General features: G+C 46.0%; 1 non-coding gene across 1 annotated transcript; it reads right to left on the reverse strand.

Moving 5' to 3' along the window:
- Positions 1-75,549: 75,549 nt before the first annotated feature.
- Positions 75,550-75,620, reverse strand: TRNAL-GAG (transfer RNA leucine (anticodon GAG)). Its single transcript has one exon. It is a non-coding gene; the product is annotated as a tRNA-Leu (tRNA).
- Between the last annotated feature and the right edge of the window lie 68,559 nt (positions 75,621-144,179).

Raw genomic sequence — 144,179 nt, forward strand, 5'->3', positions numbered from 1 at the left:
ACTGACAGTTTAACTGCATAAAATTGCATAATTGAAACATACCAAACCATGTGAGCACTCCAAACAACAGACCATATTCTGAATCATAAAGAAGCAGAAATGTTGACAAAGGAACCAATTAATAAAGAAATGGAACCTGGGCTTTTTTTGTAGCAGGAACTCCTTTGCATATCAGGCTACACACCCCTGATGTAGCCAATCCTCCAAGAGCTTACAGTAGACCCTGTAATAAGTGCCCTGTAAGCTCTTGGAGGATTGGCTACATCAGGGGGGTGTAGCCTCATATGCAAAGGAGCTCCTGCTACAAAAAATGTCCTGAATGGAACAATATGCCTTTGTCCCTTCCTGCCCACAGCCAGCCTGCAATTGTCCTTGTGTGGAGGACTAGCACACCTTCTCTGACTTCTAACTGTATCTAAGGTAATGTGCAAGGTGTAGGGTTGCCAGTTCTGGGCTCAGACATAACTAGAGAATTTGGGGTTGGGGGTTGGGAAGGGGAGGGACATCAGTGGGATATAATACCATAGAGTCCATCCTCCAAAGTAGCCAATTTCTCCAAGGGAACTCATCTCTGTCACCTGGAGATCAGGAAATCTCCAGGCACCACCTGGATGCTGGCAACCCTATCTATGGCTCCTTGATGGCAAACATAGTGTGGTGGAGGATCCATGGAATGGTCCAGTTTGGATAAAATCAAGTTGAAAATAGCCTAAGGTCTCACATCCTTAAAAAAAAGTATATTCTCACCCTAATGGCCTGTGTTAATGTAGTGCTGTTAGATGACATGAGTGTAGGAGATAGGTAGGATTGCGAGCTCTAGGCTGGGTGATACCTGGAGATTTTGGGGATGAAGCCTGAGGACGATGAGGTTTGGAGAGGGGAGAGATTTCATTGGGGTATAATACCACAGAGGCCACTTTCCAAAGCAGCCATTTTCTCCAGGGGAACTCATCTTTGTCACCTGGAGATCAACTGTAATCCCAGGAGATTTCCAGCTACTACCTGGAGGTTGGCAACCCTATTAAGGATGTAGCTCTTTCTCATACAAAATGTCACTTGTCTCTCAAGGAGGGCATCATCTTGGAGGGAGCCAGGCCATTCATCTCCGGGTTTGGGAAGGGACCATGGTAACTGTAGCAGGTAATTCCCCCCATAATATCTACCGTGGTACTGAGCCATAGAAGAAGGCAAAGGTCATAGATTTATACCCTGCCCTTCTCTCTGAATCAGAATCTCAGAGTGACTTACAATCTCCTTTGTCTTCTTCCCCCACAACAGTCACCCTGTGAGGTAGGTGGAGCCAAGAGAGCTCTCACAGAATCTGCCCTTTCAACGACAACTTTTGCAAGAACTATGGCTGGCCCAAGGCCATTCCAGCAGCTGCAAGTGGAGGAGTAGGGAATCAAACCCAGTTCTCCCAGATAAGAGTCCACACATGGAACCACTACACCAAACACTACACCACATGCCACAAGAGTAAGATCTGAGATGAGCCAGAATATTTTTCTCAAAGGGGTCCTATCTGAAAATTTCCTCAGAGACTTGGCGAGTGAACGTAGTGTAAAGTCTACTCCACAGTCCTTCCCACTCAGAAATCATGAGGCAAACAGAAGGCTTCTGAATAAATGAGACACAAGTGCAAACATGCAAATGATGATTTAAACTTTGTCATGTTAATCAAATGTGGCAGAAGCATATTATTCTGCTAGATGAAGTTTCAGCCTTTTATTAGACAACTTGATTTTCCTGGAGATCTGGATGGATAAAACAGAAATCATGACAGCCAGTGTTCCCCCCACCCCACCCCGCTCCTCTCTCATCTTCTGAGAGACAGATCAAAGACAGCAGACCCCCAGTTTATTGTATTTGGCACTTTAATAAAAATGTCGAATATCCACATGATTGAATCACTCTCTCCATATTCCATTAGTTATTTATCTATTAAAATTAGCAATTCATCTGCCCAGCCAGACAAAATATCTAGAAAAAAACTAAATGGAAAAAATATAAACATGACATTGAGAAATGTCATTGAGAAACATGACATTGAGAAATATAAACATGACATTGAGAATATATGAAGGAGCGGGATCCATTGCATCGCTAAAGTTAGATGTTTTGTCAAAAAGTCCCTGACTGTCACAAGTTGAGTGTTTTCTAGCAGCAGCCATGTATTGAGAAAGTTGTATGACAAGGCCTCATGGCTAGGGTTGCCAAGTCCAATTTAAGAAATATCTGGGGACTTTGGGGGTGGAGCCAGGAGACTTTGGGAGTGGAGCCAGGAGACATTGGGATGGAGTCAAGATCAAGGCTGTGACAAGCATAATTTAACTCCAAAGGGAGTTCCGGCCATCACATTTAAAGGGACGGCATACCTTTTCAATGCTTTCCTTCCATAGGAAATAATGAAGGATAGGGGCACCTTCTTTTGGGGCTCATAGAATTGGACCCCCTGGTCCAATCGTTTTGAAACTTGGGGGATATTTTGGGGAGAGGCACTAGATACTGTACTGAAAATTTGGTGCCTCTACCTCAAAAAACAGCCCCTCCAGAGCCCCAGATACCTACAGATCAATTCTCCATTATTTTCTATGGGAATAAATCTCCATAGGGAATAACAGAGTTCCCAGCAGACATTTCCCTCCCCTCCCCCCGCTTTCTGACGACCCTGAAGTGGGGGGAGGGTCTCCAAACCGGGGGATCCCCTGCCCCCACCTGGGGATTGGCAACCCTACTCATGGCTGGAGGCCACATACTCGAAGGCCCATCTCTCCCTGCATGTTCCCATGTGTGACTGACAGTTTAGGTTCTGCCTTTCCCTATGAATGACCAATGAGAACTGATGGAATGTTAGTGGGAGACTGTTGGAAAACAACAGTTAAGAGAAGAACATTAAGGAGTTAGAGAGGAGAGAGCATGTCTGGCTGAGTAAAGCCAGCTGAGTAAAGCTGTAGTGAAGAACAGCTTCAAAATGGCTGACTAAAACAAAACCCTAAGTGCTGGAACAGGGATTCAATTAGAAAGTTCATTGGAAAAGAAACTTTGTGACCTGAGTAAATGGTGGCAGTGTGTGAATGGAATGGTGTTTGAGTGTCCCACCCCAGTAACTGTGCAGTGTTTGAGTGAGGTGAGGGGTCTACACTATCTGCTGATGACTCTGTGAGAGAAAGAACTTGAGAAACAAAATGGTCATGGTTCTCTCTATATTTTTAAAAGAGGTAAGAAGGGTAGTGATGTGTGATGATGTAACCTACTAGTAACTGAACTTAGTAACTGAGTCCGCTTGTGGAGAGGGAGGGATAGAAATTTAAAGTAATAAATAAATAAGAGAGAGAGTTTGCAGAGGGTGATAGGGAATTTGTGTGAGGAAGGGGCATCACGCCATATGACAGCTTAACTGTGGAGTTTGGTTTCTCTAGCATGCCGGGGTGGGGAGGGCATTCTACCTCATGAACTTCATAAACTGAAATGGTTCATTTAGCCTGTAAAAGCTTGTGGTGGTTCACAAACCATGAACCAAAATGCCACAAACCATGAACCAAACCATATTTTTCTGGTTCATGCCCATCCCTAATCAGATGTCCAATTTTAAATGACCAATACTTCATACACAGAAGAACATTAAGGAGTTAGAGAGGAGAGAGCATGTCTGGCTGAGTAAAGCCAGCTGAGTAAAGCTGTAGTGAAGAACAGCTTCAAAATGGCTGACTAAAACAAAACCCTAAGTGCTGGAACAGGGATTCAATTAGAAAGTTCATTGGAAAAGAAACTTTGTGACCTGAGTAAATGGTGGCAGTGTGTGAATGGTGGCAGTGTGGCAGTGTGTAAATGGTGGCAGTGTGTGAACCATAATGTTTTTTTTTTAATGTCTGTAGCCAGCAATATCTGTGGAAAATGGTTGGAAGAACTGATCTCAAGGTTAGCTACGTTAACGGATAGACATTTATGGCACGCAGAGACAACTAAGTTATAACAAAAATTTCTGTGGGTGGCAGCAGCAGATGACTGCTGGGAAAGAAGAAGAGGAGGAGGAGGAAGAATGAGAAGAAGAAGGAGAAGGTCAAGAAGAAGGAGGAGAAGGAGAAGAAGAGGAGGAAGAATGAGAAGAAGTCAAGAAGGAGAAGGAGAAGAGGAGGAGGAGGAAGAATGAGAAGAAGTCAAGAAGGAGGAGAAGAAGAAGAAGAGGAGGAGGAGGAGATTGGATTTATACCTTTTCATCTTTGAAACAGAAAGCAGGGGTTTTTTTTGTAGATTCAACAGGATTTATGGCTTCCATTTAAAAGCTGACAGTCTTGACAAAGACTGCTGGGTGACCTTGGGTCAATCACAGTTCTCTCAGCACTCTCTCAGCCCCAGCTACCTCACAGCCTGTCACAGAGCAGATGATGTGGGGAGAGGAAGGGAAAAAGGCTGTGAACTGCTTTGAGACACCTTAAGGTAGAGAAAACTGTGGTATAAAACCTGCCCTTCTTCTTCCACAGGGCTGGAACAACATGGGGCTGGAACAACATGGGGGAGGGCAGGGAAGATTTTCAACAGCAGCAGAAGGGAGGAGCTGAGAAAACCATATTTTGCAAGCAGATACCAGTTTCTCCGTGGTGCAGTTGCCAACTCTGGATTATGAAATTCCTGGAAATTTGGGAGAGGAACCTTGGGAGGGTAGGGTTTAGGAAGAGAAAGGAGCTCTGTGGAGGATAACATCATAAAGTCCACCTTCCAAAGCAGCCATTTTCTCCAAGGGAACTGAGCTCTATGTAGAGATCAGTTGTAATTTTAGGAGATCTCAAGGCTGCACCTGGTGGTTGGAGGCTCCTCTAGCCGATGGATCCGGGCCCAAGTCTCCAAGTTTTCCTCAAGAGTAATTGTCTACATGATGATGCTTATGTTGGCTACATTTCTTTAACTGTACTGTTGTTTTTTGCAATGGTGATTCTGTTAGCCATCTTGAGCAGCCCACAAAAAGCCAGGATCAAATTTAACAAATAAAACGATGAGAGGATGAATAAATAATCCATCGGCTCCTCTTGAAGAGTTCTCAGTTTTGCAAGAGTGCAGATCTTTCATTTATTATGTATCTTGTTGTTGTTTTTTTTATAACAAAAGCTTGAAAAACAGTACATATTAAAAAGGGACTGCAATATTCATGGACGGGAAGTAAAATGGACTTTCCAGTCAAAATAAATCCTTGCGTTACCTGTTCCTCAAGTATGTAATTATGTACTTAATTATTTAAGTAGTATTAACTCTCTGTAAGTATATTTGAAGTGCGGAATTATGGCAGAGAGATGAAAGAGGTCCTGGCTCATTTTTATTCTACTTTGCCGTCATAACTTTTAAGATTTATTTGTGGCGCGGCTGGCACGAAGGGAATGGAAACTGATACGGTAAGCTGCTTCAAAAATGTACAGGGCTTTTATTTGTAGCAGGAACTCCTTTGCATATTGGGCCACGCACCCCTGATGTAGCCAATCTCCCAAGAGCTTACAGGGCTCTTAGTGCTGCACAACAAAGATATGTGGCACCCATTTTTTGCGGGATACCTCTTTCACTTGTGTGCAGGGATTTTTTTTTCTTCCTGAAAATGAAGGGGTTTTTTTTGTTTTTTTAAATCTATCCTCCCAGTGGATTACAACACACTTGGAACACTAGTGTTTGATTTCCAGCTCTTTTATCTTTGATTGTAGATATAATTCCAACCTTCGTCGGGTCTGTTTTTAATTGAAGCTTCATAAGAAATTGCATTTCCCTTTGATACAAAATTTCAAAGTTAGCAAGGAAAGGTTTGGGGGTATAATTGAAGGGTCGTGAAAGGAGAGGACCCCGAAGTATTTCAGAGCTCCTGGCCATGATTATCAAAGGGATTCTCAGTTGCTCTAAGTCACAGAGAGGAAAAAACCCACTAGTTTGAAGTTCCTTTAACACAGGAGTCTAATATCAAGGAAATCGACAACAAAAACGTCCACTGCTTTTTGTGGGCACAGTTTGAGACCCTAGATAATAAGCATTTTCCTTCTACAGAGTGAAATCTTTGATCTACTGACCAAGGAGATGGAGTCCGCATAGGGTTTTGGTATCTAAGCATACCCTATTGCCTCTGCTTCTTCACATGAAAGTAATAGCTTCTTAAATCATAATCTATTTTAGCCTCATTTCCCAGAATGCCACAAACTGTGAAGTAAAGCTTACAGGCTTCCTGACAAAGAATCCAATAGCCATCTAGAAAACAAACTCCATTTCTAAATCTCATTCTAATTTAAGATCTTATCAATATGCAGTGATATATTAAAGTGAATGTTGTTGTTCAGTTGCAAGGTCGAGTCCAACTCTTTGCGACCCATGGACAAATTCACACCAGGCCCTCCTGTCTTCTACCTTCCTCCGAAGTCTGCTCAAATTTGTGTTTATCACATCAGTAACGCTGTCCAGCCATCTCATCTTTTGCCGTCCCCTTCTTTTGCCTTCTGTCTTTCCTAGCATCAGGGTCTTCTCCAGGGAGTGCTCCCTTCTCATTTGGTGGCCAAAGTATTTGAGCTTCAGCTTCAGCATCTGACCTTCCAGGGAACAGTCTGGGTTGATTTCCTTTAGGACTGACTGATTTGATCTTCTTGCAGTCCAAGGGACTCTCAAGAGTCTTTTCCAGCACCACATCTCAAAAGCATCTATTTTTCTGCGCTCGGCCTTCCTTATGGTCCAGCTCTCTTTCTTCTATGGGTCTCTTGCCCACAATAATAGATGTAGTGATCCTCTGAGTTAAATTCACCTATTCCTGTCCATTTTCATTCACTGATTCCCAAGATGTCAATGTTCAGTCTTGCCATCTCTTGTTTGACTACATCCAGCTTTCCTTGATTCATAGATTTTACATTCCATGTTCCAATGAAATTGTTCTTTGCAGCATCAGTGTTCTTTCACCATCAGACACATCCACAGCTGAGTGTCCTTTCAGCTTTGGATCAGCCGCTTCACACTTTCTGTGGTTACTTGAACGCTCTTCCTCAGCAGCTTCATATGTCCATCTCCATCATCTGGATATCAGTTGCAATAACAAGAAATCTCCGGGTGCTACCTGGAGGCCGGCAAGCCCAGGATACAGTGATGCCTGCTCAGATGGGCCAATTTGTCCAGTCAAGCATCCCAAATGGACCACTTTGGGTGGTGCAGTTAGGACACACCATTAGAGCTGTTTGCTTCCCAGTTTTGTGTATGTAATGGTTAAAAGTGGTGGACTCTAATCTGGAGTCTGGGGTTTTATTTCCCACTCCTCCACATGCAGCCTCTGGGTAACCTTGGGTCCCTCAGAGATGTTCTCTCAAGAACAGTTCTTGTGTTTTAACAATTTATTAATAACATATGGTTACAATAATTAATTGTCTCTTTTCTATACTAACCCATATGATATTTCACCCCCCTCCCTCCAATATCTGACTTCCCTGAAGTTATAAATTTAAATTCAATTCTAAAGGTACCGCTAACCAATCAAAGTTCAATATTTTTCTTCTCTCATTAATACTAAAAGATTGTCCAATGTCTTTTTACATTCCACTCTTTTTCCATATACCCTTTAAATTTCTTCCACTCCTTTTTTGTATATATCTAAATCATAGTCTCTTAAAGTTTTAGTTAATTTGTCCATCTCACTCCACAATAAAACTTTCACAATCCAGTCCCATTTTCTCAAGAACAGTTCTTGAAGCCCTCTCAAGAGCAGTTCTCAAAATAGTCTCTCAGTCCCACCTACCTCACAGAGTGTCTGTTGTGGGGACAGGAAGAGAAGGAGACTGTGTGCTACTCCAAGTGAAGGGTGTGGTATAAAAAACAATTCTTCTTCTTCTTCCCACCAGTGACACAGCTGGCGGTGACAGGCATGATTTATAGTCATTGTCACCTCCTGGAGCAGTGCCACCAATGTTTAGGACTCACCAAGACCTTGAGATGCTAAGTAATGCTGCTGGAGGTTAGCTTTATGTTCAGACATTAGCAGTTGCTTCCCAGACTCATGTCACCCCCCACATGGGTGATTCCCAGAGGTGCTGGCAGAACTGCTGGTTGTCTCCTAGCTGGTAGAACCATGGTAGGAGGCAAAGGCCAAGGACTATGCCCATCACCTCCCAGACCCATCCCCCTGCTGACTGAGAACAAAGGAAGCCCCTGCAGTGCTACCTGAAGCTCCAGTTCATGCAGGATACTCGACAATTATCAGCAGCAAGATGAAGCATGCATATTACTCCCCTTCCACAGTCATTTCATTGGCTGCCAATCAGTTAAGTTACAGGGCTCAATTTAAAGAATTAGCTACAAAGTGTCAAGTGCTGCACAATCCCCGTCAATTATCACCTCTATGATGTAATCAAATAAGGTTTATTCATTAAATGAAGACGTTACAGTTCCAAGGCTGTGTCTTGGTGAAATTGAGGCCCCGGGCTCAGGCAATCACGTATAACCTTGTATGCAAACCATTACAAGCTTGAATTAGAATCTCTCAAAAGGAGAGAGTTGGAAGGGACCTCCAGGCTCATCTAGTCCAACTCCCTGCACAATGCAGGAAACTCACAAATACCTCCCTCTAAATTCACAGGATCTTCATTGCTGTCGGATGGCCATCTAGCCTCTGTTTAAAAACCTCCAAGGAAGGAGAGCCCACCACCTCCTGAGGAAGCCTGTTCCACTGAGGAACCCCTTTAAAGGTCAAGAAGTTCTTCCTAATGTTGAGCCAGAAACTCTTTTGATTTAATTTCAACTCATTGGTTCTGGTCCTACCTTCTGGGGCCACAGAAAACAATTCCACACCATCCTCTAGATGACAGCCCTTCAATTACTTGAAGATGGTGATCCTATCACCTCTCAGCCGCCTCCTCTCCAGGTTAAACATGCCCAGCTCCTTCAACCTTTCTTCATAGGACTTGGTCTCCAGTCCCCTCACCATCTTCATCGCCCTCCTCTGGGCCCATTCCAGCTTGTCTATATCCTTCTTAAAATGTGGTGCCCAAAACTGAACACAATACTCCAGGTGAGGTCTTACCAGAGCAGAGTAAAGCGATACCATCACTTCACATGTTCTGTTGATATAGCCCAAAATTGCATCTGCTTTTTTAGCCACCACATCACACTATTGACGCATGTTCAGTGTATGATCAACTAAGACCCCTAGATCCTTTTTCCACATACTACTGCTATGACGTCTCCCCCATCCTATAACCATGCATTCTAGGTGCCTCCCCCCCCAACAATGGAACCCCCCCCCCCCTTCCGTTATCAGTTCTTGCTGAAGCAGGTTTCTCAGAAGCGAAAGTCTCTGGGTTTGACCTTAGTAATGACTTATACCTCATTCCCAGGGCAGGTTACTTGTGTACCGTTACAGACATAACACAGTAGGTTAGTAAGCCAGCAAGCCTTCTAAACAAAGCAAGAAAGCAAATCATCATGGTTACAGCAGGTTAATTCAAAATGGATGTTCTAAGGGCAAGAAGCATTCTTGACACAAAGCCCTCCATTGGATATTACATTCAAAGCCCTTCATGACCATGAACTCTCATATCTGTAAGACAGTCTCTCCTCCTATGGTCCACCACTACAGCTTCGCTCTGCCAAGCAAGGCCTTCCCTAGGTACCAACCTGCAAACAGACAAAATTAACAACTGCCTGTAGAGGTACCTTCTCCACTGTGATCCCCACCTTGTGTACTGGCTTGCCTGAGGAGATCTGGAAGGATCCCATTCTCCTGGCTTTCCACAAACTAAACAAAACTTTATTATTTCAAGAGGGTTTTCTATGCAGTCAATAAGGTAGCACTGTTTCAAAAGGTTTTGTAAAATAACTTTGATAAATTTAGGGTTGGGGATCTCACACTGATCAGCTGGCTGGTGGGTTAATTACCAACAGCAGAAGGGAGGCCCAGGTGATATTTCTGGTTATGGGGCAATGTCATTTCCAGCATGTATGGGAAGTGATGTCATCTCACTGATGATGTCTGGGTGATGCTTTGGGAATTTGAGCAAGAACTGTAAAGTAGAAGCCACTTTCACCTCAGATCTTTTTGCCCAAATATCAGAGCATCGACTGGACATCACAACATGATGACATCACTTCCCATACGTGCCAGAAATTATGTCATGTTGACTGCAGTTTTCCTTCTAAGCTGTGCATGTGAGTGACCATTCATTAACAAGAAGAAGGAGAAGGAGAGGAAATTGGATTTATATCCCACCTTGTTTCTCTTGCTATAAAGTGGACATGGCAGCTCTACTCAAGGACTCGAGGAGCTCTCCCGCGCGGTAGATGAGTTGGGGCCGGCCTCATTAAGAACATTCCATGCAGGTTCTACGGCTGTGATTTACTCTGTCATCTACTTTAAATAGCAGCTCATCGATCTCTTTGCTGAATGGTGCTCCAAAGTCTGCTTCATCAAGAGAAGACTCGTCTGTTGAATTACTCAACCTCGGCTCCCCTGAAAGAGCTATCTTGTTAGATGCATTGACGTGAGACGTTTCCATGCCTGGAAGCCTTGTTTTCCACCGAGCACTGATACTTTTAGACCATCCATTCCGGGGTGGTTGTTTGTTTCTTCAATAATTGATTATATCTATATTATACAATGACAAATGCAGCGCCTTGAACCAAAGTGCCGCGTACGCTGACAGGAAGCGAAAAACCCAAATTCCAGACACTGCTGAATAATACCTCTTCCGCCCGCTCCATTTATCATGCCAGCGTTTAGGTTAAAGAATGGATTAAAACGTTCTTTCCAAAGCACGAGCACAGCTGAGGATATGACTGCAGTAACCTGCTCCAATCATCACTCAGATCAGGGAGTGTGTTCATTTTTTGCAGCAACGGATCCATCTCGGAAAGCAAAAGTAGCTCCGGCAATCCTTCCATATGACACAGAAAGAGTAAATCCCTTCCAGATGTTCTCTCCACGTTCCAGTCCGTTGTTGCGAGATTCATCCTCGTAAATCCCAAAACGTAATCCATATCCTGTATCTCTCTGTAGCCTTATAGAAGGCACAGAATGGGCAAATTTTGAACAACTGAAACTTGTGCACAATTTGCTGGCTGCAAAGCAACAGCTGTCTGACTTCTGCTTAAAGCTTCTACATATTCGAAAGCTGTAAAGATTAGGTTTTACGGCAGATTTACACAATGTAATTAACATGGTGATTACACTTATTGCAGGGTTTTCTGTGTTGCTCGTTATCATCACGTGATGACCAGGGGTCATTTTGTAGAAAAAGAGGTATTGGAGCTTATTAGCATAACTCATTAGCATATGCTGCCCCCGTCAACTAAAAAGCAACCCGATGTAAGAAAGGCGAGCCCTGGGCAAGCAAAGCCTGCTTGGGCTGGCTAGACCAAGCAGACCTCTCTCACCTGGGGCTCTCCTACAAACCCCTCAGTCAAAAAACCAGCAAGCCATCCACTGCCCAAAATCACATGAAAAGTGGAGAAACGGTGGTGCAGGCTTCTCCAGGGGTTAATGAGGGCTGTTGGGGGCATGGCTAAGCTCCTGGTGGCTGGCTGGCTGCCTGCTCTCCTTATCCAGGGATTGTTATGCAGCTGCATTCAATGGACAAGGTAGATGGGGAGGAAGAGGGGGAACTCTCAGAAAGGTTCAGGAGCTCAGTTCCTGTGAGCTCCTGCTCAATCGGAGGCCTGGTGATGACTATCCAATTATTTTCTCTTTTTCCATTATGGGCAAGCAACAGCTATCTGTAGGTCAAACCTGTTTATTTGGGGGCGCCGTCACCCAGTTTCTTGTTTTCTAGCTAATTGGTCATGGAGTGGTCTGTTACTATTTTTAGTGTCTGTTATCTTAATGTGTTTTTGTTGTTGTTCAGTCGCACAGTTGAGTTCGACTCTTTGCAACCCCATGGACAAAGTCACGCCAGGCCCTCCTGTCTTCCACCATCCTCCGAAGTCTGTTCAAATTCGTGTTTGTTACATCAGTAATGCTGTCCAGCCATCTCATCTTTTGCCATCCCCTTCTTTTGCCTTCTGTCTTTCCCAGCATCAGGATCTTCTCCAGTGAAGTGCTCCCTTCTCATTGGGTGGCCAAAGTATTTGAGCTTCAGCTTCAGCATCTGACCTTCCAAGGAACAGTCTGGGTTGATTTCCCTTAGGACTGACTGATTTGATCTTCTTGAAGTCCAAGGGACTCTCAAGAGTCTTCTCCAGCACCACATCTCAAAAGCATCTATTCTTCTGCACTTGGCCTTCCTTATGGTTCAGTTCTCACAGCTATACATTACTACTGGGAATACCATTGCTTTGACTATACGGACTTTTGTTGGCAGGGTGATGTCTCTACTTTTTATTATACTGTCCAGGTTCGCCATAGCTGTCCTCCCAAGCAGCAAACGTCTTTTAATTTCACGGCTACAGTCACCATCTACAGTGATCCAGTGATCCAGAAATGTGAAGTCTGTCACTACTTCCATGTCTTCCCCTTCTGTTTGCCAAGGTGTGATGGGGCCGGATACCATGATCTTAGTTTTTTTGATCTTAATGCGTAGGACTTGACAACTTAATTGCTCCTTGATTCTGTGTTCTACAACGCTTACCTGAGGTTACCTAGCACCTCTGTTCAGTTAGTAACAACAACAACAACAACACAACAACAACAACAACAATAATAATAATATAATAATAATAAAATTTTATTTATACCCCGCCCTTCCCACCGAGGCAGGCTCAGGGCGGCTAGATAGATAACCATTCCTCATCCTGAAAATGTTAAATGTTTAGCATCTTTCAAGGTACCATTCTATCACAAACATTATTTAGCATATATAAACACTTATGGGGCATTGAAGGGATTCAGTGTCACACAGGGCTTTTTTGTAACGGGAACTCTTTTGCATATTAGGCCACACAACCCTGATGGAGCCAATCCTTCTGGAGCTTACAATAGGCCCTGTATGAAGAGCCCTGCAAACTCTTGGATTGGCTACATCAGGGGTGTGTGGCCTAATATGAAAAGCAGTTCCTGCTACAAAAAAAAAAGCGCTGGTATCACACACAGCAGATGATGCTCAGCTATATATTTCTTCCTGGGAGACCTAAACGAATTGCTGAGTGATCCAGTCAGACAGTTGTACCACCTCTTTGTTTCAACAAGGAAAAATGGAGATGATGCTAAAGGGGCGAAGCAACCTGTATGAAGTAGCCCATGGCATGATGAAGAAGTCATACAAACACTGTGCTCAGTTGTGCTGTGCTCAATGCCATCCTTTTGAAGCCATTTTGTATTTGAGTTCACTGTATTAATTTGCATGGCATACTTTACAAGGACAAGGGCATTGCTTTTATTGGGACCGAGCGGACATTGATCCGTACCGTGGTGCTCTCAAGGTAACTCCCCTTGAGAACTGCCCAGCAATGCTTCCACATGACGTGCAGTCTGCTCAGAATATGGCAGGCCTCCAACAGGGCAAATAGCTCCTCAGGGGGTGTTTTGGGATGGGGGGGGGGAAAACAGCATGGGGGAATCAGAAGCCTCTTCTCCCTACAAGCTGTATTCACAGCACAAACCAGGGCCTTATGCATTGAAGCTCTGAGTTCCCAGAATGGAAGTCACCACTGAGGTCACTGGAAGAAGAATAGATACAACCTGTGGAGGACTATAACTTCACTGGGAGATAAGTAAACAGAGATGGGAAATAGCTACGGTTTAGTGGAAGAGCATCTGCTTGGTTTGCCAAAGGTTCCAGGTTCAATTCCCCAGCATCTCCAGTTAGGTATCAAGTAGTAGGCAATGTAATAAACCTCCACCTGACACCCCCGAGAGCTGCTGGCAATCTGAATCAACCATACTGCATCAGGATGGACCAATGGTCTGATTCAGTATAAGGCAGCTATATGTGTGTTCATGGATGATCTTATTCAAGCAGCCATGTTCTAGCATGCCTAGCACAGACCTCGATATCAGAAGAATATCCAAACCATGAATTCAGCAGGAGTTCACAGAAGCACAGCTCCTGAACCTTTCTGAGGGTTCCCCCTCCTCCTCCCCAACTACCTTGTTCATTGAATAGTAGGAGCAGCTGCGTAACAATCCCTGGATTAGGAGAGTGGGCAGCCAGCAAGTCACCAGGGGCTTTGTCATGCCCCCAGCAGCCCTCATTAACCCCTGGAGAAGCCTGCACCACCATTTCTCCACTTCTTATGTGATTTTGAGAGGCAGGGGGCTTGCTGGCCTTTTGACTGTGGGGGGGGAGGGGCAGCTAAGGAGAACCCCAGATGAGCGATGCCTGCTTGGGCTGGCTAGATCTCTAGCCAACCCAAGCAGGCTTCACTCACCCGGGGCTCTCCTTTCTTGCATCAGGTTGCTGTTGGCTGGGGTGGGGGTGGTGGCGGCATATGCTAATAAGTTATACTAATGAGCTCCACCACCTATTTTTCTACAAAATGACCCCTGAGAATACCACTTATTTAGCAAGGGGTGTTATGTATTATTTTAGGCTTGATAACATATTGACATTTAAGCAGTATCAGCTATTCAGGCCTAAAGGTCTTTTCTGCATGGGTTATGAGTTTGGCTTCTAAGTGTCTCAGTTGTTTTTTTTTGTAAATTTAATGTCTATGGCTGTATCCAGACCACCAGCTCAGGGCAGCAGTGTCCCGATCTGGAAGTAAGCCAGCAGAAACAGGAGTGCCCTGGAGCATCCAGATGGTGCATGGTCCACCCCTGGAACAGGGACCGGCCATGAGCACCCTGGAGGAGCTTGCAGTGCTCTCATGCACCCATCCACCACTCCCTGGATGCTTTCAGGGTGCTTCCCACCCATCCAGATGGCGGGAAGGCACCTCGGAGGCACCTCAGCAATTTGGTATAACTTTGGAAGTGGTGCCTGGAATGCAGGGTACGTTTTTGAGGTGCCTCAGGGTACGTTTTTGAGGTTCCCCCCCCCTGAGGTAACTGGATAGGTGCCCACCAGGGCCAGCTTGCCCACTAGGCAAACTTGGCAGTTGCCTAGGGCTCCGGGAGGGGGGTGCTAAATTGGGCTTCCCCTCTCCCAGTACTCAAGACAATCGCCTAAATTTTCCACTCTTCCCCCCCACTGCTGCCGCCGCCACTGCTGCCACCGCCAGCCCCCTCCCTTCCCTTCTGCTGTGCTCTGCCCTTCCTCCCTCAGAGAAGCTCACTGTAATGAGGCTGGGCCTTACCGGCTTTGAGGCAGCCGGCATCTGCATGTTTTTCGAAGAGAGCGCTGGAGGAGGCTTCACTCCCCCCTCACTTCCAGTTTTGGAAAGGAGGGGGGAATAGCCTCCTCCAGCGCTCTTTTGAAATATGTGCAGATGCCAGATGCCTTGAAGCCGGTAGGGCCCAGCCTCATCACACTTTTCTGAGGGAGGGAGCATTGCAGAGGGAGGGAGGGAAATGGTGGTGGTGGCAGATGGTGGGATGGTGGGCAGGGAGCTTGCTTTCGGCACCATGCACCCTAGGGTTGGCACTGGTGCCCACACAATACATAGAATAGAGGACCACGAGTCCAGGCTGTTGGACTTCCCTTTCAATCCATAAGAAAAGCTCAGAATAAATGTTTGTGGTGAACTTAGACGAGCTGCTAGCAAGCCACGCCAATCTGCGCTAAAGAGCACTCATAACTCTAACAGAATCTGGCCATTTGGGACCTCTCCTTTATCATTCTGATAACTGGAAGTTTTCTATTTTTTTTTTTTAGGAAGCCCATGAAATAATAACAAAATAAGCTATTCTTCAGGAATCATATCATTCAGCTCTTGTCGCTTGCAAGTTCGCACCATCGCGGAAAACATATTGCTAGCCATGGGGATGCAGTTGACTTTACATCTCCCACATAATGCTAGCTGATCACACTTCAAACACACACACACTCACCACCAAACTTCATTTCATTATTCTGCTTCTCATTCCAGCAAATCTGTTCTTTCCAAGGCCATCTCCGAGTATATTTGATTCATGAGGCAAATTTGTCAACAGTTAACAAAGGCAGCTCTCCTGTCCCTGCTGGTTCCTGAGTAGGATCTACGTTTCACAACCAATAAGTAGAAGACCACATTGTGTTCTGTATTTCTTTTTTATCTTTTGTGCTGTTTTGCACATTCCAGGGCACCAGTTTGTTCATTGAATAGTAGGAGCCGTGGTGAAGTGCTCAGACTCTTATTTGGGAGAACCAGGTTTGATTCCCCACTCTTCCACATGCACCTGATGGAATGGCCTTGGGTCAGCCATAGCTCTGCCAAGAGTTGTCCTTGAAAGGGCAGCTGCTGTGAGAGTCCTCTCATCCCCACCTATCTCACAGGGTGTCTGTTGTGAGGTAGCTCACAAAGTACAATTTTTGTTCATAGGACTCTACAGCTTAGGAGTATTGCAAGCAATCTTTAGCATTGGAGGGAAATTCAGTTACAACCAGGGTTGGAATTCTAACAGCTTTTTTGCACATTAGGCTACACACCCTTGATGTAGCCAAGCCTCCAAGAGCTTACTAAGCAAAAGTCTTGTAAGCTCTTGGAGGATTAGCTACATCAGGGGTGTGTGGCCTAATAGGCAAAGGAGCTCCTGCTAGAATTTCACCTTTGATTAGAACTGTCATGTGGTGGTGGTGGGAAGTGCCATGGTGTTCAAGATAATTGCATCATGCCTTGGCGGTCTCCCATCCATTTACTAGCCAGAGCCAAACCTGCTTAGCCAGAACTGAAAAGATTGGGCAAGTCTGGGCTATCCAGGTCTTGTGTAGAAGAAGAAGAAGAAGAAGATGATGATGATGATGATATTGGATTTATATCCTGCCCTACACTCTGAATCTCAGAGCAGTCACAATCTCCTTTATCTTCCACCCTTCCCCCCCCCAACAACAGACACTCTGTGAGGTGGGTAGGGCTGAGAGAGCTCTTACAGCAGCTGCCCTTTCAAGGACTCCTACAAGAACTATGGCTGACCCAAGGACATTTCAACAGCTGCAAGTGGAGGAGTGGGGGAATCCAACCCAGTTCTCCCAGATAAGAGTCCACACACTTAACCACTACACCAAACTGGCTCCCCCCTGTTGCACCCCTCCCCCTCATTTCAACATCTTCTCTCTACCCAAACTGTCTGTTATGTACATTTTACTCTCGCCAGACTAAAATTCGTTAGCGCAGTCCTAATAAGCCAGCTCATTGGCAAAGGTGGGTGCCACAACACTTCTGCAGATAGATGTCACATCCAGCCTTTAATTATGCAAACACTATGCTTCCAGAACATAACCTTGGCAAAGCAGTGTTGGAAGGTTCTTTTCCATCAGGTTGATCCCACAGTCAGATAGAACATTTATGATGCAGCCTCATGAGACTCTTGTAATGTGTGAACGCTCAAGAAATACCGTGCCAAGACCTACCAGTTTCTTTGCATGAATATTCATGGCCTTTGTTATCAACACAAATTTATTTCCATTGGCTTCAGTCCAGCCAACGGTTACATGTGTTCAAGAATGGAGTGAAGTAAAGGCATGCATAAATTTTCGCTGGATTGCAGTTCAAGGAAAACAACGGATAGAAGGAGGGGCCGGGGAAAGTAGTTACGAATCAGGGATATTGTTATCATCTTATTTACTTTATTCCTTTAGAACTTTTATTAGCTGCCTCTCCACCTTATCATCTGTCCCACAGTCAGGTTAGCTCTCGAGAAACAAGTCGACTACTAACGTTATATAACTCTACACAATAATGATGCATTCTACAACAAGAGTGTCACGCCCCAAACTCATAAACATAAATAAAAAGGAATCTAAGAAGCCAGAAGCATCGAAAATCTTAAGCGGCGTTGAAGGAGCACAAAAGCAGCGGTAAAACGAATTAACTCAGTATCGACAGAATTCAAAATATTCAGCAACGTTTTATAATAACAGAATAAAACAAGAATGTTTGCAGCGGCAGGGGGGGAGACCTTACCTAGAAGCAGGGGAGAATGGACTGGTTTGAAGTGAGCATAGGGTTGCCAGCTTTTAATAGCGCCGGTACTGCCACTAGGCAAACTAGGGGATTGCCTGGCGTGCCGGCCTTCTGGGGGCACTGAATTGGGTGCCCACCATGTGACTTGGTGATGTTATCAGTGTGGGGGGCACCAGAAGTTGCCTAGCTTTGCCTAGGTTGCTATGCAGTTTAGGGTCAGCCCTGTCTTTTACCTTAGAGTTTCTTCCCTTATGGAGAGTCAGTTTGGTGTAGTGGTTAAGTGCGCGGACTCTTATCTGGGAGTACCGGGTTTGATTCCCCACTCCTCCACTTGCACCTGCTAGCATGGCCTTGGGTCAGCCAGAGCTCTGGCAGAGGTTGTCCTTAAAAGGGCAGCTGCTGTGAGAACTCTCTCGAGCCCCACCCACCTCACAGGGTGTCTGTTGTGGGGGAGGAAGGTAAAGGAGATTGTGAGCCGCTCTGAGACTCTTCGGAGTGGAGGGCGGGATATAAATCCAATATCTTCTTCTTATAACAGAGCATCCCACATCACTGTTCACACCCAGTGCACACTGGAAATGATGCTGCCCTGTTCCTGATGATATTGCTCTCACACTAGCATAGGCCTTTTCCAGCTACTAGTTTCCCCATCCACTCCTCCAATTGCCAGAGGGACTTGCTGCATGGGGACCTGGCAATCCTATTAAAAAAATTCCTGCATGTGATAATTTCATAATCAAGTCCATTATGCCAAATTTTTTGAGCCTGTGGAGACATTTTGAACTCTGACATGGCACAGTTGACAGATGACAAAATGGCTGCCGCAAAATGGCTGATGCAGCAGGCAGAACCAGCCACGCAATGATTGCCACAGCTTAATTCCAGTAATGAAGTGCAGATTCATGTGCTGTGGTGGAAGCGGCTCCCAAAACATTTTAAAACACTCAGAAGAAGAAGAAGACTGTAGATTTACACCCTACCCTTCTCTCTGAATCAGAGACTCAGAGCGGCTTACAATCTCCTATATCTTCTCCCCACACAACAGACACCCTGTGAGGTGGGTGGGGCTGAGAGGGCTCTCATAGCAGCTGCCCTTTTAAGGACAGCTCCTGCAATTGCCCTGGCTAGCCCAAGGCCATTCCAGCAGCTACAAGTGGAGGAGTGGGAAATCAAACCTGGTTCTCCCAGATAAGAGTCCACACACTTAACCACTACACCAAACAGCCAATCAGATCTCCAATAGTCAATCAGAAACCCCACTGCGGGAAGCCCTGTCTGAACCCACCCAGTTCTTAAAACAAACAAAAAACCACTTGGCGCATGCCAGAAAAGATTCAAAGGCATCACACTGGGGAATCCCTGATTTATGCACTCTTACCATATGGCTTTTTTGTAGCAGGAACTCATTTGCATATTAGGCCACACCCCTGTGATGTAGCCAATCCTCCAAGAGCTTACAGTAGGCCCTGTAATAAAAGCTGTGTGAGCTCCAGAAGGATTGGCTACATCAAGGGGGTATGGTCTTATATGCAAAGGAATTCCTGCTACAAAAAACCCCCTGATTGTGGTGCAAAGCAGTAAACAAGTGCACCTTTAAGACCAACTAAGACTTAAAGGTGCACTTGTCTACTGCTTTGTTCTATTGCTTCAGACCAACACGGCTGCCTACTGGGATCTATCTACCTTGATTATAGTGTTTTATTATTTCATTTAGATTCTAAAGCGATTCACTGAAAAAAACAAAACAATTTCTTCATTTAAGTCTGAAATAGTAGCTTGGCCCGTAATTTATTTATTTGGAAGTCCTTTTCTGCATTCCAAGCTAGTGGGACCACAACTTCCTGTCAGCCTAAACTTTTCCCTATCATGTGCCTTTCTTTCTTTTCTTGGTGTCGCTTGTTCTGTGGAAAAGAAGACTGACAGGCAGTGTCTCCTAAATCAGCCAACTCTGTGTACTTGCTCTCCATACGCTTGGGCACCACAGGCAAATAAAGCTCAAGTTCCATAGCAAACGTGAAATGCTTTCTTGACTTATTTTCAGCTCGGAAAAAGCACAGCTAATTTATACCGTGGTGACATGTGTTCTTGAGAAAATTACACAAGCGCATTCCGATGGATAGACATTACTTGTCACTTCAGCAGCCATGCGGTCCTAAACTAGAACGACATGCCAGCTTGACATAAATACTGTATTGTGTTGGAACGATGTGTACCTATCCATCCTTTGTCTAATGAAAAATGGCAAACAGACAACTGTCCAGGATTTAGTATGTTGTTTAGTGGCAAACGAGCAGGGTGAACATTGTGCTTAACTTTGGGAGCAAGCCAAAATTAGATATTCGTCCTACTTTTAATCCTTATGTGGAGCTTTATTATTGAATAATAATTCAAAATATTGCTGTGCCACTTTGCCATGCAAATAGGTGGCTAATGTCCAATGTTTCCAATACTGAAACATTTTTAGAAATAATATATGCAATAGTTCATTTAAAAAAAATGATAAAGATATTACTTTGGACCTTAAGAAGATGTTTTTTTAAGACCTCTTAAGGTTGGACCTTAAGAAGAAGAAGGGTGAAAAGGAGACTTCTAATGACTTCCTACTTTCCTGCCTGCCTGTCTTTCTGTCATCTTCCTTCCTTCCTTCCTTCCTTCCTTCCTTCCTTCCTTCCTTCCTTCCTTCCTTCCTTCCTTCCTTCCTTCCTTCCTTCCTTCCTTCCTTCCTTCCTTCCTTCCTTCTTTCCTTTCTCTGTCTGTCTCTCTCTGTCTTTTTCTTTCAATCTATCTTTCTTCTAATTTTTCTTTCTTTCATTTCTTTCTCCCCAGCTTTTTTACCTCTCCCTTCTGTTCTTTCTCTCATTTTTATCTGTATTTCTGTCTTTCTGTCTTCTGATTTCGTTCTGCCTGTCTACCTTACTTCCTTTCATTTTTTTTCTCACACTCCTTTCTCCCCATCTTTTCCCTACTGTTCTTTCTTTCACTATTTGTCTTTCTTTTTTTTTTCTTTCTTTCTGTTTGTCTATCTTCCTTCCTTCCTGCCACCTACATATTCATCACACACACAATATATTTTTAGGGCCTGTTGTATTTCTTCCTAGAACGGGCTTTACTGCTAGTATAAAATAAGTTTTGAAACACAGTCTATAGACTACAATAAAATAACTTCTGTTGGGATAAATTCCAGTTCAACATTTAACATTTAAAACTACTTCTCTTCTTACTTCTTAGTAACAATACATTTTTATACAATGTTTTAAACTACTCATTCTAGATTTGTCTCCTGCTTCCATACATATAAAGAGCCTCGTGGCGCAGAGTGTTAAAAGCTGCAGTACTGCAGTCCTGAGCTCTGCTCACGACCTGAGTTCTATCCCCGGCAGTAGCTGGGTTTTCTTCAGGTAACCAGCTGGAGGTTGACTCAGCCTTCCATCCTTCCAAGGTCAGTCAAATGAGTCCCCAGCTTGCTGGGGAGAAAGCGTAAATGACTGGGGAAGGCAATGGCAAACCACCCCAATCAAAAGTCTGCTGTGAAAACGTCGTGAAAGCAACGTCACCCCAGAGTCGGAAACGACTGGTGCTTGCACAGGAGACCTTTCCGTTTGCTCCATACATATAACACACATTCTATCTCTCCTCAAATTCCATAACTGATCGGTTTCTCAAACAAGTTATTAGCTGAATCACTGCATGCTCAGAAAGTTTATTTTCCTACTCTTCTAATAATGGGCTGGTGTCCATTTTGCTGTATAAATAGTTCTGACTGCTGTCACCGCATATCTAAATATGACCCTGCTTAGCTCTGAGATCTGATGAGATCTGTCTAGCCTGGGCTATCCAGGTCATGACCTTGTAATCCTAGGAATCCACTTTCCAAGGATCAGGAAGTACTGCTAGGTGGGGAGGGGAGAAGTTCCATAATTCTTTAATTCACTGATCATTGGATCCAACCTTTGGCCAGGAGGAAAGACACTAGAAGAAGTCTTCTCTCAGGAGAAAGAAGTCATAACAGGCAACCCAACATGTCTCAGGTATCCAGTTTTGAAACCGCAGTTGCAGATGTGATATTAATGCCCACCGTTTGCAAATTCAAACATGATTACTAATACACCACTGAGCTCTCCCAAGAAGCTAAAGTGACAAACTATCACACTTCGATCATATTATTCACTTGAGAAGACAATCATGCTAGGGAAAGTGGAAGGCAACAGGATAAGGGGAAGATGCAGAATGAGATGGATTGATGGGGTGCTCCTGGAGCCTTCGCTGACAATGGTGGCCCTAAGTCTGCAAGACCTGAGCAAAGCTGTTACAACAGAATGTGTCGGAGGACATCAATTCATAGGGCCACCATATGTTGAAAGCGACTTGACACTTGACGGCGCTTAGCACGTACTATACATCACTTGGAGAACATTATAACACAACAGTTGCCCTGAAACGCTAAAATCACGCTTCGTTTTGGCAGATCCTAGAGATGTAAGCAAGCCACAAGCAGTGTGTACTGGAACAACGACAACAAAACTTACATTCAGTGATATGCTGATGACTGGAATACTGAGGAAAAAGATCTTGAGATGAGGGTTGTCAACTGGCCAGACAAAAAAATAGATGGGGCTGTTTCTGCATGATCAATAACAATGAACATGACTTTTTAGGGAGATTAAACAGGACATACATTTTAGAGGGTGGCTATAGGGGAGCAGTTGTCCCAGAGGCATCCTCTTGTATGTGGGGTCCCTCAGAGGGTGGTCCTCTCCCTGATGTGGTTTAACATCTACATGCGCTCCCTTGCCCAGAGATACGGGCTGGGTTGTCACCAGTGTGCGGATGACATCCAGCTCTATCTATTGTTGGGAGGCCGGTCCAGCTGCGCCGTGGAAGATCTAGACCTGGCACTGCAAGTCATAGCGAAATGGCTCAGGTAGAGTCAATTGAAATGGAATCCAGCAAAGACTGAGGTCTTGTGCCTGAGTAGCAGCAGCCTGGGTATGGAAATCCCCTTGTCGGCCTTTGTTGGGACGCTACTAGCACCAGTGTCAAGGGTCAAGAGCTTGGGGATGCTCCTGGAGCCTTCGCTGACAATGGAGGCCCAGGTAGCAGCCACCGCCAAATCCACATTCTACCATCTTAGGCGGATAAGGCGGTTGGTTCCATACCTGGAGCGCAAAGACTTGACAACAGTGATCTATGCAACAGTCACCTCAAGGATAGACTACTGTAACGCCCTCTACACGGGGCTGCATTTGACTCAACTTTGGAGGCAGCAACTGGTGCAAAACGCAGCAGCCAGGTTGTTCATGGAGCTACCTGTACGGGAGCGCATTCAACCTGTGCTGAAAGCATTACACTGGTTGCCTGTGGCATTCCAGATTCGCTTCAAGGTGCTGGTTATAACCTTTAAAGCCCTACATGGCCTGGGACCTGTCTGCCTTCGGGACCGCTTTTCCCCATACGCACCCCAGAGAGCACTACATTCAGGGTCTCAAAATCTCCTTAAGATTGGTGGACTGAAAGAAGCTTGATTGACCAGCACTAGAGCCAGAGCACTCTCAGTAATAGCCCCCACTTTGTGGAATACCCTCCCCGAAAGCATCAGGGCCCTGTGGGGCCTGTAAGGCCGAACTTTTCAAACTCACTTTTAATGGTTAGGGGGAGGTGGCTATTTCCTTCAGCACCGCCAATCTCACTGAACTAATAGAATGGAAATCAGAAGCATGCCATCTTGGATTTTTAATATGTATGGAAATGTTTGTATGTACTTAATTTTAATATGTTTATAAACTGCTAGTGCGGAAGAGGTGTGGGCCCTACGGGATCTTGGCCAATTCCGTAGGGCGTGCAAAACCGCCCTCTTCCGGCTAGCCTTCTAAGATGGAACTTGGGATAAACATCACGCCATCATTGATATAACTGAGATAGTAGCACCATTAGATTATATTTTTAGACTGCTTTTAGATTATTTAAATATTTAATGGTTAATTGTATTGAATTGTATTATCTTGTTTTATTGTTTTAACAGGGCTTTTGCCATGTCCTGTAAGCCGCCCTGAGCCTGCCTTGGCGGGGAGGGCGGGGTATAAATAAAAATTATTATTATTATTATTATTATTATTATTATTATTATTATTATTATTATTATTATTATTATTATTATTATTATTATTATTATTATTATTATTAGTATTATTATTAGTATTATTAGTATTGTTGTTGTTATTATTATTATAAATGGTTGTTAGCCGCCCTGAGCCTCTCTGATAAATAAATTTTAAAATACAAATAAATAAAAGATATATGCTCCGCCCCAAATTAATGGTCAAACTTGGCCCAGTATGGAAAGCTAGCATCAGATTGTCCATAGCCATTAACTTTAGGATTGCCAGATCATCATCTCTTGCAAGTGGGGGTGGTGGGAGGGAGCATTCCATGAGTGGGGAGGGGGGCAGGGCAATGTCATTCCACGTGCTGTCCCAGCATGATGATGTCATGGAGAAATGACATCATCATGTTGAGGACATTGCACCAGGTCATGGCTGTTGGTGGTAGGGCTTTCCCTCACTGGTCAAGTGGTCAGCAGGAACCCCACTCAGGGGGATGGCGAACCTAATTAAGATAAAGCACATATGCAGGGACCTTTACAAATCCAGAAACCGTTCTTGGAATCAAAATGACTAAACTGAGGCTCTCATAGGTTGATGGCTGTAGATTTTCCGGGCTGCTTGGCCGTGGTCTTGGCATTGTGAGACCTGACGTTTCGCCAGCAACTGTGACTGGCATCCTCAGAGGTGTAACTCAGAAAAATGGAGTTCTCTTTGGGTCTTTGAGTCAAATTGAGAAGAAGTTGCTAGGCAGGTAATTTATATCTATTCAGGCAGGTGGAGTAAGGCTGAGTCATAACCTTGTGGGAGCTTCCTAGGTTGAAACATGTTAATGGAGGAGCTTACCGGAGGGGGATATGGATTGGCTACAAAAGAACCCCCTCAGGTAAGCTCCTCAATTAGCATGTCGCAGCCCAGCAAGCTCCCACAAGATAATGACTCAACCCTACCCCACCTGCCTGAGTAGATATACGTTACTTGCCTACCATCTTCTTCTCAATTTGACCCAGAGAGAACTCCAGTTTTCTGGTTTACACTTCTAAGGATGCCAGTCACAGTTGCTGGTGAAACATCAGGTCTCACAATGCCAAGACCATGGTCACACGGCCCGGAAAATCTACAACAGCCAATGGACTCCGGCCGTGAAAGCCTTCAACAACGTATTGAGGCTCTCATACTTTGGGCACATCATGAGAAGACAAGAGTCCCTGGAAAAGACAATAATGCTAGGAAAAGTTGAGGTCAGCAGGAAAAGAAGAAGCCTCAACCTGAGCTGGATAGATTCAGTCAAGGAAGCCCTGGCTCTCTGTCTGCAAGACCTGAGCTCAGAATGTTAACAATAAGACCTTTTAAAGGTCATTAATTCATAGAGTTATCATAAGTCAGAAACAACTGGATGACACAACACATATACATCTGGCTAATATTGCAGATCAGGGGTGTCAAACTCATTTGTTATGAGGGCTGAATCTAACATAAAATGAGACCTTGTTGGACCCTGGTTGAAAACAGATTGGACTGGGCCATGTGTGCACCTATTTAAGATTAGGTAGCAGTTATATAAACTTTATAAAGGACACAGACAAACACAAGTAAGATTTTTAAAAAAAGAATAAAAATAAAACATGCTTAAAACATTAGCACTTGTTGGTCTTAAAGGTGCTTTCTTTGTATTTCTGCCATGGGATCCAGGAAACTGGGCAAAGGAAGCTTTGGCTCTTTCCTTCCTTCCCCGGGGACCAAGAGGGGGAGAAGCCTCAGCCAATAAAAGGAAGAGAGGCTTGGCACAGTAGTTCTGATGTGCAACAGAGAAAGCCTGGCAAGGCAAGCTCTCCCTCTCCCCTCCCCCCAAGAGAGGAGCCTCAGCCCAAGGAGAAAATAGAGGCTTTGCTCTGTAGCTCCTGTGCGATTGAGCAAGCCTGGCAAAGCAAGCTGTGATGCAGAAGGAAGCAAGAGAGAGTGAGAAGGAAGCAGATGACAGCCAGTTGCTTCGGGGGGCTGATAGGAGCCCTCCAGGGGCCTGATTTGGCTCCTGGGAAGTGTGTTTGACACCCCTGCAGTGTAGATAGTTTTGATTGCTTTACTTCAAAAAAGGGGATCAGAGAGCCAGAAAAGGTATAGAACATGGGCATCTAAAATAATCAAGAAGCTGGAGTGTCTTCCTTGAAAGGGAAGGTTTAGAGTACCCCAAGACATCTGGCAAACCATCACCAGAAAGAAAATTCTGGATTTGATGGAAATTGGCCTTGTCCATCAAGACAGATTTTATCTCCCTGTACTTCTCCCTGTATCTTTAACCTCTCCCTCAAAGAGTATAAAGAAAACCCCTGCCCCGCCCTTGTGTTCAGAGGACTTGTAGTTTTCTGGTTGAAGAACGGCTGAGACGGAGGGAACGGATGCGCTAAAAGAAAAAAAAAGCACAGTCTCCATCTAGTTATCTTTGTTATTGACAAGTTTGGAATTACTTTACGGATTATGAGAAAAGAAATGGTTACTTAAATCTAAATCTATAACTAATCAGCTTTTCCTTAAGAGTGGTTGCTATTAGAAACCATAGCTCTGGGTAATTCTAAAACTATCAGCAGGAGAGAAAGGGAGCTAGAATTGGTACCATATTTACTCAAAAGAAAACTTAAAAAAAAATACCTTTGGGTTTCTAAAAGGTGGACATCTTCCACAGCTGAGTGGTACTATATAGAGGCGGTGGAAGTTAATGTGAAAATAGATTTGCGCAGGGCTTTTTTTAGAAAAAGCCCAGCAGGAACTCATTTGCATATTAGGCCATGCCCCTTTGTTTTGCACAGGGCTTTGTTGTTGAAAAAGTCCAGTCAGAACTTGTTTGCATATTAAACCACAACCCTGATGTCCCCATTGTTTTGCATAGGGCTTTTTTTGTTGAAAAAGTCCAGTCAGAACTCATTTGCATATTAGGCCACACACCCCTGATATAACCATTGTTTTGCACAGTGATTTTTTGTTGAAAAAGTCCAGTCAGAACTCATATGCATATTAGGCCACACCCCTGATATCACCATTGTTTTGCACAAGGCTTTTTGTTGAAAAAGTCCAGTCAGAACTCATTTGCATATTAGGCCACACCCCTGATATCACCATTGTTTTTTTGCAGGGCTTTTTTGTTGAAAAAGTTCAGTCATAACTCATTTGCATATTAGGCCACACTCCTGATATCACCATTGTTTCACGCAAGGCTTTTTTGTTGAAAAAATCCAGTCAGAACTTATTTGCATATTAGGCTACACCCCTGATAACACCATTGTTTCACACAGGGCTTTTTTGTTGAAAAAAGTCCAGTCAGAACTCATTTCCGTATTAGGCCACACCCCTGATATCACCATTGTTTTGCACAGGGTTTTTTTGTTGAAAAAAGTCCAGTCAGAACTCATTTGCGTATTCGGCCAAACCCCCTGAGAGCAAGCCAGCCGGAACTGCATTCCTGCTCAAAAAAAGCCCTGGATTCACTGCTTATGCAGGGAGAGCAGGGCTGCTTTGGAGAGAGTGTGCCCACTCGTGCTTTGGAAAGAGGAGTGCCAGTGATGACCCACCCCAGAAGCTAGGTGGACCCAAATGGCTTTCAGATGGCTTCATGGATTTCCCCATTGATGTGGTTGGTGCTCCTGTCAATGCGCTACTTGAGCACTAGCATGAGGAAATGACTCAGGGGGTTGACACAACTGTTCCTAAGTGCCCTCTCTCAGGTCTTAGAGCCTCAGCAGCCCCTTGGGTTACTGAAAGGCTGTGAACTGTGGAAAGACAAGGGAGATGACGGCAGCAACAGCGGGGGAAGGCTCATGACCAATCCAACAGGACAGCTCTGTGGCAGCGATGGGGGCCAAGAAACAACCCTTTTCAGCTAGTGGTTAAGAGCAGTGGACTGTAATCTGGAGAACCAGGTTTGATTCTCCACTCCTCCACCAGGTGGGTGACCTTGGGTTGGTCACAAGTTCTCTCAGAGATGTTCCTTCAGTAACAGTTCTCTTAGAGCTCTCTCAGCCCCACCTACCTTACAGGGTGTCTGTTGTGGGGACAGGAAGTGAAGATTATAAGTTGCTCTGGGCAAAGGGCGGGGTAAAAATCCAGCTCTTCCTCTCCTCCTCCTCCTTCTCCTCCTCCTTCCTTCCCCTCTTCCTCCCCCTTTTCCTCCTCCTCTTCCTCTTCTTCATCTCCTTCTCCCCCTCCTCCTCCAAAAATTGAATCTAAAAAATGCAGACCTGTAGAACTCTTCTGAGTGGATAGGAGTCTATTGAGATCTGGCCTATGGGAAAGAAACCTGCTGCAACTTGTTTGGCTTGATGCTTTGCCCATGCTGATTGGGGTCTTTATTAGCAGCGATAGGATCAGACAGTGCCAGGGTGCTGACTGTTCCAGTTTTATGGGATATTTTCGGATTTGTTGTGTTTGAGGATGTGGACAGGATTCTTGAAAATCTGAGACCTTCCACCTATTTGTATGACCCTTGCTCCTCTCGGTTGTCTAGATCTGGGAGTCGGTAAGTGCTTCCTGGGTGGGAGATTGCCCCTGCCTTGAAAGATGTGGTAGTGCACCCACTCCTAAAGAAATCTTCTATGGATCCAGGAGAACTGAAGAATTATCATTCAGGCTCAAATAGACCATTTTCAAGTAAGGTGATTAAATGAGTGTCAGCTCGAGAACTCCAAAGATTCCTGGATGAAACATACTGGTCCTTTTCAGTCTGGTTTCAGGACCGGTTGCCCTTGTTGATAATCTATACCAAGAGATGGACAGGGGGCATGCAATCCCATGGATTCCCCTGGACCTCCCAGAGGCTTTAGTACTATAGATTATGGTATCCTTCTGGACTTCCTTTCAGGGCTGACTGGGAGGGATGGTGGCTCAGTGGTAGAGCATCTGCTTGGGAAGCAGAAGGTCCCAGGTTCAGTCCCTGGCATCTCCAAAAAAAGGGGCCAGGCAAATAGGTGTGAAAAACCTCAGCTTGAGACCCTGGAGAGCTGCTGCCAGTCTGAGAAGACAATACTGACTTTGATGGACCAAAGGTCTGATTCAGTAGAAGGCAGCTTCATCTGTTCATATATATGTTTTTAGGTGGTTTCAGTCAACCTGGGTTCTGGTGAAGTTCTGCTTGACCTTCTGGTTCCATATTGTCCCCATGATTATGATTATTTTTATTTTTAATTTCTGCATGAAGGTGCTGGATGAGGTCATCCAGAAATTTGAGTATGGCTGTCAGTTTGGAATCAGTTTGGAATCTTTAGTAATGGTAGTGGGCACCAGGTTTCCCTCCAAGGTGAGTTAGTGTGAGCTAGCTCACAGTTTTTTAGACTCTGGATTACATTTTTGTTTTGTCTTAACTCAGGAAGCATGGTCTCAGAGCAAACTAATAAAAACAGTGGGCATTTGATGAAATTGCTGAGCAGACAGGTTAAAACGGATAAAAGGAAGTACTTCTTCACCCAAAGGGTGATTAACATGTGGAATTCACTGCCACAGGAGGTGGTGGCGGCCACAAGCATAGCCACCTTCAAGAGGGGGTTAGATAAAAATATGGAGCAGAGGTCCATCAGTGGCTATTAGCCACAGTGTGTGTGTGTGTATTTGGCCACTGTGTGACACAGAATGTTGGACTGGATGGGCCATTGCCCTGATCTAACATGGCTTCTCTTATGTTCTTATGTTCTTAAAGCACTTGCTCAAAACTTTAATGCCAGTAGCTCACAAAGTCAAATTTTTGCTCACAAATCTCTACAGCTCAGAGGGAGCACTGGTGGGAACCACCACGATTGAGCTGCCTTGAGGGGCAATCTCAAAACATTAGTGAATTCCAATCCTAATTTTCTCTAAATGATGACAGATGTTCCGGAATAGAAGTTTCCTGCAAACACAAAGGCTCCAATGAGGTAGAGAAAAGCCAAGGGTGACTCTTTCCTTGAGTGAAGACATGTTTCAGGGGAGAAAGAATGTAACATATGGAAAACACAGATGGACACGAGGGCACTCATGGACACCACTTAAGGTTGCCAGTCCTCAACTTTTCTGAGCATGATTGTCTTTCCCCATGTACCTTGTCTTCTCATAGTGTGACCAAAGTATGATAGCCTCGTTTTAGCCATTTAAGCTTCTGATCTTAGTGTGCTTTCACACAAGAGATTTGGCCTGACCTAGCCATGCCTCCCATTCAGATTAAATGTGCATGATCACATGAGCACATCTGCCCTCCGAGCCGCACCTGTTATCACTCCATCTCCAGACACCTCCTATCTGGATTAAAAAGCCACCTGGATCTTCCTGGTAGCTTCCCCCTGAATCGCATGTAGGTCACATAGTCGCTGGCTGTCTGAGCACCTGGGCGTGACTCATAAACGGAAGAGCAGTGTGATCATGCCAAGCCATTTCCGGTGCATTCTGGGTGTTTCTCCCCCTAACCCCACTCCGAGGAGTGCTTGTTTGGTGTAGAGGAGAGCCAGTTTGGTGTAGTGGCTAAGTGTGCAGACTCTTATCGGGGAGAACTGGGTTGGATTCCACACTCTTCCACTTACAACTGCTGGAATGGCCTTGGGTTAGCCATAGCTCTCGTAGGAGTTGTCTTTGAAAAGGCAGCTGCTGGGAGACCCCTCTCAGCCCCACCCACGTCACAGGGTGTCTGTTGTGGGGGGAGAAGATATAGGAGATTGTAAGCCGCTCTGAGACTCTGATTCAGAGAAAAGGGCAGGGTATAAATCTTCAGTCTTCTTCTTCTGCGCTTCTCTGCTTGAGCACACACACCAGGAGACTTTAAAATAAAATTAAATTTAAAAAGCCCCTTTCCACAGCGGGTCTGTGGTTGAGCTATGCTAGCAGTGTGAATGGACAATCACGGACCACTGCCGGGATCTTGCCACTTTAATGGCCAGCGTCTGATCCCTCTGAAATGGACCAAACTCGAGCAGATTTTGGGAAGCTGAGATACTATTGTGCCAATTTCCCAGTGCAATAGCACCCCTACTCCCACAGAACTTTTTGCCATTCAGGTTTGAGGAAGGAGCGGCTGTCTGTAGAAGCTGAATTCTCTGCTTCAGTCAACTGCACAGTTGAGGGATCTCTGTACATATTGAAAGTCTCTGTCAGAGATTAAGGGCTGGATTGAGATGACAGAAGTTTTAAAACAAATGTGGCGATCCAGCAAGCTGATGCCCTCCGACTGTGTGAGGCAATTTAGTTCAATAAACCTTCTGTTTCCTCCTTGCGTGCCTCCAGCTGCAAACCAGGGGGTCCTCACAATTTCTACGGGGATGTTTTAACAGAAATTTAGAAAGGAAAACAAACAAACAAGGGAACATTGGCCAACATTTCTTTCTTTCTTTCTTTCTTTCTTTCTTTCTTTCTTTCTTTCTTTCTTTCTTTCTTTCTTTCTTTCTTTCTTTCTTTCTTTCTTTCTTTCTGACTTTTTTTCTTTTGCTTGCAAATTTTATACTTTGTAAGCTTGCAAACTGAGAGCCAGTTTGGTGTAGTGGTTAAGTGTGCAGACTCTTATCTGGGAGAACCAAGTTTGATTCCCCACTCCTCCACTTGCACCTGCTGGAATGGCCTTGGGTCAGCCATAGCTCTTGTAGGAGTTGTCCTTGAAAGGGCAGTTGCTGCAAGAGCTCTCTCAGCCCCAACCACCTCACAGGGGGAAAGGTAAAGGAGATTCAGAGTGAAGGGCAGGATATAAATTCAATATCATCATCTTCTCCTCCTCCTCCTCCTACTACTACTACTACTATGGGTCCATTGGTTTGATACATCACAGACGGATGACACAGACTCAAGAAATATAAACCCAGACAATATTACAATTCCAGGAAAACTAATGTGCATTCCTTTTCGAGGGTTTTTTTTTTTAGAAAAAGCCCAGCAGGAACTCATTTGCATATTAGGTCACATCCCCTGATTTCATCATTGTTTCACACGGAGCTTTTTGTAGAACAGTGCAACAAGAACTCTTTTGCATATTAAGCCACACTTCCTGACGCCAAGCCAGCCGGAACTGTGTTCCTGTACAATCCTGCTCAAAAAAAAGTCCTGCCTTTTCCAATGAATCCTTACATTTAGGATTCTGGCATCAAATATGATGGAGGAAAACTGTGTTGGATGGTTTTGTTTCTATGAAGTTCAAAGCAGAACTAAATCTGTATGTAAATTCCTGTGGACCTTTATGGACCAAAATTGTTATAGTGCCTGTAATCAGGACTTTTTTTGTATCAGGAACTCCTTTGCATATTAGGCTACACCCCCCTGATGTAGCCAATGCTCCAAGAGCTTACAGGGCTCTTAGTACAGGGCCTACTGTAAACTCTTGGGGCATTTTCGCACTGACCTTAATCAGAAGCGACGCCCCTCTTCACCGCGCAGGATCGGCACGGATTTTGCACTAATTGCCGCGGAGCACCCGGAAGAGCCGGAAAGTCCTGCGGCTTTTGCGGCGCAAACGGAAACCGCCAAAAACCAGTTTCTATTTGCGCCGCAAAAGCCGCGGGACTTTCCGGCTCTTCCGGGTGCTCCGCGGCAATTAGTGTGAAATCTGCGCCGATCCTGCGCGGTGAAGAGGGGCGTCACTGCTGATTAAGGTCAGTGCGAAAACACCCTTGGAGATTAGCTACATTAGGGAGGTGTAGTCTGATATGCAAAGGATTTCCTGATACAGAAAAAGCCCTTTCTGCAATGAAACCACTCCTTGATCCTTGGGAATGCTCCATAATATTCTGGATAATTCCTGGCCAAACCATGCCAGCCTTTATACTAGACCAGTGATCACTACCTAGGGATGCCAGCCTCCAGGTGGGACCTGGGGATATCCCAAAATTACAGCTCATCTCCTGACTATGCAGATCAGTTCCCTTAGAGGAAATAGATGTTTTGGAGGGTGGTCTCTATGGCGTTGAACCCCACTGAGGTCCCTTCCTTCCCCAGGTTTCATCCCTCCATCTCCAGGAGTTTCCCAGCCTGGATCTGTCAATTCTACCCCACTATTCCCCTCCCTAACTGTGACCATCCTGGGCTAGAATTGAGTGACATTATCACAGTGACAGACAGACAGATAGACGGACGATGATGGACAGACAGACAGACAGACAGATAGACAGACGGACGGACGATGACGGACGGACGGACAGACGGACGGACGATGACGGACGGACAGACGTTTGGACGGACAGACAGAAAGATAGATAGATAGATAGATAGATAGATAGATAGATAGATAGATAGATAGATAGATAGATAGATGATAGATAGATGATAGATAGATAGATAGATAGATAGATAGATAGATAGATAGATAGATAGATAGATAGATAGATAGATAGATAGATAGATAGATAGATAGATAGATGGATGATGATTGACTGCATCAGGGGTGTGTGGCCTAATATGCAAAGGAGCTCCTGCTAGAATTCCACCCCTGCACGGATGGATGGACAGACAGACAGACAGGAAGGAAGGCAGGGAGGTAGGTAGGTAAGAAGAGTAGGTAGATAATATGGCTGCTAACAGAGAGGCAGTTTGAAGCAACCCAGAGACACCTCAGAAACAGAAAGTCCCAGGTTCAATCCCCGGCATCTCCAACTAAAAAGGGTCCAGGCAAATAGGTGTGAGAAACCTCAGCTTGAGACCCTGTTGGGTTTTTGGTGATTTCACTTCCTGTCGTCATGAGTTAATTAATCGTTTGTTTATGCATGCTGATGTTTAGCCAGCCAGTGGTATTTCCCGCCAGAGGCTAGGTGTCAATATGCATAGTGACCTGTAAGGAAAAGCCCTAATTGGCTAATCAATACATTTGGGAGGTGGTCTGAGGGAAAGCTTTAGGTTACCATTTATGGCCCGTTGTCTGAAGCCCTCAGATCTCCACGCAGTTGCAGTTTAGACTTGAGAGAGTCAACATGTAGTTAAGGAGACAAATAGGATATTACATCCTTTGTTGTTTTGTAGAACTCCAAGTTATCCCCTTCCCTCTCTAGAAAAGTAAACTCACTTTGTTTAGAGCTAAATCGTGTGCCTGGCTATTATTGTAGTTTACGTTACTCTGCTAAATGCAACATATTTCTAACAGACCCTGGAGAGCCGCTGCCGGTTTGAGTAGACAATACTGACTTGGATGGACCGAAGGTCCATCAAAGGCAGCTTCATTGGTTCATATATTCACAACACACCAAACTACCACTGGAATCCAAAAAGCAGATTTGCAGTTTCTGATGTAACATGGAGGTTCTGTTCCACAGTCTGCTACGTGGAAGCACTAGAGTCAGGCCTCAGATTCAGCAGGAGCTGTGCTCCTGAACCTTTCTGACGCCCTCCTCCTCCTTCCCACCTACCTTGTCCATTGAATAGTAGGTGCAGCTGCAAAACAATCCCTGGATTAGGAGAGCGGGCAGCCAGACAGCCACCAGGGGCTTTGCCACGCCCCCAGCAGCCCTCATGAACCCCTGGAGAAGCCCACGCCACCCTTTCGCACTTCTAATGTGATTTTGAGTGGTGGGTGGCTTGCTGGCCTTTTGACCATGGGGAACAGCCCAAAAGATCCCCGGGCGAGTGAGGCCTGCTTGGGCTGGCTGGATCTCTAATCTAAGCAGGCCTCACTCACCCAGGGCTCTCCTTTCTTACGACACATTGCTTTTGGTTGGGGGGGGGGCAGAATATGCTAATGAGCTCTGCCACCTATTCTTCTCCAAAATGACCTCTGCCTAGAGTAGCCATTTTGATTGGGGCTGCTATACACCTTACAGTGCCCACAAAGCTGTGGATTGGGGCAGCAGGGCGTCTATTTCTGCTGTGTGTCACGGGCTGGGGCCGGGCCAGGCAAAGTCCAGGGGCAGTCCAAGGTCTGTAGCTGGTGAGCAAAGAGGGTCCAAGGCGCCAAAACCAAATCACAGTCCAGGTATCGCAGGTCAGAGGTTCAGAAGCCAAAGTCAGGGGGTCCAGAAGTCAAAGCCAAAGTCAGGGGGTCCAGAAGCCAAAGTCAAAAGCCAAAGTGGATGCTAGAACGTCAGGTAAGTGACTAGTTGCTTCTACAAAGCCTCCTCCCAAAGCCCACAGCTATATAGCCCTCTGCTGTCTGTTGCCCATTTGGGCTAATTGCTGGCTTAGAGCAGGATCCTGCTGAGACTCAAGCATCCTCACTCCTAGAAGGGCCAGAATCCTTTCAAAACTCAGGGCTCAGGGAGCGTCTTACTCGTGAGCGTGCCGCCCTCCTCCGATCCCTGAGAGGGCGAGGCAGGGGGGCTTGGATCTTCTCCAGCAGGAGGCAGGGTCACTGGTGCAGGTGGCAGGGGCACAGTTTCTTCTGCAGGCTCAGCTTCTTCTTCAGGGTCCCCAGTACCCATGACACCGTGGCATCTTCATGCAGGAGAAAGTATGACCTTGGATTTTCACTACCTCTGTTAAAGGAACTGAAACCACTTCAGATAATATACTCTCTGTATAATTAGCTGGCTCTCACCGAACATTGCTAACTCATGCAAGAGCTTTTAAGTAAATGGAAACATTAGGAAGAAACACACACACACACACAAACCTCCATGCCTGGCACCGTCAACTTGACTGTATCCCATCTTGCATTTCTGCTTGTGCAAGAGAGCAAAAAGTCTATTTTGGCTCCCTTTCTAATCATGACCTTCTTACGATCAAATCATATCACACCTCCAAATTGGTCTGTAATGACTTCATTGAGCAGCCGTTCGATTTTTGTACCCAGCAACAGCAGCGCTGGTTGGAAATGAAGATCATCCCTCAGTCTTACGGCAGCTCTTGTGCAAACTGAACTATGCTCAAAGCGGAGCCAAGTAGCGCCTTTAGGACCAATGAGGTTTTATTCAGAACATAAGCTTTTGTGTGCTAGAAGCACACTTCATCAGACAGTAGAATGAAATGGCAAGCAGTCCTAAATATAGTACATAAGAGAAGCCATGTTGGATCAGGCCAATGGCCCATCCAGTCCAACACTCTGTGTCACATAAGAACATAAGAGAAGCCCTGTTGGATCAGGCCAATGACCCATCCAGTCCAACACTCTGTGTCACATAAGAACATAAGAGAAGCCATGTTGGATCAGGCCAATGGCCCATCCAGTCCAACACTCTGTGTCTCAGAAGAAGAAGAAGAAGAAGATACTGGATTTATATCCCGCCCTCCACTCTGAAGAGTCTCAGAGTGGCTCACAATCTCCATTACTTTCCTCCCCCACAACAAACACCCTGTGAGGTGGGTGGGGCTGGAGAGGGTTCTCACAGCAGCTGCCCTTTCAAGGACAACCTCTGCCAGAGCTATGGCAGACCCAAGGCCATTCCAGCAGGCGCAAGTGGAGGTGTGGGGAATCAAAGCTGGTTCTCCCAGATAAGACTCCGCACACTTAACCACTACACCAAACCATGTTGGATCAGGCCAATGGCCCATCCAGTCCAACACTCTGTGTCACATAAGAACAGAAGAGAAGCCATGTTGGATCAGGCCAATGGCCCATCTAGTCCAACACTCTGTGTCACACAGTGGCCAAATACACACACACACACACACACTGTGGCTAATAACCACTGAAGGACCTCTGCTCCATATTTTTATCTAACCTCCTCTTGAAGCTGGCTATGCTTGCAGCTGCCACCACCTCTTGTGGCAGTGAATTCCTTTTATCCATTTTAACCTGACTGCTCAGCAATTTCATGAAATGCCCACGAGTTCTTATATTGTGAGAAAGGGAGAAAAGGACTTCTTTCTCTACTTTCTCCATACCATGCATAAACTTGTAAACCTCTATCATGTCACCCCGTTTCACCAAGCTAAAGAGCCCCAAGCGTTTTAACCTTTCTTCATAGGGAAAGTGTTCCAACCCTTTAATCATTCTAGTCGCCCTTTTCTGGACTTTTTCCAATGCTATAATATCCTTTTTGAGGTGCGGTGACCAGAATTGCACACAGTATTCCAAATGAGACCGCACCATCGATTTATACAGGGGCATTATGATACTGGCTGATTTGTTTTCAATTCCCTTCCTAATAATTCCCAGCATGGCATTGGCCTTTTTTATTGCAATTGCACACTGTCTTGACATTTTCAGTGAGTTATCTACCACGACCCCAAGATCTCTCTCTTGGTCAGTCTCTGCCAGTTCACACCCCATCAGCTTGTATTTGTAGCTGGGATTTTTGGCCCCAATGCGCATTACTTTGCACTTGGCCACATTGAACCTCATCTAGAGAAAGTGGGCAGTGAATCAGCGTGCAAAATCATGAAAATGTCCCTTGGCAGATTAAAAGATTCACAAGGCGGGGCCTGTGTCCACTGAGCTGAAACAACAAAAACAGTAATAAATGTCAGAATAGCAAATTGATGTCCATTACGTATCCTGCATAAATAAGAGTCTGCTCTGGGCATAAGGTTCTCAGAGGCTTAATTTAAACATGCAGCACACATATAAAAACATCATTCTAGTTTACCATTATAGAAAAAATACATTAAAATAGTGGAATATGGGTTAGTATATGTAATGAGATAAAGAGCCAATAGAAGATATTGGATTTCTATCCCGCCCTCCACTCCAAAGAGTCTCAGAGCGGCTCACAATCTCCTTTACCTTCCTCCCCCACAACAGACACCCTGTGAGGTGGGTGGGGCTGGAGAGGGCTCTCACAGCAGCTGCCCTTTCAAGGACAACCTCTGCCAGAGCTATGGCGGACCCAAGGCCATGCTAGCAGGTGCAAGTGGAGGAGTGGGGAATCAAACCCGGTTCTCCCAGATAAGAGTCCGCACACTTAACCATTACACCAAACTGGCTCTCCCATGAACTATGCTCAGTAAAACTTCCTTTCCGCTATCACGCGGGAGGATCCAACCCAGAGATACTGACCTTCTACAAAGGTTTTAATTGTAGGGAGAAAGCTTCAAGACTTACTGCTTTCATTGATCAATGCCCAACTCTTTCACATCAAAACAGAGTCCTCGTTTAATTGCATTAATTGACTCCTAATCAGGATTTAGGAGGGGGGAAAAAACCCATCGCGCTAAATTGGAATCGCTTTCATCTTTCCAACAGCAGTCCCCCACCCCCGAGATACTCACGGCACCAAAGGCAATGTGTTTGTCTCATTCACAATTTGCAACTGACAACAATCAAAAGACTTGGGAGAAATTTATATATATATTCTTCAGTGTTAATTATCAACAGTGTCATTTTATAAGCTGCGCTATTGAAACGGGATGCATTTTGCCTCCTTTTGAAAGGATGGGGCAATGCAAAATTTCTGAAGGACCGTTTAGGTGGCCGGGAAACAAAGATGGTGGCAGCTGTGCGTAAATGGTTTGTGTAAACCTTTGACATGCGCCCCGTTGCTTTGTGATGCCCATACCATACTTGTTGACGCATGTGCAGCGTTGCCAAAGCAATGACTTTGGAACGTCAAGTCTACCATGCGCATGTTAATGCCTAAGGGTCAGCCCTAGACGGTCTGGCGCCCTAGGCAAGGTTAACTTCTGGTGCCCCCCCACCCCCCACACTGATAACATCATCGAGTCACAATGTGGCACACCCCCCCCCCCCCGAAGGCCGGCATTCTAGGCAATCACCTCGTTTGCCTAGAAGAAGAAAAATTGAAGAAGAATTGCAGATTTATACCCCGCCCTTCTCTCTGAATCAGAGACTCAGAGAGGCTTACAATCTCCTATATCTTCTCCCCTCCCCCCCCACAACAGACACCCTGTGAGGTGAGTGGGGCTGGAGAGGGCTCTCACAACAGCTGCCCTTTCAAGGACAACCTCTGCCAGAGCTATGGCTGACCCAAGGCCATTCCAGCAGGCGCAAGTGGAGGAGTGGGGAATCAAACCCGGTTCTCCCAGATAAGAGAGCTATGGCTGACCCAAGGCCATTCCAGCAGCTGCAAGTGGAGGAGTGGGGAATCCAACCCGGTTCTCCCAGATAAGAGAGCTATGGCTGACCCAAGGCCATTCCAGCATGTGCAAGTGGAGGAGTGGGGAATCAAACCCGGTTCTCCCAGATAAGAGAGCTATGGCTGACCCAAGGCCATTCCAGCAGCTGCAAGTGGAGGAGTGGGGAATCAAACCCGGTTCTCCCAGATAAGAGAGCTATGGCTGACCCAAGGCCATTCCAGCAGCTGCAAGTGGAGGAGGGGGGAATCAAACCTGGTTCTCCCAGATAAAAGAGCTATGGCTGACCCAGGGCCATTCCATCAGGTGCAAGTGGAGGAGTGGGGAATCCAACCCGGTTCTCCCAGATGAGAGTCCACACACTCAACTGTTACACCAAACTGGCTCTCTAGTGGTAGGGCTGGCGCTGCCTAAAGCCTGGTAGTAGGGTCACCAGGTCCCTCCTGCCCACGAGTGTGGTACAGAGAGTAGAGTTTCCAGATCCTGGCCGGGAAACTCCTAACGGCTTGAATGGACCGGCTTAGGCTGAGCTTGGAAGCTTAACAGGGTCTAGTCATGGTTAACACTTGAATGGGCGACCGCAAGCTGGCATTGCTCCATGATGGAAGGCAACCAACCACTAACCACTTCTGGCTGTCTCTTGCCTGGAATGCCCCATGGATGATGTCACCATGAGTTGATTATGACTGGACAGCACATTACCAATTACCTGTATTTGTGTTTTAAGGAATTGGACAGCTGGTTGGGTTTTTTTCCTTCTTCTTTCTTTCTCATTTGGTTGTTACTGAGGAGAAAGGCAGAATGCGTAATACACGTCCTGGATAAATAATTTAATGAACTGATTAATGAATTTCATCGAATTTATATCCCGCCCTCCATTGATGGGTTTAGGGCGGCTAACAACAGTTGAAAAACAACATAAGATATTAAAACAGAATGTGCAATAAAATCGTCCCATACATTTTACAGTCATTAAAAGTCCAAGATGCACATCGTTATTCTGATGTTCTGGTTTCGATTATATCGGTTCAGTGAGATTGCGGGTGCTGTGGAATAATAGCCACATCCCCTTAACGGTTGAAAGCGAGTTTGAACAGTTTGGTCTTACAACCCCTGCAGAACTGTGGCAAGTCCCGCAGGGCCCTGATGTTTTGGGGGAGGGCATTCCCCAGAACAGGGGCTATTACTGAGAACACTCTGGCTCTGGTGGTGAACTATTGAGCTTCTTTTGATCTGGGTATCTTATGAAGATTTTGGGACCCCGATCATAGTGCTCTCTGGGGTACATTGTCAAGCATTGTATATTCATCCTCTACTATAGTATTCCGATTATAGAATTGTTACTAACCATGAACTAAACTTAGGCACATCAAAGTAGCAGCCCCCACCTTTCTTCTTTTGCTTTTACTAACAAATGCAGGAATGTCCTCTTTGAAGATAAGACCTCCTGGGACTTGTTCTCAGGCTCAGCCAGGCCTGAACCCAGGATGTGCTAGTCGCAATATAGATAAGGAGCCCAGCGTGTGAATTTCACACGTGAATGTAGAATTGTTTATGGAACCTTTGATGTGCCATTTTAAAGCACGTATTCTAGTGTTACAGAGCATCACTTCCAATCCCCAGCTCGGATGAGCCACATGGATTATCAATAAACCAAACTTTGATTCAAGGACTGGTTATTTTGAGATCTCATGCTTGACATACATATGGGGAGAGGTGGTCCCAAAGGTAGGCAGTCTGCAGGTCATATAAGGCTTTAAAGGTTATGTCCAGCATCTTGAAGCAAATCCAGAACACCTCAGGCAACCAGTGCAACATCTCCAGCACAGGTTGAACGTGCTCCCGTACAGGTAGCTCCATTAACAACCTGGCTGTTGCATTTTGCACCAGTTTGTTCCCCATAGACTCTCTCACTAGTCTTTTCTTGTTACCCCATCAATTGTTTCTTGCTCAGCAAACATGTTTCCTCCTCCTCCTCCACTTCAGTGGCCCCAAACCTTTGGAACTGCCTGCCAGGACAGCTCAAAATATATCCTTAGCAGTTTTCACGAAAAAAAGAGGTGTTGGAGCTCATTACTGCAACTCATTTGCATAACTCATTTGTATATGCCTCACACCCCTGACATCACCAGAAGGCGTACTACATTCTATCAGCTCAGTAGCTACCTTAAAACGCTTCTTGAATTATAATTGTCATAAAGTGGTGGCGTCTACAAGTATAGCCAGCTTCAAGAGGGGATTGGATAAACATATGGAGCAGAGGTCCATCAGTGGCTATTAGCCACAGTGTATTGTTGGAACTCTCTGACTGGGGCAGTGATGCTCTGTATTCTTGGTGCTTGGGAGGGGCAACAGGGTGAGGACTTCTAGTGTCCTGGCCCCACTGATGGACCTCCTGATGGCACCTGGTTTTTTGGCCACTGTGTGACACAGAGTGTTGGACTGGATGGGCCACTGGCCTGATCCAACATGGCTTCTCTTATGTTCTTACTCCCATCATACCTTTAAAATGACTTTCTCCTATGTGGCCACAATGGCATGAGGAAGATTTCCATCTGTCTGCTTGATATGTTTTGGTTATTTTCCCCTTTTTTGGTGGGATAAAATATTAGAAAGTCTGTCAAATCTTAGAGTTCAGCAAAATTCTCACAGGGGTTTTGAACAATGAAGCCCAGAAGCTTTTTTTGAGGCGGGGGGGGGGTAAGAAAGAAAGAGCACACAAAAAAAATAGAGGTGTGGCGCTCCACTCCTGTGAGCTCTTGCCAAAAATGAGGCCTGCACGAGGCTATTCTTTTTTAAAAGGGCCTCCTGGTAGCTTTGGGTGGGGATTGTTTGCTGTTGTCGCAGTTGCTCTTGTTTGGGATTTTAGTCAATGGTAGTTATGCTTGAGTGATAATAGAAATTGATTTGCATTTTAATGTCATTGTTATTGGGGCTTTTGTTTTGCTTTTCCCTTACTTTCATGCTAGTAAAGAGAAGGTCAAAAGCTTCTAAAATAAATACAGGCATTCCCAAAGCATGATATCTGTATAATCCCCTGTGCAAGCACCAGTGGTTTCCGACTCTGATGTTGCTTTCACAACGTTTTCACGGCAGACTTTTTACGGGGTGGTTTGCCATTGCCTTCCCTAGTCATCTCCACTACCCCCCCCCCCCCCGGCAAGCTGGGTACTCCTTTTACCAACCTCGGAAGGATGGAAGGCTGAGTCAACCTCGAGCCGGCTACCTGAGCCCAGCTTCCTCCGAGATCGAACTCAGGTCGTAAGCAGAGAGCTCGGACTGCAGGACTGCCGCTTTACCACTCTGCACCACGGGGCTCTGTATCTGTATACCCCTCACATAAACAGAGGGAGAATGAAGTGTTAAGTTACAACACAGTGATGAAGAGAGATACACACGTAGCTCAAGGCTTTTTGACTAGAAAAAGTCTGACAATAGGACATTTCACATCTGTCAAAATGCAGGATTAGGTTCCATCAGAAAGCAAGGGACAGAATGTCCCATTGTCCCATTCAAGTACTTGGATCAGTCTGGGGTGAAAGTTCCCTGAGTAACCTAGAACATGTAAAATGAGTTTATTAATAAGTAATAATAACTTGACTAGTCCAACCTCATCAGATCTCGGAAACTAAGCAGAGTCTACTCCGGTTAGTACTTGGATGGGAGACCACCAAGGAAGTTCAGGGTGGCTACGCAGAGACAAACCACCACTGTTCATCTCTTGCCTTTAAAACCTCACAGAATCATGCTGTGACTTGATTACACATTATGGGTGTTTTTTACAGTCAGCTTGATCCAGAGTTTTAGAGTCTTCAGATCGCCTGCCACCGTTCCGCTTTAATTATTTTCCTTTTACATTTGTGGATTTGCTGCACTCATTTTGCGTAGCCAAACTTCTATATTTCCTGCTGAAAGCATTTCAATTTTTTTGGGGGGGCGGGGGGGGTCTCTGAACCCTGTGGCGCAGAGTGTTAAAGCTGCAGTACTGCAGTCCTGAGCTCTGCTCATGACCTGAGTTCGATCCCTGGCGGAAGCTGGGTTTTCAGGAAGCCAGCTCCAGGTTGACTCAGCCTTCCATCCTTCCGAGGTCGGTAAAATGAGTACCCAGCTTGCTGGGGGGAATGTGTAGATGACTGGGGAAGGTAATGGCAAGGAAAAAAGGAAAGGTCCCCTGTGCAAGCACCAGTCATTTTCAACTCTGGGGTGACGTTGCTTTCACAACGTTTTCACGGCAGACTTTTTTACGGGGTGGTTTGCCATTGCCTTCCCCAGTCATCTACACTTCCCCCCCGGCAAACTGGGTACTCATTTGACCTCGGAAGGATGGAAGGCTGAGTCAACCTGGAGTCGGCTACCTGAAAACCCAGCTTGACTGGGGAAGGCAATGGCAAACCACCCCATAAAAAATTTGCTGTGAAAACGTTGTGAAAGCAACGTCACCCCAGAGTCGGAAACGACTGGTGCTTGCACAGGGGACCTTCCTTTTCCCTCTGATCAGAGGGCAGACAGAATACTAGTGCTTAGTTAAATGTATGCAATTGCTTGGAAATGGTGTCAACACTGCAAAAACAATACAAATTTAAATTACAAGATGAGGCAAGCAATGATATGTAAAAATTTCAAGTGCTGTCAGGTCTTGTGCAAATTACTGCACCTTGTGGCTTTTGGAGACTTTTAAAAAGCATGAAAACTTCTACAATATAAGTTTGAAACACCTGTAGAGAAATGACTGGATCAAAACTAGTTTCAAGAAAAACATTACAGCAGCAGCGCCAGAACCCATCTCACCGAAACAGATGTAGATGCTTCGAGCCGCAACGATGCAAAACGGTTGTGAGAACGTTAGAGAACGTAAAAGGTGAGTTTCCAATGCGGTGACAGGGAGTCACAAACTGTCAGTGTAAAAACACCCTGTAACAACTCTTCTCGATGTGGCTCACGTCGACTGGGGTGAGTACTCCCTGGTCTAATGTAAGGTGAAAACAAGCAGCAATTATAGTTTAAAACAGCTAATTTACTGCATAGGAGCAGTGGCAAAGATGTAATGAGTGCATTAAGTACACAAAGGGCATGATCACGCCGGCAGGTTGCAGCAACAGCAACTTGTGGCTGGAGAAGCCGTTGGAGTTTGCACCACCTCACCTCCATCAGACAGCGGGCACTCAGCTGGCATCAAAGGGGCATGAGCCCGTGGCTGGCCATTCTCATTGCTAACGTGCTGCAAGCATTTTTTTTTTTTTAATCTCAGTCCTTGCACTGAAAACCCAACATCCTTCTCAATGCACGTACTGAAATGTGGAGAGGGAATGGCCACGTCGCACATTCAAATAAGCAAGCAACAACCACCACTGAATGGATACATCTCTGAGCATGGGCCCATGCTGAAATCCAAGAGAGAGACTTATCTCTGAGAATGCCACCTTTCCTAAGAATATAGATTGAGTAGAAGTTTTTAAAAAAACGGTGTGCTTGTTCATGAGCCTAGGCAATTTACTCTTCTAGAGAAGACGCTACAAGGGCCTCAAAAAGGATATTATAGCATCGGGAAAAGTGCAGAAAAGGGCAACTAGAATGATTAAAGGTTTGGAACACTTTCCCTATGAAGAAAGGTTAAAACGCTTGGGGCTCTTTAGCTTGGAGAAACGTCGACTGCGTGGGGCTGGGAAAGATATGGTGCATTCACACTACATTGAATAATGTGTTTCATATCTGGATTTTTACTGCATAAGACTAGCAAAAATCCAGATGTAAAACACATTGAGCGTTTTCGCACTTACCTTAATCGGCAGTAACGTCCCTCTTCACCGCGCAGCGTCTGCGCGGATTTCGCACTAATTGCTCCGCAGAACCCGGAAGAGCCGCAAAGCCCCTGGTTTTTGGCGGTTTACATTTGCGACGCAAAAGCCGCGGGACTTTGCGGCTCTTCCGGGTTCTGCGGAGCAATTAGTGTGAAATCTGTGCAGACGCTGCGCGGTGAAGAGGGACGTCGCTCCGGCTTAAGGTAAGTGCGAAAACGCCCATTATCTAGTGTAGTGTGAATGCACCGAGAGATTAACAGTTCAATTCTAAACAGATCTATCCTCTCAGCCTATCGAGCCCTGGTTCTTCGACACAACTGGCTTTCCCTGAAGTGACAGAGTAGCTGCCAGGGCTTTTTTTTTAATAGGAGGAACTCCTTTGCATATTAGGCCACACACCCCTGACATAGCCAATCCTCCAGGAGTTTACAGGGCTCTTAGTAGGGCTGCCAAGTCTAACTCACAAAATACCTGGGGACTTTGAGCGTGGGACCAGGAGACTTTCCCATTCTCTAAAATAAATACAGCAGTGCAGTTCCCCTGTATGCAGTCATTTCCCCAGCAGCTGGCTGCATTTCTACTCTCTCTCTCTCTCTTACACACACACGCACGCATGCACACACACAGACTAATATAAACACAGCTTGGAAGCACACACTATGTGGTCTCACTGGGGCAATTTATTCACCAATTTACTCTGCAAACAAGAAACGGAGGGACTGGGATGATTCCCTTCCTCCTTCCCACATTGTTTTGCAGGCTCACCCCACCCCCATTCAGCCTAGCTGAAGATTTAAAGGAACACACACCTTTCAAAGAGCAAACTGTTCCCAGCATCTTCTTAAACCTTCTGTTTCAGATTGTGTGGTAATCTCCTCCCCCCCCCCTAAAAAAAAAATTAACTCCCATTCAGCAGTCTAACTTCTCCCTGAGTAAGGGTAAGAAGGTTATGATTTCTACTTCAGTGGCAGTGGGAAGGTTAGCTCTTGCTACCGAATGGAAAGCCAAGGATGCTCTGACTTTAGCGGCCCTGAGCCCATTTGCAGGATAGGGTGGGTTATAAAGTGAAAAATTAAATTAAATTAAATTATGGTTCAATAAATGATGGACACAATTTGTGACAGGAAAGATCACTGATGGTTTAAAGCCTTATTCCTATGATGATAACAAATGGCGCCTTTGTAAGTACCTGGCTCCCGATATTCCGATATTTAACTCAGAACAAGATTATTCCATCTAATGTGAATGTCTGGGACTGGATTTATATCTCAGAGAATGGTCATTGTTTCTCTGATGGGGTTATACACTGGCTTAATGCCCTTAATAGTGGGAACATGGTTCTTGCCTTTCTTTCATTATTATAAGTTTTTTCAATGTAATAAATTTCTAATGCTGCCAAAAAAATAATAATAAAGTCTAGATATGCACTACAGGCTAAAACAGACGGAATATCGGTCTCATCTGTTCCGAGGATGAAATCCTTATTTAGTTGTAAATGCCGAATCGCTGAAGGTTTCCAGAGTTTTATTCAATATAAACCCCTCTCTCTATTGCACCCATTATGGCTCTGAATTGGCCATCATTGTTGTAGCGCATGACAAACCCACCATGCATACAAATGCACATGAGGGGTGAACAACGGGATGAATGTTGAATCAAAACAAGCTATGCATCAATACCAACAATGTAGCAGGAACTCCTTTGCATATTAGGCCACACACCCCTGATGTAGCCAATCCTCCTGGAGCTTATAGTAAGCCCTGTAAGAAGAGCCCTGTAAGCTCTTGGAGGATTGGCTACATCAGGGGTGCATGGCCTAATATGGAAAGGATCTCCTGCTACACACACGCACACACATACACAAAAAAAAAACCCTGGATACCAATAACTGGTTGAGAGCTCAAAACCCCTACAAAATTTGCAACATTACAAAGAAATTCATATGGGATTCCATTCTTAGAAATGTTTCAGAACCTAGCTAGGCCATTTGAGAAGTCAGATCTCGGATTCTGTCGAAACCCATCTGTCTCTGGGATTATTTCTGCTGCTATCTTTCACAATGGCTGGACAGCTGCTGATGTGCTCTCACGCTGAGGGGAACATCATAGAAGTCCGGACGACGTCGTTTTTCTTCCCCAAAACCCTTTTACTTCCCACTGTGCATTACAATTTGCTGATAGGGTTTCAGCTAAAAGGTGCATCCTCCGACAGATGAGGGAAGATAGGTGCTTTAATACCTTTTTGGCTGTCCTGCCTTGTGATGTTGCTGTCCTCAAAAATATATATATCACCCACTGTTCAGAGTAAGTGTAACTGGGAGGTGGAAGGCTCCAACTGTGAGGAAATGCTATTTCTGTACGATTTCACTCGCTCTTTCTCTCTCTCTCCATTAATCTAAGGCTAAATGCTGGAAGAAGTGCTGCTCTCTGGCCTTCGGTGAACAAACAGAATTAAATTACTTTGTTCGGAGATAAGGGGAGGGGGGGGAGGAAGAGATGTTAGGAATAACTTATGAAGATGTGGTAAACTGGAACAACATTAATACATTCTCAGGACAAACTTGGCACATGTAAATTTGGGCCCATTCCGGCAAAAAGTTAGTTGTGTGACTTGCTCCGAAATCAGGAGGAAAAGTCTTGGTCGGGACTGACCTGAGTACCAGGGCTGGAATTCTAGCAGGAGCTCCTTTGTATATTAGGCCATAAGAACATAAGAGAAGCCATGTTGGATCAGGCCAATGGCCCATCCAGTCCAACACTCTGTGTCACATAAGAGAAGCCATGTTGGATCAGGCCAATGGCCCATCCAGTCCAACACTCTGTGTCACATAAGAACATAAGAGAAGCCATGTTGGATCAAGCCAATGGCCCATCCAGTCCAACACTCTGTGTCACATAAGAGAAGCCATGTTGGATCAGGCCAATGGCCCATCCAGTCCAACACTCTGTGTCACATAAGAACATAAGAGAAGCCATGTTGGATCAGGCCAATGGCCCATCCAGTCCAACACTCTGGGTCACACAATGGCCAATATATATATACACACACACTGTGGCTAATAGCCACTGATAGACCTCTACTCCATATTTTTGTCTAAACCCCTCTTGAAGCTGGCTATGCTTGTGATGTTGCCAGTCCTGCTGGAGCTTACAGTAGACCCTGTAATAAGAGCCCTATAAGCTCTTGGAGGATTGGCTACATCGGGGGGTGTAGCCTACTATGCAAAGGAGTTTGGTGTAGTGGTTAAGTGTGCCGACTCTTATCAGGGAGAACTGGGTTTGATTCCCCACTCCTCCGCTTGCAGCTGCTGGAATGGCCTTGGGTCAGCCATAGCTCTTGCAGGAGTTGTCCTTGAAAGGGCAGCTTCTGGGAGAGCTCTCTCAGCCCCACCTACCTCGCAGGCTGTCTGTTGTGGGGGGGGAGAAGCTATAGGAAATTGTAAACTGCTCTGAGTCTCTGTTTCAGAGAGAAGGGCAGAGTATAAATCTGCAGTCTCCTCTTCTTCTTCTTGGAGGACTGGCTACATCAGGGGTGTGTGGCTTAATATGCAAAGGAGCTCCTGCTAGAATTCCACCCCTGCTAAGTCTCTCTCGGCTTGACTTCGCGAACTAAGATTTAAGAAAGCTGCAGTAGTCCACGTCTGCTGCAGGCTCGCTGGTGGCTGACAAGACCAATGCGGGACAGGCAGGTCCGGCCACAGTGGCTGCAGGGAAAAGTCTGATTTGGGGTTGGTGCTGTAGCAGTGCGATTCTTCCTCAATCTCCTTTTGTCCTCAAGACCAGCTATGCGTGCGTTCTCAAAGGAAGAGACAGCCTGGTGGATGGTGTGCCTCCATGCTTTGCGATCTGAGGCTAGGTCAGACCACTGGTGATGGTTGATGCAACAAGTACCAAGGGATTTCTTCAAGGAGTCCTTGTACCTCTTCTTTGGTGCCCCTCTATTTCAATGGCTGGTGGAAAGTTCGCCATACAGGGCAATCTTGGGAAGGCGGTGGTTTTTCCATCCTGAAAATATGCCCTGCCCAGCGCAGCTGCGTCTTCAACAGCAGTGCCTCAATGCTTGTAACCTCCGCCCGCTTGAGGACTTCAGTGTTGGTCACAAAGTCACTCCAGTGGATGTTGAGGATGGTGCGAAGGCAGCGCTGATGAAAGCGCTCAAGGAGTCGCAGGTGATGACGGTATAAAACCCACGATTCGGAGCCATAGATGAGGGTTGTCATCACAACCGCTTTGTAAACATTGATCTTTGTGCCTTTTTTCAGAACCCCTGTTAAGTACTATTGATTTAAAAGGGGGGATAAAGCTCAGACCCAGACATGGTTCCTTGCCACTCAAGGTCCAAGGATTTCAAAAGGCCCAATTCTATCCATGTTTGTTGGAAGGTGGATATCAGCCCCATTTATTTTCATGGCACTCCTATGTTTATGTCTATATGATCAAATTGCAAGTTGGGAGATGAGCTGTAATTCTGTAAACCTGGAGGGTGGCATCTATACCCTGTATTGATGATATGCACTTACAATTGGTCTGAATAAGCCTTTTGTGAGCTTAGAACAGGAGGCAGCCAAAAGGTTTTCTGGCACCCATTGGACTTCTACTCTCTCACACTAAACCTTTTTCTGGCTCCTTCCAGTGCTGCCATTAATTTGTTTTTGATAAGAGAAATTCTCATAATTTCTCTTTCCCCAAGTTATCCATGAAATCCAACAATTGGTGTCTTTCCCCTCTTTTTAGGAATGGGTAGTCTGTTCTGAATCAATTCTGTTTTGAGAAGAAGAAGAAGAAGCTGCTGCTGCTGATGATGATATTGGATTTATATCCTGCCCTTCACTCTGAATCTCAGAGTTTCAGAGAGGCTCACAATCTCCTTTATCTTCCTTCTGCACAACAAACACCCTGTGAGGTAAGTGGGGCTGAGAGAGCTCTCCCAGAAGCTGCCCTTTCAAAGACAAGCTCTGTGAGAGCTATGGCTGACCCAAGGCCATTCCAGCAGTTGCAAGTGGAGGAGTGGGGAATCAAACCCGGTTCTCCCAGATAAGAGAGCTCTGGCTGACCCAAGGCCATTCCAGCAGCTACAAGTGGACGAGTGGGGAATCAAACTGAGTTCTCCCAGATAAGAGTCAGCACACTTAACCACTATACCAAATTTGAAATTTGAAGTGTGCAAGAAGGAAGGTTTCGCCAACTGTCTGAATCTGTAAGAGCTCAGAGGCTGGCCATGTCTTCCCAACCTTCCTTTCCTCCCTTTAGAGCCCTACCCTCTGGCATGTGACATGAACTAATGACTGAAGGGCTGAAGTTAACAAAAGGGATGATTGAGGTTTCCTCAAAGAGAAATCAGAGGGGAATCTCTCTTTTGGAAGATAACAAAAGGACAATAAGTGGAATCAGTGGCTGTATCAGTGAAGTCTGGAAAAAGAAATTCCACTCTCCATAAGAATGCTTATTTGTACATAATTCACATGCACACCAAGTACACAAAGCATATCTATTGTAGACAGAGCTTTTTTTGTAGCAAGAACTCCTTTGCATATTAGGCTATACACACCAATGTAGCCAATCCTCCAAGAGCTTACAGGGCTCCTAGTACAGGGTCTACTGTAAGAGCCAGGTTGATTGGCTACATCAGGGGTGTGTGGCCTCATATGCAAAGGAGTTCCTGCTACAATGGCTTGCGTTCTACTACTCTGCTCAGCCAAGGCTGAAATCTTTGTCTGCCCTAAGGAAATTCCCTATAACAAAAATGGCTCCTATAACAAAAATGAATTGTATGAAGTCTCCTGGAGCTAGAGGGAGGCTTCAGATTTGTCTGAGAGTAATAGGATACAACCTGCTGTATAGACATGGATGCTACATTTGCCCACTTTGTGCTCTGCTCCAGAGTTATGCTGAGAGTGAAAAGGAGTGAGGGCAGAGGTGGGTCACATGGTGTCATTATAGGCACACTCTTTCCTAGTGTCATTTCAGCATTGTCTTATAATATGTCCTGAAGTCATTCATAGTCTGGATTAAAAGGCCAGAGGTATGTGTGAACTGGAACCACCTGAGAGCTGGTTTGGTGTAGTGGTTAAGTGTGTGGACTCTTATCTGGGAGAACCGGGTTTGATTCCCCACACCTCCACTTGCACCTGCTAGCATGGCCTTGGGTCAGCCATAGCTCTGGCAGAGGTTGTCCTTGAAAGGGCAGCTGCTGTGAGAGCCCTCTCCAGCCCCACCTACCTCACAGGTTATCTGTTGTGGGGGAGGAAGATAAAGGGGATTGTGAGCCGCTCTGAGACTCAGAATATAGGGCAGGATATAAATCCAATATCATCATCATCATCTCATCCACCACCACCACCTCCTCCTCCACCACCTTCTCCTCCACCTCCTCCTCCTCCTTCTCCTCCTCCAGAGCCAGTTTGGTGTAGTGGTTAAGTGTGCGGACTCTTATCTGGGAGAACCAGGTTTGATCCCCACTCTTCCACTTGCACCTGCTGGAATGGCCTTGGGTCAGCCATAGCTCTGGCAGAGGTTGTCTTTGAAAGGGCAGCTGCTGTGAGAGCCCTCTCCAGCCCCACCCTCCTCACAGGGTGTTTGTTGTGAGGGGAGAAGACATAGGAGATTGTAAGCCGCTCTGAGTCTCTGATTCAGGGAGAAGGGCAGGATATAAATCTGCAATTCTTCTTCTTCTTCTTCTTCTTCTTCTTCTTCTTCTTCTTCTTCTTCTTCTTCTTCTTCTTCTTCGCTGTATTAAAGCTCAAAGTGTATTTAGAAGTGTGTGCGTGTGTGTGTGTAAAGTGCCATCAAGACATAACTGACATATGGTGACCCTGGTGGGACTTTCAAGGTCTGAGACTAACAGAGGCAGTTTGCCATTGCCTTCCTCCACAGAGTGACCCTGGAATTCCTTAGTGGTCATCCAACCAAGTACTAACCATGGCTGTCTTTGCTTAGCTTCTGAGATCAGACAAGAGCAGGCTAGCCTGGACCTCATCAGAAAGTTGCAGTACTTTGTAGAGTTTACCTTCGGTATGCTTCCTCCACAGAAAGATTCTTAAATCCTGCTGCGGGACTTGAATTATTTGGAAGCCGCAATCTGACGTGAGTAAGAAACCGTTGCTCTAATCGTCAGATCCCAGCTAACAAATTTACCATTAGGAGTCCCTGAAAGCCTGTGGTTTCTGCGACTTGCTTCTTAATTGCGAGCATCGCCACAAATCCATTTCCCACAACCGCCGTCCATTTTGCAGCTCCGCGCAGGAGGAAAAGCTCTCTCTTCGGAAGTGATTTTCGATCCGGAAAACCTTTCCCTAATCCATCAGTGACACTCTCCAGTTTAAGCTTCATACTGAATCCTCCTTCACCATTATCTGCCCCTCCAAAGATTATATAAGCTAAGCATTTTTTAAGAAAAAAAGCCCTCAGAGATCATGTTGTATTTTGCCAAGCTCAACAAAACAGTTATACATATCCATTAAAGATCTGAAAATGAGTGCCAATCCTTTTTTCTTTTTTAAATTATTTGACTTATGTCTGATAGTGATGTCTTAAACAGACTCAGAAGAGCCCCGTGGTGCAGAGTGGTAAAGCTGCAGTACTGCAGTCCTAAGCTCTGCTCATGACCTGAGTTTGATCCCGGTGGAAGATGGGTTCAGGTAGCTGGCTCAAGGTTGATTCAGCCATCCATCCTTCCAAGGTTGGTAAAATGTGTACTCAGCTTGCTGGGGGGAAAGTGTAGATGACTGGGGAAGGCAATGGCAAACCACCCCATTAAAAAAGTCTGCCGTGAAAACGTTGTGAAAGCAACATCACCCCAGAGTCAGAAACGACTGGTGCTACCTTTTATAAAAACAGACTCACCCATGGACTTAAGAACATAAGAGAAGCCATGTTGGATCAGGCCAATGGCCCATCCAGTCCAACACTCTGTGTCAGATAAGAACATAAGAGAAGCCATGTTGGATCAGGCCAATGGCCGATCAAGTCCAACACTCTGTGTCACATAAGAGAAGCCATGTTGGATCAGGCCAGTGGCCCCTCCAGTCCAACACTCTGTGTCACACAGTGGCCAATATATGTGTGTGTGTGTGTATATACACACACACACATATATATACTGTGGCTAATAGTCACTTATGGACCTCTGCTCCATATTTTTATCCAATCCCCTCTTAAAGCTGGCTATGCTTGTAGCCGCCACCACCTCCTGTGGCAGTGAATTCCACATGTTAATCACCCTTTGGGTGAAGAAGTACTTCCTTTTATCCGCTTTAACCTGTCTGCTCAGCAATTTCATTGAATGCCCACGAGTTCTTGTATTGTGGGAAAGGGAGAAAAGGACTTCCTTCTCTGCTTTCTCCATCCCATGCATAATCTTGTAAACCTCTATCATGTCACCCCGCAGTTGACGTTTCTCCAAGCTAAAGAGCCCTAAGCATTTTAACCTTTCTTCATAGGGAAAGTGTTCCAAACCTTTAATCATTCTAGTTGTCCTTTTCTGCACTTTTTCCAATGCTATAATATCATTTTCGAAGTGCAGTGACCAGAATTGCACACAGTATTCCAAATGAGACCGCACCATTGATTTATACAGGGGCATTATGATACTGGCTGATTTGTTTTCAATTCCCTTCCTAATAATTCCCAGCATGGCGTTGGCCTTTTTTATTGCAATCACACATTGTCTTGACATTTTCAGTGAGTTATCTACCATGACCCCAAGATCTCTCTTTTGGTCAGCCTCTGCCAGTTCACACCCCATCAACTTGTATTTGTAGCTGGGATTCTTGGCCCCAATGTGTATTACTTTGCACTTGGCCACATTGAACCTCATCTGCCACGTTGATGCCCACTCGCCCAGCCTCATCAGATCCCTTTGGAGTGCCTCACAATCCTCTCTGGTTCTCACCACCCTGAGGAATTTAGTGTCATCTGCAAACTTGGCCACTTCGCTGCTTACTCCCAACTCCAAGGTAGTTAGAAGCAGGACCTTTTTTTTGTAGCAGGAACTCCTTTGCATATTAGACCACGCATCCCTGATGTAGCCAGTCCTCCAAGAGCTTACAGTAGTCCCTGTACGAAGAGCCCTGTAAGCTCTTGGAGGATTGGCTACATCAAGGATGTGTGGCCAGCCAAAATGAGTGGGTGTCTGAACAAAATGTAATGACTCCGGATTTGATCGCTAAATTCCATAAAGCATTCCTTCAGAAACCCCAAAGTTAACTAAAGGGTGGGGGGCAGTATGTCAAGCATGGTAAATGTAGAGGTGATATGTGGTTTAGGGCCCTCCATAAAACTGGTCTGTAGAACATCATAGGGGGCTGAAGAGACATGGCTCTGTTCTTCTTTCCTCCCCCCCCCCTCTTTCTTTATGGCTTTTGTAGTGAAGTAGGAAAGGAAAGTAGTAGAGAAAGAAATGACACCTTCCCATACATTCCTGCAGGGGAGTGCAGACCATCTGGGAAAGCAAGGACGAGATACTGATAACATAGTGAGAATGTAGACTTTTATGATAATTGATGCGCCAACTGGCATTCCTCAACCCTTCCCGTGAGAACTCTTTGATGTAAGCCTTAAAAGAAGTGTATCAATGTATTGTGAGCATCACTCTCAAGGTTTCCAACCAAAGGAGAGTATCGGTTTAGCAATAAAATGCAGTTTTGTATCAACTTGACTCGTTCTTTTGAAAATCGCATGCTTGACAGTGTGGTCCACAGCGTATACCTGATTCTCCTGTCCCTTATGCCACCTCTTCCCACCCAATGTTAAATGATGGTCTGAAAGTGGCATTTTTTCTTTTGTCAAGCCACACACAGTAGAAGTCATTTAAGTGCACACCCAATTACGGCTGAGTTAATTTCCCTGCTGTTAAATGCATTACACAAAGCCGAATTACGAACATTCAGCACCACTCAAGTGCACACATATATATCTGCTCATAACCTACAATATGAATTAATTTTCTATTTAGGAAAAATCAACAGAAACCTAATTCTAGGTCTCCATACGTCTTCAGCTGTCCTCTGCAGAAAGGTCTTTTAGGACATAGCCAGATAAATCATTTCTTTCCTCCATTCTGACCCTGAAACCTCCATCCCAATAAGTTCCATTGCTAGAGTGACAGAGAGGAAGGCAAAGGAATTAGGTCAGAGGCTCAAAGAGGCACTTAAATATAGGAATAGCAATGAACTGCTTTCATGTGTAGCATTTTTAAATTTTAATATGCATTTTAAGGCCTTCGTCTCACGAGGCATAAATATTGGCAGGCATAGCCTGATCTTTTATACAGCATTTACATTTTACATAGATTTTGATTGGCCGATACCATCCTCCATTCAATGTGATTAGCAGTGACGTGAGGGACTGAAAGTCTTTGAGACAATTCAGCGGTCTGGCTAAATCTGGCTTCAGATTTGTCTTCTGCTAAGCAAAAATCTCAAACACATTTTGTATGGCCAGGGGTGGAATTCTAGCAGGAGCTTTGCATATTAGGCCACACACCTCTGATGTAGCCAATCCTCCAAGAGCTTACTAAAAAAGAGCCTTGTAAGCTCTTGGAGGATTGGCTACATCTAGGGTTGCTTTTTCCCAGAGCGGGGGACGTAGAGTTTTCCCTCCCAAATGACTAGAGCATCTGGGAAAGCCATAGAGTTTTCCAGAAATAGCTAGAGCAGCTGTGCATGGCGTCACTAGCACGATGATGTCATTTCTGGGTGATGTCATTGTGCCAGTGACATAGGAGGAGGTTTCCCCCACCCCTGGCCCAATGTGGGCCAGAGGTTTGGGGACCTCCTGGGTGGGGGAACCCCTGCCCAGATGGGGGGCTTGGCAACCCTAGCTACATTAGGGGATGTGGCCTAATATGCAAAGAAGCTCCTGCTAGAACTCCACCCCTAAGTATGTCCAACAGTGCTTCCTTCCTTCACAAGATGAGGATGGGCAGCAGCTATCCTGAGATCCTTCTTTCCTGTCCTGCTGAGACGCCAGAGAAGAGCTGATCACCAGGCCTGCAGTCTATTCTGCTGCTGAACCCATCTGACCTCACAGTGGAAAATGACTTCTGCCACGTTGTTGGATAGAAAAGAAATGCATACTGTCCTTATGGTTCATACCTTATCACTCATTGATTCACACCTGAGCAGATACACTCTCTTTGTCTTTGCATTCGAGGTGATATGAAGACTTTGATTGCTTTAGGGTAGTGCTTTCAAGAGGGGGTTAGATAAAAATATGGAGCAGAGATCCATCAGTAGCTATTAGCACAGTGTGTATATGTGTGTGTGTGTGTGTATATATATATATATATATATATATATATATATATATATATATATATATATATATATATATATATATAATTTTGGGGGGCCACTGTGTGACACAGATATTGGACTGGATGGACCATTGGCCTGATCCAACATGGCTTCTCTTATGTTCTTATGATATGCAAAAATGACCATTCAGTGTTGCAATGGTCGATTGATGGCTTGTTTGAACTCGCCCTCAGGGAAACCTTAACGAGGGTCTTCCAAGGCATGAAAGTTCAAAGCAAATGGATAGAGAAGGACTGCAAAGAGCATAATACCAGCTTCAATATGTCAACACGTTGGCCAGTTCTGCACTCGACCTTGAAACCTGGTTCAGCCCTGTCCCCAGGCTGATTTTATACAATGGAATAATCAACTCATAGAGTTGGTTTCTATGATTCCATGATTCAAGTGTCGAATGTCAGTTTTGGGACAGGGCTGAACCAGGATTAAAGGTCAAGTGCAGAACTGGCAACTCAGGACTAGGGATGCTAGCCTCCAGGAGGGACCTGGGGACCCCCTGGAATTCCAACTCATCTCCAAACTACATTTTCTCCCCTGGAGAAAACAGATGCTTTGGAGGGTGGACTCTATGTCATTGGACCCCACTGAGGTCCTTGCTCTGGTGAGAGCCAGTTTGGTGTAGTGGGTAAGTGTGCGGATTCTTATTTGGGAGAACCGGGTTCGATTCCCCACTCCTCCACTTGCAGCTGCTGGAATGGCCTTGGGTCAGCCATAGCTCTGGCAGAGCTGTCCTTGAAAGGGCAGCTGCTGTGAGAGTCTTCTCAGCCTCACCCACCTCACAGGGTGTCTGTTGTGGGGGAGGAAGATAACGAAGATTGTAAACCACTCTGAGTCTCTGATTCAGAGAGAAAGGTGGGGTATAAATCTGCAGTCTTCTTCTTCTTCCTCCCCAGGCTCCATGTCCAAATCTCCACAGTAGTTTTCTGACCTGGATCTGGCAACCCTAACCCTCCATCCTCTATCAGTGACCAGGGGAACCTGGTAACTTCAGAGAAGTAACTTAGAGTTTTGATTAAAACATAATCTTGCTGTAATACCCCTTCCACAAAGATAGATCAAGAGGGATTAGTCTGTCCATAGCAGTAAAAAAGAGTGAGAGTCCAGTAGCATCTTAAAGACTAACAGAAACTGCGGCAGGAGATGAGCTTCCATGAGTCACTGCTTTCTTCTTCGAATACAGCCACAATACAGATACTTTTTCAGATACAGCTGAATCTGAAAAAAAATGATCCATGACTCATAATAATGGGATAGAGAAGGTAGAGAAAGAAGCACTTTTCTCCCTTTCTCACAATACAGGAACTCATGGGCACTCAATGAAATTGCTGAGCAGTCGGATTTGAACAGATAAAAGGAAGTCCTTCTTCACCCAAAAGGTGATTAACACGTGGAATTCACTGCCACGGGAGGTGGTGGTGGCTGCAAGCATAGATAACTTCAAGAAGGAAATTGGATAAATATATGGAGCAGAGGTCCATCAGTGTGCTTGGGAGGCACAGTGGGAGGGCTTCTAGTGTCCTTGTCCCATTAGTGGACCTCCTGATGGTGCCTGGGGGTGTTTTTTGGCCACTGTGTGACATGGAGTGTTGGGCTACATAGGCCAATGGCCTGATCCAACGCGGCTTCTCTTATGTTCTTAACCTGCCACAAATTTTGTTAGTCTTTAATGTGTTACTGGACACTTGCTCTTTTCTACAACAATACTACCTGCAAATGTTGTTGGTAGGGAACGTCACATGTTAAAGAATATGGACTATTGGCATCAGTGTACAATTATAATTCAGTAGGTTGTTTTGGATGATGATGTTCCATTTGGGCCTACCAATGTTCGATGCCATCCTTATGAGCTATTGGTCTCAGCTTGAAATTGTCCATAATTCGAATAATTCTGTCTTCCACTCTGAAATTGAGTGGTGCTAGTTGTTTTGCTGTTATTTTATTAATTTTAATTGTTTGTTCTTGTTGTACTCTGCCCTGAGACCATTTCTGGGGTAGGATGGAAAATGATAGATAGATAGATAGATAGATAGATAGATAGATAGATAGATAGATAGATAGATAGATAGATAGATAGATAGATAGATGATAGATAGATAAATGGACAGACAGATAGATGGACAGATAGATGGATGGATGGACAGATAGATAGATTGATAACCATGACTGTGAATGCACTACATAAGCAAATAGGCCTTCTATTTGACTGTGTAAGTCACTGACCCAAAATTTCAAGGTGGATGACTGCAATATTGCTTGTTCCCTTTCCTTAGGCAATATAAGCTACTACATTGGGAGCCCTCCATTTTGTGGGGCTCCAAGGAGCATCATCCCCTTTGCCTACCTCTCTCTGTAGCTGAAGTTTTGCTACAGAAGCCACTACAATTTGTATTACTTGCTGTTCCAAAATGACCCATTATGACTGTACTCATCTTGCTGGTCAAGCAATCCATCCTCCACATGTAAGCTCTGAGAATAGCCAACACACAGCCCTGTAAAAAGTTTAGTGTAAGCCTCATGCATACACAATATTCACACAGGGTCTACCATTCAGTGCAAACCAGCCCAGAAAAGCCACTACGCCTAAACTAAGGCTAATCAACAGGGGTCATTTTGTAGAAAAACAGGTGGTGGAGCTCATTAGCTTAACTCATTAGCACATGCCTCCCCCCCCCCACCAAAAGCAACCCCAATGAAAGAAAGGAGAGCCCCGAGTAAGCGGGGCCTACTAGGGCTGGCTAGAGATACACCCCCGGAGTCAAAAGCCAGCATAAGAACGTGAGAAGCCATAACAGCAACCCATCCACTGCCCAAAATCACATAAGAAGTTGAGAAAAGGTGGCATGGATTTCTCCAGGGGTTAATGAGGACTGCTGGTGGTGTGGCAAAGCCCCTGGTGGCTGGCTGGCTGGCTACTCTCCAAATCCAGGGATTGTTATGCAGCTGCCCCTACTATTCAATGGACAAGGTAGGTAGGGAGGAAGAGGGGGAACCCTCAGAAAGATTCAGGAGCTGTGCTCCTATGAGCTCCTGCTGAATCTGAAGCCTGCTAATCCATATGATGGGGATGGGAGATTTTTGGGAATCTTCCAGCTTCAACTCTAGTTTGTTTTATCAGCTAACACCTCCATGAATTCCTTATGAGCGTGAATATTACCAGCGTGACCCATAACATCTCAGCTTAACACTGTCTATGGCAGAGTGCTTGCGTGGGTGGTGTACAAAGCTGCTACAGACAGAGAACAAACTGCCATAGACCTCCTGGCTTCTAAGAGCTATAAAGCGCCTTGATTGTGACTCCACTTACAGAAGGCCAGAGTGACGGGGTCTCCCATGGACACCCCCGGCTCCTTGTAGCAGAACAGGTCCAAATTGTTGCCAGCTGTCTCGTTTCAAATTGACTGTCCTCGATTGCCATTTCCAAAGCAGCAGGCAATATGCCACCATTGGCAGGAGCAATGAGGAGCCTTAATAAGTTGAATGATTTCCCTATCGAGGTTTTCAACTCTGGGAAACTTTGCACTCTGAATCACTCTTTTGGAGACAGAGGGGGACTTGCATTATCAATCAGCCTTGCATTTTAAGAGACTCGGGCTGAGTGTCTCTTCCCAAATAGATCGTTGACAGGATGTAACCAAGTATACAGGGCGATCTTTCTGAGCGCAAATTGTTACAAGTTTCAATGGCAGAACGTATCTCTGTCTATTGCTTCGATAACAGGGCATTAAAATCTTCAGGGTTTCATGGTGCTTATATATTCCAGGATACATTTGGAGACTCCAGCTTGCATAAAGCAGGCAAGGAATTTCGAGTTAAGCAGAAGACGGATATCTTGCAGGAGTTAGGAGAAGACCATACGGTCCTAGATTTCCTCCAAATTAGTAAGTAAGTAAGTAAATAAAATTTTATTTATATCCCGCCCTCCCCCGCCGAAGTGGGCTCAGGGCGGCTAACATCAATAAAATACCATACATAAATAAAACATTACATTAGTAGGCATTAATTTGCCTTAAAACCAATTAATACATTAATTAAAAACGATTATTAATCCAATTACCTTAAATTAAAACAACATAATGTTATCATTGACGCTATACCTATCAGTTGGTGTTGATGGCGAATATTCTTCATTATGCACTTGCAGTTCAGCTATTCATAAATGCCAGTTTGAAGAGGGTGGTCTTGCAGGCCCTGCGGAACTGGTCGAGGTTCCACAGGGCCCGTACCTCTTCTGGGAGCTGGTTCCAAAGGTGTGGGGCCGCAGAAGAAAAGGCCTGTGTGCGGGTATTCTGGAGTTTAATTTCTTTTGGCCCCGGGGTAGTCAGTTTGTTTTTTCCTGCTGACCTCAGTGCTCTCTGGGGCTCATACGGGGAGAGACGGTCCCTCAGGTAGGCTGGTCCTCGGCCATATAGGGCTTTAAAAGTAATAACCAGCACTTTGTACTGGACCCGGTATACAATCGGTTACCAGTGCAGCTCGCGTAGCCCCGGCCATATATGTTCCCATCTTGGAAGACCAAGCAATAGCCTGGCCACCGCATTCTGCACTAGTTGTAACTTCCGGGTCCGGCACAAAGGCAGCCCCATGTAGAGGGCGTTACAGTAGTCCAGTCTTGAGGTGACCGTCGCATGGATCACCGTTGCTAGGTCCCGGCGCTCTAGAAAGGGGGCCAACTGCCTCGCCCGCCTCAGATGAAAGAATGCTGACTTGGCAGTGGCTGTTATCTGGGCCTCCATTGATAATGAAGGCTCCAGTAAAACACCCAAACTCTTCACTCGCTGCGCCGCTTTCAGTGGCGCACCGTCAAAGGTCAGGAGGGTTATCTCCCTCCCTAGAGCACCGCGACCCACACAGAGAACCTCTGTGTTCGCTGGGTTCAACTTCAGCCCACTCAGTCTAAGCCACGTTGCAACAGCCTGTAAAGCCCGGTCCAGGTTCCCCGGGGCGGAGGTGGGCCGTCCGTCCATTAGCAGATAGAGCTGGGTGTCATCAGCGTATTGATGGCAACTCAGCCCAAACCTCCGGGCAATCTGGGCAAGGGGGCGCATATAGATGTTAAATAACATCGGGGAGATAACTGCTCCCTGAGGCACCCCACAATTTAGTGTGTGCCTCTGGGATCGTTCACCCCCAATCGCCACCCTTTGTCCCCGACCCATGAGGAAGGAGGAGAGCCATTGTGAGGCCAACCCCCTAACCCCTATGTCAGCGAGGCGGTGAATCAGCAGCCGACCGTATCAAATGCAGCCGACAGATCTAATAACATAAGCACTGCTACACCGCCTCGGTCCAGTTGCCATTGGAGGTCATCTGCCAAGGCGACCAGGACCGTCTCCATCCCGTGGCCTGGCCGGAAACCAGACTGGCACGGGTCTAGGACAGAAGCGTCATCTAGAAATCTCTGTAGCTGCAACGCAACTGCCCTCTCGATAATTTTACCTAAAAATGGTAAATTAGACACTGGTCGGTAGTTTGCCAATTCGGCCAGGTCTGCTGTAGATTTTTTCAAGAGGGGGCGGACCAAAGCCTCTTTCAAAGGTGTTGGAAAACGCCCCTCTAAGAGGGATCTATTTATGATGTCCCGTAAAGGACATCTAAGCTCCCTCTGGCAAGATTTAATCAGCCAAGAGGGGCAAGGGTCCAAATCGCATGTTGTTGGACGAGCAGCAGAGAGAATTCCATCGACTTCCTCCAGGCTGAGTGGGTCGAAGTGGTCCGCATTAAATCCAAAGACAGGCGCGGAGCCTCAAGTTCACTTACTGTATCTAATGTGATAGGCAGGTCTTGGCAGAGTGACGAGATTTTATCTGCAAAGTATGTCGCAAATGCCTCACAGCCTATCTCTAATTCTCTAACGTTTGGTTTGCCTTGTGGCAAAGTTATAAGGTCCCCAATTACCCTAAACAATTGTGCTGGGCGCGACGTTGCAGGTGCAATCTTGGCTGCAAAGTATTCTTTCTTTGTAGCCTTGACTGCCATCTCATATGACTTCATAAACGTTCTATAGGATGTTCTCGTCACTTCGTCCTGAGTATGCCTCCACCGCCTCTCTAGTTGTCTGAGCCCTTGTTTCAGCTGGCGCAACTCCAAGGTATACCATGGAGCCAGCCTCACACGAGGGCGCAGAGGGCGCCGAGGTGCAATTTCGTCGATAGCCCTGGATAGCTGGCCTTGCCAGACTTCCACCAGGTCATCGAGGGAATTGCCAGTGGGCCTACTTAGAGCAAACTTTAAAGTTTAAGGTTGCCAAGTCCAATTCAGGAAATATCTGGGGGCTCTGGGGATGGAGCCAGGAGACTTTGGGGTGGAGCCCGAAGACATTGGAGGTGGGGCCAGGCACAAGATGTCAAGGCCCCAGCAGCTCAATGATCACAAACAGTCCATTCCATGAATAGCTATTTATTGAACCATGACAGCCCAAGGCAGGACGGACTTTGCAAAAACTGACTTGGCAGGCTTTTGACCTTCTCTTATAGCCCTGACTAGAACTGTTACATTTTCAAAGGAAAGCTGGAAGCAGCAGTCCCTCCCCCCAAGTCTTTCTCAGACCCCCTTGCAGGTGTGCATGTAATGAAGCAAGAGTGACCTTGGTAACTTTTGAGACCAGGCAGAAAGGAATGTGGTAACTGTTACAAAGAGATAGGAACAAAGTGAAGCAGAGATGCAGGAAAGTGAAAGTACTCCAGAGCACAGGAAAAAAAAATGGCAAGAGTCATCTTGACACCAGGGTGTGACAAGCATAATTGAACTCCAAAGGGAGTTCTGGCCATCACATTTAAAGGGGTGGCACACCATTTAAATGCCTTCCCTTCTTTGGAAATAATGAAGGATAGGGGCACCTTCTTCGGGGCCTCATAGAATTGGACACCCTGGTCTAATCTTTTTGAAACTTGGAGGGTGCTTTGAGGAGAGATGCTGTGCTGCAAACTGGTTCAAAAAACAGCCCCCTCCAGAGCCCTGGCTTTCCGAGGATCAATTCTCCATTATACCCAGGCCTCAGATTCAGCAGGAGTTCACAGGAGCACAGCTCCTGAACCTTTCTGAGGGTTCCACCTCCTCCTTCCCACCTTTCCCATTGCATAGTAGATGCAGCTGCATAACAATCCCTGGATGAGCTCCACCACCTATTTTTCTACAAAACAACCTCTGATTATACCCTACGGGAATCAATCTCCATAGGGAATACTGGAGTGCCCAGCAGACATTTCCCTCCCCCCCCCTGCTTTCTGATGAACCGGAAGTGGGGGGAGGGCCTCCAAACTGGGGAATCCCCTGCCCCCACCTTGGGATTGGCAACCCTATCGAAGTCAGAACATTGTCTTTCTGTTTCAAGCAACTTACTCGCACTACTAAACAAAGAATTGGCATGGAAGGTCTCCAAACATCTACACCAGGGGCAGCCAACAGTAGCTCTCCAGATGTTTTTTTTTGCCTACAACTCCCATCAGCCCCGGCCAGCATGGCCAATGGCTGGGGCTGATGGGAGTTGTAGGCAAAAAACATCTGGAGAGCTGCCGTTGGCCACCCCTGATCTACACCATTAATCTTTTGTTTGGACACTAGTCAATAGGTGCCTATTACTCTTGTAGCAACAGCAGCATATGTGGAAAAGGTGTTTTGATTCCTTTAAAACGTACAAGTCAATGAGTCTGCATTTTCAAAAGAGGACTCTTCAACAAAGATCAGGCAACTTCTGGGGCTGTCTTCTCATGTAGCCGGATTTAAAGCAGGCTGCATGAGAAGCCAGCCCCAAGCCAAGCTGGCCGATCAATTCCTGCCTCTCCACCGTTTTCAGATCTACCAGTAATTTACTCTGGTATGACCTTACCTGGAGTACTGTGTTCAGTTTTGGGCACTGCATTTTAAGAAGGATATAGACAAGCTGGAATGGATCCAGAGAGCAATCCCTCCAGAAGCCCAGTCCCTCCAAAACCCCATTCCAGGATTCCGGTGGCCACGTGATCTGCTCACCATCAGGACTCCAGGAAACCAACTGGATCCCTCTGGCTCTGAGGGTGGACCAGACTAATTGGTTCCCTGGCCTCACAGATGAGTGTAGGCACACTCAGCCAGGCTTTCTGTTGGAAGTGGTCTGACCATGATGAAGAGCTAATCTGTAGCTCCCCTTCCAGACCACCAACAAAGTACCCTGTTAAAAGTATGATGGCAGTAAGGTTTTATTATGACAACGATAACTCAAGAAGCATTTGAAGGTAGATGCTGAGCTGATAGAATTTAGTCCATCTTCCGGTGATGTCAGGGGTGTGGGGCATAGGCAAATGAGTTGTGCTCATGAGCTCCGGCACCTTTTTTTCCCTACAAAATGACCCCTGTATAGCATCATGGATAACAAGAAGAGGTGATAAGAACGTCAGACGTGCTCTGAGCCCATGGAATTCATGTCAAAATGTGTGGCTAGCTTGTTACTTATTGGCAAAATGTCCCCTACACATAAATAATCTCGTTTATGATTCTAAAAGTCTTTTTTACAAGATTTTATTTAGCCTCCAAATGGCAGGATTTGATGTTGCTTATTTATCCCTTTCAAAATGATGTGTCCTGCTCACAACGCCCCCCCCCCTTTCAATAAAACAGAGGGAGCCTTTTAGATTTCAGTAAGTTACTTTGCTGGCTGTAAACTTGAACATGCCTCAGAGCATCGGCTTAATGAAATACGATGACGGTTTAACGTCATAATAAAGTTCTGTTACGTGTATCTCTTTTTATTGCTTGCTTTCTGCTGGATGACAACATTCTCCCAGCTTATAAAGCGAAATCCATCACTTCATAAAAGTGTTAGATTCTTGGCTTTTGCCAGCTGGGCTTGGGGACAAAAAATGGACTGAATTCAGGGGAGGGGGGGGGAGGCTTTGGAATAACTTTAATCCCAACACGGGAATCTCAAATTCAGGTTCCTAGGTGAAAAGCTTCTGGAATTGCATGAGTCAAAAGAGTGTTCGGCTCGACATTTCGGCCCCTTCCCAGCCGAGCAGTCCATAGACTGCTGAGGCTGGGGGCCGCCCATTGCCTCCCCGCGCGGATGAGAGGCAATGGGATAGTCTAGATGGGAGGGGGTGAGGAGCAGCCTTAAAAGGCTGCTCCCGCCCCCTCATACGCAGCAGAAAATCGCTCTCGGCCCGAGTAGGCACTTACTGTGGCTGTTATCTGCTGCGGGCCTCCTGAGAGCGTTGCGGTCTGGCCTGTCGGGAGCGGAGGTCGGAGCCGGTGCGGCTGCAGCATCTGTTGGACGCGGCCGTTGGTTGACGCGTCAGAGAGGCTGGGCTTGGGACTGTCGTGAGGCCTTCAAGCGGCGCGTTTTCTTGTTGGGTTTACCCCCCCCCTCCCCTCCCTCGTCCGCGTCAGGCCTTGTGAGGCCGGGAGCCGTCCGCTGGGCCGCGGGCTCTTGCGGCGGCTGCGTCGCTGTTTTCCTTTTGTCGGGGGAGGGCCCTAGCGGCGTTCCTTTTATTGATCAGCCCATTGGGGGTTTTAGGGTGCGTGGGCGTGCCGCGGGTGGATCCCCCTTCATTTTGCTTTGGCTTGGGCGTTTGCTGACGCCCCCCCCCTTTTTTCATTCCTTTAGCCCCAGCCTCTTGGCTTATAAGGGGCTGGTGTGCTAGCTGTCCTTGTTGTGGGTGGCTTAAAGGTGCCTGACGTCTTCGGTGGTCTCTTGCCAGCAGCCCTACCGGTGTGTTGGTTCCAGGCCCCTTCCCCACCGCCCATAATTTTACTGGAGGCCCCCGTGCCATTGGACGGGTGTCTCGGCCAGTGGGCTTTAGTGGGAGAATTTCAAAAAAAAAAAAAAAATACTGTAATAGGCGATTAATTACTATGGCCCCTAGGAAGGGACAGGGCAATAAGAAGGGCAAACAGCCTGCCAAGCGACCGGCCAAGAGACCTTCCCCTGAGGCGCCCCCGCTGGAGGATGGTGACGAGGCGCAAACAAGGCAGGCCATTATGTCCCAATTAGCGGCCTTGGAGGAAGCAAGGGGCGTGGCGGGCCCTTCTCGTAGGGCCTCAGGCTTGTTAGGATCCGGCAGAGCGGCCACTATTTCCTTTCAGAAGGAGGTGCTGGCTCGCCTTTCTGTATTGCAGGAAGCCGAAGGAGCCAGTGGTGGGTCCAAGGAGGGAGTCCTGCAGGAAGAGGAGCAGAGCGAAGAGCCTGATGCGGTGGTGGTGGTGCCTCCTGTTGGGGAAGGTAAGTTTCCCACGCCACAGCAGGGGGCGGCATGGCCGTGGGGCCCATTGGGTCCCAATGTGGCTTCAGTCGCCAGACCAATGGGAGGAACCCATGGTGTAGTGGCTACTTATTTGGGGGCAGCTCCACCTGTCGGGGGTCCTTCGGGTCCCAGTTCACTACCTCAGGTGAGTGCTGCTCCATCAGGCCCCACGCCTGTTAGTTCAGGCCTTCTGTGGGGGGCGGCGCCTGGAAGCGATGGTTTTGGTGGCAGTCTTGGGTTGGGTGGCCACGGGCCGGCTGTATCTGTGCCACCTTGGGGTTGGCAACAAGCCCAGTCCACGTCTTTTCCGTGGTCCGGGCAACTGGGGACACTTTGGGGGTTTCCGCCTCACCCGCCTATCCCTTACGGTTCTTTGGACTTTCATGCTGTGCCTTTTGGTGACCCGGCCATGCCTCTGGGTGACCACCTCACCGCTGCCACAAGGGAAAAAATCTTGAAAGGCGAATACGTAGACGTATTCAGCCTGTTATATAGAGAACTTGAAAAAAAATCGAAGGATGAGCTTGATGAGAAGGATAAAGAGAAGCTCAAGCGTCGTAAAGTTGACAGAACGTGGGCGAATTGGTTGCCCGGTTTTCTTATTTATGCGGGCGTCATTGCTAGGGCCCAGCCGTGGAGAGCAGCCCCATTGTTTCAGTATTGCGATATTATATATCGCGCTTATAACGACTTTGCTGGCAGGGCGTGGCTCCAGTATGATGAGCAGTTCCGCATGCGCGCGGCTGTTAATCCTTTCCTTCAATGGAACCAAATTAATCAGCAGCTTTGGCTGCAACTCATGGCGCCTGCAAAACCAAATGTGGGGGAGCGATCCGACAGTGGTCATTTGGTGCAAAAGTCATCTGTAACATCCTTTTCTGGCGCCCGCGCAGCCGCGGGGCAGTCGGTTCAACCACGGCTGCTTTGCTGGGAGTTCACCTCCCAAGGTTCGTGCTCCAGGAAGGCATGTAAATACAAACACGAGTGCCCGATTTGCGCGGGCCCTCACGCCTTCACGGCTTGCACCAGATCAAAGCAGCGCTGGCCCATCAAGCGGACTGGTGGCGGGGCTGGGCAGCACCCTCCAAAGGGGCCCCAGCCCCATTCGTCTGAGGGTTCTTAGGCAGTGGTTGGAACGTTACCCTCGTAGGGACGATGCGCGTTACCTCGCTGAGGGGTTCTCGGTGGGATTTAGAATCCCATTCGAAGGCCCTCGTTCTCAAGTTTTTTCCTCCAATTTGCGTTCAGTTAAGGGTTTGGAGAGTATTGTTCGGAAAAAGATTAGTAAGGAATGTGCTGAAGGCCGTGTGTTAGGCCCGTTTAAGTCCCCGCCCCTGCCGAATTTGCGTGTGTCCCCCCTGGGAGTTGTACCTAAGAAAGCAGCAGGTGAATACCGATTGATTCACCATCTTTCTTACCCCAGGGGGCGATCTGTGAATGACGCCATCCCAGCGGAGTTGTGCTCGGTTAAATACACTTCATTTGACCGGGCGGTCCAGATAGTTCGGCGGTGTGGGCCCGGTGCGGAGTTGGCGAAGTGTGATATAAAATCGGCCTTTCGCCTCCTCCCAGTTCACCCTGGTGACTTTGATTTACTTGGTTTTGCCTTTGAAGGAAGTTACTATGTGGATAGGGCCCTCCCCATGGGGTGTTCAGTTTCTTGTTCGGCGTTTGAGCGTTTTAGTTCCTTTTTGGAATGGGCCTTGCAGTTCAGGACGGGAATCCGGGATACCGTTCATTATTTGGACGATTTTCTTTTTGTGGGCCCCGCGGGGGCGGGCCAGTGCCTGTTTTTGTTAACGGCTTTTGAGGATTTGGCCAAGGAACTAGGGGTACCGCTGGCTCCTGAGAAGACTGAGGGTCCGGCCACGGTTCTAACTTTTCTGGGCATCGAGCTTGACACGGTGCGCCAGTTCTCTAGGTTGCCCGAGGACAAGCGCCTTAGTCTTCTAGCCCGAATCCGTGCTGTTTTGTTAAAGCGCAAGGTCACCTTATTGGAGTTGCAACAGCTGGTTGGGCACTTGAATTTTGCCTGTAAAGTGGTGGCTCCCGGCAGGGCCTTTTTACGGCAATTTTGTGATGGTATGGTTAATCTGCGCTTGCCCCATCATTTTACCCGAGTCACTAGAGAAATGCGTGAGGACCTGGCTGTATGGGAGACATTTCTGCAGGATTTTAATGGCATTTCCTTTTGGCGCAGAGACATGCAGCTCGAAGCTGAGTTGCAGATAGTTTCTGACGCTGCCGGGTCCATTGGTTTTGGTGTTTATTTTAGGGGGCACGGGTGTGCCGAGCATTGGCCACAGGACTGGTTGGGCACCGAATTGTGTCGGAACCTTACCTTCCTGGAGTTTTTTCCTATTGTCGTTGCAGTGTTTCTTTGGGGCGACGCCCTTGCCAATAGCACGGTTCACTTCTGGTGTGACAACATGGCCGTTGTCCATGTCGTCAATAGATTAACTTCTAAGTCCCCGGCAGTTATGCGCCTCGTTAGGGCATTTACCTTACGTTGTTTAAAGTTAAATATACTGTTTTTGGCTAAGCACGTTCCCGGCATTTGTAACGGGGTGGCGGACGCTCTGTCTCGCCAACAGATGGACCGTTTCCGCCAGTTAGCCCCGGAGGCCGACCTGTCGCCCGAGCGCATCCCGGCAGAGTTATGGCAGATTGGAGGGAAGAAGTGAGCCGGGCGATACAGCTGGCCATAGCGCCCAGCACTAAAAGGTCGTATGACCGGGCGGCTAGCCAGTTTTTGTCGTTTAGAAGGGGGGCAGGTTTACAGGAAGTATGGCCGATCCCTGTTGATCAGCTGCTGCAATTCTGTGTTCATCAGAAACAACGAGGTTTGTCCGTTAGGTCCATTCGAGGCCAGATGGCAGCCCTTGCTTTTACAAGTAAGGCCAGGGGGCACCGCGATGTCACTAAGGACTTTCGCATCCAGAAGATGTTTGAGGGTTGGTCCCGGGAAGCCGGCCCCAGGGCTGATGGGAGGCAGCCCATCTCGCCATCTATTCTGCGGGGGCTGCGGGCTTCTTGGGCTCAGGTTTGCGGGTCAGCTTACGAGGAGGCGCTCTTTCATGGCGCCTCATTGACTGCCTTTTTTGGGGCCTTCAGGGTGTCCGAGCTGGTTACTCTTTCAAATAACGACGGTTCCGCAAGGGCCCTGCAGTTTAGGGATGTTTCCTTATTCAGCGACCGGGTGGAGTTTAGAGTCCGCCGTTCTAAGACCGACCAGAAGCAGCATGGCTGCACGGTTAGGATTGGGTCTTGTGCGGAAGGGGAGTTATGCCCGGTTGTGGCAATGAGACTTTACCTTGAGCTGCGCGGCACATCGGATGGCCCTCTTTTTCGCCATGCCGACGGGGCCCCCTTGACTAAGTACCAATTTTGGGCCATCACCAGCCGGGCATTGCAACGTCTGGGCCTTGGTGGCCAAAAATTTGGTACCCATTCTTTCAGAATCGGTGCGGCTTCTACAGCTGCAGCGCTTGGATACGGGGGGGATGATATCCGCCGGGTTGGGCGGTGGAAGTCTGGAGCCTATCGAACTTATGTTAGGCCTTTGAGGCCATAGGGCCGTTTCTTTTGTCTTCTTCGTTAATTTTGTATAACTTTGGCTGATGTGATGTGTTGTATGGTTTTCAGTTCTAATAGTTTTTTCTTCTAGGGGCTGTGGCTGGCGATGAGAGGAGGAGGATCCTTATCTGTGGCCACAGCATTGTCTTTTGGGCTGCACACCAGGCCCGTCGGACGGCGATCGGCTCGCAGCTGGGCCTTAGCGACAGAGCGGTAATCACCTGGCTAGGCCGCCGGGGAATGAGGTGGCCTGGGCTCCTGCCTCTACTATTCAGGGAGCGGGTTGGCCCTCCTCCGCAGATTCTGGTAATTCATCTGGGCGAGAACGACTTGGGTCTGATTAAGGGCAGGGCCCTTTCCATTCAGGCTCAAGAGGATTTGGCATTGATAAGGAGTCGGTGGCCGGGCGTCCTTCTTTTGTGGTCTGCCATGTTGCCGCGCCGCGTTTGGCGGACGGCGTGGGACCCTGAAGGTCTGGAGCGCGCCAGAATAAAAGCCAACCGGGCGGTGCGTAAGGCCCTGTTCGGCGGGCTTGGGGAGTTTGTGCCCCATCCCTTGATTCTCTCCAGTTTGCCAGAATTATATCGGAATGACGGGGTGCACTTGTCAGAAAAGGGCAATGAGCTGTTTTTAAATGACTTACGGCAAGGGCTGTTGCGGGTTTTATAGTTTGGGGGTTCAGCGGCCTAAGCAGAGGCTTGGCGCTGTCCTTGGCAGTTTGTGGTTGGCATTATGTTTTGGGGATTGGTGAGCTCCCGTAGCATCGCGCCATTTGGTGCATGACTGTCCTGGGGAACCGCAAGCTGTACGGCCCAAGGTTGCCTCCAGGGAGTCTGATGATCCCGGCACGTGTGAGCGGCCGCATCCCAGGCTGCTGTCTGTGGGGATGGCGGAGCTCAGGTGCGCGGTGATTAAGTTGCCGGGCCGGCCGGGTCTGAGCCGTTGAGTTGGCTCACACCCGGGGCTTTGGGGGCTCGCCCAGTTTCAGGTCATGGAGGTGGTCCGGTTGACCCCTGGCTTGACCTGTCCCCATGTTTTGCCCTTGCCGTTGAGTTAATAAAGTGGCCCTTTAACCCAACCTTGTGTCTGCCTCGTTATTCCGCCTGGGGGGGGCAATTCGGCCCCTTCCCAGCCGAGCAGTCCATAGACTGCTGAGGCTGGGGGCCGCCCATTGCCTCCCCGCGCGGATGAGAGGCAATGGGATAGTCTAGATGGGAGGGGGTGAGGAGCAGCCTTAAAAGGCTGCTCCCGCCCCCTCATACGCAGCAGAAAATCGCTCTCGGCCCGCCCGCCCGCCCGCCCTTCACGCAGTACAGGCAGAGGCTGGTCGCCTATTTATTGGGGCCGGGTAGGAATTTTTCGCCCTCAGAGGATTGGCCATTTCTGGGGGTGTTTTTGCCTACCCTGTACTGCTGATATGTGGTGTTGGCTATTGGTTAGGCGGTGCCTTTATTTAGTTCGGTCACTGGCAGTTTGTGGTTGGCATTATGTTTTGGGGATTGGTGAGCTCCCGTAGCATCGCGCCATTTGGTGCATGACTGTCCTGGGGAACCGCAAGCTGTACGGCCCAAGGTTGCCTCCAGGGAGTCTGATGATCCCGGCACGTGTGAGCGGCCGCATCCCAGGCTGCTGTCTGTGGGGATGGTGGAGCTCAGGTGCGCGGTGATTAAGTTGCCGGGCCGGCCGGGTCTGAGCCGTTGAGTTGGCTCACACCCGGGGCTTTGGGGGCTCGCCCAGTTTCAGGTCATGGAGGTGGTCCGGTTGACCCCTGGCTTGACCTGTCCCCATGTTTTGCCCTTGCCGTTGAGTTAATAAAGTGGCCCTTTAACCCAACCTTGTGTCTGCCTCGTTATTCCGCCTGGGGGGGCAATAGGAAGAACTTCCTGACCGTTCAAGCGGTTCCTCAGTGGAACAGGCTTCCTCAGAAGGTGGTGGGCTCTCCTTCCTTGGAGGTTTTTAAACAGAGGCTAGATGGCCATCTGACAGCAATGAGGATCCTGTGAATTTAAAAAGGTAAAGGTAGTCCCCTGTGCAAGCACCAGTCATTTTCGACTCTGGGGTGATGTTGCTTTCACAACGGTTTCACGGCAGACTTTTTACAGGGTGGTTTGCCATTGCCTTCCCCAGTCATCTACGCTTCCCCCCCAGCAAGCTGGGGACTCATTTGACCGATCTCGGAAGGATGGAAGGATGAGTCAACCTCGAGCCGGCTACCTGAAAACCCAGCTACTGCCGGGGATCGAACTCAAGTCGTGAGCAGAGCTTAGGACTGCAGTACTGCAGCTTTTAACACACTGTGCCACGGGGCTCTCTTCCTGTGAATTTAGGGGGAGGTATTTCTGAGTTTCCCGCATTGTGCAGGGGGTTGGACTAGATGGCCCTGGAGATCCCTTCCAACTCTATGAATCTATGAGTCAGACCTTTGCCATTCATGCTCATGCCTACATCACAGAACAGAGAAAACGAACCCCATGTATTTCACTGTGAGATGTTTGGGGCGAAAAGCAGAGTGTTCAGCGAAGTAACAGTCAATACACTTGGCTCAACAGTAGAGTCCTTAAAAATCTGGACAGAAATATAAGTATATTTATTCATTTACTTATATTATTCATAGTCCACTTTTCACACAGGGACTAATGGTAGATTACACAGAGTAAGCCAGGGCAAAAGTTATGTAGTACAGTAAGCTGAACACAGCACCACAGTCCTAAATCATTTTCCCAAGCAAGTCTGTAAACCATTGTGTGTGTTGCAACTCTATTACCTTTGCAAAAAAGCTCTCTTGAGTAGTCCAGAGCTAGAGATATAGAGTTTCTCTAGCTGATGGCTGGATATGATTGGGCATGGATTTTTAGATTTCCCCAGCTGTTCAGAATGTGGCTTGTTCTGGGTCTTTCTTCTTTATCATAGCCTAAAGAGGGGCCTAGAGATGGCTTTCTAGATTTTGCAGGAGACGTATATACATTTGTCCACGTTTTCATATTTGTCCTTAATGCAAGCCCATGACCGTGTTTCAGCAGCATGCGTATTAGTCTTGCACAGGGCTTTTTTTTTTTTTGAGCAGGAACACACAGGAACACAGTTCCGGCCGGCTTGGTGTCAGTGTTGGCGTATTCGCTGGTATGCTCTGGGCTTGTGAGGCTGAAGAATATACAGCACTCTGACTTGTGCTAACTAGAGCCAGTTTGGTGTATTGGTTAAGTGTGTGGACTCTTATCTGGGAGAACCGGGTTTGATTCCCCACTCCTCCACTTGCAGCTGCTGGGATGGCCTTGGGTCAGCCATAGCTCTGGCAAAGGTTGTCCTTGAAAGGGCAGCTGCTGTGAGAGCCCTCTCCAGCCCCACCCACCTCACAGGGTGTCTGTTGTGGGGGAGGAAGGTAAAGGAGATTGTGAGCCGCTCTGAGACTCTTCGGAGTGGAGGGCGGGATATAAATCCAATATCTAACTATTTACATTTATTTGAACATATTGAACATATGAAGCTGCCTTCTACTGAATCAGACACTTGGTCCATCAAAGTCAGTATTGTCTTCTCAGACTGGCAGTGGCTCTCCAGGGTCTCAAGCTGAGGTTTTTCACACCTATTTGCTTGGACCCTTTTTTGGAGATGCCAGGGATTGAACCTGGGACCTTCTGCTTCCCAAGCAGATGCTCTACCACTGAGCCACCGTCCCTCCCCTTTTTACAGATATACAAGTTATAGTTGTTCTGGTATACACTGGGACAAAGTGCTTCGCCAGACAACACATTCGAGAGCAGAGACACAGTGCATAGACTCTTCCCAGTTATATGCATATAGCTATATACAAGCACCAATCAGCACACAGTGCTGAGTCATTCTGCATAAGCACAAGTCCTCTGGACAGAACCAGCTTGCTCATGCAAAGGGAAGCTGTCTGGAACTGTCACAGATCATGTGCATTAGACTCCAGCTTGAAGTCTTACTAGCAAGCATATGCTGACAGCCAGAGGGTGTAGCTTCATATGCAAAGGAGTTCCTGCTGGGCTTTTTCTACAAAAAAGCCCTATGCGAAACAATGGTGACATCAGGGGGTGTGGTCTAATATGCAAATGAGTTCCTGCTGAGCTTGTTCTGCCAGTTCCCCCTGGTCTTGCACCTTCCATAAACAGGACTGGAAAACCTGAAGTTCAGAAACTCAAAAAGCCCGAAGTTCAGAAACTCCCATCCGTATTGTAGCTAGGGCTGCCAACTCCATGTTGAGAAATTCCTGGAGATGTGGAGGTGAATGTGAAGGATGTGAGAAATTCCGGGTCTGGGCTTCAGAAGGGGAGGGAACTCAGCAAGGACCGCATGCCAAAGAGTCCACTCTCCGAAGCTGCCATTTCCTCTAGGGGCTACCAACGTTAGGGTTTCAGTGTGAAACAGGCAACAAGATAAAGAACCACTGCAATGTCAGAGTGCAAATAAGCCTCTGTGTCAATTTAAGCATTTTAAATCTTAAGAATGTGCAGGGCTCTGATTTTGTAGGAAAAGCCCAGAAGGAACTCATTTGCATATTAGGCCACACACCCTGATGGCACCATATTTTCACATAGAGCTTTTTTTATATATATATAGAAAAAGCCCAGCAGGAAATTATTTGCATTTGGCCACACACCCTGATATCAAGCCAGCTGGAACTGCGTTCCTGTGCAGTCCTGCTAAAAAAAAAAAAGCCCTGCGTATCTGTCCACTATTGTGACACCAAAATATTTAACAAGTATATTGTATCACATTTCAAACATACATGCCCCTCCTGAATAATACATAAGGGCTGGGATCGCACACACTAAATAATGCACTTTCAATCCACTTTCAATGCACTTTACAACTGGATTTTACTGGGAGAACCGGGCTTGATTCCGCACTCCTCCACTTGCACCTGCTAGCATGGCCTTGGGTCAGCCATCGCTCTGGCAGAGGTTATCCATGAAAGGGCAGCTACTGTGAGAGCTTTCTCAGCCCTACCCACCTCACAGGGTGTCTGTTGTGGGGGAGGAAGGTAAAGGAGATTGTGAGCTGCTCTGAGACTCTTCGGAGTGGAGGGCGGGATATAAATCCAATATCTTCATCTATCTCACAGGGTGTCTGTTGTGGGGGAGGAAGGTAAAGGAGATTGTGAGCTGCTCTGAGACTCTTCGGAGTGGAGGGCGGGATATAAATCCAATATCTTCATCTACCTCACAGGGTGTCTGTTGTGAGGGAGGAAGGTAAAGGAGATTGTGAGCCGCTCTGAGACTCTTCAGAGTGGAGGGTGGGATATAAGAGCTGCCTCAGAGCTGCCCTGAGCCCGCTTCGGCGGGGGAGGGCGGGATATAAGAATAAATTTATTATTATTATTATTATTATTATTATTATTATTATTATTATTATTATTATTATTATTATTATTATTATTATTATTATTATTATTATATAAATCCAATATCTTCATCTACCTCACAGGATGTCTGTTGTGGGGGAGGAAGGTAAAGGAGATTGTGAGCCACTCTGAGACTCTTCGGAGTGGAGGGCGAGATATAAATCCAATATCTTCATCTACTTCACAGGGTGTCTGTTGTGGGGGAGGAAGGGAAAGGAGATTGTGAGCCGCTCTGAGTCTCTTCGGAGTGGAGGACGGGATATATGAACATATGAAGCTGCCTTATACTGAATCAGACCCTTGGTCCATCAAAGTCAGTATTGTCTTCTCAGACTGGCAGCGGCTCTCCAGGGTCTCAAGCTGAGGTTTTTCACACCTATTTGCCTGGCCCTTTTTTTGGAGATGCCAGGGATTGAACCTGGGACCTTCTGCTTCTCAAGCAGATGCTCTACCACTGAGCCACTGTCCCTCCCCAATCCAATATCTTCTTCTACTTCTACTGTGCTTTATTCAGTGTCTGTGATTACAGTCAAGAAGTACAGAATTACAGTTCCTTTCATCAAATCAAATTAGAACTTCAAGGACTCAGTCTCTCTCACTCCCATGGTGACTGTTTCTTGTGTTCAGTTGCTCCTGTAGGCACGAAAAATGAAAAGGTCACTTCTTTAAAGCCCAATGAAGATACGAGACTCCAGTAACGACAACAAACCAGCGCGCCTTCCAGTGCAGGCGGTTTTGTCATTCCCTTTTCCAGCGTTTGCTTAGAATTCCTGTTCAGAGCCGCAGGAATAGATTCAGCCCGGATCGGTGTTTCCTTTTCTGCTTGTAAGCTCCAGGAGGATTGCCTACATCAAGGATGTGTGGCCTAATATGCAAAGGAGGTCCTGCTAGAATTCCTTACAGGGCTCTTCGTACAGGGCCTGCTGTAAGCTCCAGGAGGATTGGCTACATCAGGGGTGTGTGGCCTAATAGGCAAAGGAGGTCCTGCTAGAATTCCTTACAGGGCTCTTAGTACAGGGCCTGCTGTAAGCTCCAGGAGGATTGGCTACATCAGGGGTGTGTGGCCTAATAGGCAAAGGAGGTCCTGCTAGAATTCCTTACAGGGCTCTTTGTACAGGGCCTGCTGTAAGCTCCAGGAGGATTGGCTACATCAGGGGTGTGTGGCCTAATAGGCAAAGGAGGTCCTGCTAGAATTCCTTACAGGGCTCTTAGTACAGGGCCTACTGTAAGCTCCAGGAGGATTGGCTACATCAGGGGTGTGTGGCCTAATAGGCAAAGGAGGTCCTGCTAGAATTCCTTACAGGGCTCTTCGTACAGGGCCTGCTGTAAGCTCCAGGAGGATTGGCTACATCAGGGGTGTGTGGCCTAATAGGCAAAGGAGTTCCTGCTAGAATTCCTTACAGGGCTCTTCGTACAGGGCCTACTGGAAGCTCCAGGAGGATTGGCTACATCAGGGGGGTGTGGCCTAATAGGCAAAGGAGGTCCTGCTAGAATTCCTTACAGGGCTCTTCGTACAGGGCCTACTGGAAGCTCCAGGAGGATTGGCTACATCAGGGGTGTGTGGCCTAATAGGCAAAGGAGGTCCGGCTAGAATTCCTTACAGGGCTCTTCGTACAGGGCCTACTGGAAGCTCCAGGAGGATTAGCTACATCAGGGGTGTGTGGCCTAATAGGCAAAGGAGGTCCTGTTAGAATTCCTTACAGGGCTCTTCGTACAGGGCCTACTGGAAGCTCCAGGAGGATTGGCTACATCAGGGGTGTGTGGCCTAATAGGCAAAGGAGGTCCGGCTAGAATTCCTTACAGGGCTCTTCGTACAGGGCCTACTGGAAGCTCCAGGAGGATTGGCTACATCAGGGGTGTGTGGCCTAATAGGCAAAGGAGGTCCTGCTAGAATTCCTTACAGGGCTCTTCGTACAGGGCCTGCTGTAAGCTCCAGGAGGATTGGCTACATCAGGGGTGTGTGGCCTAATAGGCAAAGGAGGTCCGGCTAGAATTCCTTACAGGGCTCTTAGTACAGGGCCTGCTGTAAGCTCCAGGAGGATTGGCTACATCAGGGGTGTGTGGCCTAATAGGCAAAGGAGGTCCGGCTAGAATTCCTTACAGGGCTCTTCGTACAGGGCCTACTGGAAGCTCCAGGAGGATTGGCTACATCAGGGGTGTGTGGCCTAATAGGCAAAGGAGGTCCGGCTAGAATTCCTTACAGGGCTCTTCTCACAGGGCCTGCTGTAAGCTCCAGGAGGATTGGCTACATCAGGGGTGTGTGGCCTAATAGGCAAAGGAGGTCCGGCTAGAATTCCTTACAGGGCTCTTAGTACAGGGCCTGCTGTAAGCTCCAGGAGGATTGGCTACATCAGGGGTGTGTGGCCTAATAGGCAAAGGAGGTCCGGCTAGAATTCCTTACAGGGCTCTTCGTACAGGGCCTACTGGAAGCTCCAGGAGGATTGGCTACATCAGGGGTGTGTGGCCTAATAGGCAAAGGAGGTCCTGTTAGAATTCCTTACAGGGCTCTTCGTACAGGGCCTACTGGAAGCTCCAGGAGGATTGGCTACATCAGGGGTGTGTGGCCTAATAGGCAAAGGAGGTCCTGCTAGAATTCCTTACAGGGCTCTTAGCGCAGGGCCTACTGTAAGCTCCAGGAGGATTGGCTACATCAGGGGTGTGTAGCCTAATAGGCAAAGGAGGTCCTGCTAGAATTCCTTACAGGGCTCTTAGTACAGGGCCTGCTGTAAGCTCCAGGAGGATTGGCTACATCAGGGGTGTGTGGCCTAATAGGCAAAGGAGGTCCTGCTAGAATTCCTTACAGGGCTCTTCGTACAGGGCCTACTGGAAGCTCCAGGAGGATTGGCTACATCAGGGGTGTGTGGCCTAATAGGCAAAGGAGGTCCTGCTAGAATTCCTTACAGGGCTCTTCGTACAGGGCCTGCTGTAAGCTCCAGGAGGATTGGCTACATCAGGGGTGTGTGGCCTAATAGGCAAAGGAGGTCCTGCTAGAATTCCTTACAGGGCTCTTCGTACAGGGCCTACTGGAAGCTCCAGGAGGATTGGCTACATCAGGGGTGTGTGGCCTAATAGGCAAAGGAGGTCCTGCTAGAATTCCTTACAGGGCTCTTAGCGCAGGGCCTACTGTAAGCTCCAGGAGGATTGGCTACATCAGGGGTGTGTGGCCTAATAGGCAAAGGAGGTCCTGCTAGAATTCCTTACAGGGCTCTTCGTACAGGGCCTACTGGAAGCTCCAGGAGGATTGGCTACATCAGGGGTGTGTGGCCTAATAGGCAAAGGAGGTCCTGCTGCTGCTGCTGCAAAAAAAAAAAAAAGCCCTGATTGGATTAAAATGAAGTCAAAGGACTGTCTTGAGCGGTGGTAAAAATTGATGTGGTTAATGTCTTTCCAGGCAAGGCGGGATACCTGTTTTCATTCTAGGTGTAATTATTAGTTTATCACTCTGAGATAGGAGTGCATCATCCACAGGCATTGGCTGGATGGAGTTAAAGGGATTACCAGGCACCCCTTTCTTACCAGTCTTCGCAGCGGAGGACGGCAAGCAGTGGGGTGCCGCAGGGCTCAGTACTGGGTCCCATGCTCTTTAACTTGTTCGTTAATGATTTGGAGTTGGGAGTGAGCAGTGAAGTGGCCAAGTTTGCAGATGACACTAAATTGTTCAGGGTGGTGAGAACCAGAGAGGATTGTGAGGCACTCCGAGGGGATCTGTTGAGGCTGGGTGAGTGGGCGTCAACGTGGCAGATGAGGTTCAGTGTGGCCAAGTGCAAAGTAATGCACATTGGGGACAAGAATCCCAGCTACAAATACAAGATGATGGGGTGTGAACTGGCAGAGACTGACCAAGAGAGAGATCTTGGGGTCGTGGTAGAGAACTCACTGAAAATGTCAAGACAGTGTGTGTTTGCAATAAAAAAGGCCAATGCCATGCTGGGAATTATTAGGAAGGGAATTCAAAACAAATCTGCCAGTATCATCATGCCCCTGTATAAATCGATGGTGCGGTCTCATTTGGAGTACTGTGTACAATTCTGGTCACCGCACCTCAAAAAGGATATTATAGCATTGGAAAAAGTGCAGAAAAGGGCTACTAGAATGATTAAAGGTTTGGAACACTTTCCCTATGAAGAAAGGTTAAAAAGCTCGGGGCTCTTTAGCTTGGAGAAATGTCGACTGCGGGGTGACATGATAGAGGTTTACAAGATAATGCATGGGATGGAGAAAGTAGAGAAAGAAGTACTTTTCTCCCTTTCTCACAATACAAGAACTCGTGGGCATTCCATGAAATTGCTGAGCAGTCAGGTTAAAACGGATAAAAGGAAGTACTTCTTCACCCAAAGGGTGATTGACATGTGGAATTCACTGCCACAGGAGGTGGTGGCAGCTACAAGTATAGCCAGCTTTAAGAAGGGATTGGATAAAAAAATGGAGCAGAGGTCTATTAGCCACAGTATGTGTGTGTGTGTGTGTGTGTGTGTGGCTACATATATTTATGTATATATATATACACATACTGTGGCTATATATATATAGATACATATATATATATATATGTGTGTGTGTATACACACACATATATTGGCCACTGTGTGACACAAAGTGTTGAACTGGTGGGCCATTGGCCTGATCCAACATGGCTTCTCTTATGTTCATCCGAGACAGGCTGTTGATGTGGCTGCCATTTTATTTATCCTGTGTGAATGGCTAGTGTTTTTTTTTAATCTAACAAGGATTCACCAAATTCTCTTCACCATTTGCAACATTCTCTGGTTGTTCCACACCTCTCCCAGCCAGTACTCGCATTAACATATGAACATATGAAGCTGCCTTATAGTGAATCAGACCCTGGGTCCATCAAAGTCAGTCTTGTCTACTCAGACTGGCAGCGGCTCTCCGGGGTCTCAAGCTGAGGTTTTTCACGTCTATTTGCCTGAACCTTTTTTAGTTGGAGATGCTGGGGATTGGACCTGGAACCTTCTGCTTACCAAGCACATGCTCTACCGCTGAGCCACTGTCCCTCCCCTCCCCTCTAAGCTGTGGAGTCTTGTGAACAAAAATTCTACTCTGTGAGCTGCTGGGCATTCAAGTTGTGAGCGACTGCATTAGTTTGTTCTGGGACCCTTTTTTCCTGAGCTAAGCCTAAAATGCGCGAGACAGAGGTTAAAAAAACTGTGAGCTAGCTCACGCTAACTCAGTTTAGCCCCAGCACAATATTCCCATGGGTCAATATTCTAAGGAAATATTCTAAAAGTCACCTCACAAAAGACAGAGTTACACTGAGCGTGACCCCTAAATGACATTTTAAAAAATATACTGCTTTCAAATACATTTTAGCTATAACAGCTATTGCTCTCTCCCATAGGAAAACCCATTTTTTTCCCCCTCAAATAGTTTCCAATTTTTCTATCACGAACAGACCAGGACCCCTCCAGATAAAAGCAAACAAAGTTATGAACCAGCCTCATAATGCGTATTACGCCTGACATATGTTGCACAAAAAACGCCCATCAGACTCTTCAGTACCCTTTACTTTAGGTTTTCTCTTCTCCCCACAAAGTAAACTTAATCATCTGGATAGAGAGAGCATCAGTGTTTGCAGTTATAGGTGGGGATATAAGTGGATAATGGAAAATGAGCCACGGCGGACTTGGATTGCTTCTGTTAAGTGAAAGTCACGGGGAAGTCACAGCCCTTTGAAACAGAGGATGGTGCTGCACTTTCGAGAAGGACTAATAGGAGGCTGATATATTAAGCTCTTCTGAAAAGCAAACACTAGAATGTGTGTGTGTTTGTGGGGGGGGGGGGTGCCATCAAATTCCAGCTGAGGAATGTCTACCATAGGGTTGCCAGCCTCCAGGTGGGGCCTGGAGATCTCCTGCTTTTACAACAAATCTCCAGCTGGCAGAGATGAAGAAGAAGAAGAAGAAGATATTGGATTTATATCCCGCCCTCCACTCCGAAGAGTCTCAGAGCGGCTCACAATCTCCTTTACCTTCCTCCCCCACAACAAACACCCTGTGAAGTGGGTGGGGCTGGAGAGGGCTCTCCCAGCAGCTGCCCTTTCAAGGACAACTCCTACCAGAGATAAGGCTGACCCAAGGCCATGCCAGCAGGTGCAAGTGGAGGAGCGGGGAATCAAACCCGGTTCCCCAGATAAGAGTCCGCACACTTAACCACTACACCAAACTGGCTCTCAGTTCCCCAGAAGAAAATGGCTGCTATGGAGGATGGACTCTAGGGCATTGTACCCTGTTGAAAGACCTCTCACAGCAGCTGCCCTTTCAAGGACAACCTCTGCCCGAGCTATGGCTGACCCAAGGCCATTCTAGCAGCTGCAAGTGGAGGAGTGGGGAATCAAACCCCGTTCTCCCAGATAAGAGTCCACACGCACAATCACTACACCAGGGGTGGCCAAACTGTGGCTCGGGAGCTACATGTGGCACTTTCACAAATATTGTGTGGCCCTCGAAGCCCCCACCGCCCCATCAGCCAGCTTGGAGAATGCATTTGTCTCTTTAAATCCCTTCTCCAAGCCAAGCCACCTTACAACTTGGAGAATGCATTTAAAGTTGCTTTTTTAATAATAATAATAATAATAATAATAATAATAATAATAATAATAATAATAATAATAATAATAATACATTTATTATTAAATCCCTCCCTCCCCCGCCGAAGCGGGCTCAGGGCAGCTCACATGACATGCTTTACACCATGATTACACTAAAATCCATCAATACATTAAAACAATTAAAATAGTTAGATGCAATTCAGAATTAAGTTAATTAACAATTAAAAATTTATCAAATATAAAATTAAATTAAAGTGCCACAGTTCAGAATGTGTATAAGATGGCTAGGTGTCATCTCCGGGTGCCATCTTAAATGCGAGTCGACAGAGGGTGGTTTTGCAAGCCCTGCAAAATTGATTTAAGTCTCGCAGGGCTTGCACCTCCTCTGGTAGTTGGTTCCACCATTTTGGGGGCATTGTGGAGAAGGCCTGCTCCCTAGTTACCTTCAATCTGGCCTCTCTTGGTCCAGGGATTCGTAATAGGGAACATATGGGGAGAGGCGGTCCCTAAGGTAGGCAGGTCCTCGGCCATATAGGGCAAAGGAGAGTATCGGTTTTTTACCCCCCTCTCCCACTATTTTCCTCCCTCCCTCCCTCCCTTCAACATCTGACATTCATGTCTTGCAGCTCTCACATAACTGACATTTATTCTATGTGGCTCTTTTGTTACATAAGTTTGGCCACTTCCGCACTACACCAAACAGCCCGCCTGATGAGGTGAGGAAGGGTCTCACTTCCCTGACTTTCCACAAACCATGCATAACTGAATTATTCAAGAGGGCTTTTCTACACAAGCAATAGAGATTGTGGCACCGTAATATAAGATTCACAAAACTGCATATCAATCAAGGACTGCGGTCTATAGTATTGTGTGCAGTTTGCTGAAACTAGGACCCTGCTATGGAATTTTGTATAATTTAATGTGTCATGTGAAGACTTATGCTTTGCTTCCATTCTGTTTTTAAGGCATTCAGTTGGTTATACACAGGTTTTGGGTTTTTTTAGTTGAAAAGGCCCAGTAGGAACTCATTTGCACATTAGGCCATATCCCTGATGTCACCATTGTCTCACACTGGGCTTTTTTTTTTTTGTAGAAAAAGCCCAGCAGGAACATATTTGCATATTAGGCCACATCCCTGATACCAAGCCAGTCAAAACTGTGTTCCTGTGCATTGCTGCTCAGACAGAAAGAAAGACAGAAAGAAAGAAAGAAAGAAAGAAAGAAAGAAAGAAAGAAAGAAAGAAAGAAAGAAAGAAAGAAAGAAAGAAAGAAAGAAAGACAGAAAGAAAGAAAGAAAGACAGACAGAAAGAAAGACAGACAGAAAGACAGAAAGAAAGACAGACAGAAAGACAGAAAGACAGAAAGAAAGAAAGACAGAAAGAAAGAAAGAAAGAAAGAAAGAAAGAAAGAAAGAAAGAAAGAAAGAAAGAAAGAAAGAAAGAAAGAAAGAAAAAAAGAAACCCTGATTCTTGTTTATTGAATGTCCCGTCTTGTCTATTGCATTGAGTCCCTCTTGGATCCTGTCAATGTTTTTGTTTCATTCTTTTATGTCATTAAAGGACTTGGGTGTGAGTCACTCTGTGTAATCTATCTTTAGCCCAAGTGAGAAAGGGAGAGCCCAAATAATGTGAATAAACAAATAAACCAGCCCCTTGATTGGTGCTCAGAAAGAAATCATATTTTGAAAGACATCCTGCCCCCCTCACTGAAAGACATTTGCTGTCTTCCCCCACCACCACCCCTTTGCCTTCATGCAACAGCTTTGTGGCAAACCCATGAGGTTTTCTAGGCAAGAGGCATTCAGAGGTGGCTTAGTCACTGCCTGCCTCTGAGTCATAACCCAGGTATTCCTTGGAAGTCTCTCAAAGAATCATAGAGGTGGAAGGGACCTCCACGGTCACCTAGTCTAACCCCCTGCAAAATGCAGGAAACTCACAAACACCTTCCCCTAAATTCACAGGATCTTCATAACTGTCAGATGGCCATCTAGCCTATGTTTAAAAACCTCCGAGGAAGGAGAGCCCACCACCTCCCGAGGAAGCCTGTTCCACTGAGGAAGCGCTCTAACTGTCAGGAAGTTCTTCCTAATGTTGAGCCAAAAACTCCTTTGATTTAATTTCAACCCATTGGTTCTGGTCCTACCTTCCAGGGCCACAGAAAACAATTCCACACCATCCTTTATATGACAGCCCTTCAGGTACTTGAAGATGGTGATCATATCACCTCTCAACAGCCTCCTCTCCAGGCTAAACATCCCAAGCTCCTAAAACCTTTTCTCATAGGACGTGGTCTCCAGACCCCTCAACATCTTTGTTGCCCTCCTCTGGACCCATTCCAGCTTGTCTATATCCTTCTTAAAATGTGGTGCCCAGAAGTGAACACAATGCTCCAGGTGAGGTCTTACCGGAGCAGAGTAAAGCGATACCATCACATCCCAAAACTAGCCAACAGGCCCTTAGCCATCCCAATACTAACCAACAGGCCTGCAGCCATAATTTTATAAGTCGGGGGGGGGCTTTTTAAAAAGTCAGGGGGCACCTTTTTCCATTCCCTGTGGGGCTTGACACTTCTCAGAAGCTTTCTGGGGTAGAGGCAAAAGCTGGAGATTCTGAATGCAGCCAAGTCAAGGCAGCCAAACCTACCACCTCCCTCTCTCCCACCCTGGCACTTTGCAGCCAGGAGCTCCATCTGCCCCCCTCCCTCCCCAGCCCATCCCACAGGGCTTCCTCTGCTGCCCCTCCACCTATTGCTTTTGCTGCCGCAGCGCCAGGGTTGGATGATAGGGTTGCCAAATCCAATTCAAGAAATATCTGGGAACTTTAGGGGTGGAGACTTTCAGGGTGGAGCCAGGAGCGGGGTTGTGACAAGCAGAATTGAACTCCAAAGAGAATTCTGGCCATCACGTTTGAAGGGACCGCACTCCTTTTAAATGCCTCCCCTCCGTTGGAAATAATGGATAGGGGGACCTTCTCTGGGGGCTCATAGAATAGGACCCTCTGGCCCAAACCTTTTGAAACTTGGAGGGTGTTTTGAGGATAGGAACCGGATGCTATGCTGAAAATCTGATGCCTCTACCTCAATAAACAGCTGCCCGCCCCAGAGCTCCAGATACCCATGGTTCAATTTTCCATTATAACTTATGGGAATCAGTCTCCATAGGAAATAGTGGAGTGTCCAGTGGACATTTCCCTCCCCTCCCCACTTTCTGATGACCCTGAAGTGGGGAAAGGCCTCCAAGCCGGGGGATCCGCTGCCCCCACCTGGGCATTAAAACCATTTAAAACGGTCATATCTTTTTTATACTTCGTATTGTAACAGAGGTCCAATTCTCACGTTCCTATATTACAAAAAAATAATCACAAGGCATACCACAAAGCTGAATGGAAATAGAAAATTCTTTCAGTTTTTATATTGTTGAATTGTGAAAGTTTTATCGTGGAGTGAGATGGATAAATTAACTAAAACTTTAAGAGACTATGACTTAGACTTATTCAAAAAGGAGTGGAAGAAATTCAAAGGATATATGGAGAAAGAGTGGAACGTAAAAAGACATTGGACAATTTTTTTAGTATTAATCAAAAGTATTACATTTTGATAGATTAGTGGTACCTTTAGAATTGACTGGAAATTTATAACTTCGGGGAAGTCAATATTGGAGGGAGGGGGGTGAAATATCATATGGTTTAGTATAAGAAAAGTTAATTAAATATTGTAACCATGTGTTATTAATAAATTGTTAAAACACAAAGTTTTTATATTGTTGTAAAAAATTTACCACTCAATGACACTTAAGTGCATATATTTGCTTTAGGAGCTCGAGCCCAGGGGCCCTGGGCTGGCTTGCCCCCCCCCTGTTTCCCCCCTGCTTGCAGCCCTCCCAGCCTGCACATGCAGCCAGCAACAGAGCAGCTCTTTGCCTGACTTGCCTGGTGTGCTTGCTGCTGGTGGCATCGTTATGTTTGCCGCTCCCCTGCAGCTTTGTCAAAGGGGCTTTTAAGAAGGTCCCTGCAGGCTACAGCTGGGGTCATGGGTAGCGGCGCAGGCGCTCTGACTCTGAGATCATTTGTAGGGGGGGCAGAGATTTTGACTGCCTAGGGCCCCCCACAGTGTTTAATCCGGCACTGCTCAGCGCACTGTGCCCTGCTCACCTCTCCTGGCTCTGGCTGCCACTGTTGAGGCTTTGCCAGCTCAGCCATGGCAAAAAAGAAAATGAAAAAAAAGCAGACTGAAAGCCAAGACTAGAAGTCAGGGGGGGCTGCCTGGAAGTCAGGAGGCAGTGCCTCCACAGGCCCCCCCTGTGGCTACAGGCCTGCTAGCCAAGGCCTACCCTGCTTAGCTTATGAGATCTGACAAGATCAGGCTAGCCTGGCTCATCCGGGTTAGGGCTAGCCTGGAAGTCAGGGGGCAGTGCCCCCACAGGCCCCCCTGTGGCTACAGGCCTGCTACCCATGGCCATTCCCTGCTTAGCTGATGAGATCTGACAAGATCAGGCTAGCCTGGCTCATCCGGGTTAGGGCTAGCCTCCTGAAAGATGTTTGGGCTTCTTTCACCTCTAAAGGAGCCTCCAAGTTGCGCACAATTTTTGAAGACAAGGCTAGTCGGCAGTTTTCACTATCATTCCCAGGGAAGGAGCTCTAATATTAACACTTTGTTTGTTGGTTAGGGTTTTTTTTTACACAGGTCAAGGAGTCAGCTGGCGAAATAAACCTAACACCTCAGGTAATCCTTGAAGGGATTTCCTGTTTGTTTCAGCAGATACAATGTAATTATTTGTTCTTCACTTGGAAGCTTAAATGACCCTTACAGAGGAAGAAGGAAAAACACACACACACACAAAAGAAACGTGTTGATTACGTTTCCTGGAAATTGAAGCCTCTGTCATTTTCCTGAATGTGAGTTCAGGTTTTATGTCAGCTTAAAAAAACAACAACACACCCTTACAAACCACAGTGTGAAGACCAATTCTTGTGTGAGCGCCTCAGCGCTGAGAAAAGCCTTATCACCGTCTTCACTGAATACACAGAGCTGCTCCATGTGTCATTCTGAGCCGTGCCTCGTGGCTAACTTCATTTCCAGGGAATCTCCTGTCATAATTATGCCGACAGACCACCGCAGGACCTCTCGAGACATCACTGCTGGAAACACATAATAAACCCATGAACAATATGGTTGGTTCACTGTGGGAGAAAAGACAGGGGAGATCTGAGACAAGGCACACAAGAAACAGAACCCGAAAAGTGCAGTAAAAATGAAGTGAGAGACAGAGAAGACTAGTACACCTTAGAGCTAATTGGCTTAGGTTACAATACCAAAAGGAACAAATGCACTCTCTGACAAGTGGCACTGAAAACATCTGAGAAGTACCAAGTTTGAGAGGGATCATTTAAAAGGAAAGCAGATTTACTTACCTATGCATTTAGATTCCAAGTCCTTGATGAGAAGGGCTCTTAAGGGGTGCTCTAAAAAAAAGAACATTCAAGGTATCTCCACTCCGGTTTAGAATACTTAAGTGATATTCAGCTTCGGAAGTCAGGAAGGCAGGAGAACCGGGACACTAGAAAGACAAGAAATGCAACTAAAAGTGTGTGTATATATGTGTGTTGAGTGCCATCAAGTTGCTTCCAACTTATGGAGACCCCAGGGCTTTTTTTGTAGCAGGAACTCCTTTGCACATTAGGCCATACTCCCTGATGTAGCCAATCCTCCAAGAGCTTACAGTAGGCCCTGTAAGAAGAGCCTTGTAAGCTCTTGGATGATTGGCCACATCAGGGTTGTGTAGCCTAATATGCAAAGGAGTTCCTTCTATATAAAAAAGGAATCACTATGAATTAGTGTCCTCCAAAATGTCCCATCAATTGTGTCTAGGGTTGCCAAGTCCAATTCAAGAAATATCGGGGGACTTTGGGGGTGGAGCCAGGAGGCATTGGGGGCAGAGCCAGGAGCAAGGGTGTGACAAGCATAATTGAACTCCAAGGGAGTTCTGGTCATTACATTTAAAGGAACAGCATACCTTTTTAAATGCCTTCCTTCCATAGGAAATAATGAAGGATAGGGGCACCTTCTTTTGGGGCTCATAGAATTGGACCCCCTGGTCCAATCCTTTTGAAACTTGGGAGGTATTTTGGGGAGCAGCATCAGATGCTATACTGAAAATGTGGTGCCTCTACCTAAAAAAGAAAGCCCTCCCAGAGCCCCAGATTCTTCATTAAAGTGCTAAGGTTAATTCTCTGTTATTTCCTATGGGAATCAGTCTCCATAGGGAATAATGGAGTTCCCAGCAGACATTTCCCTCCCCTCCCCTGCTTTCTGATGACACAGAAGTGGGGGGAGGGCCTCCAAACTGGGGGATCACCTGCCCCCACCTGGAGACTGGCAACCCTATTGGGGGGGTCCACAGTAAGTCTACCTAGAGACTTGGCAGTATAGGAGACCTGGTTGGGGTGGGTGGGAGGAGTATCTTACCAGCCTTAAGGCTTCACAGTTATGGGCGGGGATGTGTGCTCCCATCCCCTCTATGCACTAGTGCAGGGGTGACCAACGGTAGCTCTCCAGATGTTTTTTTGCCTACAACTCCCATCAGCCCCAGCCAGCATGGCCATGCTGGCTGGGGCTGATGGGAGCTGTAGGCAAAAAAACATCTGGAGAGCTACCGTTGGCCACCCCTGTCATATGTGATTGCCATATCCAGGCAGTCTACAAGGACAAACTTGCTTAATTTCAGGCGTCATGTGAATTCAGCCCATCCAAATTCCCCTCGAATTGGACACTTCAGGAAGAATCAGTGCAATGACTACAAAAATGTAAGTGCAGCATTGATTATGGAACTCAGCAATTAGAGAGCCCTCGCAAATGGTATTTAATAACACGTACAGTGGCATCAGAATAAACCTGGTGGCAACAAATCCCTTCAATGTGCAGTTTAGTAACAAGGTTTTTTTTTTTTTTTGAGACCCAATAAAAATCCAGTAGCAGTATATAGCGGGACGGGGGGAGGGGAGGGAGGACAATAGAACAACAGTGGAACTAGCAACTGAAAGGCCTGTACAATGACTCACTGTAGAAGGTCAATGTACCAGACCAGCAGGGAGTACATGACAAAATAACAGAAAACTCACTCCCCTCCAAAAGAAAGAGAGAGCAAAGTGATACATTTTTAACTGATGTGGAAAAATTCCCAGGTTTGGCATCTGGCATATATCTGTGAGGAGACAATTCTGAAGCTGAGGTGCCCTTCTCATCTACTAGTGTGTTCTAGATGACAAGATCAGTTCTTCAGTCCTCTCTTCGTGTTAATTCTTTCCTGCCTTTCTCCCCTCTTCCTCGTGATAAATGATGGCGGTTAGCTGGCCAATCCATTTTCCAGACGGCATGACTTTGGCATCGTTCTTAAAAAAATAATAGTTATTATGTGGTGTTTTCAAGTGTTTCACAATTTCACCTATAGTATCATGCAAGGAGAAGACGAAAAAGAAGAATGTGGTGGCTAAAAAGGCAAATGCAATTTTGAGCTGTATCAACAGAACTATAGTCTCCAGATCACATGAAATGATGGTATCGTTTTACTCTGCTCTGGTAAGACCTCATCTCACCTGGAGTCTTGTGTTCAGTTTTGGGCACCACATTTTAAGAAGGATATAGACAAGCTGGAACAGGTCCAGAGGAGGGCGACAAAGATGGTGAGGGGTCTGGAGAAAGTCCTATGAAGAAAGGTTGAAGGAGCTGGGCCTGTTTAAACTAGAGAGGAGGCGGCTGAGAGGTGATACAATCACCACCTTCAAATACTTGAAAAGCTGTCATCTAGAGGATGGTGTGGAATTGTTTTCTGGAGCCTCAGAAGGTAGGACCAGAACCAATGGGTTGAAATTAAATTCAAATAGTTTCTGGTTCAACATTAGGAAGAACTTCCTGACCATTAGAGCGGTTCCTCAGTGGAGCAGGCTTCCTTGGAAGGTGGTGGGCTCTCCTTCCTCGGGGGCTTTTAAACAGAGACTGGATGGCCATCTGACAGCAATGAAGATCCTGTGAATTTAGGGGGAGGTATTTGTGAGTTTCCTGCATTGTGCAGGGGGTTGGACTAGATGACCCTGGAGGTCCCTTCCAACTCTATGATTCAAAGAAGAAGAAGATGATGATGAAGAAGATATTGGATTTATATCCCGCCCTCCACTTTGAAGAGTCTCAGAGCGGCTCACAATCTCCTTTACCTTCCTCCCCCAAACAGACACCCTGTGAGGTGGGTGGGGCTGGAGAAGGCTCTCCCAGAAGCTGCCCTTTCGAGGACAACCTCTGCCAGAGCTATGGCTGACCCAAGGCCATGCTAGCAGGTGCAAGTGGAGGAGTGGGGAATCAAACCCGGTTCTCCCAGATAAGAGTCCACACACTTAACCACTACACCAAACTCCAAGAAGGACCTTCTGCATCACCCTCTTCAGATCTCAGAAGCTAAGCAGTATTTGGTCAGAATTTGGATCAGAGACCTCCAAGGAATTCCAGGGTAGTGATGCAGAGGCAGATAATGGCAAACTCCCTCTCAATGTCTCTTGCCTTGAAAACTCCAAGTCAACTGTGACTTGATGCCCCTCCCAAAAATCACAGGGGGTGGGTGCTGATGCAGAGAGGTTTTGACTTACTGAAGACTGCCTGGTGACTTCCCAGCTGAACTGCGATTAGAACCAAGGGATTCCTGATTCATAGTTGAGTTCCTTACCCGCTATGCCAGGTATGTCCAACAGGTAGATCGCGATCTACCAGCAGATCGTGGAGGGGTCAGAGGTAGATCATCAGCCCCACATGGTCTCATGGTTTTCTGGACAGGTGTTTGGTTTTTTTTTTTTTAATGATTGTTTGGTGTGGTGGTATTTGATTATTGGTGCCAGTATGATGAATTCTTATTTTTACTTTTAGAACTGCATGTGTGGTTTTGGCATCATCCAGAGGTCTTCAGTTCCTGTTGATCTTTAATACTTTGGGACAGTGACAGTTTTGGACCAGATTCAGCCAGTGTCAACTTAGCACCCCAGCCACCCCAGTATAACGAAGATGAGTGTTCCGAAGAAGAGCAAAAACCATGGCATCTTTCAAGGTCAGCAACCGGATCGCACAGAAATGCAAACCTTTCAATGAAGGAGGATTTGTAAAAGATTGTTTTCTTGAAGCAGCAGACAATCTTTTTGAAGGATTTAAGAATAAGAAAGAGATCATAGCTGCTGTTCAAGATGTACAATTGTCAAGAAACACCATCATGCGACAAATAGAAAAGATGTGTGGAGACACAACTGAACAATTGTTGGAGGATGTTTCAGTTTTTACTCCAACTGGATGAATCTACAGACATAAGAGACATACTAGTCTTTATCTGAATGGTTTTTGAAGACTTCAGTGTTAAAGAAGAACTACTTGGAATGATTTCTTTAAAAGGGAGAACTACCGGTCAGGAAATATTCAACTCTTTCCATTCTTTTGTGACAAAGTGTAATCTTCCATTGCAAAAACTTGTTTCCATCACTACTGATGGAGCAAGAGCATTAAGTGAGGTTAATGGTTTCATAGGTCTCTGTAGACAGCATGACGACTTTCCAGATTTCCTTTCTTACCACTGCATCATTCACCAGCAAGTTTTAGCAAGCAAGAGACTTAATACAAAGACTGTCAAGGACATCACTTGCAAAATTGTAAATTCAGTTCCTGGAAGATCACTTCAAAGATGGCTTTTCAATCTTACTCTTGATGAAGGGGCAGCAGAAATCATTTTGCACACAGATGTAAGGTGGCCAAGTAGGCACAAATTTCTGCACAGATTTCGTGATTTGCTGAATGAAATACGAAGGTTTTTGAAGGAGAAGGGGACAAAGCAGAGTTGGAAGATGAAGAGTGGTTATGTGATCTGGCATTTCTCGCTGACTTTATAGGTGAACTAAGTGATATGAACAGTGAACTACAAGGTAAAAACAAATGCATTGGCGAGATGATGAGTACAGTTTGATCCTACAAGAGCAAATTTGAGCTAATGATGACTGACCTTGGAAACAAGACTTCTGATCATTTTCCTAATACGCAGGACCATCTGGGACAATATCCAAATTTTGTTTTTCAGAACAGAAGCATGCGGCAAAAACCTGCTGTGTTATCCAGGAATTCGAAAAAAGATTCTGTGACTTCCAAAGGATTGAAAAAGTTGTGGGGTCCTTGTCATACCCACTCAAAGCAGATATGAACATTAAGGAAACTGCAGCTGCTATCAGTAAAAATTACTAATTGAACAAGGCATCTCCTGAAAACGAAATAGTAAGCCTTAAAAAATGACATTTTTTTCAAGACCCATGCTGAGCAAGAATCGTCTTGGAAGCTAGTGCCTAGAGACAAATTTCCCAACTTGAGAAGATGCAGTGAAGCTGTACACTCCTGTTTCGGTTCTACTTACTTGTGTGAATCTGCGTTTTCCCATCTGAAAATGACAGAGTACACAGTGTTCCAACGTGACGAACATCTCCGGGATTCCCTGAGACTGGCCCTCACGCAATATGCACCCAACTTCAAAAAGCTGGTAGATAAAATGCAGGCTCAGGCGTCTCACAAATTAACAAGAGCAAAGATTTAAAGATTGCGCAAGATCAGCCTGGATCAATACTTGACCTACATTTAACACAAATTACTCAATAATAGTTAAAGAAAGTTATAACAATAAAAAATAAAGAAAAACTGTTTGCAGTTCTTTCTGGATCTTCGTCTCTCTGTTTTGTTTTTGCTTATTTTGCTTACCAGTAAATGACAGAAGGTGCATTGTAAATGCGGGGGCGGGGGGGTGGAACCTAACTTTGGAGGGTTAAAATCTAATTCGAAACTAATTTGAAAATTCATTTTCATGGTGGTAGATCACCAGCACTTTTGTTCGGGAAAAATAGATCGCAACTTATTTGATGTTGGACATGCCTGCACTATGCTATTTTTGTTCTCCCTTGTGCCCCCCCATCACATTAACTTGCAGCAATAAAATCATAGCAGTGGAAGGGACTTCATAGGTTCCCCTGCACCGTGCATGAAAGTTAATGCTACAAAATCCCCAAATCGCGGCTCGAAAACTGCCAGCAAAGGAGAGTACACCTGCCCCTGGAGAGGACTGGGAGCTCAGTGGGATACATTGCCATCGAGTCCCCCCTTCAAAGCATCCATTTTCTTCAGGAGAAATAATTAACACATCACTAGCATGTGGAATTCACTGCTGCAGGAAATGGTGACTGCTGCAAGCGTTGACAGCTTCAAAAGGGGATGGATAAACATCTGGAGCAGAAGGCCATCAGTGGCTGTTAGCGTCAAGGTCTAGATGGAACACTCTGACCGATTTCGCACACAGCTTACCCCGCAGTCATGTTCCTCTTCCCTGCGCAGCATCCGTCGGATTTCCCACTATCTGCCCCGGAGTTACGGGAAGTGCCACGGCTTTCGCATAGTAAATGTAAACTGGGTTTTAGTGGTTTACGTTTGCTACGCAAAAGCCGCGACACTTCCTGTAACTCTGGCGCAGATAGTGGGAAATCCGACGGACGCTGCGCAGAGAAGAGGAATGTGACCGTGGGGTAAACTAAGTGCGAAATAGGTATCTGTCTGGGGCAGTGATGCTCTGAATATAAAGAAGGTTGGAGATAAAGGAATGAAGAAGATAAAGGAGATTGCAGGCCGCTCTGAGACTCTGATTCAGAGAGAAGGGTGGGGTATAAATTTACGTTCTTCTTCTTCATTCTTGGAGCTTGTGGGGCAGCCATGGGAGGGCTTCTGGAGTTCTGGACCCAGTGGTGGGTCTCCTGATGCCACTTGGGGTTTTGGCCACTGTGTGACAGAGAGCTGGATGGTCTGGATGGACTGGATGGGCCATTGGTCTGATCCAACATGGCTTCTCTTATGCTCTTTGCCCAGTTAAGTAATTCCACTGTTAAACAGCTCTGATTAGAAGTTTCTCCTATTGAAATGTACCTCTGTGTAATTCATACTTATTAGATCTAGTCCTGACCTTCTGACAATAAAAAAAGGAATCATATCTTCCATTATTATTATTATTATGAAACCTGTCACTAAAATATTAATTTTGCATTTCATTTCAGACTCCCCCCCCCATAGCGGTGTACAAACATCTCTAGAGGAAAATAATATGCTTGCGTTCCCTTCCCTCCTCCTTTTCGTTGTTTGCTTTCAAAGTCTGCCTGGCGAGCGCCACAGAACAAACCTTCGGTATTTGAATAATGAAAACACCAGAGTCTATTCTAGCTGGTTGCTGTGTGAGACACAATGCTATCAATCATATCAGTGGACTCGATTTTGCCAGTGAATAATACCATTGTCTCTACTGTCTAGGTAAGTAACTTCTTCCTTAATGTGTGGAGAAAGCAATGGCCTGGCATATTTAAGACAAAGCATTCCACACGTGAAAAGGGGTTTGAAAACTTTCTTATGTCCCCTACTATTCTCTGCTGCGCAGAGGATATCAAACTAAATCCAAGCCCTGCAGTGAAGGAAGAAGAGGACTCTGTTCCCTGAAGGTTTGAGGCAGTTTAAGCTGACGCAGGGAGGACTCGCAGATGGATTAAAGCAGGGGTGTCAAACAAATCAGGCCCCCGAGCAACTGGCTGTCATCTGCTTCCTTCTCCCTCTCTCTTGCTTCCTTCTGCATCACAGCTTGCTTTGCAAGGCTGGCTCAATTGCACAGGAGCAACGGAGGAAAACCTCTATTTTCTCCATTGGCTGAGGCTCCTCCCTTGGATGGAAGGGGGAAGGGAGAGCTTGCTTTGCCAGGCTCTCTCAATTGCACAGCAGAGCTACTGAGCCAAGCCTCTCTTCCATCTATTGGCTCAGGCTCCTCCCCCTCCTGGTCCCCAGGGGAAGGAAGGAAAGAGCCAGAGCTTCCTTTGCCCAGTTCCCTGGATCCCATGGGAAAGATACAAAGAAAGCACCTTTAAGACCATTGAGTGCTAATGTTTTAAGCATGTTTTATTGTAAGGGTTAGGGTTAATTGTGCTGGTGTACTTTATAAAGTTTATATCTCAGTGGCTCACAATTTGCTTTACCTTCTTCCCTCACAACAAACATCCTATGAGGTAGGTGGAGATGAGAGAGCTCTCACAGAAGCTGCCCTTTCAAGGACAACCTTCCAGAGCTATGGCTTACCCAAGGCCATTCCAGCAGCTGCAAGTGGAGGAGTGGGGAATCAAACCCGGTTCTCCCAGATAAGAGTCCATGCACTTAACCACTACACCAAACTGGCTCATAACACACACAAAAGGCACATAACACCCACAAAAGCCACCTGAAGGGTTTTATTCATTCATTTATTTATTGTATTTTGATTTGATTTGATTTATATCCCACCCTCCCTGCTGAAGCAGACTCAGGGCAGCTCACCGCATAAAAACAGAACAGACAATTAAAGTCAATAAATATTAAAAATTACACATCCAACAGTTAAAAAAGAAAGTTAATTTTTGGTGCCATTCCAGTGCTAAAGAGAACCAGTGATTGTAGTTAGTGTGGGGTGTGGCTGAGTGAGGCTCACTTGGGTTAGTGCCAGACTGGGATCTGAGAGACCCAGGTTCAAACCCTGACTCTGCTCTAGGAGTCTGCTGGGTGACCTTGGCACAATCCGTTTCTATTTGCAGAATCTGCCTCCCAGTGTCAGACATTGTAACTGCTTCAAAACAGTACCTTGTTTAAATGAGTTCTCTTGACCTGACTAACGCCATCTTGTTTGCTATTACTAACCCTGAGCATAAAAGCTGTGCATTTCAAAAGCGGAGAGACGGTTCTAAATCCCATGGGAGGAATTCCTCACTTGGCATCCACAGGCGCCCTGAACCTTTGAAGATGGTATGCTTCAAGGTGACCAGCAGGGAGCCTTCCTGGGAATGAGATAAGGGGGGTATGGGAACAGATAACTGTCTCTCAGAGTGTGAGAATGATTTTATTGTTATGCTACTATCTTCTACAAAAGCCCAAAGGTAACCTTGGAATGTATCAAACTCAATCTGCTTCTATTCCAGACCACTAGTTCTCGAATAAATGGATTAATTTTGAAACAAAATGATCCGTTCTTATTTGAAGTGCCAAGTCTGACACCCAGGGCAATTGTGAGGATGAGAGGGGAACAATGTAAGCTACTTTGGGTCCCCACTGGGGAGGAAAGTATGGTAGAAATGAAGTCCGGGGCTTTTTTGTAGCAGGAACTCCTTTGCGTATTAGGTCATACCCCACCGATATACCCAATCCTCCAAGAGCTTACAGAGCTCATAGTACAGGGCAGGCCCATAGCTAGAAGATTTTGGGTGGAAGGGTCCCCAAGGTAAGAAATTTGGTTGGGGGGCTGTTTGCGGTGGCCCCGTTTGCACGGAGGGTTCCTCTTGAGGAGCCCTTTGTGCAAACTTCAACCCCGCTGGGCTTTCCCACAGCACAGGAAAGACCAACAGGGCCAGATTACCCCATTTGCACCAAGGGCTCCTCTTGAAGAGACCTTCATGCAAACTCCAACCCCACAGTGCAGGAAAGCCCAGTGGGGCCAGATGAAAACAAAGGAAAAGAAAATGAAAAGTCTTCGCTTTCCTCCTGCTAGCTGGAGCGATTTGGCATCTGCCGGGGCGCTGGTCATATGCGCGCTCGGAGAGATGACACCGGACAGAGAGAATTTCCCGCTTTGCTGATCTTGTCAATTTCACCCCCACTCCCTTCCAATGGGACCAGCGGCTGCCTTGTCAGTTTCAGGAGGGAGTGCAAAAAGCTGCCCCCAGTTGGAGTGAGTTGCTTTCGCTTTGCCTTTGATTTTTTTAAACAATCCCTTCGGGGGGGGGTTTCTCTGTCGGTTTTTTTCTCCATACAAACACCACCCCCACTGAGCAGCAGCACCCCTGGAGGTCCTCTAACAGAGGGGCCCTACAGGGGGAAGGGGGGGCTTAGTAGAGGGGCCGTGCCTTCCATCCCCCCATGGCTTCAGGCCTGGAACAGGGCCTACTGAAGCTCCAGGGGGATTGGCTACATCAGGGGGCATAGCCTAATATATAAAGGAGATCTTGCTACAAAAAAAAAGCCCTGATGAAGTCAGTAAATGGTATAGCAGAAGATGGGGGGGGGGGGTAACTGGGGAATGTTGGTTGGTGAATGGGAAGGAGAGAAGGAAGCAGGTTTTTAAAAAAGAAAAGGATACGAGGGCAGCCAGGAGGACAGAAAAGAATAAATAGGACGAGGAAGCAGCTACAGGGTATAACGAAGTGACCCCTGCAAGTCCTTGTGGTTTTCCTTTTTCATCTTCATAGGGCTGTTGAAAAGATTGCCAAGCTAACGTATGCGCAGAGCTGTGCACTCTCTAAAAAGTGCTACATAAATAACTCGGCATTGTTTTGTGTTATTTCTTTTGAGAACTCTAAATTGGATCCTAATGTTTGTTGCTGGGTACGGTTTCTTGCAATGCAGCTGGAGAATTGCAGTGCAGCGGCAAATCAGGCAATAGCGTATTTGGCTAAACAACTCTGTAAATGCTTCTGTGATAATTCTCCGGATCGCTGTGCTGAAGATGCATCCTTACGATTCTTTTGCAGCTTGCAGCACCATTAAAACAAAAACAAAAAGAAACGAGCCAGGTTAGTTTCAAACAGAGGGCGTTTTCGCACTGACCTTACTGGGGAGCGATGTCCCTCTTCACCACGCAGCATCTGCGCAGATTTCGCACTAATTGCTCCGCAGAACCCGGAAGAGCCGCAAAGTCCCGCGGCTTTTGCGGCGCAAATGTAAACTGGGTTTTGGCCAGTTTACATTTGCGCCGCAAAAGCCGCGGGACTTTGAGGCTCTTCCAGGTTCTGCGGAGCAATTAGTGCAAAATCCGCGCAGACGCTGCGTGGTGAAGAGGGACGTCGCTCCCGAGTAAGGTCAGTGCGAAAACGCTCAGAGTTTCTTCTGGAATCATAAGAAGAGCTTGGACCACAATACTGCAGCTTACCAAGGGACTCCTACTTGGAGTATAATACTTCACAGATTTTTCAGTTTTCCAACTGATGTTATATATGGTCAGTATTTATCTCTCATAACGTTTATAACGTATTTGCCTCTTCTACCCACTTTATATTTGCTTGTTGGATGGTTTTTACTAATATCGAGTAACTGGAACTGTATCCCTATGAACATCCATCCTGTCTGTATCTGCTCAAAAAGTTTAAATAAAATGCTAATTGTTTTTTTTTTTAAATAAAATCACAATGATAGTGAACTATGGGGTTGGTGAGTGAGTGCAGCTCTATGTAATAATAAAATGGTGAAATCATTATAGAAGTGAGAGGGGAAAGGTGTGACATGAGGACGGTCCTCCCGCAAAAGGATTAAAACTGTCTAAAGTTAAATTCTGTTCCCGCATGTTCATTTGCTCCTGTGAAAATATTGAAAGGCAATAGAGATGGGAGGGAGTGTAGGAGAGGGTTTTTATACCCTGCTTTTCTCTACCTTAATGTGCACCGCAGCACAGAGTGGTAAAGCTGCAGTATTGCACTCTGAGCTTTGCTCACGACCTGAGTTTGATCCCAGCGGAAGCTGGGGTCAGGTAGCCGGCTCAAGATTGACTCAGCCTTCCATCCTTCCGAGGTCGGTAAAATGAGTACCCACCTTGCTGGGGGTAAGGTTTAGATAATTGGGGAAGGCAATGACAAACCACCCTGTAAAAAATCTGCCGTGAATACATCATGATACAACATCACCCCAGAACTGGAAACGACTGGTGCTTGCACAGGGGACTACCTTAAAAAAAAAAAACTTTCTCCACCTTAAGAAGTCTTAGGGGTGGAATTCTAGCAGGAGCTCCTTTGCATATTAGGCCACACACCCCTGATGTAGCCGATCCTCCAAGAGCTTACATCCAAGAGGATCGGCTACATCAGGGGTGTGTGGCCTAATATGCAAAGGAGCTCCTGCTAGAATTCCACCCCTGCTCATAGTGGCTCACAATTCCTCTCCCTTCATCTCCCCATAACAGGCACATTGCGAGGCAGGTGGGGCTGAGAGAGTTTTGAGAGAACTGTGACTGGCCCAAGGTCACCCAGCTGGCTGCATGTGGAGGAGGAATCAGGAATCAAACCGGGTTCTCCAAAACCTAGAGTCTGCCGCTCTTAACCACTACACTGTGCTGCAGAACTGAACACAGTCAAACAATGCAATTCTTATGCAAGGAAAACGCATAGGGCAGCAGTCACCCAAGGAATAGTCACTCCAAATTGGAGAGCAAGCCAAGGGTTTTTTTTTTTAAGCCTCATTTGTTTTGTGTAATAGCAACATGAAAAGAACGGTGTGTACACAGGCAAATCAATGGCCATTAGTCATAAATGCAGGAGACTCTAAATGGCCTATTAGATCAGCCAGTCCAATACTTCTGCCAACACAAGCTCATTCCCTGTTGAGCATTACTCTACTGACAGAGCGACTCGATCACTGGTATTGTAAAGCCGTCCCATAGACTAATTGACACGGTTGCTCAGAAGTCTCTTTTTTTTTTTAATGTGCAGAAATTTGTCCTTGTTTCCTCTTCTCTCGCCGTGCAACAACAAGTGACCTGTGATTAACTAGACGGAGGGTCAGCAGAAAGCTGACTGCGGAGACAATTTCTGTTGTGCTTTCAATGGTTAGCCTTTCACTTGGGGAGCTAATTGGAAAAGCTGGGATCATTGCAGTGGGCTCCAAATGTTGATTTAAAGAATCGTTGTTCTGATCTCCTACTACTTAAAGGAAGGCAAGATCCCCCATGCAAGCGCCAGTCGTTTCTGACTCTCGGGTGATGTTGCTTTCATAACGTTTTCACAGCAGGCTTTTTACGGGCTGGTTTGCCATTGCCTTCCCCAGTCATCTACGCCCCCCCCCCCGAAAGCTGGGTACTCATTTTACTGACCTCGGAAGGATGGAAGGCTGAGTCAACCTCGAGCCGGCTACCTGAAAATCCAGCTTCTGCCGGGGATTGAACTCAAGTTGTGAACAGAGTTTAGGACTGCAGTACTGCAGCTTTGACATTCTGGGCCCGGGGCTCTTTAAACCTCTTCTATCTCTCTACTACTAAAAGTCAGGGCCTTTTTTGTAGCAGCAACTCATTTGCATATTAGGCCACACACCCCTGATGTAGCCAATCCTCCAAAAGCTGCCCAGTGTCTACTGTAAGCTCCAGGAGGATTGGCTACATCAGGGGTGTGTGGCCTAATATGCAGAGGAGTCCCTGCTACAACCCCCTCCCCTATTTTAGTGTTTTGTAAGAAAGGCGCCATCTTAGCATTGACTTTCTTCCATTGTTGGAGATGGATGCAAAACCCCTTTAAAATATTAGGAATTACACTGTTGCCATTTATCCCAGGAATCCCCCAGTTGTGTGCTGATGAGTCCAGCTTGTTGCCCATAATGCCTCTGTATAATTAACTACACAGGTAGTTAATTATTTCTTCCAGGAAGAAATAATTTCTTTCTTTCTTCCAGGAAGCCCCACCAAACAATGGGCACATCCACAAACCAATTGCCCTTTCATCACACCCCCTCCAGCCTAGAAATAGCAGCTCTCCAGCAGCCCTGGCCCCACTCAATGCACAGCAGCCAAGAAGGTCTGAGCGCCTGCTCCGGCTGCAACGCCACTGAGGATGTTCTCCGCAGCTGAGAATGAAACGTCTGGAAGGAAAACATTCTCCAGTAGAACACAGCACTTGAGCCTGAAAGATTCTACAAACCCTAATAACTACACAGGCATTGCCTCCTCGTGATTCAGCCCCCAGCTAGGGCAAGTAACTATGTTTATACAGGTTCAGCTGTGTTTTAGGAGATGATTCCACTGATCCTGCTGTATGCTCACGGGAGAACTGCCTACCCTATGAGGAGGCTGCCTATTGCGGCTCTGCATGAGTCGCATCACACATATCACACAACCTTTATTGGCATCACCTCTGCATGAGTCACTGTTCTGGCCTTGCCTCCTTCTAATCAGGAGGCACCCAGAACAGTGACTCATACTCAACACTGAGGCAGTGATAATCTGTATTCTTGTTGCTTGGTGGGGAAGGCAACAGTGGGAGGTCTTCTGAAGTTCCGGCCCTGCTGGTGGAGCTCCTGATGACACCTGGGTTTTGGTTGCTGCGCGAAACAGAGTATTGGACTGGATGGACCATTGGCGTGAGCCAACGTGGTTTCTCTTATGTTCTTATTTACACTTTAGAAGCCTGTGGAGAAACGCCATCTTAGTCAATGTTGGTGCTTCATTGGGAGGGATCACTAAACTCCCAAGCAGGCTTGGGCCTAGCCTTCCCCTCACTCCCCCCTCCCTTCCAGAGCCAAACCAACAACTCTAGGGGGAAAGCCTCCTAGAGAGGCAGGAAGTTCTTTTGTTCTTGGCATGTGTTAGGCAGGAAGAGAAACCAGTTCTCAGCTAGCATTCAACGGAGAAGGATGTGAGCCTGGGAGCTCCTGCCTGGGGAAGAGGCCTATTTACGCAAAATGAGGCCCCCAGGCAGCCAGACAAAGTAAGTCATCCAAAAGGCAGGGCGTGTTTAGATCAGGGACAGTAGGATGCGTTTATAACCACATTTCCTTTGTCATGCTGTTTGCTGTGCGGGTGCTGTGCTGTGTAACCTTTTACAAGCAACTGTTTTTGTTTTGTTCTTCTGTTCTTTTCTTTTGGTCTTTTAATTAAATATTTTTACTGTTTTAAATGCTGGCAGTCCTTGGCAAAGGACCTTGAGGCCGGGCCTCATAGCTGGAGAGGGGGATTGGGAGTCCTGTTCCTCTCAATCTGAACCCCTAGACTGAGCAGGTGGTGGCAGCGAGCCCAAGGGGCAGGAGGAGAAATAGCTCCCTCCAGGAGTTGGCGACTCAATAGGGAGCTGACGGGACCGGGTCTGAAGGCAGAATCGGGCCGGTTCCGTCACAAAGCCAATCTTTTCTGGGGTAAGAAAATGTTCCTTCAGATCTTCATCCTTCAAATGCTACGCAGAAAATCAGTCAAGTGGGCATGAAGTTCCATTTTGATACGTATGTTGTACTTATCTGATACATCTCTGATACGTTTTGCATTCCAGGCAATATTCACGCAAACACAAGTCTGAGGAACACCAAGGGGAAATGGGTGGAACGGACACACATGGAATTCCATTCTGCAATTCTGACAACTCAGGTGTGAATGGCGTTCCCCCCCCCCACAGAAAATTCAATTGAATTATTCTCATTTCTGAACTAAACTACTTCCTTTTGTCCTTTACAAGACAATTTTGAGATTAGGCAACAAAACCTGTGGGAGGGATGGCTGAATGATATAGCCCAATTTTCATCAGATATCGGAAGCTAAGCAGGGTCTGCACGTGGATGGGAGACCACCAAGGAAGACTGCAGGGGAATGCTAATGGCAAATCACCTGTGCTTCTCATTCACCTGGAACACCACTTACTGGTGTTACCATACATTGTGAGTTGATGGAGCTTAAGTACATAACCAAACCAGCAATTAAGAACATAACATAAGAGAAGCCATGTTGGATCAGTGTTGGGAAATGTGTTCTAAAATTCAGAGATGTGGAGGTTGCAATACATGGAGATGAGACTTGAGCATATCAAAAACAAATAAAGTTTACTATAAAACAGTATAATAAAAAAGTATAATAATTCCTAGGCAGTATAATAAAAAGTAGAGACATCACCCTGCCATCAAAAGTCTGTATAGTCAAAGTGATTGTATTCCCAGTAGTAATGTATGGCTGTGAGAGTTGGACCATAAGGAAGGCCGAGCGCAGAAGAATAGATGCTTTTGAGCTGTGGTGCTGGAGAAGACTCTGGAGATTCCCTAGGACTGCAAGAAGATCAAATCAGTCAGTCCTAAGGGAAATCAACCCACACTGTTCCCTGGAAGGCCAGATGTTGAAGCTGAAGCTCAAATACTTTGGCCACCAAATGAGAAGAGAGCACTCACTGGAGAAGACCCTGATGCTGGGAAAGACAGAAGGCAAAAGAAGAAGGGGACGGCAAAAGATGAGATGGCTGGACAGCATTACTGATGTAACAAACACAAATTTGAGCAGACTTCGGAGGATGGTGGAAGATAGGAGGGCCTGGCATGACTTTGTCCATGGGGGTCACAAAGAGTCGGACTCGACTGTGCGAGTGAACAACATAAAACATCAGGAAAAGTACTTGGTATAAAAGAAATAAAACTTAGCATTCTAGCATGGCTATCTACATCTTATCTGCTACATGGCTGCTTTACAACTCGTAGTGTTCCATTTATACCTTGTGGCTAATAGCCACTGATGGACCTCTGTTCCGTATGTTTATCCAAATTATTTATGGATTTACTGTCGGCCTTTCTTGTTGATGCTCCAAGTAGATTACGTAATAAGAATAAGCAACAGAATCAAGAAAAAAGTATAAGATATACCATAAACAATGCAGCAACTAGACTACAGAAATTTGAAATCAATGCAGTACAAACAAGGCAATTCATACATCAAGCGGTGCAATAAACTACCACCCCATTCCCGATATGAAAGTGCTCCCCTGACCAACTGCATTTAGCACAAGCCCATTCCCTTTATAAAAACACACCATGGAATTGTTTACTTTTTAATTCTGGGGGCAAAGGGGAATCCCAGCAGTTAGCGCCAAGAATATCTGTGGTAATACCTGAGAAATGAGATACCTCCGAGAGAGGTTTTTATTATGCGAATGCACAAGAGGGCAACAGTAATGTGCCTCAATCAGCCTTCATTTACATTTCTTAACTTTAAATTCACAAACTTAATATTCATGTAAATTTTAATTAGTTTCAAGTCAGATAAAAGTGGGGGAGACAATCCCTGCACACTTCTAATGAAGCCGCGTGTTGTTCAAATAACTCTGCAAGATTAGCTAACTCTGCCAGAATTTAGAATAATTCATTCATTGCTGGTAGACTTTCCAGAAGATCCGGACTATTTCCACAAATACTAGCACCCTAATTATCTAATTAAATAGGGAAGGCACTCCAATTATAAATGTTACATTCACCCGAAGAGCACATATCCTTTCTAAAGAAGAAACTTTAGCCTGGCTTTATACCTTTGACACTTGCATGCACAGGTCCCAATCTGATTAGCTTTACTTGGTAATTAAGCCTTACAGGGTGAAATCTGGCCTTCATTACGGGCTTGAGCTGATATTTAGCACAGACACGGACTGACAGAGGAGCTCAATCAGTATGCATAGCATCCATCAAAGCACACTTCTCTCCATAACACTGTCTGTTTCCTCCTGAGCAAGTTAATTGAGCATCGAAATAACCCTAAGGCAAAGCCCTGGCAAGCCCTGGACCTTTCGGTCACAATACAGAAAAGCAAACAAAGGCATCTATGCGTGAAGACACTTCTCTGTCCCATTTTTCATACAGGTACATCCCAAAAAAACCCCACAGGACACTTGCTTCTGGGAGGACTCCTTTCAAGGAACTTCAAGAAATCATAACCAGGGATTTCAGTGTTCAAGACCAGGGGTCATTTTGTGGGAAAAGAGGTATCGAAGCTCATTAGCACAACTCATTTGCATCACTCATTTGCATATGCCACACACCCCTGACATCACCAGAAGGTGGACTAAATTGTATCAGCTCAGCATCTACCTTAAAACGCTTCTTGAATGAGAATGGTCATAATAAAACCTTACTTCCATTATGCTTTTTTAAATTACTTTCTCCTACAGGGCCGCAGTGGCACGATGAAGATTTCCATCTATCTGCTTTGTACGTTTTGGTTATTTCCCCATTTTTGTGGGGGAAAATATTAGAAAGTGTTGTGTATGCTGACCAAAAGTATGTATTAATAGGGTTCCTACCTGGCTCATTGGAGCCTGGAGGACTGAACGTGGAGACTCGGGAACAGTGGGCAGGAGGATCCAAATTCCTGCTGCCCTGCTCCAATCATGGCCCCCCCTGCTGGTTTGAATGGTCCAATGGCATCCTGGTACGGGAACCTTGAAGTGCATATAGTTGGCCCGATTGGCCCAGTTAGCCAGTCTTGAGCTGCCATGTTGTACTTAATACAAGAGCTTTGCTTTGAGCACTGTTGCCGAGTCTCTTCCATGGGTTGAACCCACTATATTATAGAAAGCTGTCAAATATTTAAAAAGGTCAAGGTAGTCCCCTGTGCAAGCACCGGTCGTTTCCGACTCTGGGGTGACGTTTCTTTCACGACGTTTTCACGGCAGACTATTTACGGGGTGGTTTGCCATTGCCTTCCCCAGTCATCTGCACTTTCCCCCCAGCAAGCTGGGTACTCATTTGACCGACCTCGAAAGAATGGAAGGTTGAGTCAACCTGGAGCCGGCTACCTGAACCAGCTTTTGCTGGGATTGAACTCAGGTCGTGAGCAGAGGGCTCCGACTGCAGTACTGCAGCTTTACCACTCTGTGCCACGGGGCTCTTTGTCAAATCTTAGAGTTCAGTAAAATTCTCACAAAGGGGTTGAGCGACAGAGCCCAGAAGCAAATACTGGGAGGGGAGGGAAAAGAAAGAAAGAGTGCAATGCAATTTAGAGGTTCCAGAGCTCCGCTCCTGTGAGCTTCTGCCCAGAATGAGACCTGGGTACATCCCCAAAAAACCATGGGACTCTTGCTTCTTCAGGGAAGGCTTCTTTCAAGAAACTTCAAGAAATCGTAACCAGGGATTTCAACGTTCAAGACAGATATCCTAACCCCAGAATCCTACTATTTTTTTTTTTTTTTTATGCCTGATGATAAAATGTAATAGAAATTTTAAATAAGAGCAAACAGGGGAGCAATTGGTAAGATTGGGGTGAGACAAGGTTCACCGAGGCCTCTAAGATATTTAGTGCATCGGTAAGTCTGTGAAGCATGCAGGTATCTGCCCTTTCATCCATCATTTCACCGACCTCGGAAGGATGGAAGGCTGAGTCAACCTTGAGCCAGCCACCTGAACCTGGCTTCTGCAGGGATGGAACTCAGGTTGTGAGCAGAGCTTGAACTGCAGCATTGCAGCTGATATATGAACATATGAAGCTGCCTTCTACTGAATCAGACCCTCGGTCCACCAAAGTCAGTATTGTCTACTCAGGCTGGCAGCGGCTCTCCAGGGTCTCAAGCTGAGGTTTTTCATGCCTCTTTGTCTGGACCCTTTTTAGTTGGAGATGCCAGGGACTGAACCTGGGACCTTCTGCTTACCAAGCAGATGCTCTACCACTGAACCACCATCCCCCCCCCAAGCCACCATCCACCCCTGAGCCACCGTCCCCTCTCCGAACCACTGTCCCCCCCTGTGCCACTCTGTGCCACGGGGCTCATGTGAATCTCTCATGCATTAATGTAAAATCAGTTAAAAGAATTTATGGGCCAATTTATTTATTTAGTAGGTTTATATTCTGCCCTTTCCTGTAAACAGGCTCAGGGTGGATCACAACATACAATAATAACAATAAAAGAGCCAGTTTGGTGTAAAGTGTGTGGACTCTTATCTGGGAGAACCGGGTTTGATTCCCCACTCCTCCACTTGCACATGCTGAATGGCCTTGGGTCAGCCATAGTTCTGGCAGAGGTTGTCCTTGAAAGGGCAGCTGCTGTGAGAGCCCTCTCAGCCCCACCCACCTAACAGGGTGTCTGTCGTGGGGGGAGAAGATATAGGAGATTGTAAGCCGCTCAGAGTCTCTGATTCAGAGAGAAGGCGGGGTATAAATCTGCAATTCTTCTTCTTCAAAAACCCCCTGCAGATCAAAAGTTAAAACACTACATTAAATTAAACATGTAAAACAACAAAACAGTAAATAAAGTGCACCACCGGCGGGAAGGGCACATCATACAAGGTAAGCAGTTATAGGCTCATATTAAACGATGGTAGTAATAATAGGATAGCACTGCACTAGAGCAGAATGTCGCCACAAGGGAGGCCAACTGACGGAGTAGTGGGACGACCACTGCCTCAGCCATAAGCCCGGTGGAAGAGCTCCGTCTTGCAGGCCCTACAAAATGGCAGTAGCTCAGGTAGGGCCCAGATCTCCAAGGGGAGCTGATTCCACCAGGCAGGGGCCAGGGCTGAAAATTTGTTATGATAGGATTTAGCTAACTTCCCCCCCCCCCCTCCCGCTTCTGAAAGGATTCCTACACTACTAATAGATAGGTGACATGTTCTAAAACAATATGGAGTTGTCCCACTGAAGTTCTTACAAGATTCTATGCTGAAACCATTGTTTCCTCCAAAATTTGCAGCCTATAACAGGAAACGATGAGGATGTAGCCCTTCTTTCCTGGGAAGGAAAGAGATTCTATTGAGTAGAAAGGAAGGAAATGATTACCAGAGCTATTGCTCAATTAAAAGATATCTCTTGGTGCCATCTTACGCACAATCACACTCATCCAAATTCATTGATTTCAACTCTGCTTAGTATTGTACTGTTAGTCAATGCATCATATGAGTTTTTATTGATTAACTGATTACATCTCCATAAGCCGCTCATGAAATCAGGGGACATGTGTGGTTGTTTTTTTTTTTTTAAATGTTCTTATCACAAAAAAAAAAAAAACACCTTTGCAGAATGAAAAATATTTCATTTTGGAAAAACGCACAAATTACTCACAGCAGGCATTCCTCAATTCATTATCACAACCTGAGACTTTAAAAAGAATGGTGACTTTTAAAAAAAATAAATATTTGTATCTAAAAAATTAAAATTTACTTGTCAATTAAGGACAATTTTGAAGTCAATTAAAATGTTACTTGATTAATTTAACCAGTTTGACTAAGTTTTGCACCCTGTTAATTACTTGTGCCTATCTCTAAACTGACTGTCATGGAACATTAGCTTTCAGTGTTTGTTTTCAACAACCTTCCCCCTGACATATCTTAAAATATGCATTATATTCCCCACCCATCCCCATTCAAAGTCTATGGAATTGCTTCTTTTTCCAGTTGGTCAGTGATTGTTGGTAATCATGGGAGCTGGTAGGTCAGGGTGATCAATGGTGGGTGGAGCAAGAATCAGTGGTAGGTGGAGTTGACTAATTTGAATTTGACTATCCTCATCCCTTACAAAAGAAGACAACTGTATTTCGAAGAGCATTCTAGAAACATGTATCCAATTGTACAAAGGTGGAACACCAACCTCTATTCAGATACCAAGCCAACCCCTCTTTCTGTGTTGTCAACACCAATATGATACCCAATGCAGAAGTTCTTCCCCATGTCCCCCACCTTCTAAAACCTACAATTCAACACATTAGTCATAGCAGTAAGAATTATGAGGCAACCCGGTTTCTGAAGAAGTTGTCTTCCATCAGTTTCCAATAAGCTGATTTGAATTTCCCAGGGAATCCCAGATCCCACATGGAGACTGGCAGGCTTTTGTGGAGGTGCAAACACAATATTGCACAGGGACATTTATTTGTATAGACAGCCAGTATGGAGAGCTAGTTTGGTGTAGTGGTTAAGTGTGTGGACTCTTCTCTGGGAGAATCAGGTTTGATTCCCCACTCCTCCACTTACAGCTGCTGAAATGGCCTTGGGTTACTCATAACTATCGCAGGAGTTCTTAAAAGGGCAGCTGCTGTAAGAGTTCTCTCAGCCCCACCCACCCCACAGGGTGTCTATTGTGGGGGGAGAAGAAATAGGAGCTTGTAAGCCGCTTCTGAGTCTCTGATTCAGAGAGAAGGGCGGGGTATAAATCTGCAGTCTTCTTCTTCTTCTTCTAGTTCATCCTAAGCAACAGAGTACAAGAATGGCAAAATGGGCTGGTCAAGTTACTACAGTTCTAATCCACATGAATATTATGCTGCTCAGTTCTTATCAGCTATAATTCCTGCCCTACGCTTTTTGCTGCTAAGCCCAAAACTTTTTTTTTTAATGCAATGCATTTAATGCCGAGGGCTTTTATATCGCCATAAAGGCCTGATTATTTCTCTCCCAGCAATTATACTCTAGAAAACCGCCAAAATATATCTCCTTTGCCTGATATGCAGAAGACAGATTTTTCCCCCAAAAAAAAACATATTGCAGGAGGTGGAGGGGAAACAAAGAAATTTCTTTACCTGATTTTATACACTTTAATTCCCAATGGCAGTAACACTCTCATTTATATTTATAATGTTACAAAATGTACCATCTGTCATGCTAGCTGTGGGAGCCCAGATTACAGTACGGAATAATATGATTCATTTTTAATAGAAATCACTACTGGTTAATTATAATGCAAAGTGTCTCTTGGAAATGGAGCAATTATTTCACTGGTGCTTGGGAGGCTGGGAAGTCAGAGAGACCCACCAGTTTCCTTTGACATCTTCAGTTTTCTGGAAAACGGCCCAATATGATACAAAATTAGCTCTCCCCCGGCTCCATTCTTTGAAAAATTCAGTTTTCGGTGTCTAGAAGTGAGTGGTAATTTCCATGTATAACCAGTCGCACTTCGTTGGCATCCAACCTAGCTGGCCCTCCGTTGATAGATATCAAATCAAATCATTCATCCGTGACCATTTTCCTTTTTTTTTTGACAGCTTTTACTTCCTTTATTGTTTCACTGATATGTCTCCCCCCCCCCCCCCGTAGGCGAACCATTCATCTCCTTTAGCAAAGTATGGCAATGGAACAGGTTTCCCAGTCTTCTTTTGACTGACTCCAACTAAGTGCGCCATCCCACTAACTTTCCCATGGCTCTAATTGTAAGCCCTGAGAAGCGATAGCTCTGACAGCATATGCAGATATGTGGGCAGAAACATTTGAAAGCAAAGTACAAGAATATATACATTTTTTTTTTTTAACTTTGGCTCAGAAACTCCTTTCACCACCAACATTTGCATGAGAAGTCTTCGGAGCAAAGTAAAGTGAAACACAACTTTACTTCTTGGAAGAACATAAGAGAAGCCATGTTGGGTCAGGCCAATGGCTCATCTAGTAACACTCTGCGTCACACAGTGGCCAAAAACCCCAAGTACCATCAGGAGGTCCATCAGTGGGACCAGGACACTAGAAGCCCTCCCACTGTTCCACCCCAAGCACCCAGAATACAGAGCATCGCTGCCCCAGACAGAGAGTTCCAACAATACACTGTGGCTAATAGCCACTGATGGACCTCTGCTCCATATGCTTATCTAATTCCCCCTTGAAGCTGTCTTTGCTTGTAGCTGCTGCCACCTCCTGTGGCAGTGAATCCCATGTGTTAATCACCCTTTGGGTGAAGAAATACTTCCTTTTATCAGTTCTAGTATGACTGTTCAGCAATTCCATTGAATGTCCGCAAGTTCTAGTATTGTGAGAAAGGGAGAAAAGTACCGTACTTCTTTCTCAGTCTTTTCTATCCCATGCGTAATCCTGTAAACCTCTATCATGTCACCCCCTCAGTCGACGTTCCTCCAAGCTAAAGAGCTCCAAGTGTTTTAACCTTTCTTCACAGGGTGTTTTAACCTTTCTTCATAGCATTTTCACCTTTCTTCATAGTGTTCCAACCCTTTAATCATTCTAGCCCTTTTCTGCACTTTTCCCCAGTGCTAAAATATAACATAAAGAAACATTTCCAAGATCATTTCTATCACAACACAGGGTTGTCTGCATAATTGGGGTGGGGGTGGAACTGTCAGGGCAATCAAACATTCAAAAGTTTACTCTGGGATCTGTGAATAATTTCTTCTCGTCTTGCTTTTTGTTTGTTTTCTTTATGGCCATTCCTTTTTAATGGCCAGTTAAGCATGTGGATGAGCGATCTGGAAGAAGAACTCAGAATCACCGGGCCTCATTTTGGGCCAGAGCTCAGAGGAGCAGAGCTTCAGAACCTCTACATTTTATTGTGCTCTTTCTTTTTTACCTCCTCCTCCCCCCAATACCTGCTTCAGGGCTCCATTGTTCAAATTCCCTGTGAAAATTTTGTTGAACTCTAAGATTTGACATTCTAATATTTTTTTTCCTCACAAAAAATGGAGAAATAACTAAAACATATAAAACAGACAGATGGAAATCTTCCTCATGCCACTGTGGCCACATAAGAGAAAGTCATTTTAAAAGTATGATGGGAGTAAGGTTTTATTGTGACAATTATAATTGAAGTAGATGTGGAGTTGATATAATTTAGTACACTTTCTGGTGCTTTCAGGGAGTGTGTGGCATGTCCAATTGAGTTATGCAAATGAGTTGTGCTAATGAGCTTCAGCACCTCTTTTTCTATGAAATGACCACTGGAAATCATTGTCACCATTTAGTAGAGAACAACATATAACGTTGCCTGGGAGAACAGATGATCCCTTGAGGTAAACACCCTTGAGGCTGCCCTTTCAACGACAACTCCTACCAGTGCTATGGCTGACCCAAGGCCATTCCAGCAGGTGCAAGTGGAGGAGTGGGGAATCAAGTCCGGCTATCCCAGATAAGAGTCCTCACACTTAATCACTACACCAAACTGGCTCTCTTTCTTTACGTCCATTCCTTTTTTAAGGCCAGTTAAGCATGTGGATGAGAAATCTGGAAGAACTTGAAATCACCAGGTCTCATTTTGGGCAGGAGTTCAGAGAAGCAGAGCTCCCTCTACTGGTTGATTCAATATTACATCACTGCATGTATGGCATAATTCCCTATAGGGAACTCATGTATTAGAAATAACTTGAAAAAATAGATTTATATCAAGCTCTTTAAATATGTAGTAGTTTTCTGTAATATCCATTTTCCAATTATTAGCAGTGCCCCCATCTCTGTATGCACATCATCACATTGATAAAACCTTTCAAAAGAGCAATTTTTAGGTGAGTGCATATAAAGTTATACCCAATTTTCTGTATGTCATTTTAGCAAAGTACAGAAGCACAGTTACAGTATGTGTTGGCCAGATACTGCACAAGAAAATTTCTCACAAAATATACACAGCAAGCTTGTTCTTTTGTAATGTTTAATCAATATGAATGTGTGTTATCAATATACAGGGCTTTTTTTGGGTAGAAAAAAAGCCCAGCAGGAACTCATTTGGCACTTTAGGCCACACCCCCTGATATCTCCATTGTTTCACACAGGGCTTTTTTTGTAGAAAAAACCTAGCAGGAATTCATTTGCATATTAGGCCACACCTCTGACACCAAGCCAACCAGAACTGTGTTCCTGACCGTTCCTGCTCAAAAAAAGCCCTGTCAATATACGTGTGTTTTGTAGTAACGTAGAACGGAAAGAAATACGTGCATTACTGAAAATTGTTCATGCTCCAATTCTGGAATTAATTTTAGAAATTTTCCTGGTTTAGTTGGGTCCCAGGGGGACCCAAAGCAGCTAAAAGTATGGAAATGAAGTGCAAAAATATGTCAACAGTACAAAAATAGAAGTGAAATAGTCTAACAGGAGAAGGGAGGAAGCTTTTAAATGTAGAACAGCTCTTCCTAGCACTCTCTGCAAACGGATCTTCCTCCCAGCTCCAGGCTATGCCCATCAGACTAAGAGTCCCTTGGATTTAGTTCTTCAGTTGATGCCCAAGGGCTCATACCCTGGTTACACCCAGGCCTTGGAGGCAGAGGAGAAAGAAACTCAGACAGAGCTTATGTTGGTGCTTCCAACCAAGTAGTAGAGGCCTCACTCTTTCCTTCACTATAGCCTTACAGTTTAACACAACTTTTCATTTCACCAGAGGCACAAAGCTTGGGTTGCCAATCCCCAGTTGGGCTTTTGGCTACAGAGGAGACTCAGTACTGCTTAGACATAAAAACAAAGACAATCTCAATTATACAGTACAATTGTATAAATTTGTATTCTTAAAGACACAGTAACATACAAAATGATCAATAATAGGATCACTATATAGAAGTCTCTCGATAATTGCCAATAGACTTATGTTCAAGGCGTAGTCGTCAGTGGCTGCTGTCACAAGACAGGCATCCAAGGAGAAAAAAACAGTGGGACAATTTCAATTGAAGTGGAGACCGGTTTCGGCATACGCCTTCCTCAGTCGTAGACCTTCACGCAAATCAATGTGCATGGTTTCTCCTACAATGTAAACAACCACTCATTAGTTGGGACCCCAGTCCAATTCTGTTAACGGGATAGACCCTCCAACAATTCTGCAGCTGATTGCATCCCTGAATACGAATTCTTTAAGAATACGAATATATTGTCCTGTTTCTACTCAGATTGTCTTTATTTTTTGTCTAATCCCCAGTTGGGGGCTGAGGATCCTCTGGTTTGGAGCCCCTTCCCCCTTCAGGGTTATCAGAAAGTGGGGAGATGCTTGCTGAGCACTCCGTTATACCCTAAGGAAACCAGTCTCCATTGGGTACAATGGAAAATCAATCCATGGGTATCTGCGACTGTGGCTGGGGGGAGGGGCTTTTCAGCAAAACATCTGGTGCCTCTCCTTTAAAAAAAATTGCCCCAAGATTCAAAAAGATTGGACCAGGGGGTCCAATTCTATGAGCTCCAAAAGAAGGTTCCCCATTATTTCCTATGGAAGGAAGGCATTTAAATGGAACACAATCCCTTTAAATGTGATGGCCAGAATTGAGCTTGTCACAACCTTGCTATTCTTTCTTTCTATCTATCTATCTATCTATCTATCTATCTATCTATCTATCTATCTATCTATCTATCTATCTATCTATCTATCTGTCTGTCTGTCTGTCTGTCTGTCTGTCTGTCTGTCTGTCTGTCTGTCTGTCTGTCTGTCTGTCTGTCTGTCTGTCTGTCTGTCTGTCTGTCTATCTATCTATCTATCTATCTATCTATCTATCTATCTATCTATCTATCTATCTATCTATCTATCTGTCATCTGTCTGTCTCTCTCTCTCATCATCATCATCACTTCTTCACCCGAAGTACTTCTTCTCTAAAGGGTGATTAACATGTGGAATTCACTGCCACAGGAGGTTGTGGCATCTACAAGCATAGCCAGCTTTAAGAGGGGATTGGATAAAAATATGGAGCAGAGGTCCGTCAGTGGCTATTAGCCACAGTATATATGTATATATATGTGTGTATGTGTGTATATGTGTGTGTATATGTGTAAGTACACACACACACATATTGGCCACTGTGTGACACAGAGTGTTGGACTGGATGGGCCATTGGCCTGATCCAACATGGCTTCTCTTATGTTCTTATGTTCTTATCATCATCATCTATCTACGTACCTACCTACCTACCTATCATCTACCTCCCTACCTATCATCTATCATCTGTCTGTCTGTATCTCTGGGCACTTTCACACTTGCAATTCACTTTCAGTGCACTTTGTCACAGGATTCTGCTGTGTGAAACGGCAAAATCCACTTGCAAACGGTTGCTAAAATGGATTGAAACTGCATGATTTAGTAAGTGTGAAAGTGTGCTCTGTCTCCCAGTCTATGGGTCTGCCTTTAACTGACATCATGCTTCCTGGCTTCTCACGTGCCCGATAATTGCTTTTGTCAGGTTGATGCCCAAGCCGTTATTATCCACACTGCCACTTGGACCCCTTTTCCTATTGCTATTTATACGACAGTTACAAGGAGAGCTTTGTAAGGACATGCCAATTTACTCTTTTTCATTCTGTTTCTTCTCCCATTTGCTTCAGAGCATTTGTTTTAAGCTTTCAAAGGGTGCTTTCTTTTACAGAAACTCTCAAAAAAGTAGAGCTAGGCAGCAGCCCCCCCCCCGCCCCCAAATTTGTTATGAACAGTACTGGAACATTCCGCTAAGGGAATCTCACTCCCACAAAGAAGTCAAAGCACCAGCCTTCCAACTGTGAACTCTGCCAGGTTGTGAGCACTAACCTCAAGGATATATGTGTTTGTTTGTTTATTTGGTGATTGTATGGTATGGGTTGTCAACCAGCCAGTATTTTTCCAGTCAGACGGTAAGCCGCATTAACCAGCACTGAAATCTGAAAAGCCAGTCACGTTCCAGGTTCTTCGAGGTCACTCCTAACTTCCCCTCTGACCTACTGGATTCTGTTATGGCTCTACCCCCAACCAAGGCTTTTATGTAGAAAAATCCCAGCAAGAAATAATTTGCATATTAGGCCACGCCCTCTGACGCCGTCGTCGTTTTCCACAGAGCTTTTTGTAGGAAAATCCCTGTGGGAACTCAGTTGCCTATTAGGCCACACCCCCTGAGATCACCATTGGTTCAAACAGGCTTTTCTAGGAAAAGCCCAGCAGAAATTCATTTGCATATCAGGCCACACCCCCAATGCCAACCCAGCCAGAACTGCATTTTTTGTGTATTCCCTGCCCCCAACCCTATTTATTATGGGAAGTACATCTAATTTTGAACTAGAATTTGTGCAAGGTTTCTCATGTTTTGTTTTGCTTTGTTTCTTAGTTTCTGTTTCTATGATTGGTTCAAGTCTGGGGGGGAATGGATCTGGATTTTTTTTTTCATGTTGCTAGCGAGTTCTTGAATTATTTCAGTGTATCAATAAATAAAATTGTTTCATATGAATAACTTATTCATCCTCTGATAAAGAACGTATCTATCAAAGCACAGTGCAATCAACACATAGGAAGAATTTGTCTCCTCTGTGTCAGATTTTTATCGGGCGGGGGGGGGGTGGGTTTGGGAGGATTTGTCTTTCCTCCATCCCCGACTTGCCAGACTCCCTCTGGTTTGTACTCCTAAAGTCTGATTTAGGGTTGGTCCTGTAGCAGTGCGATTCTTCCTCAATCTCCTTTTGTCCTCAAGACCAGCTATGCGTGTGTTCTCAAAGGAAGAGACAGCCTGGTGGATGGTGTGCCTCCATGCTTTGCGATCTGAGGCTAGGTCAGACCACTGGTGATGGTTGATGTGACAGGTGCTAAGGGATTTCTTCAAGGAGTCCTTGTACCTCTTCTTTGGTGCCCCTCTATTTCGATGGCCGGTGGAGAGTTCGCCATACAGGGCAATCTTGGGAAGGCGGTGGTTTTCCATCCTAGAAATATGCCCTGCCCAGCGCAGCTGCGTCTTCAACAGCAGTGCCTCGATGCTGGTAACCTCTGCCCGCTTGAGGACTTCAGTGTTGGTCACAAAGTCACTCCAGTGGATGTTGAGGATGGTGCGAAGGCAGCGCTGATGAAAGCGCTCAAGGAGTCGCAGGTGATGACGGTATAAAACCCACGATTCGGAGCCATAGATGAGGGTTGTCATCACAACCGCTTTGTAAACATTGATCTTTGTGCCTTTTTTCAGATGCTTGTTGCTCCACACTCTTTTGTGCAGGCGGCCAAATGCACGGTTTGCCTTTGCCAGCCTGTTGTCAATCTCCTTGTCGATCTTGGCATCTGAGGAGATGATGCACCCCAGGTAGCTGAACTGCTGGACTGTCTTCAGAACTGATTCACCCACAGTGATGCAGGGAGGGTGATAATCTTCCTGGGGTGCAGGCTGGTGGAGAACTTCTGTCTTCTTCAGACTAACTTCTAGGCCGAATAGCTTGGCAGCCTCTGCAAAGCAGGACGTCATATGCTGCAGAGCTGATACCGAGTGGGAGACGAGTGCAGCATCATCAGCAAACAGTAGCTCTCGGATGAGTTTTTCCATTGTCTTGGAGTGGGCCTTTAGTCGCCTCAGGTTGAACAGGCTGCCATCGGTGCGATAGCGGATGTAGACACCATCGTCCTCATCTAGATCTACTGCGGCTCTTTGAAGCATCATGCTAAAGAAGATCGTAAAGAGAGTTGGCGCGAGAACGCAGCCTTGCTTTACACCTGTGCCTATTGGGAAGGGCTCCGAGAGGTCGTTGCAGTGTCTGACTTGGCCTCGCTGGTCTTCGTGTAGCTGGATGATCATGCTGAGGAACCTTGGGGGACATCCTAAACGTTCCAAGATTTGCCACAGGCCTTTCCTGCTAACGGTATCGAAAGCTTTGGTAAGGTCGACAAAAGTCACATACAGACCCTTGTTCTGTTCCCTGCATTTCTCTTGGAGCTGCCTGAGAACAAATACCATGTCGGTGGTGCTCCTGTTAGCTCTGAAGCCGCACTGGCTCTCTGGGAGGAGTTCTTCTGCAATGGTGGGCACCAGTCTGTTCAGGAGTATTCTGGCAAGGATTTTGCCTGCGATGGAGAGCAGGGTTATCCCCCGGTAGTTGGAGCAGTCTGACTTTTCCCCTTTGTTCTTGTATAGGGTGATGATGATTGCATCGCGAAAGTCCTGTGGTAATTTGCCTTGTTCCCAGCAGGTGACAAGTACTTTGTGAAGTGAGCTATGTAGTACTGTGCCCCCATGCTTCCAGATCTCTGGTGGAATTCCATCAACTCCTGCTGCCTTGCCACTTTTCAGTTGCTTGATGGCTTTAACAGTCTCTTCTAGGGTGGGGATCTCATCCAACTCTGTTTTCACCGGTTGAAGTGGGGTGAGGTGGATTGCTGAATCTTGAACTACGCGGTTGGCACTGAAGAGAACCTGAAAATACTCCGACCACCGGTTCAGTATGGATGCCTTGTCTGTGAGGAGCACTTGGCCGTCTGCACTATGCAAGGGACTCTGAGCCTGATATGATGGACCATATACTGCCTTCAGGGCTTCGTAGAACCCTCTTAAATCACCAGTGTCTGCACACAGCTGGGTTCTCTCTGCAAGCTTGGTCCACCACTCGTTCTGAATGTCTCGAAGCTTGCGCTGGAGGTTGCTACATGCAGCGCGAAAGGTTGCTTTTTTCCCGGGACAGGAGGGCTGAGCAAGATGTGCTTGGTAGGCAGATCTCTTTTTTGCCAATAATTCTTGGATCTCTTGATTGTTCTCATCAAACCAGTCCTTGTTCTTCCTTGTGGAGAACCCGAGGACTTCTTCAGAGATCTGCAGGACGGTAGTTTTTAGGTGTTCCCAGAGTGCTTCTGGAGAAGGGTCTGTGGGGCAACTGAGGTCCTCAATTCTTGACTGGAGTTTTGCCTGGAAGGCAGCTTTAACTTCGGCTGACTGGAGGCTGCCAACCTGAAACTTCCTCCGAGGGATACCTCCTCTCCTGGGTGTGGGTTTAAAGTGAAGACGGAGATTGCAGCGTACAAGACGATGATCCGTATGACATTCTGCGCTGGGCATTACTCGGGTGTGTAAGACATCTCGAAGGTCTCTCTGGCGCACCAGAATGTAGTCGATAAGGTGCCAATGCTTGGACCGTGGGTGCATCCAGGTTGTCTTTAGACTGTTCTTCTGCTGGAAGATAGTGTTGGTGATGGTGAGCTGGTGCTCCATGCAGAATTCTAGCAGGAGGCGCCCGTTGTCATTGCAGTTGCCAATGCCGTGTTTGCCAAGTACTCCTTTCCAGGCTTCCGAGTCTTTACCTACTCTGGCATTGAAGTCGCCAAGGATGATCACCTTGTCCTCTGTAGGGGTCTTCCGTACGAGGTTGCGTATATCAGCATAGAACTTGTTCTTTTCTGCAGGATCTGCTTGAAGGGTTGGGGCATACACACTGAAGAGTGTTGCATGCTGCTTGTTTTGAAGTGGGAGGCGCATAGACATGATGCGATCTGAGTGACCTGTTGGCAGGTTTTCGAGTTTGGAGGCAATGGAGTTCCTGACCATGAAGCCAACGCCAGAAAGGCGGCTCTCAGCCTTTGACTTACCTGACCAGTAGAGGGTATAGCCAGCACCGTGTTCTTGAAGACTACCTTCCTCAGGGAAACGGACCTCACTGAGAGCTGCTATGTCTATATTCAACCTGAGAAGTTCGTGGGCAACTAGAGCAGAGCGTCGTTCAGGGCGACCACTGTCTACTGTGTCAAGCATGGTTCTGATGTTCCAACACGCAAGCTTTAGTCTTTGCACACTTTGTGAGGCAGGTGCATGCCTTTTCTTTGTTGTTATTTTTCGACCGCAAGTAAGGATGCCCGTTGACCGCGGCTAGCCAACTGGGGTGGGGGAGACGAGCTTTGTTTAGGCCACCTTTTCTAGGCCCCTCTCCGTGTGGAGCAAGCAGTGCTGTCCCTAGATAAGGCTGCTTGGTCGTTCAGGGTGCTGCCGAAAGATGCTTTCGTCTCCGGGTTAGCATCAGGCGACCAATATCCTGAACCGCCTACATGCAGGATCGGGACTGCGGCTTCCAGTGGCACCTTCCACCTGCCGTTTCGCCCCTTGCCTATCGCTGCAGGACTTGATGCGTTGTGGGTTGTGTGTGTGGATATGCCCTTCAGGCCTGCGCAGAGGAATTTTTTAGGTGAAGCGCAGTGTGCGCGGTACTGGCTCCACCCTTTCACCTGGGGGTCATCTGCCATGGCCCAGTAAGCCGGGACGCCGGCAGTGAGTCCTCCAGGTGGTAGGTGTTACATTAACGAGCTCTATCTGCCCGGGTTTGATGTTAGAGTTTTCCTTCTCTTAGGCTGGCGAAGTTGGTGGGCCCAGCCTGCCCATCCGGTTATACCGCCGGACAGTTCGGTCGCACCATGACGTAGCAAACTCTGTGAAAACGGGGGGGACCAGCGAGAAGGTGTTGCTACGGATGCAGTAATGCAGGAGAGGCCATTGCAGTGACCATCTGCCAGGCATAGCCAAACAGTGACCACGCGGCGTTCACTACACCGGGAGAGGAGAGGCTATGTATTGCGCATGCACTTTCCCTGGGGGGGTAGGATTCCCAGAGGGAGCCCACCCCCACCCACCCCCTTACCTTTATTACTCATAGTATAATGCAGTTTGTTTTTTAAGGTCATACCAGCTGTTCTGGGCATGCCAAATCTTATTTGTATGCCTGTTGTTAGTTAGTATGGGTTCAAGGAGGGTATTAATCTCATCCAATAGTTTAAGTCCATCTGGTTTGTTCTGCACAAGAGATGTCCTCAAGCTGTTCGTATCTGGACTTGCCAAGGTATGAGACAGTGTGCTGAGTAACTTCTCTGACTACTTAAGTCCCCTACAACCAGGTATGGCATCCTCTGCAAAGTCTTGGGCTGGTTTTGATAATACATTATCACTAGTAATCAGAAGCAAAGGAAAATGGTCACTCAAGGTATGATCTAAGACCTCAAGGAAAGGAAAGGTCCCCTGCGCAAGCACCAGTCGTTTCTGACTCTGGGGTGACGTTGCTTTCACAACATTTTCACGGCAGACTTTTTACAGGGTGGTTTGCCATTGCCTTCCCCAGTCCTCTACACTTTCCCCCCAGCAAGCTGGGGACTCATTTTACTGACCTCGGAAGGATGGTAGGCTGAGTCAACCTCAAGCCAGCTACCTGAAAACCCAGCTACCGCTGGGGATTGAACTCAGGTCCTGAGCAGAGCATAGGACTGCAGTACTGCAGCTTTAACACTCTGCGCCATGGGGCTCTTAAGACCTCAAACCTAGTCACAAAATTAATTAGAGTTGGAGATACTGCAATATAATCTACAGGGTTGCCACATAGGTTAAAGTACCACCAGTTAAATCAAATGCGGTGCCATGCAAAATATGCAGGTTGGTCAACGAGAGAAGTTCCAGCAATTTCAGACCAAACTTATTTACAGTTAGATCCAGGGGTCATTTTGTAGAAAAAGAGGTGGTGGAGCTCATCCAGGGATTGTTATGCAGCTGCAATACTATTCAATGGGCAAGGAGGAGGAACTATCAGAAGAAGGAGGTGGAACTCTCAGAAAGGTTCAGCAGCTGTGCTCCTGGGAGCTCCCACTGAATCTGAGGTCTGGCTAGGTCCTTCGAAGAACGATCCAGGAGGTGAGCATGTGACGCTATCTGCTTGTTTATACCATCCCTGACCTGGACCTGTTCTTGCATTGAAATCACCACATAAAATAACATAAGCATTTGGGAAACGTACAATTAACGATTCCAATGTTTCCGTTAGTAAGTCCCATAGGCTCCCACCTTGCTGGAGGGGTAAGCCTTTAGGGGGGATATACCCATTTATAGAATTAAAGACTTCTAAAATAGGCTGGAAAAGTCAATGTATGCAGGGGGGGGGCGGGATGTGAGCTACTGCAGCAACATGTAATTGCTATGGGACACAGGTGAATACGGTACGGGAATTTCCATGATCTGGTGCTCACCAACGATTTCATTCCCCAAGTATTTGTAGTTCTGGAGTACTAAAGGATGACATTCTCTGTCTATTGAAAACATGGATATGCAACTCTGATTTTCCTGGCTTACAGGGATAGAGAGCTTATTCAACTTCTGCAACTAGAATGCATTTGGAGGGTCATGTCAAGCGCGCTCATTTCTGTACTGCATTTTTCTAGACAGAAAGCAGGTCACCAGTTCTCCATTTCTCCCCTCTTTATTTACAGCCAGTGGGCAAGTAATAAATCCATCTGGCCCTAGGATGTTTATGGTACAGCCTGGCTGATGTTACCTTCAAGTCGCCTCTCCCACAGTTTCACACAGACAACCCTTATCTCTTCCCAGAGTAGTGTGAGAAGGTTTGATGTTTCTAATAGCCCAAAATTCCTTAATAATAAAATAGATAGTGATGTAGTAACCTTTGAACCCGTGACTCAAGTATGCATCTGTATGGTAACGTTTGATGATATCCTATATAGCAACTGTGTAACTGTGCGTACGTCGTTACTCCCAAGGCTTGTGTCCTTGGTACAGCTCCTGAGTTTCTAACAATAAACCTACTTTTGATTTGAAACAAAGGACTTGTTTTTAAGAAATATCGGCGCTTGACAGGTCGAGAAAGTGAGGGTTTAGTAACTCTGGTTTCGGTAGACTTAAAAGTAGATATACAAGTCCTGGAGAACAACTGTCCCAATAACTTTCAGACTTTACTTTTTAAAACAGCCTATTTTATAAGTTCACCATATTCACCGGTGTCCCATAGTGATTGCATGCTGCTGCAGTAGCTTTCACACACCCCCGCCCACGCATACATTGACTTTTCCACTAATTTCTGAAATCATCACCCAGGACCCCCTTCCCCATTGCTGCCCCCAAGTGCTTGATAAATATTATCTCCCAAGCGCTGGAGGAAAAGGGAACGAAACCTTTGAGGAGCCACCTCCATAGGCAACATGGAAAAGTCATCATTGGTTCCCGCCATGTTCATGGCACACTTCTTGAGCCCTTTCAGCGACTGGACAATTCAGGGGATAATTTGGGCAGCACTGGCAGAACATTTGGATGTTCCTGCTCAGAAAATATATCAGAATAAAAATATCTTTTCAGTATTTTGGGGGATATATTTGGCTCCCCAAATAACACTTAACCACTACACCAAACTGGCTTAGGTAAGATTATCTTCATTTCAAGAAAGGGAATATGAAGACTCTGTTAAAAGCATGAATTCCTGGCTTCTATTAAGAGCATTAATTCCAACTCCCCCCCCCCAAAAAAAAATATCCCTTTCCTCTCATTTATCTAAAGTGGAGGTGGGGAATATCCATCCTGAGGGCCGTATGCGGCCCTTGAGGTCACTTGGTGTGGCCCTCGGGGATGGCTGGACCGAACCGAGCCATGTGGCAGTCTCCCTGGGGCCTGGCTGGCCAGCAAGGATCATGGGGCCCAGCCGCGCTGTGCAGCAGCCTCCCCAGGGCCAGGCAGGGATCACAGGGCCCAGATGTACTGTGCAGCAGCCTCCCTGGGGCCTGGCTGGCCGGCCAGAATTGCTGCAGGGCCTGGAAAAGTTACTGCCACAGTTCAGTTTGCAGTTGATTATCCCAGAAGGCCTAATATGCTAATGAGTGTGTGACCTAATATGCTAATATTAGGGGATGTGATCTAATATTAGGGGATATTGGGGGATGTAGTCTAATATGCTACTGAGTTCCTGTTGGGCTTTTTCTACAAAAAACTGCCACCCCTATGAGATGATATGATGTGAGATGGCTAGGCTGGGCAATATGTGATGTCATGGTAATCTGAGTGCTGTTGAGTTGTCTGTTTTAAAATGTTTGTATTGTATTTTATTGTTTTATTACATGTTGTATTCCGCCCTGAGCCCTACGGGGAATGGGCAGAATAGAAATTTACTAAAATAAAAATAAACAAACAAATAAACTCTGGACCTATGCATTTGCCTACGGTTGTGGGCCCTGTGTGTGTTTGTGCGTACCAGATTAGGCTCACCCCACATGACTTCAAATAGAAAAACAAATATTTGCATTAATTTTGCTGGTCTGAATCATTCCTCCTTGGCGGAGCACTGTTTTTTAAGCTGATCATTTTTATGGCCCGCAAATGATGTTATAAATATCCATATGGCCCTTGGCAGAAAAAAGATTCCCTATCCCTGATCTAGAGGATACTGCCTATTTATTTATTTACAGAGCTTTTTTTTTTAGCAGGAACTCAGTAGCATATTAGACCACAAACACACCCTGATGTAGCCAATCCTCCAAGAGCTTACAGGGCTCTTAGTCCAGGATCTACTGTAAACTCTTGGAGGATTGGCTACATCAGGGGGTGTGGCCTAATATGCAAAGGCGTTCCTGCTACAAAAAAGCTCTGCTTATTTCTTGGATTTTTTAAAAAAATGTTTGTGTGTGCATGCCTGAAAATCATGGTTACTTCTGGTTACCCCTACTGCGGCATGGAGGGTATTCATAAAAGCAGCTTGATACTGCCTGCCCCTGCCTCCAGCTCTGGTATTCCTCAGTGGTCTCCCATCCAAGTACTTGCCAGAGTCAGTCCTGCTTAGCTACCAAGCTCTGATGAGACTGGGCTTGCCTGGGCTGTCCAGATCAGGGTGGGTAACATTTACTATTGATCTTACACCCATATTTCCATTTTTATAAAATATTTCAAAGGTGGCCCATGGGATCAGACTTTTTAAAAAGTTACGATGCAATTAAACAGTATTGAACTCCACTAGGAGCTACTCTATATGATGTTGGTGGGGGGGGGGGATCACAAAGAGATTGTGGCAGGGAGAGACTGTCTGAAAGCCATGTCTCCGATATATTTGCAAGGGGATATAATTCCCTTTATTAATTCCTTTAACTCGTACAGTGAAAGGAACACCACTCAGACTTTGATTTGACATCAAAGGGAAAGGACGATGTAAAAGTGCTGTAAATATCCCCCCCCCCCATCTCTTGCTGTATGCAATGGTTCGAAATGACTCATTTAGGCAAGGACCGATTTTCAGGTGAGTGACAACGATTATATCATTCTTTGTAGTTATTAGAGAGCAAAATGAAAGGCTGTCAGCCCATTGGCGGCCTTAACACAGGAGTGAAGTGATTATCTGGAGGAAGAGAAAGATTCTAGATTCCCCTTAAAACACTTTGTTCTCTATGTTAATTATTTATAAAGACCACAAAGGGTCAATCACTTCTTCAGGGATGACTATTGTGTTGCCTTATCCTGTCATGTTAAGGGCCACCTCTCCTGATCCGACCCACCCCCCCATTGTGCTTGTGTTCAGCTTCCTACAGATTTCTATCGCTGCCTGGCCTTCATGTAGCTTGTTTAATTTTGACCTGCACAAGGGATTTTTCCATCATGGCCCCAGCCTGGTGAAATGATCCATCTGAAAAAAAAATTGTGCCCTGTGGAACATGTCTAGACAGAATTCTTCCTCCAGGTATTCTATCAAGGCAATTGGACTGGGCCAACAATCAGCTTCTCTGATTGTCATGCCAGAGGGCTAGTATGTTAAGCTGTTTTGTAGAACATTTGCATTTTTTTAAAATTTATGTTTTGCATTTATGTGGTTAACCACCTCAAATTCCAATTAGTAGGGAAGGGACAAGATCAAAATCAAGTAAGAACATAAGAGAAGCCATGTTGGATCAGGCCAGTGGCCCATTCAGTCCAACACCCTGTGTCGCACAGTGGCCAAAAAAACCTAGGTTCCATCTGTGGGGCCAGGACACTAGAAGCCCTCCCATGGCAAGAAGCAGGGGTTAAGAGAACATAAGAACATAAGCCATGTTGGACCAGGCCAGTGGCCCATGCAGTCCAACGCTCTGTGTTACACAGTGGCCCAAAAAAAAAAAAAAATCAGGTGCCATCAGGAGGTCCATCAGTGGGGCCAGGGCACTAGAAGCCTTCCCACTGTTGTCCCCCCAAGCACCAAAAATACAGAGCATCACTGCCCCAGACAGAGAGTTCCATCAATACCCTGTGGCTAATAGCCACTGATGGACCTCTGCTCCACATGTTTGTTAATTAACTAATTAGGCATAAATGAATGAATGAATAATGTCGAAGGACCTTGCTCGCCGTCAACTGAAAGTCTTGTTATCTGTAGAGAGTCATATTGTTTATTCAACATAATGTTCAGATACAGAAAAACTTGGCATATGATTCCCATAGCATACATATGTGTGCATGCTCATGTATATCACATAGGCAGTTGCAAGAGAAAAGGAAGTACAGGTGGAGCAATGCGTTAATTTCTTAAGGGTGCAGCTTTATGCACAGTTATGTGTAGGCATGGTGCATGGGGTTCTGCCGCCTGAGGCAGAACCCTAACATGCGCCCTCCCCCAGTTCATTTTTCACGTACGCACTGTGCACGTGGCCTGATGATGTCACACAAAGGTGACGTCACCACGCTGGCACTCAGTGCATCCCCTCAGCAGTGCTTGCCACGTTCAGCAGGTACTGCGGACCAGAAGCACGGTTTTCTTCTTGGCTTTAAGGGGCGAGGGAGCTCCCTTGCCCCTTAAAGCCAAGAAAAATCAGTCAGCACTTCATCTCGGCAGTACTTGCCACGTTCGGTGGGCACTGCGGATGGGAAGTGAGGCTCAGGGACGGTGTGAGCAGGGAAGGGGTGCCCATCCCCCGCCCCTGCTGGGAGCTGGTGCCCTCGGCATTTGCCTAGTTTGCCTACTCCCATGTGCCAGCCCTGGTTACGGGATAGGCCCCACTTTTGAGTAGTGAATAATGCTTCTTTCACCGCCTGTCGCAAGTACACGGGCCAGTACTTGCGGTCTCCTGGGGTACTCAAGAATGATGGGAGATGAATGTATCAGTTGTTATCAGGGAAGGAAGAAAGCAGCGGCGGCCCTAGACTGTCAGGCATGCTAGGCAATGCTAACTTCTCCCCACCCCAGCACTGATAACATCATCAAGTCACATGGAGTCAACCAATCTGTCAGCCCCGGAAGGCCAGCGCCCTAGGTGATCACCTAGTTTGCCTAGTGGCAGGGATGGCCCTGGAAGGAAGGTGGAGCACTTAGCAGGAACAAGGACAGGCTGCTGCATCAATCTTGCTGTGTGGCCTGGGGGGAGTCAAAGGTGAGAACACTGGTAAAGCATGGGGGGCAGAGGAAAGCTCAAGGAGGGTGTCTGCACATAGCACTGCACACTGCTTACGTCCACTTTGGTCAGCAGATAATGGTGTCAAATGAGATAAGGGATGGGACAAACCAGCTAACAAGCCAAAATCGAGCCAAACTTGGGCTGTTGACCAAGACCACGGCCACACAGCCTGGAAAATCTACAACAGCCAATGGCCTCTGGCTGCGAAAGCCTTCAACAACAAACTTGGGTTGGTTTGGAGCTCAGGGACCAATGTTCGGGATGCACTCCCTGAACATTTACTGAACTTTGGCTGGTTCAGTTCGGCTGTTTGGTACTGTTCAGTCTCTGTCTGCTAGCTCAGCTGCTTTGGGGTCCTTATCTAGCCCCTTTATGCAGTGGAATCTGCAGCTCAGCAGTTTAGCTTAAATGGCTACCAGCCATTTAACCCTTTGATGGTATTCCTCGCTACTTTGAAGGGGGTGAGGAAAACCAAAGGGTTAAATGAAGCCTCTTCTGGGGTGATCTCCACATTCTTCTGGCTGTGGCTCACCACAACCAGGAGAAAGAGGGAAAGGAAGTCCATTCCCCAGTGGTCTCCCCCTTACTACTAGTTGCAGCCCACCATGGCCAGGAGAAAGGGGGAAGGGAAGCCATTTCCCAGGTGACTCTGCCATTTCTCCTGGCCATGGCAACCCACAGCTGGAAGAAAGGGGAAACCAAACTTGCCAGTCTGGTTCAGATTGTGTGTGGTTGGTTTGGTTCAGTCCGTAGGCCACCATGGACCCCAAACTGAACCAAATAACCTTTTTTTCAGTCTGTGGCCATCCTTATTGGAGACCAGGATCAAAATATAAAAATGAGATGAGCAAGATGCCTCTATAGCTTGCTCCTCTGAGCTCAAAGAAGGTTGCCTTTACTTGTAAGAGTAGCAAATGATGGCGTTCATGTTAGTCTCAAGGAAAACTGACTAAAAGCCAGGAAAATGACACTTTTACACATATCTGCTATTTGCTGGACAGTGGAACAACCCTGCATATGGATCCAGTCCTTGAGCTGCCATGTTTGAAAGTTTGCTCCTCAATGGTCTCCTCACAGAATCATTGAGAACGCTGTGCTTTGACTGCTAAATCTCTTCTCTTAATATGGACAGCCAAATAAGTTTCACAAAGAAGAAGTGACACATTCCCGCAAAAGAGGTCCCTCCCCCAGTTGTTAATTGGATTCTGATTCTTCCTCATGCCATCATTTTGTTTTGTGTGGGAGAAATGTGCTCTGATGGAGGAGGAATTCATGTCGGTTCCTTTGTCAATGACAGGTTGTGATTACTTCAGCTTTACACAGGCCTGGCATGTGTAAAGCTGAACTAATCACAGTAGAACTCCAACGGGCCCCCACACCAACCTGTGGTTTTTTTTGGGGGGGGGTGTGCACACAAAGCATGTGCATGGGGGGAGCGTGGTGACATCACCCAGAGGTGACATCATCATGAGAGGCACTTAGCATGTCCCCTCCCCAGAGCTCGCCAAGTTCAGCGGGCACTGCAGATGGGAAGCCCCATTCTTTTTTGGCTTTAAGGGGTCGGGGGAGCTCCATCCCCTTAAAGCCAAGAAAGAACACTGAGTCGGCACTTCCTCTCCTCAGCGCTCACCGAGATCGGTGGGCGCTGTGGACGGGATTCTGCAGCGGAGGAGAGAGCTGGGCAAGGGTGGGCCGAGCCCTCTCTCTCTTCAGAGGGAGCTGGCTGGGCTGTGGCAGCTGTCGTGTCTTTCTTCATTTGCTGGGACTGGGGGTGGGGAAGGGGCACCTGCCCCCCAGCTCCGGGGTGAGGTGGTGCCCCAGGCAGCTGCAGACTTTGCTGACTCCCACGCACTGGCCCTGGGTTTACAGCCCTCTTCGGGGGGGGGTATCTATTAAAATGATCCACCCACAGAGCCAGAAGGATCCTAATGGCTCTGGTTGATTGTCCTGTTGGTGTAGTTGATGCTCCTCCAGTGCCCTGGCTGGCATAAGGTCAACTAGAATCAAGCCAACATGGGTCATTGAGCATAATGGAAAGATATTTAATTCTCATTTCACCCTATGTCTGGATTACCTCTGACTTCAGGGCACTTTTTGATTCGGTGTGTGCCATACTGTCTGGAACCCTTGCCTTGGACTTTGGCAACCTTATTGGATTCAGTCTTCGTTGAGTAATATCTGACTCTTGAGCAGATGCTTGTAAATGGGCTTAGAGAATTCATAAATTGCTATAAGCTTCCTAGAATTTTTTTTGACAATGACAAAGTACTAGTGCAAAGGTATTTGAAATGATGTTTCAATGTTAGTCTCAATGTTAGCAGAGCCAGTTTGGTGTAGCGGTTAAGTGTGCGGACTCTTACCTGGGAGAACCGGGTTTGATTCCCCACTCCTCCACTTGCAGCTGCTGGAATGGCCTTGGGTCAGCCATAGCTCTAGCAGAGGTTGTCCTTGAAAGGGCAGCTGCTGTGAGAGCCCTCTCCAGCTCCACCCACCTCACAGGGTGTCTGTTGTGGGGGAGGAAGATAAAGGAGATTGTGAGCCGCTCTGAGACTCTTCGGAGTTTAGGGCGGGATATAAATCCAATATCTTCTTCTTCTTAAAGTCCACAAAAATATTCAAAGACTGGAGAGCAATGTCCCAAAGCACCCTCAATGTGGATAGCCAGCGTATTCTGCATGTTTCAGTCATCTCACATCTCCATCAAGGAAGGGTAATTGAACAGTCCACCAAACACTCAAAAATATTTTTAACCAAGTATCCAGTGCAGTGTCCTTTCAATGAAGAAAATCTCTCCATTGCTCTTTTATTGTATATTTTGGCACAATTTCATAATCAATCTCTTCACTTATATTTTGTAGGGTTATCTGAAGTTTAGGAGCTTCAGTCCAGTGCTTTAGACCTTATTGGCTACATATTGTTTTCTGGAATTTACCTTGTAAGCATCCTAACTTGCAAGGGTGACTTTCTTCTTCTTAGATTTGGGAGGGCTAGAGGTCTTGTCCCTTGGCTGGGTTGAAAAGAGACTGATGGAAGTGATACCCTGGGGTATGGGGATTCACACTTCAGCCTTTTGATTTTGTTTTACCTGACCTGCCCCCTTGAAAAGGACCTTGGTTTTAAAGTGTTTTGACAATTATGAATCCAGTCATTCTACATTGGCGCTGAACCTGTTTCTGGGCACAATTCAAGGTGCAGATGTTGACCTTGAAAGCCATGGTTTAGGACTAATATATCTGAAAGACTCCCTTATGAACCTACTATGGTCATCTTCCAAGGCCCTTCTTCAGATGTGGTTACCTGGGTTAGGGTCCTCTCTCTCTTCAGCAAGATACATCTGTCAGCTTCTGTGGCCATCTTTGTCCAGCAGGTCAAGACTATTATTTTATTTAAGGTCCCTTGCTGATCCCTTCCTTCCTGTCTAATCTTTTAATTATTTTTATGGGTTCTGTGTGTGTTTTAACTGTGGTTTTGTTTTAATTGCTGTCGCACACCATCTCCATAGCTTGGTTTGGGTTTCTTTTCAACCCCCCCCCCCCGTTCATTTACTGGTCATGTGCATGTGTGGCCATGCACCCATGTGCCAGTTTGGTGTAGTCGTTAAGTGTGCAGACTCTTATTTGGGGAACTGAGTTTGATTCCTCACTCCTCCACTTGCAGCTGCTGGAAGGGCCTTGGGTCAGCCATAGATCTGGCAGAGGTTGTCCTTGAAAGGGCAGCTGCTGTGAGAGCCCTCTCAGCCCCACCCACCTCACGGGGTGTCTGTTGTGGGGGAGGAAGATAAAGGAGATTGTGAGCTGCTCTGAGATTCGGAGTGGAGGGTAGGATATAAATCCAATATCATCTTCTTCAAATCCCTCCCCCAATGAGGCTTGTAGTAGCTGGAGAGGGGGTTGATAGGGAAACAACATTAAAGGAAAGGTTTAATCCCCCCCCCATATTGCATGTTGGGAACTGGATTAGCTGAACAGGAGCATCACTAAGAAGTACATGTCCTTTTGTTTTACCTAGACTTGTCTCAAGAGCAACTGGCAGGCTACTTTCATTATCTTCTATTGGTTTCCCATGCAAATGCTGTCTAGACCAAATCTTCTTCCAGTTTGTTTATTACGCTATTTTGCCATCTGATCCCGGCCACTTTACACTCTTAACCTACCAGCTATGTGTAGCTCCGCTCACTGTGCCCCATTCCCTCATCTGAAGAAGTATGCACAAATACAAAAAAGCTTGCAGTCTGAATAAAATTTTGTTGGCCTTTACGGTGCTACCGGGCTCCTACTTTGTTCACCCCCAGCCTTGTGCTATGGTCCCAATCCATATCAAGACCAGCCCAAAACCACAGCTGCTCTCCCCCACTTTAAAATCACAAATATATATAAAATACATGAGAATACATCAAAGAGATAAAATGTGCAGAAAGAACAAACAATGCCATCGCCACATTCCCTTACAAAGCAGAAACAAAAATTGCAATTAGTTAACACCTAGAAGACCTACAAAGTATATTTAAACGGCAAGCAAAATCTCTTGCCAGACATTATGAGATCTATATATCCGGTTCCAATAACTGATGAAAGGTTAACATTGTTTTGCACAAATCTCTTGGTTAAAACATTCCTCCTCCCCCCGCCTTAAATACTTGGCTTCTGGTATTTTACCCATTATCATCAGATACCATCATTACTGAAGCCGTTCATTCATATCTTGTAAAGTGCTTGTTCTTCCAAGAGGGAGCAATTAAAATTCTAGCTGTTGCGAGCACATTTGACAACGACAGTCTGAGTTTACAAGGAATTGCTACAAAAAAAGATCTCTAGAAGCTCCATGGTTGGATTTTTATATGTGTGGATTCAGCTGAAGGAGAAGGAGAAGGAGGAGGAGAAGAAGACTGTAGATTTGTAACCCATCCTACTCTCTGAATCAGAGACTCAGAGCGGCTTACAATCTCCTATATCTTCTCCCCCACAACAGACACCCTGTGAGGGGTGAGAGGGCTCTCACAGCAGCTACCCTTTCAAGGACAACTCCCACAAGAGCTATGGCTAACCCAAGGCCATTCCAGCAGCTGTAAGTGGAGGAGTGAGGAATCAAAACCAGTTCTCCCAGATAAGAGTCCGCACACTTAACCACTATACCAAACTGGCTAAGAAAGGAGCTCAGAAACCAGTGTTTGCCAAGTGAGTTAAGATAAGAAACTGCTGAGATGCTGCAAGAATCAGATTACACAGGACAGGGTTCCACGCAAGAGGGGGGAAATCCTTTCACAAGTGTTAGCACACATAAATATGTTTAGGGATGGGCACAAACCTGGAAAATGCAGTTTGGTTCAGTTCATGCTTTGTGGCATGCCCGGTTCGTGAATCACGAAACTTCATGAACATTTAGCTGCTAAACGAACTCGTTCTGGTTATGAGGTTTGTGACAGGTAAAATGCCCAGGGCTTTTTTTTTTTTTTTAGCAGGAATGCAGTTCCAACTGGCTTGACGTTGGGGGGTGTGGTCTAATATGCAAATGAATTCCTGCTGGGCTTTTTCTACAAAAAAAAAGCCCTGGGAATGCCCCTCAGTGTACTAGAGGCACAAACTTTCAGGGGATCTCTGGCTGCCTTTCCTTGCCTTCCAAATGTAGTGAAGATTGGATTTATGAGGTCCAAGTTATGCCCCCTCCCAAAGGTACCCCCAGGAAATGACAGGTGCTGTTTCAGAAGTGTATAGAACAGACCCTGTACAAGCTAGAGGCATCAAAATCACCAGGAACCTCTCCCTGATGCTCTTATACATGCCCCCCCCCAAGTTATGTGCAGATTCAGGGTCTGAGTTATGCCCCCTCCCAAGAAGATGCCCCCAGAAAAGAGTTTTTTGGGAAATGTCAGGTACAGCTTCAAAAGTGCAAGTTATACATACTAAACCCACGAGGAACCTGTTGCTTTAAAGTTGCTTTGGATCTTGTTGCTTTGGAATTTGGACAATGATTTGATCGAGTAGCAACTGTCTGGAAATGCGTCCATTCACAAACGGCCAAGAACTGCCAGAAATAGCTTGAAACTTCATGGAAAGTTTGTGCCAGTTGACCTGCCACAAACTTCAGTTCAGTCCATCAGCCAAAATTCATCACAAACTTTAGTCCGTGAGAAGGTTTGTTCCCCTCCCTAAACAAGTTATTTGGGAGCACTTCTCCTTGAACACCAGCTTGAAACGTGTCCTTGGAAGACCCCAGAATGGGCTGCAGATATCTGAAGAAGCAAAAAGTCCCCGAAGGCACAGATGTACACCTGTACTTTGGATCAACAAGAAGACCAGTCTCAAGACTGATACGAGGCGGTCTGACAAACATATTACTTTGGGAAATGGGAAGATGTTATGGGTATGGAGTTTTCTAGTTCCCCTGGGTGCCAAAATAAATAATGAATGAGGGAGAAATTAAATCATGCCTCTTACTCCTTCTCTGGGAAGTGAGGTGCCACCATGGTACCACCTCAGTCCAAGCTAAAAGTAGCAAAGTTTTTGAGGCAGGTTCAGTTGAAGCCTTTCTTTCATGCCAGGTTTAAATAAATTTAAAAATTTTCCTGTTTAGCCTTTGCTTACTTTTCAGGATGTTTTGTGGCCTCCTTACCCTGCCCTCTTCTTCACCAAATTCTCAGCAGTCTAAGGGTTGAGAGACCGACAAGCCTGTGAGAGTCCTGCCTCTTCAGTAGGGTTGCCAAGTCCCCCCCCTCAAGCCTCTGTACCATAGAGTCCCTCCCAAATTGCTAGAGCTTCCAGGAAAACCATAGAGTTTTCCCAGAAATGCCTAGAGTGGCCAGCACGTGATGCCATGATTGCATTAGCTACTTGCTAGGAAATGGAGCTAAAATTGGGGTGGGTGGGGAATGAAGGATGGTACAGTGGCAATTGATTATTTTCCCTTTAGACTGGTTGATATGCATTAAGTTTGCTTGCACATTTTCAACTTTTTGTTTCCAGTGCCTTTATGAAGTTCAGTTGCATGTGGTTCATCACTCCACGACATAGCATGTTCACTACTGATGCAGAATTTCATTTTCTTTGCTCAAGCTAAAGTCTTGCCTGTTTACCTGTTTATATTATTTTCTGTTACCATCTGTATCTTTCTGATTATTTTGTATCCCTGCCTTTTTCATTTGTATTCCGTGTGCGGAATGCAATCTGCTCTTGTAGTGTATCACGCAATAATGCCTTCCAAAGAATTGCTTAATTTGTATCAGTAACACTTAGGAGTCGGCATCTTCCTCCTGTCCAGGCTGGGCCCAGATTCCTTCCCTTTTGTTAGTTCGGTGTAGCGGTTAAATGTGCAGATTCTTATCTGGGAGAACTGGGTTTGATTCCCCACTCCTTCACTTGCAGCTGCTGGAATGGCCTTGGGTCAGCCTTAGCTCTCTTATCTGGGAGAACCGGGTTTGATTCCCCACTCCTTCACTTGCAGCTGCTGGAATGGCCTTGGGTCAGCCATAGCTCTCTTATCTGGCAGAACCGGGTTTGATTCCCCACTCCTTCACTTGCAGCTGCTGGAATGGCCTTGGGTCAGCCTTAGCTCTCTTATCTGGGAGAACCGGGTTTGATTCCCCACGCCTTCACTTGCAGCTGCTGCAATGGCCTAGGGTCAGCCATAGCACTCACAGGAGTTGTCCTTGAAAGGGCAGCTGCTGTAAGAGTTCGCTCAGCTCTGTTGTGGGGGAAGAAGATAAAGGAGATTGTAAGCCACTCTAAGATTCTGAGATTCAGAGTGGAGAGCGGGGTATAAATCCAATGTCATCATCTTCTTCATCATCATCGTCGTCTTCATCATCATCATCTTCTTCTTCTCCTCTTCCTCCTCTCACCACCACTACATTCCATTTTATGCATGAGTCACCTTCTCTTAAACATAACGACCACAGCTGCCAACTTCTAGCTAGGACCTGCAGATCCTCTTGAATTACAACTGATCTCCAGACCAAGCTATCAGTCCCCCTGGAGCAAATACTGCTTTGGAAGGTGTACTCAACGGCATTAGACCCATCAAAAGTCACCCCGAACCTTGCCCTTCCCAGGCTCCACCTTCTAAAACTCCAGGGATTTTCCTGTCCAGAGTTGGCAACCCTAACAATGGCAATGCTGCCCTCTTGCTGCTTCACAATACAACTGCTTTTTGCTAAAGCAAACTTTGGGAAATCCAATCGCAGACCAGATGCATGCAGTATCATTTGCAGGGATGGAATCCCGGTAGGAGCTCCTTTGCATATTAGGCTACACACTCCTGATGTAGCCAATCCTCCAAGAGCTTGCAAAAAAAGAGCCTTGTAAGCTCTCGGAGGATTGGCTACATCAGGGGTGTGTGGACTAATATGCCAAGGAGCTCCTGCTAGAATTCCACTGCTGATCATTTTACTGTCAATAATTGCAGCAGAATCTTAAATTTTATACAAGGTAGGAAGCATAGAGGCTGTACGTCCTGAAGGAAGTCTTCTATCGTGTTTTCAAAACGGAACAAAATCGGTTGCTTTGGAGCAGTTATTTGACAAAACAAAAGGAAGAAAATATATTCAAAGGGGAACTCCAAAGCCAGCAAGACTCATTCCCTCCAATAATAATAATAATAAACAACCTGGTCATCCACTGGCATGCCAGTATTTATGAACTTATAAAAAGGTAAGGGTAGTCCCCTGTGCAAGCACCAGTCGTTTTCGATGCTGGGGTGACGTTGCTTTCACAACTTTTTCATGGAGACTTTTTATGGGGTGGTTTGCCATTGTCTTCCCCAGTCATCTACACTTTCACCCCAGCAAGCTGGGTACTCATTTTACCAACCTTGGAAGGATGGAAGGCTGAGTCAACCTGGAGTCAGCTACCTGAACAAGCTTCCGCTTGGATCAAACTCAGGTCGTGAGCAGAGGGCTCCGACTGCAGCTTTACCGCTCTGTGCCTCGCAATACCTCAAATATTTGAAAATAGTTGAGATAGCTGAACTTATGGCCTTCCATTAATTTTCAAAGTTCTTTTTTAAAAAAAACAGCTTTTAGAATGTAGTAAACCCCTCTCTTCGAAAAAACAGGGACCATCATTACATCATCAATGTAAGATGGATAACCTCAAACTGCAAGATATGAGACTGCATGGAACGAATTTGGTATTCATGCGCCCATAGCCCCTTTTAACGATTGTCGCCATTTGAGGACACTCGTTTGACTCCTTGCTCCCATTTAAAATGTATTAGATCCAATTGTGATGAGTAAAGGTAAAAGTCATTAACTTTAAGTGGAAGACCAGACCCCTATAATCAGGAGGTTAATTGTGTTGGTTTGATTCGTCCTCCATCCTTCAAACATTCCTCCGCTATTGACATTTTCAAATTTAAGTTTACAAGTTTTCTGGAACCTCCAATTAATTCATTTTGAGTGGCATCAGCAGCGCCTCATTAAAGCTCTAGCACAACTACCCTTTACCTAATAACCCTGAGCCATTAACACATATTTTAAGAGTAAAGAGTATTTGAAAAAGCTCTTCAAAGAGGGGAAAAAACGTAAAAGGATGACAAAGCTCATACGTGCTTCCACAGTCCAAAATCGCTGGAGGCCCACTAATAGGAGTGGGGATTTTTTTAGATATAGAGTCACTTATCCATTCCTATGAGACCAATATATGCAGAACCCCAACAGAGCTTTTCTATTCATGTCTCCAATGTCCCCTTAATTCATAGCTAGTAGATAGGATTGCCAGCTTACAGGTGGGACCTGGAGATCTTCCACTTTTACAACTAATATCCAGCTGGCAGAGATCAGTTCGCCTGGAGGAAATGGCTGCTTGGAAGGGTGGGCTCTCGGGCATTGCAGCATACTGAAGCCCCTCCCCTCCCCAAGCCCCACCCTCTTCTGGATCCACCCCCAAAGTTTTCATGAAGTTCATCCATGATTTAAAGAGCAATCTGGATACAGATTCATCTGATCCAAAGGAATCTACAATAAGTCAGATGGTGCTCCACGGGAGCAAAAAGAAGAAATAGAGCGGTGGCTCTTTAAATCATGAGGGAACTTCCATTTTCAGTGTGGAGCAGTCTTCGTGGTGACTGTTTTGGTTCAGGTCAGCATTGCGAATTTGCAATTTTGTGTGCATGTATATGTGTGTATTTTGAAAGCATTTAATTATTGTTTCTATCTATTTATGTTATACAAATCTGCAGCAGTTGGCTGTGAGCTTTGTGCTTTTTCATTCCTAGCATTCTTGTGCATGCAAAGATATTTGTGCAGTTGGTGTGTTTTGCTGGTACATCATTTCACTAAATGGTTCATTACTATGGTTACCCACTGTCTATAACCAATGGTGGGGGGTGGGAAGTCTCTTTCTAAAGAAGAATTAAAGTGATCTGAAACACAAAGGGTGCATTCACACTACCGTAACTAATGCATTTTACATTGGGATTTTTACTATGTAAGAACAGCAACAATCCGGATGTAAAATGAATCATAGAATCATAGAGTTGGAAGGGACCTCCAGGGTCATCAAGTCCTGCACAATGCAGGAAACTCACAAATACTTCCCCCTAAATTCACAGGATATTCATTGCTGTCAGATGGCCATCTAGCCTCTGTTTAAAAACCTCCAAGGAAGGAGAGCCCACCACCTCCTGAGGAAGCCTGTTCCACTGAGGAATCACTCTAACGGTCAGGAAGTTCTTCCTAATGTTGAGCCAGAAACCCTTTTGATTTAATTTCAACCCATTGGTTCTGGTTCTACCTTCTGGGGCCACAGAAAACAATTCCGCCCCATCCTCTAGATCAGTGGTCCCCAACCTTTCTGGCATCAGGGACCGGTTTTGAGGAAGATAATTTTTCCACGGACTGGTTTTGGGATGATACAATTGTGCACTTTATTTTGGTGCGGTGGTTAAGTGTGTGAACTCTTATCTGGGAGAACCAGGTTTGATTCCCCACTCCTCCACTTGCAGCTGCAGGTATGGCCTTGGGTCAGCCAGAGCTCTTGTAGAGTTTTCCTCGAAAAGGCAGCTTCTATGAGAGCTCTCTGAGTCCCACCCACCTCACAGGGTGTCTGTTGTGGGGGAGGAAGATAAAGTAGATTGTGAGCCACTCTGAGCTCAGCCCAACGAGGTCTCATTTATATCAGAACCGGTTCTCATAATAAATGCATTCGAAACCCCTGTGGTAGAGGCTGAGGATTTTCCTCACTACAAGCTGCTTTGTCCTCTATTTTGGGAACCCAGACATAAATGGCTTACAGGGTATCACAACAGAGCCCAATGCTTGTCAAACATTATGTTTTACAACCTAAGATCAGTCATCTCTGCCAATCTGACTTCATGTGCACCTGAAGAGAAAATATCCCTTCTTCCAGTTGTAAACTCATACCCGGAAGCCCCACGCACTTCGGCTGCCACGGAAATAGGTGCAAAAGGAAATGCATAGTTTTGCAATCCTTTTTAATTGAGTGGCATCTAGTCCTACTTTTTTTTTTTTTTTCCCCAAGTTAAACATTTTTATTGAGGTATAAAAGTAGCTTACAATCCATAACACAAGAAGTTTACCGTGAAAATTAACAGAGATAACGTCGTAAGCTTAATAGACAAAATACAGAGCAAAAACAACAACATTTAAAAAACAAAATAAACAAAACACAAACAGAAGGTAATAATAATTATAGTTGTTATAACACAGTATTTAAAAATAAAATAAGATCAGGGAAAGGAAAAAGCAAGATATAATACCCTTTAAGTAACTTGAAATTAACTTGTTAAAAAACAAATTTTATAACAACAGGAAATCCTTATACATTTTATTTTTAGAATAAGAGTTAGCATAAAATGGATCGGTGTCAAGCTTTTCCAGAATGGGAAGCCAAATTGCCAGATATTTAGCGTAGGCTTGGTATGGATCTTTGTGGTCTATGGCTGCCTGAATTTTATCCATTACAATGTGTTCCCAGACCTTAAGTAGCCAGTTGTCAAGTGTCAAATTCGATGTGTTTTTCCAGGACTGCGCGATCGTGGTTTTAGCCGCTGTCAGGAGTTTAACTATCAAGGATTTTTTAGAAGGTGAGAGACGGGTATCAGACCAATGATTAAGAAGTATCCTTGATGGGTCATCTGGGATCAGGACCCCAACTAGGGAGGAGAGATGGGCACAAATTGAGGTCCAGAATGATCTGATTTTAGGGCAGTCCCACCAACAGTGAAAATAAGAGGCTTTGAGCCCACAGTTTCTCCAGCAGTCTGAAGAGCCTAACTGGGTCATATGGGAGAACTGGTTAGGAGTAAGGTACCAACGTGCAATCAATTTAAAGTTTTGTTGAGATATATTTATAATAGTAGATTGTAGGGCATCACTAGCCCATATAGAATCCCATTGGTCGGGGGAAAGGGTGATGCCACAGTCTTTATGCGATTGAGTGGTGTAAGAGGGTAAGGTTGCTTCAAGTTTGGACAATAGGATTTGATACAGCCGTGAAATGAGACTTTTAGGCGTTCTCTCTTCGTGAAAATGAAGAACCAGATATTCGTAGTCAGATGAAGGGCGAGAAAATGAAGAAATCACATTAGGGTCCTGAAGAAAGTGCCTGATTTGAAAGTATTCAAACCAAGGTGCTGGCTTGGTCAAAACTTGGTCTAGGTCATTTTTAGGTAGAAGTTGTTTAGAAGATGAAAGAAGATTAAAGAAAAAAACTTTTGAGGAGTCTCTCCAGACCTTGAAAGAGAAGGGTAGTTGAGCAGGGAGGAAATATTTTTGTCCTACAAAGGATGAGATGGTAGAGAGACCTGGAGCTAGAAAATAACGCTCCGAATCCCATACTGACAAGAGCGCCCTGAGGAATGGGTTCATAAATTGCCACGGTGGGCGTTCATTTTTCTTAAGCCATAGTAGTTCGTAGTATTTCAGTGGGGTAAAGTGAGCTTCCTCTATGGGCGTCCATGGCGGTGGGGGAGTCCTACTTATTATCGTGATTCTTCCAAAGTTTTAGCTGTGTTTTATTTAGACCAACTTTCCAATGGCCTTCGGCCAGATGTAGTACACATTAACTACTGCTGCTACTACTGCAACAAATGTCAAATCTGAGTATCTGAGCCAAACGATTGAATGAGGAATGCGGCTGCAAGCCCAACAAATGTCAAATCAGACAATCCAAGTCCATCTCAAACCAGAGAATCAAAGCCAGTGTCAAACCCCAGGATCCAGTGCTTGCTAGCCTGAGCGAAGAACACAAGGTTGCAACTTGCAAGACCAATAGAAAGTTTTCCAAGCGTGCAAGCCAAGGCAAACCAATCAGCACACCAATTCCAAGCCCTGACAAGAAGACAGTGACACAAAGTAAAATCGAAGGAAATCAGTCCTAGGAGTTTTAAAATGCTGTTTACAGAAATGTCCAAATTACTCCTAAATATTTCTGGACCTTTCTTTTTTGTATCCCTTTGCAAGTATCGTGGAAAATCCTGGATGACATCCAGACATCTATATATATATCCAGAAAATCCCAATATGGCCTTTCTCAGATATATATTCAGACTGGAAATATCCAAATACGTATCTATACACTTATATTCTTTAGATTCTAACAATGCCTTTAATATTGTTAAATTGCTAAAATATACATAGGATTGATAAGAAAGTATAAATTGCATGCATCTCCATATGCCACACATTATTCCTCCCATGGCTTTATCATTTTGATAAATCTTTTATCTGTAGGTAACCATGATTCCAGACAATGAGCAGGAGAGGAACCGGACGGCCCATACGTTTCTAGGCCAAAACACCTAATGACTCACTAACACTGAGTCCTAACACCAGTGAAATTCAGCCAGACAGCTGGTGTGGTAAAGAAGAAGAAGAAGATGTTGGATTTATATTCCACCCTCCACTCAGAGTCTCAGAGAGGCTCACAATCTCCTTTATCTTCCTCCCCCACAACAAACACCCTTTGAGGTATGTGGGGCTGAGAGGACTCTCACAGCAGCTGCCCTTTCAAGGACAACCTCTGCCAGAGCTATGGCTGACCGAAGGCCATTCCAGCAGGTGCAAGTGGAGGAGTGGGGAATCAAACCCAGTTCTCCCAGATAAGGGTTTGCACACTTAACCACTACACCAAACTGGCTCTTGAGTATAGTGGCTTGAGTATTAGACAAAAAGAAGTGGGGAACCCACAAGGACCTGCACGGAAGTCGTCATACTTTCCCACTTCCCCACTATTTCCTCCCCCCCATAGCCCCTCCTCCCTGAGAGTGGTGTAGTGGTTAAGTGTGGGGACTCTCATCTGGGAGAACAAGGTTTGATTCCCCACTCCTCCACTTGCAGCTGCTGGAATGGCCATAGCTATTGCAGATGTTGTCCTTGAAAGGGCAGTTTCTGTGAAAGCTCTCTCAGCCCCACCCAACTCACAGGGTGTCTGTTGTGGGGGAGGAAGATCAAGGAGATTGTGAGCCTCTCTGAGATTCAGAGTGGAGGGCAGGAAATAAATCCAATTTCTTTTCTTCTTCTTCTTTTCCTGCTTCCTTACATCTATCTGCCTCCATCTTCAGGTTTTTGTTTTTTTTCCTTTTTCCCTCTTCCTGGGGGAAAAAAAAATCTGTTGGGTTTCAGCTGGCCCAGTTGTGCAGAGAGGAACTGGCATGAACTCCAGGGGGCACTTCACTTTCCATTGCACCCCCCTGCCCATGCTATTTCCTCTCTTCTTCCTTCTGGCAACCCTCATATCCTCACATTCCATAACCGTTTTCCCACACAGCTTACTTCGGAGTGATGTCCCTCTTCACCACGCAGCGTCTGCTCGGATTTCCCACCAACTGCTCCGCAGAAGCAGGAAGTGCCACGGCTTTTGCGTCGCTAATGTAAACTGGGTTTTAGCGATTTACATTTGCGACGCAAAAGCCCCGGCACTTCCTGCTTCTGCGTAGCAGATGGTGGGAAATCCGAGCAGACGCTGCGCGGTGAAGAGGGACGTCACTCCGAAGTAAGCTGTGTGGGGAAACGGTACATGTTTTTACTATTGGTTCACTAAAGAGTTTTGGTCAATTCCTAGGAAGACATGACATCATTTCTGGGAAAAGCCAGAAGTGATGGCAGGTTCATGTCTTTCTCCCCCATGTCTCCCCCCACCTGGTCTCTCCCTGGTTGCCAAGTCAGCCTCGGTAACCCAACAGATTTTTGGGTTACCGAGGCTGACTTGGCAACCAGGGGCGGCATGACAAAAAAAAATCCCCCACAATTCTTTCATTTAAAAGAAATGCATTTTGATACATTCTTAAGAGGCTCATAAATGTTAAGATAATCTACATTTGCATTCAAGTTCAGATTCTACATATAACCAGGTTATTTTTAACTGAAAAGCTGGAAGTTAGGGGGGAAAAATCCAATTTCAAGGGGGGAAAGATACGTGCCCCCCCATTCCCTTTATATCATACTACAAATAATATACCCAAATCGATTTCTTGCTTGTCGTTTTCAAGCCTAGCTCTTCCTATGTCCTTTATTACAATTGAGAGCCAGTTTGGTGTAGTGGTTAACTGCGCGGACTCTTATCTAGGAGAACCAGGTTTGATTCCCCACTCCTCCACTTGCACCTGCTGCAATGGCCTTGGGTCAGCCATAGTTTTCGTAAGAGTTGTCCTTGAAAGGGCAGCTGTTGGGAGAGCTCTCTTTAATTATCTGTCTCTCAGCGTTTCTCCTAAAAGAAATTCTATAAAATGGACTTAGCATGCATGCCTAGGGATGAAATTAATAACCTTGAAGAATATAAACCACTATGGCCACAATCCGGTGGCAAGTGCACATCAACCTGTTCATTTGATCCTGCTAAAGCACACTTCACCCACATTGGGTTCTATCAGTTTGGTGTAGTGGCTAAGTGCACAGACTCTTATCAGGGAGAACTGGGTTTGATTCCCCACTCCTCCACTTGCACCTGCTGGAATGGCCTTGAGTCAGCCATTGTTTTCATAGGAGCTGTCCTTGAAAGGGCAGCTGCTGTGAGAGCCCTCTTAGTCCCACCTACATCTCAGGGTATCTGTTGTGAGGGAGGGGGGGGGAAGCAAAGGAGATTGCGATTGCTCTGAGACTCTGAGATTCAGAGTATAGGGCGAGATATAAATCCAATATCTGTATGAAATCAACAAACTGGCTATTGATCCAATTTGGGTGGTCAGTCGTGTTGGTCTGAAGCAGCAGAACAAATCAGAAGTCCCGTAGCACCTTTAAGACCAACAAACTTTTATTCAGAATGTCAGCTTCCGTGTGCTCTAAGCACACTTCATCAGACGAGGAATTAGGTACAGTGAGCAGAGCGACATATAGAAGTATCTGAAGAAGAATGCATGCACACGAAAGCTTGTATTCCGAACAAAAGTGTGTTGGTCTTAAAGCTGCTACTTGTCTCCTGCTTTGGCTATTGATCAGAGCAGTCAGTGGACTTCAATTATTCCTGCCCTCCCATTTTGCTTTGCTCCCTCCGGTGGCCAATTCAGTATTGCGTTGCTTTATGTCCAGCATATCTCCCTGAAGATGTAATTGTACGTTTTTAAGCAAGACAAAACATGTGTGGAACTGGGGGAGGGGGGGAATGAAGCAACAGGAACTCACAAGTGAGGACAATGAGAATGTGGAAAAGCCCCTTCATCTGATTAAGGGCTTTACAAAACACTAAGAAACAATCATAAAGTACACATGGTATCAATGGCTGGGACCCGATGGGCATCCCAAATTGGGATGCCTCTTCGGGCACATGAGAGGCATCTCAATTTGAGCTGGCTCAAAATGGAATGGCAGAAGCCTGTCCACATGCTTGGAGATCCAATTTGGCATAGTGGTTAAGTGCGTGGATTCTTATCTGGGAGAACCGGATTTGATTCCCCACTCCTCCACTTGCAGCTGCTGGAATGGCCGTGGGTCAGCAATAGCTCTGGCAGAGGTTGTCCTCGAAAGGGCAGCTGCTGTGAGAGCCCTCTCAGCCCCACCCACCTCACAGGGTGTCTGTTGTGGGAGAAGAAGATAAAGGAGATTGTAAGCCGCTCTGAGATTCTGATTCAGAGAGAAGGGCGGGGTATAAATCTACGGTCCTTCTTTTTCTTCCCCTGCAAAGCACCTATATCCCATGCGGGACTTGCTTCAGTGCGGTTAGACAGCTGTTGCACACCATCTCCATAGCTTGGTTTGGGTTTCTTTTCACCCCCCGTTCATTTACTGGTTATGTGCATGTGTGGCCATGCACCCATGTGCCAGTTTGGTGTAGTGGTTAAGTGTGTGGACTCTTATTTGGGAGAACCGGGTTTGATTCCCTACTCCTCCACTTGCAGCTGCTGGAATGGCCTTGGGTCAGTCATAGCTCTCGCAGAAGTTGTCCTTGAATGGGGGCCTCTCAGCCCCACCCACCTCACAGGGTGTCTGTTGGGGGGGGAGAAAATATAGGAGATTGTAAGCCGCTCTGAGTCTCTGATTCAGAGAGAAGGGTGGGGTATAAATCTGTAGTCTTCTTCTTCTTGAGAGCAATGCATTTTTTTTTAATCCAGAAGCTGCTTGGTGTGGCCTGGCAGGTTCCCACCGCCAATTCACCTTGCTTGCATGCTCAGACGTTCAGACGCCAGAAAGGCAGATGGTGTGTGGTGCAAAAATGTGCTACCACTTCAGAAGTGGTAGCTTTTTGAGCCATCTCAGGGACACGTAAGGACAGGGTGAGTACAGGAGCAGGGCGGGAGGCAGATGTGAGAATTTGGACTTGGATTTTGAGCCGTCTACAAAACAAGCCCTGTGTGGAACAATGGTGATTTCTGGGGCGTGGCCTAATATGCAAAGGAGTTCCTGCTGGGCTTTTTCTATAAAACAATCCCAGTGTGGAACAATGGTGATTTCTGGGGTGTGGCCTAATATGCAAAGGAGTTCCTGCTGGGCTTTTTCTACAAAACACGCCCTGTGTGGAACAATGGTGATTTCTGGGGTGTGGCCTAATATGCAAAGGAGTTCCTGCTGGGCTTTTTCTACAAAACAAGCCCTGTGTGGAACAATGGTGATTTCTGGGGTGTGGCCTAATATGCAAAGGAGTTCCTGCTGGGCTTTTTCTACAAAACAAGCCCTGTGTGGAACAATGGTGATTTCTGGGGTGTGGCCTAATATGCAAAGGAGTTCCTGCTGGGCTTTTTCTACAAAACACACCCTGTGCAGAACAATGGTGATTTTTGGGGTGTGGCCTAATATGCAAATGAGTTCCTGCTGGGCTTTTTCTACAAAACACGCCCTGTGCAGAACAATGGTGATTTTTGGGGTGTGGCCTAATATGCAAATGAGTTCCTGCTGGGCTTTTCCTACAAAACAAGCCCTGTGTGGAACAATGGTGATTTCTGGGGTGTGGTCTAATATGCAAAGGAGTTCCTGCTGGGCTTTTTCTACAAAACAAGCCCTGCACTGAACAATGGTGATTTTGGGGTGTGGC

Source organism: Heteronotia binoei, chromosome 7 (genome assembly GCF_032191835.1).
Source record: "Heteronotia binoei isolate CCM8104 ecotype False Entrance Well chromosome 7, APGP_CSIRO_Hbin_v1, whole genome shotgun sequence".
Classification (NCBI taxonomy): domain Eukaryota; kingdom Metazoa; phylum Chordata; class Lepidosauria; order Squamata; family Gekkonidae; genus Heteronotia; species Heteronotia binoei.